The sequence below is a fragment of the Chiloscyllium plagiosum genome, unplaced genomic scaffold (genome assembly GCF_037043375.1).
Source record: "Chiloscyllium plagiosum isolate Xiang-an unplaced genomic scaffold, Cpla_swu_hap1 HiC_scaffold_36, whole genome shotgun sequence".
In the NCBI taxonomy this organism is placed as follows: domain Eukaryota; kingdom Metazoa; phylum Chordata; class Chondrichthyes; order Orectolobiformes; family Hemiscylliidae; genus Chiloscyllium; species Chiloscyllium plagiosum.
Genome location: NW_028270174.1, coordinates 24998503 through 25142681, shown reverse-complemented (window position 1 = coordinate 25142681; position 144179 = coordinate 24998503). Strand labels below are relative to the sequence as shown.

The 144179-nt window shown below is 39.9% G+C and overlaps 1 pseudogene; it reads left to right on the top strand.

Annotated features, from left to right (window-relative positions):
- Positions 1-33275: 33275 nt before the first annotated feature.
- On the top strand, positions 33276-105317 carry LOC148139913 (uncharacterized; annotated as a pseudogene).
- The last annotated feature ends 38862 nt before the right edge of the window (positions 105318-144179 follow it).

The following is a 144179-nucleotide window of genomic DNA, read 5'->3' as shown; positions in this document are numbered from 1 at the left end:
TCTCTGGACTCCTTGATTCCAATGAAGGCCTGCCATTGGCACTGCCCAGTCAAGTACCTTCTGGGCAAGCCTTTTAATATGCCTGGCTTAGCATTTAGCATCTTCTGCAGTTAACTCTGATCCCAATTCCATCCTGGTCCTGACCCTCTGGAGCAAGAATCACAAACATATTTTCCTGCGATGGGTGCTTCAAGCTGGGAAATTTCCTCTTCCGTGCTCAAGTGTGGAATTCAGACCTAAATATGCAAAATAGCAAATGGAACGTAGGTGCTTGTTCAATAAGAAAGTGCCATTGAAGCTTCCCAATAAAAAGGTAAGCTTTCTTCCAAAGAATGTACTTACCTTAATGAGATCAGGAGGAACAGAAGTGCTTCACAGTTATTTCAAAGACTGTAACCTGCTCTTGCTTTACCTCTCTCAATAACTCCATCGTAATCACCCCGCTCTATCAGGGCAAGCGCCCAGCCCAGACTTCAGATTCACATTTTCACAGAGCTGCCCAGTACTCTCAAGAGAATATCCTCAATCAAACATTTTAATTTTAGTAAGTTTAGCACCACTAGTGCTGAGGTATGAGTATCCTTCCATTTTCTCAAAGCCTTCTGCTACCTGTATAGCCAACTGCTCAGATATATGAAGATTAATTGAACTTGGTACTGCCACAAAACAAGTGAGACTGCATCAACAACCTGCTTTATATTCTGAATGATAAAGCAAATAGAATAGAATACAGTGTTGTATAAACTGTGGATCTGCAATTGTTCTACTTTCCACTTTTGCCAAAGACAAACTTCACCCCATTATATTTTATTGACTTTGAAAGTGAAGATATATTTTACTTCTTGGCATGCAGATTGAATCTCAAAATAGATGATTGTCTCTTAGAAAGACAGGAGTACTTTTTTTTATTGATAATTCAAGTGACATTGGGTTTACTCCTGGTGCCAGCATATTACGCTAAACAATAAACTTTTCCCTGCTACTTTGAGGAGAATCTACAAGATTGTAAACATCTTCAGATTCATTATGTGCTATGTAGAGATCCAGGCAACACTTAAACACATTTTGTTAACTTCAAAATACAGACTGAAGACTCCACATTGCCCTCCATGCTTTGAAGAAATGCATCTTGACGTTAGTAATCTCTTAACATAAAAGGAAAATGAACATGTTATGTGTGCTCAAGGCCTTTGAGCAGGAGAGAGAAATGGGTATTATAATGTTTGAACTATTGAAGACCCACATCCAGTGCTGCAGAGTTATCACAAATAGAAAGAGGATGTTAGGACACAAAATTACACAAGACATAGCATAAGATACGCTTACTGCTTTTGTGAAGACCTTGGTTAAGCTAATATGTACATATACACCAGTTTCCTGTCATATTTGGTGGGAATTCAATCATGGCAGCCAGTGTTGAAATCAGGTTCTGGTGTCCATTTTTGCATCCATTTTGAAACCTGTTTAAAAGAAAGTTTAAAAAGTCTGTTAAAACACAAACTTTAGTGACATTTTTGAGCAGAATAATCAGCAATCCTTAAAAGTACTGTTGTACCGTCAGGCTGTGCTCAACTGCCCGACCCACTGCCACAGAGCTCACCAATCAACATCAGCTAATTACTAAGGACAAGCTGGCAAGGTGTCTTTGGAGGGGCACAATAGGAGTGCACAATTCTGACAGTAAGGCTCAGGTACCACTTTCGGAGTTTCTAAGACCTTAACTTATCTTATCGCCACATGGATCACTGCCAGTGCTGAACAGTTTTTCATTTGGGCCCTTTGTATCTGGTGTAAATCTTCTGCATGAAATAAGGATCTTAGAACTGCTGTCATATGAACGTGTGAATATTCTGTTCAATAAATATCTTAAATGTGACTCCAAATGCTGATTTGTGATAAATAATCTTGCAAATTATTTTTGAGGACGACAAGAGTGCTAACTAGTCATTCTTAATTACCAAGGCAAGTTTAGAGGGTAGAGCTTTTCAATTGACAAAAAGATAGCATTTGAACGCATGACCAGTGGTGTGCCACAAGGATCGGTACTGGGTCCATTTTTCATCATTCACATAAATGAATTGGATGTGAACAGAGGAGGTATAATTAGTATTTTTGCAGATATCACCAAATTGGAGGTGTATTGGACAGCGATGAAGGTTACCTCAGAGTACAACGGGAGCATAATCAGATGGGCCAATGGGCTGAGAAGTGGCAGATGGAATTTAATTCAGATAAATGCTAGGTGCTGCATTTTGGAAAAACAAATCTTAGCAGGACTTATACACTTAATGGTAAGATCCTAGGGAGTGTTGCCGAACAAAGAGACATTAGAGTGCAGGTTCATAAGTCCTTGAAAGTAGAGTCGTAGGTAGATAGGACAGTGAAGAAGGCATTTGGTATGCTTTCCTCTATTGGTCAGAGCACAGAGTATAGGAGTTGGGAGGTCATTTTGCGGCTGTACAGGACATTGATTAGGCCACTGGAATATTGCACACAATTCTAGTCTCCTTCCTTTCAAAGGGATGTTGTAAAACTTGAAAAGGTTCAGAAAAGATTTACAAGATGTTGCTACAGTTGGAGGATTTGTGCTTTAAGAAGTGGCTGAATAGGCTGGGGCTGTTTTCCCTGGAGCATCAGAGGCTGAGGGGTGGCCTTATATAAGTTTATAAAATCATGAGGGGTATGGACAGGATAAACAGACAAGGTATTTTCCCTGGTTTGGGGAGTCCAGAACCAGAGGGCATAGGTTCAGGGTGCGAAGGGAAAGATATAAAAGAGACCTAAGAGGTGATTTTATCATGCAGAGGGTGGTGTGTGTATGGAATGAGCTGCCAGAGGAAGTGGTTGAAGCTGGTACAATAACAGCATTTAAAAGGCATCTGGATGGGCATATGAATAGGAAGGGTTTAGAGGGATGTGGGCCAAGTTCTGGCAAATGGGACTAGATTAGGTTAGGATATCTGGTCAGCATGGACGAGTTGGACCAAAGGGTCTGTTTCCGTGCTGTACAGCTCTATGACTCAATGAGATGATTTGACTGAAGTTTTTAGAACTTATGAAAAGAAAGATTATACCCTGTCTATGTACATATGTGATATGATTTTGCTAAGGGAAGAGCAGAGGATATGAAGTATAATTTACATAAAAAGTAGATTTCAGTTGAATAAAAGGAAGCAGCTGAGTTGTGAACCATGTTATTGGTATATCCAACCTTCAGAGTCACAGCAAATATTTAAAAGGGAGCTAATGAATTTCTGAGTGTGGTTAAGGTAATTATATTGGATTGTACATAATATATTATGTATGGAATGAGATGGGATACGTGTTTCCAAATCTTCATTGTCTCCTAGATTGCCTTGAAGGGTGGGAGGGGATGATCCCAGAGTTTTTCACTAAGCTTGGTTTAGGTTTTATTTTTCCTCTATAAATCTAAAAGGATAAGGACATGCATTTTGATTAATTTTCACAACTGTGCAAATATCAAAGTATTATCATTAAATGCTTATGAAGAGTGATCATTGTTAGAATGCATTAAATGCAGCAGCTAATGTGCACACAGCAGGGTCCCATACAGAATAGGGAAATACATAACAAGATTATCTCTTTTAGGAATCAAATGTTTAGGAAACAAATGTTTGCCAGGAAATTTGGGACACTAGAAATTTAAGTTTTGTCTCATGATCATTGTGTCAGTATAATGTTAAAAGCTATGCTTATGAAATCATCACTACATCATTACATGTGACTTGAGGTTATAAAGGTCTCATAATCTATCATATCCCAGGGACAATGAAAGTATGACACACTACTGCAAACACACAGCTCTGTTGTAATCTATAGATAATCTTAATCTAGACATTTATATGCCTGATGAAAGTAATGTTTGTCCATAACAGTTAACTGTAAAAAAAGATCTGTTAGATTTTTTAGTACCATGACATGTGCATTTCATTTATGCTTTAATAGATAACATAAGAATTGCTACATCAAGTAAAATGCCCTTCTGGAAGAACACTCACTTCATGATATCAGCAGTGGCCATCTTAAAAATTAGAGTGATATCTCAATGGCAGATATTTGGAAAGCTAATTGAAAATGAATTGGACAGCAGCTAAGTGCAACTGAGCATTTGTAAAAACAGACATTTTCTTAACTTTCAGCAACATCGTTGCCTGTGTGTAGATAGCCACATCGACCTGTAGATAGGGCACCAACCACCAAGAAAACAATGCTACTGTAAATTCTTTCAAGAATCAACAAATTTCTAAGAGTCCTTTACTTAGAAGTAAAGAGGCTGAAGTTACAAAATGCAATTAAATCTAAAGACCTGTACTGAAATGCAGCGAGTGATGTCCACTTGAGCTTTTGCTTATTGCTATTTTTAAAAGACATTAAATTATCTGAAAGCAAAGACCAAATATAGAGCTACAACGCAGTAAAAATATTCTTCCCCATGGTAAGAAAGCTTACTTGCATCCAGATTTTGGTTCTTTCTGCTGTTTGCTTTTTTCCAAATTGGCGTCAAAAAAGCTTACTTTACATCATAATTTCCTTTTTTACGAAATCACTACTTTGAGGTGCAAAGTAGCTACTAAAAGTCACATTTCTTAAATCAAAAGTTTCAAAGTTAACAGTGCCAGGGGAACAGCAATATTAATTTGCATGTGGTAAAAGATGATACAGGGCAAAGGTTAAAGCAGAATTATAGGCAGCAGAAACCTTAATATGAATTGGGCCTCAAGCAGCATCTTTAAGAAATGACAATTTTTCCAAACGACATATGTCGTTTGATTTCTGATCAAGCAATAGTTGATACCAAGAAAAATGCTCTAAAAATCTTGCTTGCTATTGGCAAAGAGCTGCTTCACAGAATTAATGTATCTAATTTTCTAGGTACAATCAGGAAAATCCAGAACATCCCTTTCTTTTTAGGTGGGAAATAGGCCAGCACTTATTGCCCGACCCTAATTGTCCTTGAAAAACTGGTGGCGAGTTGCCTTTTGAATTGCTACATTCCATGTGCTGTAGATAGACCCCACAAAGCCATTAGGGAAGAAATTCCAAGATTTTAATCCAATAACATTGAAGGTTCTCAACGATGAGTTTACAATAAGAATGAACTTCAAGATTAACAGAGTTGAATTCATGTCATATAGACAGCAACTGGAAGAGTCTGTTAGCCAGGTTGCCAGGAGATGCCACAGCAAAGGTCATATGTGTGACTTTTCCGAAGAGCAACTGTCATAGGGACTTATTAATTAGTCATTGCATCTAACCAATTAAAAACTCAAAGAAGGATTGATGCAAATTGAAACCATTATGGCAATCCAATAACAATTACAGATCTTATGTGCAGCCTATGTTATTGTTACCCTTAGCAATGCATAACAAGCCAATCTCTGTAACTGATTTGGTTTGTCCAGCTTTTCTCATTTTCTGTAAAGCATGTACTATCACTGTACACACATGCAAAAAATTTGGTTCCAAAGGCATTAGCAGATGCCAGAACAAAACACAGGTGACAAACAAGACAAAACAACACCACAACACTGACAGCAAGGAAATTGTTAAGAACATTCATAAATGCAAACACATCAATGAATTCAGAGTCAAGCAAACAAATTAAAAATTCAAAAGATGGCCAAGATTTCCATATTGTTAACCTCACGCACCATGTGGATAGGTTAAGCCAATAGGATAATTTTTTCGAGTATCATATGTCCAGAAAAGCTAAAATTGATGCAGGGACTACTGCCAAAATATTACCACTACACATCCTAAAAAGACATGCACCTCAGCAAGCAGTTCTCCACAATACATTCCAGGAGCGACCACCTTACAGTGTCTAACAGAACACCAATTCTATCCATTTACAGAACTTTTTGCCAAAATGCAAAATAATCTTTGCTTCCAAATATCTTCTATCTGGTCAGTACCTACAGTTCAGCAGTCTGGTACGTCAGTATGCACTGAACCCAGGTTCATGATAATTGGAAAGTGACCCATATCACACGGCCACCAAAATATCCAAGTTCACATGCTATTATAACAATGATCATTCAGTGTCAAGCAACAATACAAGATTTTTGCATTATGTTGCTGTATTTTTATGCAACATCAATGCAGAAGGGATTACCATCATGCTTCAGAAGGTAAGTCAAACCAACTTTGCCCACTAACAATTACCTAATCATTATGAGACACAAGACACTCCCTACTGAAGACCAGGCATGTAGCATTCAAGTTGGATGATCCAGACCAATACAGGAAATCCAGATACAACCTCCACAAAACCAATGGGATGCCAAGAGGCAGTGTCAGACCAAGTTAAAGACCCAAACCAACCAAACAGATTTCTGCTGCTTATGGTAAGGCCTAAACAACATTATGGGATGCAAAATGAAGCAGAGCAAGATATCAGACAAAGACACAACTCTCCCTGACATGCTCAATGCTTTCTATGCTCAGTACAAGCAGAATGCCATTTGTCCCAACAGCTCCAGATAAATTTGTTCCCACGGTTACTGCTGCAGACATCAGATTGGGCTTACAGCTCATTCCCCCCGCCCTCCCTCCCATTTATCTCTCAGACACAAGCCTCATTCCTGATGCCTGAAACATTGATTCTCCTGCACCTTGGTTTCTGCCTGACCTGCTGTACCTTTCCAGTACGACATTCTTGACTCTGATCTGTACATCCTTGCTTACTATGATCTGCTTGTACTGCTCACAAACAAAGCTTTTCACTGTATTTTGGTACACATAACAATAAATCAATCGATCAAGACATTCTTCTTAAAACTTCAGGCAAATGAGAGATCAATGCTGAGCAAATAGATAATGAATGACCAAAACTGCTCATTAGAAAGAGTGGGGGCTGGAAGTCCCAATAAAATTACTTGGATATGAGCAATGATTTTTAAAATGTGCAACAAGCCCAAATCACATGAAGTCATTCGTGATTATGGTGCTATACTGTAAAGGAATGTAAACTGGCTCAGGCAAACATACAGCACATTAAACTTGCACAAAAACAGTGAGGAATAACATTCTGATAATACTAATGTTACATGTGATGCTGAGTGGTAACAACCAGCAGCAACAATAACGAAAGTTATCAATCAAGTGCAACACAGTATCTCTCCTGCTGATTATATGATCACCAGATCAGGATGAGTTGTCAAACATCCAAAGCAAGACATTCAAACTTTAAATGTTAGTCTTGTAAACTGCTTGCATTATTATTGAATTATCAACACGTGCCTGTGTACAACTATGTCTATCTGTTTGGGATATCTTTGAAGAAAAAGGAAATGCTGTGTTATGTCTTACTCTCAATCGGTCAGTATGCCTATAAGAGACAAAGTTAAAAATCACACAACACCAGGTTATAGTCCAACAGGTTTAATTGGAAGCACACTAGCTTTCGGAGCGACGCTCCTTCATCAGGTGATGAAGGAGCGTCGCTCCGAAAGCTAGTGTGCTTCCAATTAAACCTGTTGGACTATAACCTGGTGTTGTGTGATTTTTAACTTTGTACACCCCAGTCCAACACCGGCATCTCCGAATTATAAGAGACAAGTTCATGATATCATTGCTGTATCATAGCATGTCATCTGAGGGTACAAAAGTCTCATACTCCATTCTACTAAGGATCACTTTAAACATGAAATGCTTCTGAAATCTTGCTTCCTGATTGCAATCTAATAGCCTGATGACAGCTTAGAAATGACAGTGTTTGAATAACACCTTCCATGTAATAGCTTCAATAAATATGTGTTGGATTAGAGTTATAGAATCATAGAGATGTACAGCATGGAAACAGATCTTTGGTCCAACTCATCCATGTCGACCAGATATCCTAACTTGATCTAGTCCCATTTGCTAGCACTTGGCCCATATCCCTTTAAACCCTTCCCATTCATATGCCCCTCCAGATGCCTTATAAATGCTGTATTTGTACTAGCCTCCACCACTTCCTCTGACAGCTAATTCCACACATGCACCACCCTCTGTATGAAAATGTTGCTCCTTAGGTCCTTTTATATATTTCCTTTTTCACCCTAAACCTATGCCCTCTAGTTCAGAACTCTCCCACCCCAGGGAAAAGACCTTGCCTATTTATCCTATCCATACTTCTCATAATTTTATAAACATCTATAAGGTCACCCCTCAGCCTCTGATGCTCCAGGGAAAACAGCTCCAGCCTATTCAGCGTCTCCCTATAGCTCAAATCCTCCAACCCTGGCAACATCCTTGTAAATCTTTTCTGAACTTCAGCACCTCACATTTATCAAAATTAAACTCTATCTGCCACTCCTCAGCACTTTGGCCCATCTGATCAAGATCCCATTGTATTCTGAGGTAACCGTCTTTGCTGTCCACTACACTTCCAAATTTGGTGCCATCTGCTATGCCACCTAACTATACCACCTATATCTGCTAACTATACCAGCTTTGTTCACAGCCAAATCTTTTGTATAAATGATGAAAAATAGTGGACCCAGCACTGATCCTTTTGGAATTCTGCTGGTCACAGGCCTCCAGTCTGAAAAGCAACCCTCCACCATCACCTTCTGTCTTTTACTTTTGAGCCAGCTCTGTATCCAAATAGCTAGTTCTTCCTGTATTCCATGAGATCTAATCTTGCTAACCAGTGTCCCATGAGGAACCTTGTCAAACGCTTTACTGAAGTCTATTTAGACCACGTTTACCCCACTGCCCTCATCAATCTTCTTTGTTACTTCTTCAAAAAACTCAGTCAAGTCCATGAGACAGGCTTTCCCATGCACAAAATCATGCTGACTATCCCTAATCAGGCCTCGCCTTTCCAAATACATGCAAATCCTGTCCCTCAGGATTTGTACCAACAACTTGCACATCACTGATGTCAGGCTCACTGGTCTGTAGATCCCTGGCTTTTCCTTACCACATTCTGAAATACTGGTACCTCCAATCTTCTAGCACCTCACCTGTGACTATCAATGATACAAATATCTCAGCAAGAGACCAAGAAATCACTTTTCTAGTTTCCCACAGAGTTCTAGGTTACACCTGATCAGGTTCTGAGGATTTATCCACTTTTATGCATTTCATGACATCCAGCTCCTCCTCCTCTGTAATATGGACATTTTTCAAGATGTCACCATCTATTTCCCCACATTCCATATCTTCCATGTCCTTCTCAACAGTAAACACTGATGCAAAATACACGTTTAGAATCTCTTCCATCTCCTGCAGCTCCATACATAGGCTGCTTTGCTGATCTTTGAGGGGCCCTATTATATTCCTAGTTACCCTTTTGTCCTTAATGTATTTATAAAATCCCTTTGGATTCTTCTTAACCCTATTTGCCAAAGCGATACCATGTCCCTTTATTGCCCTCCTGATTTCCCTCTGCCTGCTGCCTTTATACTCTTCTAAGAGTTCATTCGATCTCTCCTGTCTATACCTCACACGTGCTTCCTTCTTTTTCTTAACCAAAACCTCAATTTCTCTACTCATCCAACATTCCCTACACCCACCAGCCTTTCCTTTCACCCTAACAGAAATATGTTATCTCTGGGCTCTCGTTATCTCATTTTTGAAGGCTTCCCATTTTCTAGCCATCCTTTGAATTGCGAGCAGTCTCCAATACCAAGACAGCTGTGCCCATTTTCTTATGTTACAGTGGGTAACAAAAACATTGGCACATCAAGTAAAGTGCTTGGATGGAAGTAAACTCACATGCATGCACCTGATGTTGGGTCATTAATGGGCTTGGGAGTCTGTGGGAAATTCAGGGAAGGAGTGATTGTGAAGCAATGGGAGAAGGTTGTGGGTGTTGATGCATAAGTTGGACCATGAGCATATGACCATTTTATGGACCAGCTGGTCTTTTCCTTCCGTTTCCATATCTCCATTATTTAATCAGATCTGCAAGAAACCAGGAATTCATAATGTTACAACAAAGCAGTGATCCATGAAAGCTGTTTGAACAGGACCTGATTAATAAAGGTGAAAGTCCTGTATGCTGTTAGCGGATGCTTCTTATTACAGCAGTGCACTCTGTTGACCAGTCTTATGTCATTATATGAAAGGAAATGGGATTAGTTTTCAAAATTTTGATGAGTTAAATAATTTCTTTCTATGGTGCAGATTGAGTGCTCACATAACCTTTGCACTATGTCATTGTAACACTGTGGAATTTACCTACAGCTTGTGTATTCGTTGTATTCTATCTGTTCAGTTTTGCTGTGAAGATGACTCATTCAATGTCGTGCAGCTGCAACCCTCAGTCGATGGATGGTTGATGTGCTTCAATTATTTTTTTAATGCCAACAGCACTTTATCCTTCAAACAGTTGTTAAACAACTTCACTCCAATTATTATCTTTTATTATGCTTGGGTACAATATTAAATAGTTTCAGCTCTCATTATGTTTGTTTGAAACCTCTTGACAGTATTTGTTATAACATGTCTAAACATCTTTTGTTAAAATAGAACCAATTTTTTTAATATGATAAATACATTTTAGAAATGAACTGTTCTCTGTTGATAGACTAAGGATACCCCGTGAGGAATATTGTCTTCGCCTTCATGCATTATCACTAGAATGAAGAATCTGTATTACATTTATGTAGGCAACTAATGTTAAAATATCTCTTCAGTGGTGACTGAATAGGAAAATGTTTAGGTTGCACAGACCACTGAGATTGTGATCTCCTTAATATTGTTAGGATGCTTATTCTATCAGTGATGCCTGGAATTGTTGCTCAGAAGTGATTATTAAGACAGTACGATTATATCAGTGAGACAACTAGGCAATAAATTGCTTCCACAGTGCATCACAGTACCTTACTGCAGAGATTCTAATATTCCTGGAAAAAAAGGTAAATGTACACAAGATGTTACTGTAGGTAGATACCTTACGTGTAACAAGAAAAATGGATTGGCCACCCATTAAATACCTCCTGTCATTTCTTATTTATTATTTTTGTTTCTACTTGCCACGGATTGCACAAAACCATTTTGGGTCATTGCAACTCTGGTTTCCCCCATCACACCCATCCAGAGTTTGGGGATTGGCACAAGGAGCTCACTGCTTCCATTTCATAGACCAACCAGGTAACCTAATATCTATCCTGTGGTTTCATAATAACTTTAGTCTCCATAGTTCCACTGACTGCTCTCTCATTTGAGAGTGGTGATTGTTGGTAGCCTAATCCAAGGGTCAACACACCTCAAGTGAGAAACAAGGTTCAGAAAGACAGTCCTTCATGGTAACCTCAGCCAGTGCAGTAAATAAACCTGTGCTGTTAGCTTCACTAATTGGTTGTCAACTGAGGTAACAAATCCCCTATAATAATATGGCAGTATGTTTCACACTTTACGTTCCCTGGTTTAAGCATGTTGTTGAATTTTTAACACTTGCAAAAGGCTGCTGTAGTAAAGTTTGTGAATGACAATATTGGAATAGTAATGCAATGTCAAAAGTAGTGAAAGAGTGAATCATGCATTAACAGCGATATTAATGGCATGAAGAAGGGTTACACCTGAAAGATCAACTTCCCCACCTCCTGATGATGCCTGGCTTGCTGTGTTCTTCCAGCATCCTGTCTGTCTACTAAGCCAGGGCAGTCATTATTTCATACAAAAGGCAGGTACTTTTATCTTGTATTATTTTGCATTATAGCATATATTACAGACCAGACAGGCCTGTACCTTTAAGACAATTGCATAATATTACAACATGAGACATTCTTTATATAAATCATCTTTGATCACCCTCTCTGTGTAATGGAGTGACTTTATTTCTTCAGTCAGTCTGCATTTTATATTTAATGGACAATAACAGCAGTGAGCACAGAAGCCAGGCTCTTTGAAAATGTTGCTGTGTAAAGTGGGGAAGCATTGGTGTATTGATAATGTGACTAGAATAGCAATTGAAAACCTCAGGCCAATGTTTTGGGTGATGTTAATGTTTATCTGAATTCAATAAAAATATGGAATAAAAAGAATTGGCCTAATGGTGACCATATAAGCATTGTCAATTGTCATTGAAACATTAGCTCACTAATATCTTTTGGGATGGGAAATCTGCTTCCCTTAACCAGTTCTGACCTTCATGTGACTCCAGACACAAAGCAATGATGTTGATTTTTAACTGTTCTCTGGGCAATTAAGGATAGGCAACAAATTTAGGTCAACCCAGATATGCCGTCATCCCATGAACAAATAAACTTCAAGATACCTGACTCAACAAGAGACTGATTTTCTGTGGTATATATGTAATGTGGACTAATATGTAGAAAACTACAAAGTGCATCAAAGTGACTGTAAGTGAGTAGCAAATACTATTTGTAACAGCTGGTTTTTTGGAATAAGGTGGCACTAAAGGCTGAAAATGAGAAGCAGCTCTACAGTTATGAAACGTCTTTTCTCCTAACAATCAACAACCATCTGTCTGAGTTCACAGCTGACATTACAACTACAACCAAAACTAGAGTGCAACAATCAGAACTAAACCTAGACTGAAACATAGTAGGTATGTGACCTCTCCCTCACTTTTAAATAGAAAAAAACTGCAGTTGAAAAGTGCTGAAAGACAACTGTGATCCAAGAATGTGATCTTCAGGAAGGAAGCACTTAAAAACATACACAAAACAGTCCCTCCTCTTGTCCAGGTGTCAGTTGAATGCATTTTTTTTTCTGAGATGGCAACTAATATGTTAAAAATGTGTGACACTATGGGGCTGGAGAGTTTGAGCTGTAGGAAGAGGCTGAATAGACTGGGGCTGTTTTCCCTGGAGTGTCAGAGGCTGAGGGGTGACCTTATTGAGGTTTATGAAATCATGAGGGACCATGGATATGGTAAATAGACAAGTTTTTTTTGTCCCTGGGGTAAAGAGTCCAGAACTAGATGACATAGTTTTGGGGAGTGGGGAAAAAATTAAAAAGCACCTAAGCAGCAACATTTTCATGCAGAAGATGGTATGTGTATGGAATGAGATGACAGAGGAAGTGTTGGAGGCTGGTACAATTACAACATTTAAAAGGCATCTGGATGGGTATATGAATAGGAAGGGTTTGGAGGAATATGGACCATGTGTGGGCAAATGGGATTAAACCAGTTTAGGATATCTGGTTGGCATGGGCGAGTTGCACAGAAGGGTCTGTTTCTATGCTGTAAATTTCTACAATTCTATAATTCTATTGCTGTTCATTTCTCGCTGTGTATACCACCTACAGGCACAAATCAGCAACTTTTAAATGAGCACCAACTTGTAAAGCTGCACAAATAAAAAAGGAACAGAGAAGCCAAAATAAACTTAGAAAAGCTTAACCATGCAAATAGCTAACAAAGAATGACAGGGCATCTTGGTTTTGGGCACTGAAGGATTAAGAAGAATAAAATATCCAATATCTCTGACAATGTGTAAAGGTCCTGATGGGGTAATTCAGATTTTGGAAGAACAATGTAGAGTTTGTGACAACTTTAGGTTAGATATGCTTAAGCACATGCACCAAAGAGTGATCAAATAACATATAGGAAAGTGTCATTGCAAAGGTACAGAATGTGTTTTCATCAAATGTAGCTCATAGAATGAAACTGATCATTACCTCACCACCCATCAAATCCTTCTGAGAAATGCTTCTGGAAAATTAAAGGAGGGCATCAATAATACTTTACTAGAAGCAGGACACAAGTTTAAAGCAATTCTCACAGGCCAGGAGCTTCTGCAAGCATTCGGCTCTGGACTATTTATATGTCAGCAATCAATAGGAGTCCAGGAGGTAACTGCCATGTTATAGTTTAGAAACCTCAGTCAGGCAGTACATGTGATAGACCTGAACATTACGTGGATGTAGTCAGCAAAACTGAAGCCTTTACTTCCATCCAAGTGACTTAACCCATTTGGAATGAACAACATGCATTTTTGGCAAAATAAGCATTGAGCCATTCCAAATATGAAACCTTTTTGGAACTTATATGTGATGTACTCAGGAAGCTGGCATAATGAGATCTAGTTTGTCAGATACATTAGGGACATTTAAGTGACTCTTGGATAGGCACATGGAAGATAGTACAATGAAGGGTTTGTAGGTTAATCTGATCTTAGAGTAGGATAAAAGGCTGGCACAACATTGAGGGGCGAAGGGCCTGTGCTGTACAGTTCAATATTCTATGTTCTAGTTCACTAAAGATAATACCTTACATTGGGGATGATATCCCATGCATTGGCGTAGTCCATTTTAAAAATCAACATGGTTATTCGAAATGGACATCATAGATCCATAACTGATGAAGTCACTAGCCTATAGGTTGCAACATCAAAGTTTTCAGAGTACAACATTTAGGCTATCCCTAACCTGATTTACTTTTACCCAGAGTGCTTGAAAGATGATGGTGTTAGGGTCAAGATCATTTTTCTTTCTTCATGACTCCTCTTGAGATTTTGTAGAAGCCTGGGTGTTGAATTTTGTGGATATGCTTTGGTTACTGGATAGAATTTTTCATTCTCATCAATTCACTTTTAGGTGAGACTGTTGTAACAACATCTTCTGTGTTTCATTGACATTTGGGGTATTCGGACTCAAGGACAAGCAGAATTAGAATGATTCATCAATATTGCCAATAATTATTAATCTCCATTAAATGTAATGCATTTCTTTTGTGTTTAATTCCCTAGACAACAGAATATGTCAAGGACACAAAGCATGAAACATGAATTGATTTTTAAAGTCCAATTTAGTTCTTTTTGTTATTTATATAATTGTACATAATGGCAGTGAGGCTTCACGGAAATGAAAAGCCATTAACTGCTCCAATGTTCCTTCATTTTTTCACCCACGATGCTCAATTTCCTTTACTTGTCTGCTGATGACTTTTAACTAATTTCAGACATGCATGAATGAATCTTGAAATTTGAATCCCAAAGCCTTCATAATATTGGTTATTATTGGCAGGCTGGAAGTGCAAAAGTTATCAGTGCATACTTAGATGATTCTTTCTTCATCTATTTCCAGATCACTTCTTAAAGCCACCTTGCAAGACTACAAGTCACTCCTGGCATTGTGCACTGTTTGATGGCAGGCATCCCTAGAACTGTAGTCTCAGGCATTTATCCGTGGATTTCACTGTTGACAAATTTTGTTTCCCAGCCGGCCCAGGGTTTCCCAAATCATGACTCACTAACTCCTGAGGGGTTTGCTGATGAAATTTAATGAAGCCCACTTCCCAAGTCATTCTGGCTGCAAATTGTTACTTTGGCCCACCTTTGATGCAAACATCTTTTCCCCAAAGAAGCCTAGCACCAAATGGTTCCTTCCCATCCTGACTTCGAAGGCCTACCCTTAAATGTAAACTGCCAGCAAATGGCGGTTTTACCTATGAGTGTATAAAAGTATGAGTAAGTCAGGCATTGAGTGAATCAGTGTAAGTGAGTGAGTCAGTCGCTGAGCAAATGACTGATGAGGAGCTTATGATTGAACCAACGTCTCTCCTGCGCCTCAGATACTGCCTGACTGGCTGTGCTTTTCCAGTGCCACACTTCTTGACACTGAGTTAAAACAAAGACTTTGTGAGTATGTGTGTCACAGAGTGTAGAAATGAGAATGCATAAGAGAATGTGAGTCGGTGGGGATGTGTTGCAGAGAGTGAGTGAGTGCATAAATTAGTGAGTGTGGGAGAGAACATGAGCAAGTGACTCAGTGTTATCTTTTAGATTTTTGTGATTTATATTAATATAAGTATAAGTTAAAGTCCAACTATTTTAATTGCTAGGTGATCACACCATTGGTTATATCTTTAGTTGCTTTTCCAAATCTCGTATTGAGTCTTCTGACTCATCTAGAAATGGGAAACAAGAAAGTAGGAAATATATCTGTATGTGTAAGAACTAGGAAGTAAGAAGTAGGAATCATCACATTTGATGATAGTTTCCTTGACAACTGGTTCACAAGTGTTTCAGTGAGATCAAAGGTACGCTGAAATCCCTCATTTACCCACAAATGATGTCCAATAAAAGCATGCTGCCGAATATACTGAAGCAACACTCTAGGACAGCTCATAGGGACCACACTGGGAAATCAAATATTTTTTTCAATCCCATAAATACAAGCTGTCACAGCAACAGTCTTACCTAAAAGGGTCAGTAGGTACGTCCAAACAAGCTTAAAGAGCATCTGTTGAGGAGAGCTGTCAGTGTTGCCCAGACCAAGAAGCTTCACACAATTGCAGAAACTTCAATTTTACCTGCTGCAATCAAAACACTTGAAATAACGTTTGGGGAAGCACAGACCAAGCAACATGCAGCAGTGCCTCTCTCAAACAACACCATGAAGCAGAGAGTTGAGGCAATTGCATATGATCAGGAATCAATACCTGTGGAGTACCTGAAATATACGCCTGACTTTGCATCTCAGATTGATGTGTATGCTGAGGGACTCACTACATGATTCATAGAGAGCAATTGGCTACAAAGGAACAGAATACAGATCGAGATGATGTATTGCACCAAGTCACATCATTTGCGAAGTACATTAAATCTCATGCAGTCTGTTTGTGAAAGTCACTCAGCATATGATCTGATCATGCTATGTTGTTGATCAAGCTGAGGTCCACTGGCTGTTGAGAGGAGGAGCAGTACAGAGATCTGCATCTGTTCATGATATATATAAATGATTTGGAAGAGGAGACCGAGTGTAACCTATCCAAGTATGCTTATGACACCTAATTGAGTGGAAAGGCAAATGGTGCAGAAGATATAGAGGGTCGGCATAGAGATTTAGTTGGATTAAGTGAGTTGGCAAGGGTCTGACAGATGGAGTACAATGTTGGAAAATGTGAGGTTATCTACTTTGGGAGTAAAATAGTAAGTCAGAGCATTATTTAAATGGTGAAAGATTGCAGCATGCTGTATGGGACTTAGGAGTGCTCATATGTGAATCACTAAAAGTTGATTTGCAGGTGCAACAGGTAATCAGGAAGGCAAACAGAATAGTGGCTTTCATTGCTGGAGGGACTGAATTTAAGAGCAGGGAGGTTCTGCTGCATTTGGGTGAGGTCGCATCTGGAGTATTGTGCGCAGTTATGGTCTCCTTACTTGAGCAAGGATATACTGACTTTGGAGGCAGTGCAGAGGAGGTTCACCAGGTTGATTTTGGAGATAAGGGGGTTACCTTATGAGAAGAGGTTGAGCCAGCTGCAATTGTACTTACTAGAATTTAGAAAAATGAGAGGGGATCTTATGGAAACATACGTAATTATGAAAGAGATAGATGAGATAGAGGCAGGCAAGTTGTTTTCACTGGTGGGGTTGAGACTAGGACTAGGGGACATGGCCGCAAGATTAGGAGGAATAGATTTAGGATAGAGATGAGGAGGAACTGCTTTTCCCAGAGAGTAGTGAATCTATGGAATTCTCTGCCCAAGGAAGCAGTTGAGGTAGCTTTATTAAATATATTTCAGACACAGTTGGATGGGTTTTTGCATAACATGTGAATTAAGGGTCATGGGGATGATGCAGATAGGGGGAACTGAGGTGATGGATAGATCAGCCAGGATCTTAATGAATGGCAGAGCAGGTTTGATGGGCCAAATGATCTACTCCTGCTTCTATTAGTACATTTTCAATTGAGGGATTGCCGGATTCTATTTGCAAGCAACTGCCAAAAATAGGAGTTCATTGATTTCCTTTGTGATTAAGATATGAAGTGTTTCATTGCTAATGTTACAAACATTTTGAGAAACTATTTGAATTGTACGAATACTAGAATGCAAAGACAGAACAAAAACATTCTGAATCAATTATAAGCATTTGTGAAGAAAACTGGAAAGTAACAGGATGAAGTATAATTTGTTGCCCCTACTTTCCAAACTTCTCTGTGAATATGACATCAAGCCAGGCTTTGCTCTCTCTCTGTCTGACCTCAGTCCAATGTCTGTCCAATGCATTGAGAAAATCATCTACCTTTATACACTCACATTGTTAGCATTTCATTCTTGTTCAATGAATAGAAATCTTCTGTTCCAGGTCTTTCTCTTATCCAGCCTGCAACAACCTATTGTTACCCTCTCATCTGCTGCCAAGGATGAGACAGACCTTAGGGAGTACAAGGTGCCTCTACAGTCATTTTTGCTGACATGGATTCTTTGATTGTTTAAGGTTCAAGCTTAAATGCTTAAACCGTATCTCACAACATTAAGCTTTTAAGGATGTCAACTTGTTCCTGTTCTAACCCTTTATATGTATACTTATTTAATTCACACTGCAGTAGAATAGAATCTCCCGTCTACTGAAATTATTAGTCCACTTTTGTGAGAAGGACTACCATGAACTTGTACATATTCTGTCAAATACTCCAGAATAATTTTCAAAAAGAAATATTGGGTCACAGAGGCATTGTCATATTGATTGTTTTAACAAGTATTTCCTCCAACTCAACATTGGCTTCCGTCCCCATTGCTAACACCATTCACTTATAGAATATAGAATACAGAATATAGAACATTACAGTGCAGTACAGGCCCTCGATGTTGCGCTGCCCTGTAGAAACTAATCTGAAGCCCATCTAACCTACACTATTCCATTCTCGTCCATATGCCTATCCAACGGCCATTTAAATGCCCATAAAGTTGGTGAGTCTACAACTGTTGCAGGCAGTGCGTTCCATGCCCCTACTGCTCTCTGAGTAAATAATGGCTGACTCCACGGCTCTCTCTGGAAACAGTTGGAGGCTGAACCAGTCTGTTGGCAACCTTGACCTCTTTTTTGACCCAGGAGTATGCCTCTCATCTTTTTTTCCTTGTTATCAGTAAAACTATCTACTCTACCTCCATGGCATTGTCTGAATTCTACCCGTATCTCAGGGGTTTTTGATGCTGAAACCCTCATCCATGTTTTTGTTTCTTATATCTGTGACTATTTTAATGTGCTTCTGGCTGGTGTGCCACGTTCTATTTGCTGTAAAGGTGAGGTAAAGCAAAACTCTGATCTTTCTGCCCTTAATTGGGCTAAATCCTTTCCAACCCTTACCTTGTGCAATTTGACTTCTATCTACAACACCTTCATTTTAAAATTCTCAATCTTGTTCCCAAATCTCGCTCCAGAGCCTTGACTTTCTCTTTCTCTGTAAATCCTTTCAGCCTTGCAACCGCCAAGACAGCTGTGTGTCTCCGTATAAACATATGAACTATCATCAGGAGTCAACCACTCTGCCTCTTGAGCCTAATCTTTCATTTCATAAGATCTCAGTTGTTCTGACTATGGCCTCAAATTCATATTGTCACCTCTTATAATTCTTTCCTCTTGAGTATCTCCATTAATTGCTCCAGAATTTGTGTTGTTCCTTCAGCTGCCTGAACGCTAAGTTCTGAATTTCCATCTCCTACCTTTCTATTCTCCTTTAAGACAGTCCATAAAACACCCCATTTAGTCCAAACATTCGACTATTTGTCCTAATATCACCTCATGCAGCTCAGTAACAAGCTTTTGCTATATTGCTGCTGTGAAGTACCTTGGGACTTTTTTATTCCATTGAAAGCACTACATAAATCCAAATTGTTCTTGATGGCTTCTTGTGGGAATTTGATCCTGCTGCAATGCTGGATGGGAAATGAACATGCTGCTGCAGCGTTGGACAACTTTAAGCAACATAAAGAGTCAAAAATGTATCCTGGAAGCAGAAACAATATAACTGCCTTCCCTCATAAACTGACATTAGGCCAATAAAGCAAATAATATTTCATGTCTCCTCTCTCTCTCTCTCTGCTAACCTTTAGTTTAAGCTAACTTTTGTCATTCCTGCTTGACGTTGTAGTCATACCTGAATTATGGCAAGCATTACCGTAATGAAAATGCTGGGAAATATGACAAATGGATGTAACAAAAGCTTTATCACCTCATGTAAATACACCTACCCACATTTGCACTGTTATTTCTGATGACATTGAACATAGTGCTGGAAACTGTAACAGAAAAGTGGATCAAAATCCAATGTGTAACTTGGAATGCTCCAAAATATTGGAATCTTTAATGAGTCCTTAGCAAATAAACAAATGTTTTGCTTTAATCTGTTGGCTTGAGGAATGACTGGACCTATTTTTTGGAAGGTTAATTATGCTTCAATCGAGGCAAAACATGGATGAGTAGTCTTGTAGCTTTTACATAAATATGAGACCACCTTTAACCCTCACCTACTTCTTTGGAGAAGTTGTTAACGGAGGGAGGTATTGCTCTAAAGCATTAATTTGATACTGCCAATTCATATTCATAAATATGTAAAATAACTCATTGAAGAATTACAATGTACTGAAGCTGAAATATGTACCAATTATATGGGTTGTAAAATATGTATTTTCTAATGAATCTTTGTCATTTAATAACTTGTTGAGTAATAAGTTACAACAAATCACAAAAAAAAGAGAATCCAAGTATAATCAAGCTGGTGTTCTGCTTTCCTGAGCCAATGCTTTTTAACAGATTTCTTTGGTGTGGAGTATTTGCTCTGATGACCGAATTGTGAAGCCAAGATTTAGTCTGCACCAGTTGATGTAGTGAGCCAGTCATAAAATCAGGACTGATCCTCATTGATCAGTTAAATAAAAGATTACATGAAGGTTTAATTAGTAGTGGTAATGTACATGAACTATGCAGATCAGGAAGTTGCTTGATCAATTATTGCTCTGCACAAATAGAGCAGAGCATTTATTCAATATATGAGTTAGAAAATCATAGACAATGTATTTTCTATGATTTTCATAAATGGGCAGCTTGAATTTGGATCATGTTAATGTGGCACAATGTATTGGACATTACCAGAAGAGCTCATTACCGAGGACACTTTATAAAGTGTAAACTTGGCTGATTTCAATGAGCACCAATTGATGGGGCATTTGAAAATTGAGAGAATCTTTACATAGAGTCTGGCAAAGGGTTGGTGAAGCCTGGTATTGGGGGTTATCAGACTTCCCTATCTTGTTGCTGGGACAAATTTAGTGCAAACCCCCACCTAACCAAAATAACATTTTTGAATTTCTAGACCAGAGAATTTTGCCAAGACTCATAAACCTTGCACTTAATACATTTTATATCCTGTGAAAAGCATCAAATAAAGAAAAGTGAAATTGATATCCAAACCTTTGGTGTGCTATATGGAATAGGGACACATCATTCAAATAGCCTGTTATTACACTTTTTAAAAAAAGAAGAAACATTTATATAAGACATTTCATGTGCTCAGAACATTTAAAATTGATTCACATTGAATGAATTAAATTTTAAATTAGTCACATTGTTTAGTCAGTTTTGCACATAGTAAACTCGCATAAATGAGATAGAGTCATAAAGTAATAAAGATATACAGCATGGAAATAGACCCTTCGGTCCAAGCCGTCCATGCCGACCAGATATCCCAACCCAATCTAGTCCCACCTGCCAGCGCCTGGCCCATATCCCTCCAAACCCTTCCTATTCATGATGAAAGTATATTTTACTTTAAGAGTATTGACCAGGACATAGGTAGATTTTTTTTCCTTCACTAAATACATCATGGAACCTTTTGAACTTACATTAGCAGGCAGCTCCCCTGTAATGTTTAGTTTGAGAAGTGACACTTTTGACAATGCAGAAGTCCTCCAGTTTTAGCTGATTGTCGAGATTAAGTGTTCAAATCCTGGTGACTCAGAGATAAACAACTGTATCAACCTGGCAATGATATTGTAGCCTATGGTTACTTTGTCAATGTGGAGTCTCTCCATGCTCTCTACCTCTGTTTCCCTGTGTCAGTCATTCCAGAGACTGCCCTTGACCTGAAATGTTAAATTTGTTTCTCTCTTCACAGATGCTACAGAGCTGCTGAATATTTTCAATATTTTCTCTGTTTATGTTAGATAATCAGTGTGTCACCAGTTAACCATCATAATGGATAAGGGGTTCATGGGTCAGCATGGTTAAGGAAATCCTCATGTGGGATTAAAAGGTCAGACTTTCATAACTAATGTAAAGTTTGAACGACGGGTGTACGAGTAGAATTTTCATCTCTGGCTGCTGGAATGATATCAGCCTGGACTCCAATTAACCCACCTTTGGTGGCATTTTTCCAGCATTGGCAGTGCCTGCCACAGCATGGCAAGACCGTCAGTTACTACCTGTGGCTTTCAGGTGGTTTTAATAGAGCAGGGTTTTGTGTAGTTTCTGCTCCTATAGGTATGGCCACCACTATATCAATGTCACCCTATATTCTCAACACAACCCTGTACATCCACTAAAAGGGTCTGTGTGACTACCTCTGGCACTTCCAGATAAGAATTCCCTGGCTTTGAGGGTGCATAGTCATCAATATGTCCTCATTCCACAGATGAATACCCAGTCGCTGGTTGGGCCAGCAGCTTCTGTAATAGGTCACCATCCTTAATAGGACAACAGCGCCAGTGACACACTTTGCCTGGTCCTGCCAGCAGAATGCAGCTTCTCTATTCTGTCCTGTGTCAAAGGGGGAGTACTCCCCCACTCTCAGCTCTATCCATGGGACTCCTGTTGCCTGTGCAATATTCTTCCATTGTTGTCTATTGTGCCACACATATTGGTGGCTAGTTGGTGTTCATGGATGCGGATCATTAGCTGTCTTCCTGTTTGTCCTATGTAGTGTTTTGTGCAGTCCTTGCATGAGATTTTGTACACTACATTGGTTTTTCTCATGCTGGGTATCGGATCCTTTGTTCTGGCGAGTTGTCTGAGAGTGGCTGTCAGTTTGTGTGCTGTTATGAGTCCTAGTGGTCGCAGTAGTCTGGCTGTCAGTTCGGAAATGCTCTTGATGTATGGTAGTGTGGCTAGTCCTTTGGGCTGCGGTATGTCATTGTTCCGTTGTCTTTCCCTTAGGCATCTGTTGATGAAATTGCGCGGGTATCCGTTTTTGGCGAATACATTGTATAGGTGTTTTTCTTCTTCTTTTTGCAGTTCTGGTATACTGCAGTGTGTTGTGGCCCTTTTGAATAGTGTCTTGATGCAACTTCTTTTGTGTTGCAATCACCCCAACACACACAATTCAGAAGTGCTTCACAGGAGGCTCCCAAGCACTGAGGATGTCACCTAGACAGGGGACGAAACGTCTGCAGCACAAATTCCCAGCTCAGCAAACAGAACCACAACAATGAGCACCCGAGCTACAAATCTTCTCACAAACTGAATATTGGTGACTATTGACAGCATTTTATAGAAGAATATTCCAGGGCAGTATGCTCAGTGTACATATCTCCTTACCACAGGAAAGAAGATATCTTTGAAATTAGAATATTAACTCCTTCACTCCTTTCTGATTTTAACAGTGATAAAAGAAACATGATTTTCTTTTCCAAGCTGCAATAAGTTGATTAGTTTCATTTAATTTTACATAAAACATAGAACATTACAGAGCAGTACAGGCCCTTCGGCCTTCGATATTGCGCCGCCCTGTCATACTAATCTGAAGCCGATCCCACCTACACTATTCCATGTACGTCCATATGCCTGTCCAATGACGGCTTAAATGTAGTGAATCTACTACCATTGCAGGCAACGCATTCCATACCCTTACTACTCTCTGAGTAAAGAATTTTGTCGCACGTATTGACAGAAAATGGGACAATCAGGTTTATAACCAAGCTTACAGCTCTATATGAGTTCAACCAGTTCAGTAAAAGTCACATATACCAATCCAGGTTTGGAGAATAGAAGGTGACACACTGAAACAGAATAATTATTCTGTGCACCATAACTCACTGTTGCAGCCTTTTTTGAATACTAAATGGCACAATTTTAGATCCAATACTAGACTATGGGGCATATTTTTAAGATGAGAGGAGAAAGACTTAAAGAAGACATGAGAGGCACATTTTTCACACAGAGGACGGTTTGCATGTGGAGTGAACTTTTCGAGGAAGTGGTAGATGTGGGTACATTTATAATATTTAAAAAACAGTTGGATAAGAAAGTTTTGGAGTGATATGGGCCAGGAGCAGGCAAGTGGGACTAGTTTAGTTTGGGATTATGGTCGGCATGGACTGGTTGGACCAAAGGGTTTCTTTCAGTGCTCTATGACTCCGAGTCTAGAAATCAGAACCAAAATATTTGCACTTAAGTCTATAACCTTGAATTTTAAAGTCAGAGGCAAAAAATAAGTCTACACCTCAAATTTGTATAGATCCGCATCTGTGGATTATATTGACTTCTGTATTTAAATTAAGTTGTGACTAGTTGCACAGGAATACATGTCGAAACATATACTGCAAAGAGTTTAACTCTTTCAACAATGAATCAATGGACAGAATATGTCTTTCCACTGTAAAACTTAATATCCTTGTCTGACTAAAAAATCTATCAATTTCAGTTTTAAAATTTACAATCGTCCCTATGACATGGTGAACGATAGAATAAAATCTGGAACTATTTGTAAATAACTGCTCACTTATTATTCGTGAATTATTTCTAATTATAGGTTATCTAATGAGTCCTGGACATCTACACTGCAAGAAATAGTTTTGTTTTCTAAGGCTACCTTCTTAATTTCCTAACTTTCTGGATTTAAGCTAATGCATTCTGGTGCTTAAATCCTTTGCCATGCTGAGTAATCTGCTTGGATCAGCTTTGTTAATTCCCATGATCTTGCCAATATTTCTTCAAGCTAAACTTCATCTTTCATTCTAATATAAATTCCTGGTAGCCAAAACAATCACACTCACATCTATACAATCTCCAAGGTAATATTATCATTCCTATAATTAGGTGATATAACTTACACACATTAATTATAACATCTCAATGAATATTTGCACTGACTTCAGGATCTACTCACTGCAGTCTTTGTTTTTACAATACAGCTCCTGGTAACAATGATAACTAGAAAAAGTACAGGAGCCTATTCCTGAGGTTAAGAGCTAATTCCAAGAAATAAATTAGCTCCAATGGTAAGAATCCTTTCCTAACTTTTGAGTATTTGGCATAACCTCAGTCCAAGTCAAAACATGGTCTTAGCAATGTTTTTGGAAAAATCCTGTTAAAATTAATAAAACAATGATAGCATCTTTCCTGCTACAATTAATATCATTTGAACATCCTAATTTTTCTACATTGACAAATGTTGATTCTCAATATTATTACAGCAAATATAAAAGGAAACTGTATGTATATTAATCTTAGTTCTACTTCAGATAAACGAGTCCACAATTTTCCATGTTGGGTTATTGTCTTCAGTGATATTTAAAATCAGTTATGCTGTTACATATGATAATTTGTATAATAATGTAATCCTGCAGAGAATAAAATTAAAATCAAGCCATCTGAAAAAAAGAATAGAAATATTTCTTAATGGGTCTGTCTGCAGGAATGCCTCAATTCATTCTTTTTCCTTCGCCATTTTTTGCTGTTACTATGGCGATTCAGTGATAATATTTTCTTGAGCACGTCTTTGTATCTAATGCCAAAAACTATCAGCAATCAAATCTGTTTCGAGATGGAATACTGTGCTGTTATAATTCTTGAATCACCAGTAATTGGAAACTGTTATTTGAGCAATTTCTATTGCGCATCAGTTCAATTAATTGTTTTTTTGTGTACTGCATTGATGTTGTTTTTAAGACTTATTTTTGTGTAGGTGTCTATGGACTCCAGGCCATGGTGCAATAATATGAATTGTAGAACACAGACTGAAAAAGGGTAGAGACTGACAGAGAATTGTATTTTCAAATGTCACTGTGTTGAGATGTAACGTGTGTGAGACTTGAAAATTACGATCATGGCGAACTTCTGAGAATCCTGATGCCTCCACAATTTTCAAAGTACTGGCAATGGGTAGGGTGGTATAATACAGGAAACCTGCTCACCTCCAATCAATGGTCTGTTAGGCAGGTGTCCCTCTTGATCACAGTTGAAATTATTAGCTGTTCAGTTGGGTGCATCTGGAATTACAGGCAGAAGGAGACTGATGCTTTAGGAGTGGGGAATTAAGTTCTTTGGAGTCTGAACCTTGGGACATTTGATTAGGGAATAGGACATCCATGGTTACAATGAGGGTCCTGGAAGGCAAATCCTGTTCCTTCTAACTCAAATGACCTTCTTGTGTATGGCGTCTTGCAGCTTTACAAGTCCATGTTGAACAGCCAGGTCACAGTACTGTGTGTTGTCAACTGCATTGCTTTCAATTCTAAATGTGTTCCTAAATGCATTCATTCAAAATGTGAAAAGAGTCACAGATTGTGCAGCCCTTAAAATTCCATTTATTGTGGAAGTGTAATGATCTCTCCTGATCCTGATGAGAGTTGACCATTGGCTATGAGGGAGGACAAACCCCAAAGATTCTGTGTCAAATCACTCACCAGATCATCTTTGATGGTGTTGATGTCAGGCCAATGATTGAGCCAAATCTATGTTGTTGATAACATTTGCAGAGTTCCAGAAAGATATGAGAGATTTGAAATATTCAAGTCACATTTCTCATTTAACTCGTCTTACTTCCTCCACATAAAGATGTGTGGCCATGGGTACAGGCATGGCCCCTACTTGTGCCTGTCTTTTTGGAGGGTTTGTGGAGCATTCCTTATTCCAATCCCTCTCCCATAATTCTATCTAATACATCAATGAAAGTCTCAACGCTATTTCCTGTGCTTGTCTGGAACTGAAACGATAAATAATTTTGCTTCCAAGTTTCAACTCCTTTAAGCTTCAGTTAACACATCCCTGCCTTTTCTATTCTTTGTCTTATCTGTCGCCATTTCTGGAGATAAGTTGTTAACCGATAACAATAATGAACCAATGGGCTCCCATTGTTTCTGTGATTCGCTTCCTGACACTTTGCCTTCTCTAAGAACTCAATTCCATCATTCAAGTTTCTCTATCTCTGTCACAACTGCCTTCCACAACAGTGCTTCTTTGTCTTCCCTTAATTGAGATATCCCCCCACCGTGGTGGACGTTATCCATTGGTGCTCTCAGCCTTTCCTCTCTCTCCTGGAACTGCAAATGAGTTTCCCTTGTCGTCGCTTCTCACTTCACCTTCCTCTGTATCTGAAGATTCACTCTCTGTCATTTGTCACTTCCAGAATGTACTGCCTTCAAACATCTTCCCATCACCTCCTCTTCTGAAGGGACCATTCCCTCCATGATATCATGATTCACTACATGATCCACTTAGAATACCTCAGCACTCTTCCAAACATCTTCCGATATCACCACAGGATATTAACACTTGCCTTTTTACTTCCTCCTTCTTACTGCCCAAAGAGCCTAAACACTCCTTCCAGGAGAAGCAGTGATTTATTTGTACGCCTTTCAATCTCTTCTACTATATTTGTGAGCAATACAGTCTCCTCTACATTTGGGAGATCAAAACCTGACTGAGTCACCAACTTTCAGAGCATGTCCTCTCAGTTTGGAAGCATGATCCCAGCCTTCCAGTCACTTGCTATTTCAAAACACCATTGTGTGTTAATGCTCACAGTCTTTTGTTAAGCCTGCTGTACTGTTTTACTGAAGGCCAATGCAAGATAGATGAACAATACCTCATTTTCCCATTAGACACTAAATTTCAAACCATGAACTCTATCCTCCATTTTGCTTCCCCCACCTTCTGGTGTCTTAAACGAGGGACCTGGATTTTATCTGTGTGGCGTTTGCACGCTCTCTCTGTATCTGTATGGGTTTTCTCACACAGTATATAGATGTGCAGGCTAGGTTGATTGGCCATGCAAAAATTGTCAATGGATGTTTAGATTGGGTAGCTTAGCTATAGGGAGGGGTCAGTGTGGGCTGAATGTTTCCACACTATAGGGATTCCGTATTGCCATGGATACCTGTTAACATCTCCTCTGGTCCTATCACTCTTCTGTACAACCCTATCACTCAATTTGCCTTTTCTTATATAAAACTTGTAATCTCCATTTCCCTCACTTTTTAACATTCTGTTCTATTCCAATTGTCCCCCAATTTTTTACTACAGCATGAAATCCCTCACTTTTCAACTACTCTCTTCAGCATCAGAAGAAGAGTCAGATCGAATTAAATATGTTCCTCTCTTCAAGGATGTTGCCAGATTGATTGAGTTTCTCCAGCATTTCATGTTAATATTTGGAATTGCATACTTCATGAATTGGCTTCAACCTGGTCAAACTGTTACAACATTTTTGCCTTCCAGCCATTGTCCAGGTGTTGATTTCAGTGGCCTCAAAAGAAAATCATTAGAAGTCCGGGGGAAAAAAACTTCAGTCCTGTTCCTGCCTTATACTAGCTTTTCCTTAAACCAGGCAAGGATAATGGGCTGTTTGACTGCACCTTAAAAGGTGAGAGAGACCTACTTACTGATACAATCCAGGTAATTGTATACTTACATCTTCATGAAGGAAAGGTCTCATACTTTGTCTATAAGAGGTAATCTAATGGCACGCCAAGTAATAACTTGCAATGGAGGATAGTAGCATTATTTTAGTCCATTGTATGACTCATTCACATTTGAGGATGATAAGGTATGAGGTTAGGGCAAGTGTCGAAATTGACCTTTTACTTTTCCCCTCCTCTGCTTTGTTAATCAGAACTGGACAATGTAGGCACAGATAAAATGTATGCAAAATGTCTTTTGTTTTGACAGGTAAATGGAAGGAATGTGTCTTCCAGCTGAATCCCTGTTAAGCATTTGAAAAAAGTCATTAAATGAGCAAAAGATTTGTCTAGATTTTGACATGCAGCTGCACAAGGGAGTTTGAGATTATGCAGGGATCCCAGAAATGTATTAAGTGCATCTATCAGTGGTTTTTATTAACACAACAAATTTATTAGCATTTTGTTTGCAGCTTACCAGTTGTTTTTATATTTCTCTCAAAGCAGGGGGCACTGATGTAAGGGGGGGGGGGGGGGGGGTGGTGTGTGCAGGGTGGAAGGGGTTGAGGGAGGGTGGAGTTCACTTAGCTCAGTTGACTGGATGACGAGCATGTTGAATGACGTTGAATCGCTGTTTGGGCTGTGGTAGTTTATGGATGCCTGCCTCCCCACTTGGAAATATGCCCATGATCCTTTATGGACTGTAACTACAATTTGATGCAATTCTGTCTAGCATCTCAGAACAATACAGAAATATTGCTAGTTTCTGAGTATACAAAGATGTTCATTTATAGCAGTTTTAAAATAACTCTGAAATCACAACATGCCCGTAATCAATATTGTTTTGCAACTGTAGCTTACAGTCAATGTTATGCTATCTGTTTACCTTGTTCTAAATCCATGCACAGTTTTAAACAATAAAGCACAGTCAGCATTGATTGACTACCAGACTGCACAATCAAACATGCAACAATGGAACACCACACCATTCAGATGGTGGAAATGGGTATTTTTATGCCTAAGTCAAAAGGTTTGGTGCTGGAAAGCACAGCCAGTTGGGCAGCATCCAAGGAACATTCCTGATGAAGGGCTGATGCTCGAATCATCGAAGCTCCTGCTCCTCAGATGCTGTCTGACCAGCTGTGCTTTTCTAGCACCATAGTTTATGACTCTGAGCTCCAGCATCTGCAGTTCTCACTTTCTCCATTATGATGCCCTGAATTGCACAATCCCAAATCTAATGTTTAAAAGAACAATCCAAACATGCAATTTGAAGGAGTTGGAGTTGACTGTTAGACAACTGGACTATGTTGTTGGATTAGTTCAGTAAAAGGTGTTAATGAGTACTATCTAATCCAGAGCTGAGTTCTCTGTTATCTATGATTCTACCATCAAAAATCTTTGCAATGTTCAATTTAAGATGTGTGTTCTTTCTACCAGTGTAGATTATAACATCTGTTCTCCTGGTTTTAGGACTTTTCAGATTGCTTTTTACTGATCTTGAACTCTTTAAAACTGTTACTTCTTTCCTAACTAAGACTTTACAGTTTTGATGGAACAGACTTCTGCCTGAAGATGATATTGCAAGACTTTGTGTTAGTGACAGTTTGTGACAGTTTTTTTGAGAAAGGAATTAGTGTAAGTGACTGTCATCTGGATACAGGGAAGCCTTCTTAATATAGAAAGCTGCTATTTTCTTGAGGTCAAACTGAGTTTTTTTGTCTAGGGGCATTTAGAGTAATACTTTTATGACCACTTAACAGTCTAAAAAATCTGTATTTTTAAAGATAGAGAAGAAGAACTTCAGTATGGTCAGTAATCTTCAGTTTGTGTTGTATTTGTAATGTTAGCCTGTATATTTTAAAATTAGGTACTATTCAGAATTTCTTATATCTTGAAGTTATATTCAAGTCAGAAAGAAATTAGTTTTGACTTCTTTATGGCCAATTCTTAGCCTACAGATCTGTGTTGCTGCCTGTACTCACAGAAACTGATGCTGCTAATTGTTTAAAATCTCTGATTATTCAAACTGCTCTCTAGTTAGTCTTCAATAAGTTTTCTAAATATCTACCATATTTGAGAACCTTGAATCTTTTGCAGTGGCCACCATTGCTAACCATGATATGAGTTCAACTCCTTCACAACAAGAGAAACTGGACTTTGATGTTGTGGTGTTAAATAAACTAATAGATGTATATTGCAGCTAAACATTATACATAAACATTGCATTTCTCATCTGCTTGGACTAAGATTAAGTATTAACATTAGTGTTATGAACAGGAAAGCACTTTTAGCATGTCATGCGTCATGTAATCTGGAGTAAAGCCATAATATGCAAGCTCTATGACTTCCGATCACGTGCTATGATAAGGTGATGATACCATAAGTGTGTCTCAATGATATGCTGATATATTCACTGTAAGACATAGCAACAGTCAGCTCTCAGTGGACTTTCCTGTTCCTGACACCAGGTCTCTCACTAGGTATTAAGCATCTGATAAGAGACATCCTCAGAAGCCTGCAAGCAATCATAAAATGGTTTGCTTGTCATGCTCCCTGCATGAGAACTTTCCTGCCAGTTGATGAATACCAGTAGTGATTGAATAAGGCCCTTGATTTCTTTATAAAAGGTCTCTGCTATGCGCCTAGCAGCTCCTACAGTTTCTCCCACTAACGTGGGGAAATTTTGCACAGGTATGGCTCACCGTGGCTAAAATCTTTCTGCATTTTTTTCATGGCTGTGAGCATCATTGGAAAGGCTAGCATGTTTAGCCCATCCTAATTTCCCTTTGAGTGACTTGCTGGTCCATTTCAGTGGAGAGTTAAGCTTCAGCAATACAGATGTAGTTTTGAGGTTGCATGAACATTAGATATCGGAAAGGTGGCAGATTAGCTTCCAGAAAGAACTTTAGTGAACCGGATTTTTTTTTTTAAAACAACAATCAAGAAAGTATCCGTTTTGAGGTACAAAATCATTGACACACTGGACTGCCACAGAATGATTATCATGGAACATCCTCTGAGCCACCAAACCTTCAAATCATCCAAGAGACCACCAAAGTGTTGTCATGTAGTATTTTAGCAAAGGAACTGTGAGAAATCTTTATCCCACAAGCAGACTTTTTTAAAAAAGCTATAAAAATCAGTAAATACAGGTGTTTTGGTTGGTTTCAATACCTTCCATGCCACTGTGTACTCAAATTATTTTCATTAGTGCGTTTCAGGAAAGTTAAAAAACATGTGGATCTGAAATTACAGTTTAACAAAAATGTCAGCAATGGTCCATTTGAGTGGTTAAGATATTAATTGTTAACCCATTTCACCCAAGATAATTATTTACATGCAGCCTAATGACTTTAAAGAAAATTGTAAATTAGTGATCAGTGTCCCTAGTTTCAGCCAACCTGCTCACACACGGTTCACAAGTCAACATATTTCAGGATATCATATCCAACCCATTATCTTAACAAGGCACTTCTGAGTAACAGTAGGAATGTTAGATATGTACAACTCTTAGTCATGTCATTTATTAATACCTGCAGAAATTTCAGTTGAAATCTGCAAAATGTAAACAAGAATATTCAAACACTTGTGGCAACAGGAAATTAAACATTAAATCTAATAAATTAAACATTAAATCCTTTTAAATGTTTGATTTTTAATCCAACAATGAATGCTGCCTCTTCCAAATCAGAGAGAGGAGAGGTAGAGAAATGTGCAAAAATCAAAGTAGTGTTTGTACTGATCTCAATATCGATTCTCCTGCTCCTCAGATGCTGGCTGACTTGCTGCGCTTTTCCAGCTTCACATTTTTTGACCCTGATCTCCAGCACCTGCAGTCCTCACTTCCTTCTTGTATGAGATCAACCAGACGAACCTCATAGAATATGAGTTCCATGATTAGACCAGATTAACAGCCCCAATCAGGGATCCCTGGCTAACATATATCGGAGTGTCAGAGGTTCTGCCCTCGCTAAGAGCTGGCTCTGACGGAGCTGAATCAGTGCCAAGGGCTCTTCTCCTGTAAATATAGGGTGCTTGGTGATGGGACACCAGCCTCTGCCGAGTTAATTCAGTGTTGAGTGAAAAGATTTCTGGAATTAAGTTAATTAATGACAACTATTATGACCTCAGTTCATATTATTATTGGATAAGTCTGGTCCCAGACTGAAATCAGGCTTTGTAGAACAGTTTCTTTTTGTTTTTCTTTGTAATAATGTGGTATCTCACTGAATTATAAGCATTCAATGTGATAGATTTGGTTTTAACAATAAAACAGAAGGCTACTGCACAAAATAAATGAAGGTGAAATAGAATAAACAAAACTATTTACATATACAAGACTAACGATTTTGAAAACCACAGTAAACTATAATCCTATTAACCCACACTGTACTTTTACAGTATTCATGTCAGATATTCCTACACACACACACACTCTCACATGCACACGGACACAGATACACACAGACACCCACACAGACACCCACACACACCCTTATAGACACACATACTCCCACACATGCACCCCCTCACAGACTAAAGACACTCTGCACTCACTACACACACACACACACTTTCTCACACTCACAACCCCCACCCCAGACAGACACACACACAGACAGACAAAGACCCACATGCACACATATATATTGTGTGTGGTGAATTTTTTTTTGGTACTTTCAGAGTTACATTGCACTTTGCTCAAAAACCACATACATTCATGTAGAACTCTGAGCTCAAAAACTGCATGAATTTATGTAAAACTCTGTTATCTCACTTTTTAGATTGGAATCAATCTAAACATCAGGTCACAGACAGAGAACACAGGGGGCTAACACCTTCAACATATTGTCTAGCTATCACCATTGTTAACAGCTAACCCAAGAATGCAACTTAAAAAAAAGGGTTTTGTGATTTACATATGGAAGAAGTGAAACTATCACTGTATTCTAACAGATGAAAGGCTTAACAGACAATCAGTTCTTCAATGTATAATTTCAGTTACATCACACTGCAAATTTTTGCTATAAATTCTGCGTTACGATCGAGCCCTCCACAATCACCTGATGAAGGAGCGTCGCTCCGAAAACTAGTGTGCTTCCAATTAAACCTGTTGGACTATAACCTGGTGTTGTGTGATTTTTAACTTTGTACACCCCAGTCCAACACCGGCATCTCTGAATCATGACTACTATCGACACCACTAACTGCCGGCTTAAAGTGGAGAGGATCTCCAAGAAGATCGCACATATCGACACAGACATCAAGTTTCTACAGGAATGCAGGCAAGCAGGAAAGATCCCGAAAGGATTACGGATCACGAACCCACTTAGGTCGACCTACAACACAGACAACGCAGAGAGTCTTTGCCACCGCCCCTCTCGTAAACTTCTCAATCATCTCATGCACCAACTCTACAGCAAGCGCCACAACCTTAAAATTCAGATGGAGTCCACACTCACAGCCTGCACACAGGATACATCAGTACAATTACGTGACATCGCCAAACAGACAAGGTAACAGAACTACACCACGTACATGCACGCCAAGAACAAAAAACTGGAGAAACTTGGCATTCTCACCAGTAATAGCAAAGCCCGCCCTGGAACCACAGTAGACAACATTATCACTGCGGGGAAGTCTATTGTCAACTTATCGGACCACACCCTTCGACCGGAAGCGATTGAAGTCCTGAGGAGGGGTCTCAACTTCTGCCCCACCACCAAAATGGACACGTTGGTTCTGGCAGCAGACACAGAGGAGTTCATCAGACGAATGAGACTCCGGGAATTCTTTCAAGGTGCCGGCAGTGATCCCACTGAGCCCACTGATGAACTAGAACAGTCAGCACAGGGATCTGTAGAGGAGCGACCAAAGAAGGTGTCAACATGGACCCCACCGGAGGGCCGCTGCCCTGCGCTTGTCATGTATGCTCAAACTGTCAGGAAATATATAAATGCCAGATTCATCAGCCGTACCCATAAGGTAGAGCAAAACATCACCCGTTCCCAACGCAATGCCATCCAGGCTCTCAAAACCAATCACAACATTGTCATCAAACCAGCAGATAAAGGAGGAGCCGTTGTCATTCAGAACAGAATAGATTACTGCAAGGAAGTGTACCGACAACTGAACAACCAGGAACACTACAGGCAACTACCAGCTGATCCGACCAAAGAACATATCCGAGAATTAAACACACTGATCAGAACTTTGGATCCAGTCCTTCAGAGTTCCCTACGCGCCCTCATCCCACGTACTTCTCGTGTAGGCAACTTCTACTGCCTTCCAAAGGTACACAAAACCAACACACCGGGACGTCCCATCGTGTCGGGAAATGGGATCCTATGTGAGAATCTCTCTGGCTATGTGGAAGGCATCTTGAAACCTATTGTACAGGGGATCTCCAGCTTCTGTCGTGACACTATGGATTTCTTACAGAAACTCAGCACCCATGGACCAGTCGAACCGGGAACATTCCTCGTCACAATGGATGTTTCCGCACTCTACACCAGCATCCCCCACAATGATGGCATCGCGGCAACAGCCTCAGTACTCAACACCAACAACTGCCAGTCTCCAAACACCATCCTACAACTCATCCGCTTTATCCTCGATCATAATGTCTTCACCTTTGACAACCAGCTCTTCATCCAGACACATGGAACAGCCATAAGGGCCAAATTTACACCCCAATATGCCAACATTTTTATGCACAGGTTCAAACAAGATTTCTTCTCTATGCAGGATCTCCAACCGACATTGTACACCAGGTACATTGATGACATTTTCTTCCTCTGGACCCATGGCGAGTAGTCACTGATAAAACTACACAGTGACATCAACAAGTTTCATCCCACCATCAAACTCACCATGGACTACTCTCGACTGTCTGTCTCATTCTTGGACACGTGCGTCTCCATCAAGGACGGACACCTCAGCACTACACTCTACCGCAAACCCACAGACAACCTCACAATGCTACACTTCTCCAGCTTCCACCCAAAACATATTAAAACAGCCATTCCCTATGGACAAGCCCTATGCATACACTGGATCTGCTCAGATGAGGAGGAACGCGACGGACACCTGGAAGTACTCAAGGATGCCCTCACAAGAGCGGGGTACAATGTTCAACTCATCGACCGCCAGTTCCGACATGTCACAGCAAGGAACCGTAATGACCTCCTCAGGAGACAGACACGGGCTGCAATTGACAGGGTACCCTTCGTTGTTCAGTACTTCCCAGGGGCTGAAAAATTACGTCATGTTCTTCGTGACCTGCAACACATTATCAATGAGGATGAGCACCTCACCAAGACCTTCCCCACACCTCCACTACTTGCCTTTAAACAACCGCCAAACCTCAAACAGATCATTGTTCGTAGCAAACTGCCCGGCTCTCAGGACAACTCCATACAACCCTGTCACGGTGGACGCTGCCAAACATGTCAGATTGTGGACATAGATACCACTATTATGTGTGGGAACACCAGTGTACATGGCAGGTACTCATTGACTCAGCCAACATTGTCTATCTTATACGTTGCAGGCAGGGATGCCCGGAGGCATGGTACATTGGGGAAACTGAGCAAAGGCTACGAAAACGGATGAATGGGCACCGCACAACAATCAACAGACAGGAGCGTTCCCTCCCAGTTGGGGAACACTTCAGTGGTCCAGGACATTCAGCCTCAGACCTTCAGGTGACCATCCTCCAAGGTGGACTTCGGGACAGGCAGCAGAGGAAAGTGGCCGAGCAGAGGCTGATAGCTAAGTTCGATACCCATAGGGAGGGCCTCAACCGGGATCTTGGGTTCATGTCACATTACAGGTGATCACCATTGCACTACACACACACATACAGATATTCCTACACACACACACACACTCACATGCACACGGACATAGATACACACAGATGTGCACACAGACACCCACACACACTCTTATAGACACACATACTCCCACACATGCACCCCCTCACAGACTTAAGACACTCTGCATTCATGACACACACACACACACACACACACTTTCTCACACTCACAACCCCCACCCCAGACAGACACACACACACAGACAGACAAAGACCCACATGCACACATATATATTGTGTGTGGTGAATTTTTTTTTGGTACTTTCAGAGTTACATTGCACTTTGCTGAAAAACCACATACATTCATGTAGAACTCTGAGCTCAAAAACTGCATGAATTTATGTAAAACTCTGTTATCTCACTTTTTAGATTGGAATCAATCTAAACATCAGGTCATAGACAGAGAACACAGGGGGCTAACACCTTCAACATATTGTCTCGCTATCACCATTGTTAACAGCTAACCCGAGAATGCAACTTTAAAAAAAAGGGTTTTGTGATTTACACATGAAAGAAGTGAAACTATCACTGTATTCTAACAGATGAAAGGCTTAACAGACAATCAATCCTTCAATGAATAATTTCAGTTACATCACACTGCAAATTTTTGCTATAAATTCTGTGTTACGATCGAGCCCTCCACAATCACCTGATGAAGGAGCAGCGCTCCGAAAGCTAGTGTGCTTCCAATTAAACCTGTTGGACTATAACCTGGTGTTGTGTGATTTTTAACTTTGTACACCCCAGTCCAACACCAGCATCTCCAAATCATGTCAGAAGGAATTCCCTTCTCCAAAACATCTAAACATCCCCCAAATGAAAACAAAATGCTATAACACACCAGGAGCTCTCTTTTTCTCACTGTGTTTAAAAGAAACCACCACAAATGCCTACAATGTAATCATTAAATCCCTTCAGGCACACATTTAAAAAGCTACATGCTGCTATCTTAAATCAAAGTGCTAAAACAAAAGATGTTAAAATATAGACCTTACAGTTTTAGAATTAGCTTTATTGTACTCAAACAAATGGTGAAAAGTTTACAAGTCACCACTTGTAAAGAATCTCAAGTTCATATTCATAGGGGCGGGGGAAATTGGAAAAAGAAATAAAAACTCCAGCATTATAGATCATTGAAATAGATTGTAAAAATAAACAAATAAAAGGTTCAGATTAATAGATAAACTAATCAGATTCTGCTTTCATGTGTGCTTCTTCAATGTGAATTGGCTTTAATGCGATTGAAGAATTTAGACTGTTATTTATAGAAGGCAGACTTCCTTACCTGTATTGGAAAGAACACAATTCCAGCCCCATTAGTTTAAATGGTATGCGCCATTTTCTTATAATGCGAGATCGGATGAGAACTATCACATTATGTCAGAGCCAACAATACATTAAACGTTATTCATGGATTGAAAGCTTGTGTTTCTTTTATCTCAGTATTATCTTTAATACAGAAGCAGAAGCCATGTTTCAAAATTTTGTTTTTAAGCTTAGTCAGTATTACAGCCTGAGCTATATTGGAGTTCATCGAGCAACTACACAATAAAAGTTTTGATGTGAGGTTGTGTTCTTAAAGGTGATACCTGAACTCAGTTGACTTTTTTAATCACCACAGCAGGAGATTGCAGTTTCTCATTTTCTGATTCATTACTTCACTCAGTCATTTTTATCAATACGGTTTCCAAATAAAACATTTAAAGCAAGACCCTGACAGCTTGGATACATTAAACACTTTTTGCATTGCATCAAAGGCTGGATTGCATAAGAAATGATGTTAGGTTAATATTTTCCTGCCAGTTCATAGATCTGTCTTCTTTGAATAGTAATACTTTAAGGGCTTTTGCTCTCCAGGTGACAAGTACATCTCCCAAATGATCATTTGTAATGCATGAAGAATGAGTGTAGGCTGACAATGTAGGAATTGGGATCAGTGCACAGATACCACAGGACTTTTAGATGTGCACATTCATGTCACATCACATGGAAAGCAATAAGCTTCCTGACGTGTCTTGGAACAACCCATTTGGAACATGCTTACCATTGCGTAACTCTAATTAGCTAATATTGGGTGAACCATGAATTGTACCTAGTGCTTTCTTGCCTATACATCTTAGCTATCTGTTGCCTTTCAGAACTCTGTATTGAAGGAGAGCAAGCACTTAAAATGAAGTGATCCCTGCTTTTAAGATGAGTTTTCATTTTAAAGTCATAATTAGATATATTGTCCTATTTTCCTCATTAGAATGAAGCAGTTAATGTCGAAAAAGCTTCATCCGACCCTTTAATAAACAAGGTCTATTAGGTGAGAATTGTGTTAGTGTGCTCTCATTGTTTGTGATCACTCAGAAACTAAGTAGCTGCTTTCAGCTGTGCTCTGGGAGCCTACTTAACCTGGTATGCAAGAGGTCTTTGTTTGATGTTGCCTTGGAGATGAAAGGTCATTGTTTCGCGCAGAACCAATGAATTGAAGCCAGCATATGAGCAGGGATATCTTGTGCCAATGGTACAGAGATTTGCTGAGAGTACACCTGGAGTATTTTGTACACTGTTTTCTGGACTGATGTAGGAAGAGAGACAGCATCAGTTAAGTCTATATTCACTGGAGTTTAGAAAAATGGCAGTTGAGGGGAGCAGGGAAATCCCTTAGAAACTTGTAAATTTCTAATAGGACTAGACAGGGTAATACCGAACAGATTTCTTCACGCAAAGCATGGTGAACCAGTGGATTCTTTACCACAGAAAGTGTAATGGTCTCAAGAAGGAATTGGATATAGTTTTTCAAGTTAAAGGAGTCAAAAGGTATGGCTTGAAAGCAGTAATAGAGCACAGAGCAGGAGTTTCAGCCATTATCATATTGAATGGCAGGTTAGGCTTGAAGAGCTGAATGGCGCATTCCTGTCTTTTATTGAACATCTGCACAAAGGATTGTTAAATGGTTGATTACTCCTAACCCAGTGTGTGTCATTATTAAGGAAGCTCCTTGACGTTTTGGTGTCTATAGCATTTGACTTAACACACAGTCTCAACAGTGACCACTGCTTAATAACAAAGTCATTGTGGAAGATTTTGAGCATCACTTAACAGATCACTTACCAGCAATCAGCACTTACGTCATACCTAGCACACAGGAAAATGGCTATGGATGTCATGGGTGGAGGCCAATCATCCCAGGCAGCAGGACATTGCTGTAGGAGTTCCTCAATGTATTGTCCTAGGGCCAACCATCTTTAATCACTTCCTCCTGCCATGCGATTAGGATCAGAAATGTTTGCCAGTGATTGCTGAAGACTCAGTACCAAATGCTCAGCTATAGAAACAGTTCATACTAACCTGCAGCAAAGTCTGGACAACATTCAGACTTTGGTTGAGAAGTGGTGAGCACCATTTACACCACACAGCTGTGGCTATTCACAAGACAGAACCGAACCATGTTCTTTTGACATTTATTGCAATTATGACTAGCCTCCACCATCAATATTGTAATGGTTAACATTCACCAAAAACTTGATTGGATAAACCCCAGAGAATTCAGAAGATATTTTCTGATGAATAACTCACCTCTTAACTATCCAAAGCTTTCCAACATCTGAAAAGTACAAGTCAAGAATGTGATGAAGCAATCTGCACCTACCAGGATGAGTTCACAGAATTTTAGAATTTCACAGACAGAGGGAAGCCACTTAACACATTGTGTCTGTCTCACCTCCCAAAAGAGTCATCCAGCCTGGTCTTCGCAGCCCTCTAAATTTATCATTATCAAATATATATCCAACTCTCTTTGAACCTCCTATTGAATCCACCTCCACTGCTCTCCGAGGAATGAAGTTTCTTCTCACCTCACTCCTACCTCTCTTGCTGACAATTAAGGTCCTTAGTTACTGATATATCACCTAGTGGAAACAGAATATCCTTCTTCTCCTGTTAATTTTTTTCATAATTTTGAACACCTCAGTAAGATTACCTCGTAATCTTCTCTGTTTGAAGGAGAATAAATCCAATTTCTCTAAATATTTCCTGGTACCTAAAATTCCTCATTCTTGGCATAATTTTATTAAGTCTCCTTTACACTCTCTCCAAGGCTTTGATATCCTCCCCTAAATAAGATACCCAGAACTGAACACAATATGATCTGACCAATGATTTGCAGAGATGACACATTCCTACATTGCTTTTCTACTATACACCTCTATTTATTAACCCAAGGATATTATATGCCTTCTTGACAACCATTTTACCTTACCTGGCTATCTTCAGAGAATTATGTACTTGACCCTGAAGTCCCTCTGCTCCTGTACTCCCCCAGAGTTATACCATTGAGGCTGTACTATCCTCTGCATGTTTCTTCTACCAAAATGCAACACCTCACATTTCTCTGCATCAAAAACCATCTGCCAGGTGTCTGGCCATTTGGCCAACTTGTCAATGTCCCTCTGAAGCCACTCGGCATCATCCTTACAATTTACTATTTTCCCTAACTTACTCTCATCCGCTAATTTTGAAATGTTGCCCTCCACATCCACTAAATTGCTTTTATAAATCAAAAAATCAAGGCGAACACCACTTGCAACTTGCCTCCAGTCTGTAAAATACCCATCTATACTTTTCCTCTATCCCTATGTCATATCTTTTAGCCAACTTCTCAACCACGCTGCTAAAGATCCATCAAGCCCAAACTTTTCTAATTGTCTAACCAACCTGCCATGCTTTCTAAATATAAATTATCCACACCACTACCCTCATCCACTGCCTGTTTCACTTTGTCAAAGAACTCAATTGAATTTGTCTGGCATGACCTGCCCTTGCCAAAACCATATTGACTGTCAAGTATTAACTTATTTTTCTCCAAATGTATATTTATCTTATCCTGTATTATGGCATCCATCAGTCTTCCCAAAATTGATGGCAAGCTGAAAGGTTTATAGTCCTGTATTATCCTTTGCTGCTTTCTTAAAAAAGCAGTGTCATATGTACAATCCTTCAGTTCCCTGGGACTAATACGGTGTTCAGAGATGCCTGGAAAATTTCTGTCCATGGCTCCACAATTTGCTCCTTTACCTCTCTCAGAAACTTATGATGCATCCCATCCGGGCCTGGCAACTTCTCTACCTGGAGAGCTGCCAACCATTTTAGCACCTTTTCTTTACCTATCATTATACTGCTCAGTTGCTCAATGCTCACGTTTTCAACTGGACCATTACCGTCATTATCTAAATAAAAGCAAATTACTGCAGATGCTGAAATCTGAAACCAAAAGAGAAAATGCTGGAAAATCTCAGCAGGTCTGGCAAAATCTGTAAGGAGAGAAAAGAGCTGACGTTTTGAGTCTAACTGACTCTTTGTGAAAGCTTTGATAAAGGGTCAGTTAGACTCGAAATGTCAGCTCTTTTCTCTCATTACAGATGCTGCCAGACCTGCTGAGATTTTCCAGCATTTTCTCTTTTACCATCATTATCTAGTTTGGTAAAGGCAGAACCCCTTTGATTTAATGAGCACCTTAGCCTGCTTGTTCCTATCTGCATTCCATCTGTCACTAATATTTTTCTACTAATATATTTTAAGAAAACTTTATTATTTGTTTTAGTGTGGCCTGCCATCCTATCCTCATGAGTCCTCTTAGCCTTTTTTATTTCAGTTTTAGATGTTCTCCTGCATTTGAGATACCATTTCTGATTTCTATTGCTATTATTATTCCAGTATGCATCACATGCCTTTATTTTCTTCCTTATTTTCTCATCAATGTTCTTTATCATCCAAGATACTCCAGTTTTGTCCATATTTATTTTTCTAGCCTTCCTGTAGCATTTATATCCTGGAACATTAGGCTGCCAGTCCTGTCCATCCCTGAACCACATCTCTATGATTGCCATGATATCTCAGTCCCATGTTCCTAATCATGCCGTGAGTTCATCTGCCTTCCCTGTTATGCCTCTTGCATTGAAATAAATGCAATTTAATTTATCTGTTCTACCTCATTCTCTGCTTTGTTTCTGCCCGCCCTGTCTATTTGACTTACTCCCAACTGTACCAGTCTCAGACTGATCTATCTCTCTGGGTTCTAACCCCCACCTGACTAGTTCCAATGCTCCCAAGCAGATGTAGCAAATCTCCCTGCCAGTATATTAGTCCCCTTCAAATTCCGGTGCAATCCATCCTTCTTATATAGGTCACTTCTATCCTAGAGGAGATTCCAATGATCCAAAAATGTGAACCCTACTCTCCTGCACCAGCCCCTCAGCCACACATTCATCTGCTCTATCCTCCTATTCCTGACCTCACTAGTTCATAGCACTGGGAGTAATCCAAATATTACTACTGTCAAGGACCTCCTTTTAAAATTTCTGCCTAACTTTCTATGTTCTCCCTTCAGAATCTCATTCTTTTCCCTTCCTTTCTTGTTAGTTCCAATGTGTACAATGACATCCTACTGTGCCGTTTCCCCTTTGAAATCAGTCTGCACCCTCTCTGAGACATCCTTGATTCTGGCACCAAGAGGCAATACACCATTCCGATTTCTTGCAGTCGGTCACAGAAACATTTGTCTGTGCCTCTGACTAGAGAGTCCCGTATCACAATCGATCGCTTGGAACCTGACATACCCTGCATTACATTGGAGCTTGTCACAATACCAGAAACTTGGCTGTTCATGCTACATTCCCCTGAGAGTCCATCACTCTCCTTAATTTTACAAAACAGCATTGTTGTTTGAGATGGGGATAGCCACAGGAGACACCTGCATTACCCGCCTCCCTCTCCTATGTTTTGTGAAGGTAACCCATCCACCTGACTGTATCTGTGGTTTTTCTCCCTTCCTATAACTATCATCCATCACACCTCCTAGCTCCTGTAAATTCCTCATTGCCACTGTCATTCCAACTGTCGCTCCAACATTCCATATGATCTGATAGGATTCGCAACCAAACACACTTGCTGCAAACATAATTATCAGTAACATGGAAATTCTCCCTCACCTCCCACATCCATCAGGAAGAGCACATCATTCTACTAAAGGCCATCTTTGCACCATAACAATCTACAGACCCAGAAAGTAACACAGTTTTATTGCTCTAAAAATCACTGCTCCAGGCTAACTTAGTATATATATTTCATATTTTTAAAATTTGATCAAAAGACATCTCAATAAAAAGAAGCCTCTCTACTCACTATTGTTGATTTCCAAAAAAACCCAGCAAAGTTATACTTAAAACTGTGCACTTAGCTGCTCCCATGTTGTGAGTTCTCCCTGACAGATTCCTCTGAGGTCAACTGTGAATTTCGCTGTTTGTTAATTTTCCTGAGATGCACTTGATGTCCCGACATACTTGAACTCAAACAGCAAAGACAGTAGCTGTGCAGATTCACTGCTGTAGGACAGCAGTGTAAGTTTCTATCGCGTTTGATTCACTGACCATGTAGCCTCTGCCTTCGTCTCTCTCTTCCTCCTTTTTGAAGTGACATTGTTTTGATTTATTTTTTCCCAAAGTTCCAAAACAACGCAACAGCTTATATAACAGTAATTACTACTCCTGGAATTTGAGCTCCAACATCTAACATACCTCAAAAAAGGAGAATCTCTTATAGTCACAATTATTGCCCATCCTCTATCTTGGATTACCCAGAATCCTGACTGTGTTTAGGTAACTTTCTGCTTCCCTATACAGAGTATCTAAAGCTCAGATTTGATTGATATATTGATTAGTTTTAGATTAGATTAGATTACAGTGTGGAAACAGGCCCTTCGGCCCAACAAGTCCACACCGACCCGCCGAAGCGAAACCCACCCATACCCCTACATTTACCCCTTATCTAACACTACGGGCAATTTAGTATGGCCAATTCACCTGACCCTGCACATCTTTGGACCGTGGGAGGAAACCGGAGCACCTGGAGGAAACCCACGCAGACACGGGGAGAACGTGCAAACTCCACACAGTCAGTCGCCTGAGTCGGGAATTGAACCCGGGTCTCTGGCGCTGCGAGGCAGCAGTGCTAACCACTGTGCCACCGTGCCGCCCACGTTGTTACCTCGTGCTTTACAAATTTAAAGCTACCTATGTGACCCTATTTACTCTTTCAGCCAGGAGATTGCAGTAGTTCCATTTCTACCCAGGTGATACCCATCACTTCTGAACAGCTTTCTCATTTCCCAAAAATGATTACAATGTCCAAAAAGCGTAAACTCCCTGCCTCCCTCACCGTCCCTCAAGCTATGTGTTGACCTCCCTCATTTATCCTTGTCAAAGCAATCAGGACACTTGACACCATCCAAAGCAATGCACTCTTTGGGCAACTCATCCAACACTTTAAACATACATTCCATTCATCACCAGTGCACAGTGGCACTCTTGGGTACCATCTATTAGATGCCCTGCAGTAACTTGCCAAGACTCCTTTGGTACTACCTTCCATGCCAGACAAACCTCACTTCCTTGGAGAATAAGGGCAGCACTCCTAAAGGTTTCCCTTCAAGTCTCACACTGTTTTAATATGGAGCAATTTTATATTTTTCTTCATTATGGTGGAGTTGTATTACTGGAGCTCTTCTCTCACATTGCTGCAGGTGTGCTGACTTCATATTGATTGCAGCAAAACAAGATGGTGACTCACTCACTTTCTGAAGATCAAACAGGCATTTCCTCCACCAACAACTTCTGCTAAGAAAACAAACATTTCTAATCCATAAGTCCTGTGAGCTGTACATAAAGCTGCTCGCTTGACAAAAAGCACACTATGAAAATTATAGGTTGGGTAATCAGTCATGTAACGTAAATCTTGTGATAGATATGCATTAACATACCAATTGAAATGTCTGATTATTCTTAACATCACAACCTTTTGACAGTTCTTTGCCAGCTTTGGCATTTTGTTTCAATGTTGTTACAGTTCTCTTGACACATGTGCACTTTTAAAAACTCATTTATTGCTACTTTTAATATTCCCAAATAGTACCTGACATCTGCACATCAAACCAAAGGTATCCTAAACCCACAAAGGATACCTGCCATCCAAGATCAAGGACACTTGTTCCTGCACTGTAGGTGTCATGATACCAGGATTACCTTATCTCTCTGAAGGGGTACAACTGCTATTCAAATGAATATACAAAGTTCATATTCTTAACTGGTCTACTCTGCATACCTCAGGTTCCATTCTACAAAGATATCAAAATCTACATAGCAGTTTAGAGGAAGTTAGCAATTTAAATGGTCAACTCTCCCCTCAAAATGCACACACATACAAGATGTGGTTTGACTCCATTCTTGCTCAACGTAAAAGTGTCGTGCTTGCAATTTGTGGGCACCTCCACCACTTCAGCAGAGCAGGTCATGTTAGATGATAGAAGAGGTGGGGATAGGTGTCACTGTCTGATATTGTGCAACAGTTCAATTATCTATAGGATCCTGATGAAAATTCAGAGTTTCACAGTCGATCAGTGGCAGCATAGATTATACAATATGATGAGGAGTATGCTAACCATGTGTGACAATAGATAAACTGTAAATGTGTGTTCAATTCAATGCCATCAAACTGCAACATGTGTTGCTTTTATGGTTTAGATTTAATATCTTTTACAACTTCTGAGCACTGTAGTGATGAATTTAGAGCTTTAGCAGATGTATCTAAAACACAATTACACCTGAGCACTTCTCTGTTCATGTCAACACAATAACTGAATGGAATCGTCCTTGAAGTTCAATTAGAATGTTATATGAATGCATCAATACATTGATCTTCTATATGAAATAAAACCACCAGCATTTTCATGATCACATTCACACTCCGAAGCAATCTAATTTCAAGCTTAATTGTTTAAATAGGTGCCTGTCAAAAATTTTTGACATTCAACAATGTAACAATCCCCAAGAACATTACACTTAAGAAATTGTAATGAAATGGAAAGCTTTTAGGTTTGAAGCAATGTTTGAAAGAATTATTAAAAATAGCCCAAAGCAGCAGTTGCTGAAAAATCTCACAATATCATACTGCCAAAATGAATACCATCATTCTGGGTAAACAATGATCTTGAAACAAAAACAGAAATGAATGGAGAATCTCAGCCAGTGTGGCAGCATCTGGGGAGAGAAAGCAGAGTTAATATTCTGAGACGAGTGACACTTCTTCAGGCCTGATTTGAAGCTGTTGAGTTTCTCCAGCGATTTCTGTTTTTGTTTCAAATTTCCAGCCTCCGACTTCTTTGTTTTAATGAAATAAAGATATCAAATGTGTGGAGGAAAAAAAGCTGAGAGAATGGGTGTCTGGCACTGTTACCAACGTTCTTATGAGTTCCTGAACACATATAGACTTTGAAATTCGACAGTGAAGCATCCATTTTCTGGGATTAGGCTGCTTACTGTTCTCTCCAGAATGATGGGTAGGACATACACCGAAACCTCTGATGGACCAATTTAGTAATGCAGAAGACAGCATTCACTTTAGCAACATTTTTTACAAAAACAATTCATGGAATGCAGATGTTGCTAGTTAGGTTAATGGTTATTTCCCATCCCTAATGGACTGGGGCTGCGTGTCTGGAGTCACATGTAGGCTAGATCAGACAAGGACAGCAAATTTTGTTCCCTAAAGCACATTAGATTCCCGACAGTGTGGAAACAGACCCTTCGGCCCTTCCAGTCAACACCGACCCTCTGAAAAGTAACCCAACCCAGACCCATTTCTCTCTGACTAATGCCCCTAACACTATAGCATTAGTGAACACGTTTTTTGTTACAACAGTCAACAGTGGCAAAATGATTATCATAAGATTAGCTTTTCTCCCCAGGATTTTTTTTTTATAAACTGAATTCAAATTTCACCAAACATCATGATGAGATTCACAGCCATGCCCTCAAAACATTAGATTAGGTTCTGGGTTACAACTCAATAACATAATTGCTACAACACTGCCTCCTAATAATTGCCAGTGGTATTCTAAGTAGGAATTGATTTATGCAGATGAAGGTCCTCTGCATTATGCAGGATTTATTTTCTATTTTGGATTGACCAAGCAGTTCATGAGTTTTGTGCTGATCTTTCTGGCATAATCCAATGGCTATAGGAATCCAAGTTCCCACAATCCAGTTGAATGCACTAAACAGTTCCATGTATGGTTTTTTCGAGCACAAGAACATTCATGGTTGTACTTTCAACAATACAGGCTATAAGCTTTGAAATTGCATACACCTCGTTGCCTCCATACATGTGTAACCTCTGATAAAGTTTTCCATAAAACCTACTTCTCTGACCAAGGTCACCTTCACAATGTCCTCTATTTTCTGGAAAGTCGATGCCTTTCACACAAATGGTGCTTCAATCAATGGAAAGCAGACAGAAGGACCATTAGATGAGATAAGGTTCAATCCAAAGTACTAAATGCAATATTTCATTCCATAGCTCAATTGAAAGAATTTTATGTACTGATACAAAATTCTGTGTAATAATAATATTAATGATCCATGATTTTGTTATGAAGGTGTAAGGGGTACTATATCTTTAAGCAAGTTAAAGCTAGCTGAGCTACCTGATACAACACCAAGTGTTCTGAACAAGACATAATGTAACCTTTCGGTCCAGCAGCTGATGTTGGTTGCCTGGAGACAAAAAACAAATCTGAATTCGGCCAATCAGTTTAAAGTATCTCCCAAAATACCAACCTCTAATCAAGTTTGAATTTAGTGTATTGACAATATTAAAGACCAATGAAACAATCTGATGCTTTGGGATATAAGACCAGGAAAATTTGAACAGTTGGAGGACAACTGCCAAGCTGCCAACACATGCAGACTGCCCATAGAATAGTTCTCTTAAAGGTACCTTTATCGATTATTGACCTGTGAAACAGAAATCCCTAAGAAGAAGAAAAGAAGACAGAGGAAGATACAAAGAGAAGATTTGAAAGCTGGCTGGATTCGAAATTCGAGTTTTTGATACATCTTAGTCAGGGGTTTTACTGGATCAGTATTATAGACAGGAAAGTAAAGGATAGGTTAGAGGAAGGAGTTGTGAATAGTTGTTAGTTAATTATTCTCTGTTATACTTTAAGAAATAAAGTTGTTTCTTTTACTTTAACTAGTTCTTAGCCTCTCGAATTTTCACAGATTACTGCACGGGATAAATCTTTTCTGTGTCGCTGGTTTAAATTAAGCAGGAGGGTTTACCCCATGATGTAACATTTCCCAACACCAGTGGATCATGTTACATGATTGCCAAAATGACATCCAACATTTTCTCCAGAATCTCTAAGCTTCTTTAACAATCTTGGTGACCCATATATGGGTCTTTTTCTATTTCGTTCCTGTCCCCATGGAAAGTTGGAATTTGTTCCTGATCCATCCATCTCTTTTCATGGAATAAGCCTGAAAATACTTTTATTTATTCTTGAGATATGACTGTCACAGACTGTCAATCAATCAATAGTTGCAATGGATTAAATTTAACTCCAATTTTTTTACCTTATTTTTGGTTTCTTTTGCTCTCTGCCTACAATGAAGGAATAAACAGGCCTACAACTGAATGCAATTCCAAATGTTTACTGACGGATATGGTACATTTGGCAAAAATGAAGGTGAGGGAGAGCCATAAGATTGGACAAGGCTGTGGGTTTGTGGGAGTGGTTGTTGAATGGCTGGAGATGTCAGGAAGTATGAAGGAAGAGGATGTGCTAGTGTGAAGTGATTTAATCCAGCCATGTTGACCTACTCTCAGGACCTGGCATAATCATCCTGTCTTCAGGAAATGCCTCACTGCCATGAGGACAGGGGCTTTAATATTTTCCCTTAAAAAGTTGCCCAGAACTGAACACAGTACTCCAAATGGGGTCAGATCAATGATTTGTAGAGGTGTTGCATAAATTTCTTGCTTTTATACTCCATGCCTCTATTTATAAACCCGAAGATCTGATAAGCCTTCTTAACAGCTGTTTCAAATTGCCTGGCCACCTTCAGAGAATCATGTATATGAACCCTGAGGTCCAGGTAAATGAGACTTTAGTTTGGAAAGCTTGGTTGGCATCGATGAGATGGACCGAAGGGTGTGTTTCCGTGAGCTGTGTGACTCTATGACTCGAGAAGCTGTTTCCTCTAACCTTTCTTGCCACTTTGCAGACCTCCGCACTGTGTGTGTAGAAGTTGCCTATGTAACCAGAGTCAATGCAGACTGTCTGAGAAGCACAATTATTTTTAAAAAAAGCATTAAATGAGGCAAAACATATAATCATCCTGAATCCATACTGACACTGCTTTCTTTATTGCTTCCAAATCCAAGATCCTCCAATTTCAATTTTGGCTTAACATTTTGGCATCATATTTGTTACATAAGGTAATACATTTGAAAGAGTTAACATTGATGTGTTGTCAAGCTCCATCCAATCTGATAACACCAGACTATCTTTGGATGAAGCAAGAAGTACTCTAGCACAAGATCCCAATGGAGACAGATGTGTCAGCTATGGCTCCTGATAGTATTTGTTAGTATACTCTACTTTTCAGTATATTTTCTGCATATTTCCATCGTGCAATTAACTATATCTTGTTTTTAAGACAAGTGCCTCTTCTCATTCAGACTAACTTGTGGTTTATCCCCTACCATTGCTAATTATATGGGCCTTTGGACTCAGCATAGAAAAGAAGACATAGGGTCTTGTGGCATTGTGGTAGTGCCCCTATCTCTGGGCTAAGACTTCCGGGTGTACAAGCACCATCTGTGTATCATAACACATCTGACCAGGTTGATTAAATATATCTCAGTAGAATGATTAGGTGGCCTTGTGGTAAAGTGGTAGCATTCCCACATGACGTTGGACACTTCCATCCCATGCATTTCTGCATCAAAACTGAGACCTAAGAAATTGATACAGTCAGATTAGTCATTAACATACATGCCTTTCAATTGAAATAAATATGAAATAAAACTGAACAGAGTAAAATGCGATTCTAAACTTTACACCACGTAGACTAAGTTATTTTTAGCTTCATCTAGCACTTTAAAAGATCAAGTTCTTCCTCAATGAGAAAATATTCTTTAAAAATCTTGAAATAACAAACTTGTTATATATGGGGAAGAATTGATTTTGTTGCTATGGGCAGTAACATTACAATTACATTCAGAAAGAAGAAGCTTATGACTGTTTAAGAATAGTGTGAGCCCTTCCACATCCCAATAAGCTATTCATATACAATAAGAACATTATTCACTACACTCTACACACCTTTATTTGCATGTACCTTACCAAAACAAAAGTTCATTCAACTTGGATGTGACATAATGTTAACAAAAGATTCTGGGAAAGATCAGCAAATTCAATCCAAGTTTAACAGCTCTTTACAACTTAAATGGGTTGAGAGAGCTCAGGCCTTTATTGGTGTGGAAAATAGCAGGTTTTGACCAGGTTTGTTTGAGATCTGCAAAATAATGGCCTAGCGGCAATGTGTTCAGTGAAATGAGTGACATGAAGTAGATATATCAGTGCAAACCAAGAACATTCATATAGATTCCAAAAGGATAAAAATGAGGTTGAGCGATCATTCTTTGTACAGATGGTCACAATTAAACAGCTTGTGCAAAGATAATGGTTTCACTACAAAAATCTATAAAATGTGTTTCACCAACTCTTGACATCCCAAAATACATCAAAGCAAATTTTGAATTGTACTCACTGTTGTACTATAGCATATGGAATAGCTAATGCATAGCAATGAGAATGTGACCCGATAATCTGTTTCTGTGATATTAGTTTGATCAGAACACTTTGGGGTTTGCACATCTTGCAATTGTGCCAAATTCAACTTGTTCCTTAAAATTTAATTTCCTCTGGAGATTAGAGATGGAGTTCATAGAATACTTCCTAAATTGGAACTCTTAGTTAATTTTTAAAAAAATTTTGGTTCCCAAGAGATTTTATTGGTAAGTGAGAGGCTATGAAAGTAGACTGTTCATCTTACCAAGAAGATGTGGGAAAGGATCAATGGACCAGTAGGAAATCTTCAGCCTTAGCAGATGGTAGCATTTGTCATGTAGTTCAACAGGCTGATAGTTGCCTGTTGATCATTGCAATACTTCTGCATTATTCACCAAAGGGAGAAAGAATGTATCTAAGTATGAAACAAGCAAATGGACCACTTATTCCTTTTCTTATACCTACGTTCTAAACTCCAAAAACTAATAAAAGAATAAAGATCAGATATACAGATCATTCTAACTAGAACATTTCCATCACTCTAATTTTTTTTTTGGATGATAAATCTCTTGCAGTCTTGAATGACTCTGCCATATTAACTCTAGGTTGTGTTGTATCCCTCTTTTTTCACCTTGTCAACAGTGCCTCAACTCATCTAAGTCTCATTCTCCAGAAACTCCCCCTTCTGAAATCCTGTTACATTTTTACTTTACTACTTTTGTTAAAATCTTACAACACAGCATTGAACAATTCAGTGTCTATATTTGACCAAAGATGAAAAGTGTGGTGCTGGAAAAGCACAGCAGGTCAGGCAGCATCTGAGGAGCAGGAAAATTGACATTTCCGGCATAAGCACTTCATCAGTCTCCTGCTCCACAGCACCACATTTTCGGCTCTGATCTCCAGCATCTGCAGTCTTCACTTTCTCTTATATTTGAACAAGCCTTGGTCAAGGCAATTCCTCATAAACTCATCCGTGCCTTTATTTTTCACCACCTCCTTGAAGTACTGAGTTATTTCTGGACAAAACTCCATTGTGAAAATAAATTTCAAAGCAGGACTGATAAATTAGTTAATAGGGCAGATATGCATTGTTTAGATTTGTCACAACTTATTAAATCTGTTCAGGAAGAAGATACCAAATTTGGGACACAAGGGTATATTGCAGCATTTAAATTCATTAAAAAGACTCACTGGACAAAAATACTTCAAAGCTTTATTTTTAAAATAATCTGCCTGCGTGTAGGTAAATCTAACCAGTCATCATTTATGTCTCTTCATTGTGTGCACAAAGTAAAGGTACTACTCTGATAACTGAGAGGATGATATTGGTCTTCTTGTGTATCAGGATGTGACAAAGTTAAAAATCACACAACACCAGGTTATAGTCCAACATGTTTAATTGGAAGCACACTAGCTTTCGGAGCGACGCTCCTTCATCAGGATGTGACAAGATTGCTTGTGTTTGTTTCCAGCTAAGCTAATACATAGAATACAGAATAATCTTCATACACACAAATAAAGGCAAAATGTTTTGGATGCTGGAACTCTTAAACAACAGAAAAAAATGCTGGAGAAATGCAACAACTCTAGCAGCACCTTTGTCAAGAGTTAATGTTTCAAGTCCAGTTTGACTCTTCTTCAGACTGACAGTCTGTTTTTTAAGTGCTAAAATGCAGAGAGCCTGTTTACTGTGGTGAATGGGTATCATCTGGGCACTTGATGTTGAGCTTTTTAAAGGGTTGTCACTCTAAAGGTGATACCATAACAACCAGTGTACTTAAGTCAAAAGCAACATCCAGTAAGGCAGATTGCAGATCATGTGGAGAGGAAAGTTTCAGGTGACTAGAACCCATGACTAAGAGGGAGAAAGGCAGAAAATGTGGGGATATACCTGTTTCTCTTGGCTTTATGTTCATTAAATGTTAGTCTTTCATTTTTTGATTGACTTAGACATTTTTAAAAGACAGTCTATTTCAGCAGCATTGTTAACAACAAATGCTGGAGATTACAACGGCTCAGACAGCATCCATGGGGAGACAACAAGCTAACATTTCAAGACTAGATGACTCTTCAAGAGCTTGCTCTCCATGGATGCTGTCTGACCCATTGTGATCTCCAGCATTTATTTTTTTCAGTGCAGATTCCAGCATCTGCAGTAATTTGCTCCTAATCCAGCAGCAGCCTTGTTACTCCGAGAAATCAGATCCGTGAACTATGCTTATGACTCCAAGGCTTTCAGTGAATTTTTCACTGTGCAAAAGTGGGTGCTGTGCAATCTCATTTGTAGGCTAATATATGCACAACAGGGTCCCAGTTAAGATAAATGACTAATTTACTGGTTTTAAAATGACAACATGTATTCATAAAGTGCCTTTAATGAAGAAGAATGCCCACGCTGCTTCAGTGAAAGATTATCAGACAGAAACTGACACTGAACAAAAGAAGGAGAGTACTTTACTGTTCATCCTTTTGTCACTGCATTGGCAGAAGATTTGTGACTACAAAGGCACTTAGGAAGATACACATTCAGGGAAGTTAACAATTATTTGTTTGCCTTTTAACAATACATGAATTCAGAACAGCATGGGTAAGACTGTAGAGTAGAAAATACATTTTGAATATACATTAAAGGCAAGATATTCTTTGTTAGGTATATGGAGCTTGAGAATTAAATATGTTAATTAAATAATGACCACAAGGGAGCATAAATTTAGCAAAGGATGATCTAGTTTCAAAACTAGCAATTACTAATGAGTATTTACCTTGATATAGTTCACTTTTGATAGATATTAATGCATATGTTTGAAGACATTAATATTGTATCAACCATTTATGAACAAACAAAAATCCACAATCATGTAACTATAAGAGAAGAAAATAAGCACGTGTGCAAAAACTATGTAATAGTTAGAACTAAGATATCCTGCAAACAATGGTTAAAATCTAAGCTCTGTATTCCTGTTATATCCAATTGTGAATAGTGCTGAACAATTAAAAAACTCACTAGAGAAGGAGGAAGCTTCACAAATATCCCATCCTCAAAAATGGGGGAGCCCAGCATATCAGTGCAAAAAACAAAACTGATGTCTTCACCCAGATGTCCTTGTATCCTCCTCCTGATGTCCTTGTATCATAAGTGCAAACCTCGCCAAAAAAATTCACTCCATGTAATATCAAGAATTGCTGAAGGTACTGAATGCTGCAAAGACTGTAGGTTCTAGAAGAAAGTGAGGACTGCAGATGTTGGAGATCAGAGTCAAAGTGTTGCTGGACTGTAGGTTCTAGCAACACAGTGACGTTAGAAAGGATCAATCAACAGCAAAGTGATGGAAGTTTTTTCCCTCACAAGTGTTCATAAGTGACACTTAACTCACCAGTAACTTGCTCACTGATGCTCAGTTTGAGTTCTATCAGGCCCATTAAGCTCCTGACCTCATTACATATATTGCCTAAACATGGATAAAAGAGCTGAACAGAAGAGAGAACAGGGGGGTGACTGCTCTTGACATGAAGGCAGCATTTGATCAAGTGTGGTAACCTGGAGCCCTAACAAAACTGGAGTCAATGGGTATCGTGGAGAAAACTCACTAATAGCTGAAGTCCTGGAGAGGTAATGGCCTCATAACATTAATTTTTAGACTGTTAGTCCAGAGACCCAGGTAGTGTTCTGAGATCCATTGCAGGAATTTGAATTCAATAACTGAATAAATCTGGAATTAAGAGTCTAATGATGACCATCAACCCTTTGTTGATTGTTAGAAAAATCTATCTGGTTCATTAATGCCCTTTAGGGAAGAAATCTGACATCCTTACTTGGTCTGGCCTACATGGGACTCCAGACCCACAGCAATATTGTTGCCCCTTAACTACCTGCTGTGCAATTAGGGATGGGCATAAATTCTGGCTTAGCCAGTGACACCCTCATGTTGTGAATGAATTTTAAAAACCTCGAGAAAAGGAGATGGTTGTGGTTGTTGGAGGTCAGCCAGCCATCTCCACCATAAAACATCATTGCAGAAGATCCTCGGGTAGTGTCGTAGGTCTAACCATCTTCAATTGCTTTATCACTGACCTTCTCTTCATCATACTATTGGAGGTGGGAATGGTTGCTGATTGTTGTGCAATGTTCAACACTATTCATCACTTGTCAGATATTAAAGTAGTCTGTGTCCAAATGCAATATGAACTGGACTGCTTTCAGGTTTGGGCTGATAAATAGCACATAATATTTGCAGTACCCAAGGGATGGACTGCGAACATCTCAAAGAAGAGAAAATTAATCTATGCCTTAGCATTCAATAGCATTACCCTCGCTGAAACCTTGATTATCAATTTCAAGGAGGGGTTATCATTAATCAGAACCTGAAGTTGACCAACCATATACATGCTATAGCTATATGCATTAGGCAGAGGTTGGGAATTTATTTTAACTCATTCATGGGATTTAGGCATCACTGATAAGGCCAACATTTATTGCCCATCTCCTTGAATTGCTCCAATTCCTTTTTTGAACTCTAACCCTTTGAGTGTAGTGACATCCACCGTGCTTTTAGCAAGCAAGTTCCAGGATTTCGATCCAGGATTATAGAAAAATGGCAATACAGTTGGAAGTGAAGATTGTGTATGGCTTGAAAGGGAATTTGGAGGGTGCTGTTTCCATGTGTCTGCTTGTCCTACCAGAAGGATTGGAAAGTACCGATTAAGGAATTCTTTGGAGAGTTACTTAACTTCAGACTCCTTAAAGCCTGAGCAACCTTAACAAAAGCGCATAACAAGAATACTCTTCACTTTCTTGGATTACAGCTCCAACAATATTCAAGAATCTCAACTCCATCTAGGACAAAGTAGCCCACTTGTCTGGTACTCAAAATGTCTTCAACGTCACTCCCTCTACCACTAATTAAAAAGTAACAGCAGTGTGTACTGTTTACAAAGCGCACTGCAACAACTCACCAATCTCCTTAGGCAGCTCCTTCCAAATCTGTGGTCTCTCCTGCACAGAAATACCACCTATAATTTCCCCTCCAAACTATATACCTTTCAGACTTGGAACTTTGTCACCACCACTTCATGGCTGTACAAAGTTAAAAAAAATCACACAATACCAGGTTATAGTCCAACAGGTTTTAATGGAAGCACTAGCTTTCAGAGCACCGCTCCTTCATCAGGTGGTTGTGGAAGACACAACTGTAAGACACAGAATTTATAGAAAAAGTTTACAGTGTGATGTAACTGAAATTGTACATTGAAAAATACCTTGATTTTTAACTTGGTATACCCCAGTCCAAAACCGGCATCTCCAAATCATGACTTCATGGCTGTTATGTCAAAATCCCAGAATTCCCACCCTAAAAGAATTGTGGATTTATCATCACCACACATGCCCTGTAAAAATGAATATGAAAAGAAAGGTTAAGTAAAATGCAAAGTTATTTGTAAATATTTGTACAGACTGGTACTTTAATGCAAAATGGCATCTGGTTTAAAAGATAGTGTATGTGGAAAGAGGTTTAAGGTAGACTATGTCTAAGTGACAATTATCTTTCAAATTCACTGGAATTGTTATACGGTCACAATTGAGAATTCAGCACAATTATGATGCTCTAACATTTTTAGTCATATTGCTCATCATGATAAATATACAATTTAAGATTGTGCTCTTTGTGTGGAACTAACAATGCTTGCCAGCTACTGTATTGTAATCCATTTTAAAGAAGGTGTGAATTTCAATATCTTGCTTCCTTAGAGGCAATTTCAGGTGATTTGCACTGCATGGCATTTCGGTTATTCAGAGTTTCTATTTATAAGTGTGAATAGGATAATTAGTGGGTACAAAACATTAAGTTATTGCATGCAGAACGTATCTCATGAGTAAGTGAGTTGTGCAGGTTATTCTCTCAACAGTGGTGCATTTCACATTTAATTACTTGGGTTCTTCTGTTACAAATTTATAGTCTAAAATACAGTAGGTAAGTTGGAGAAGTATCAATAACCGGTGCCAAAAAAATGTCAAGTGTTGTATTATGGCGTAGATTCTAGATCAGATAAGAATGTACTTTTAAAAACATTAAATGACATTACAACGTTGTAGTTTAAAGTTATGTCGCCTTGCCTACAGTTACTTTCTCTGTATCATGGAGTCAGTGTAATCGATTCAGTCAGCTGTGTGTATATAATGAACGGTAAAGTCAATAAACACAGTGTGTGGTGCTGGAAAAGCACAGCAGGTCAGGCAGCATTTGAGGAGCAGGAGAATCAAGGAGCTCCTGCCCGAAAAGTCGATTCTCCTGCTCCTCAGATGCTGCCTGACCTGCTGTGCTATTCCGACACCACACACTCTCGACTCTGATCTCCAGCATCTGCAGTCATCACTTTCTCCTTTTAAAAAAACAGAGCCTAGACTGTGTATACATGTGTAAAATGCAGAGTTATTTGTAAGTATTTGTACAGACGTGTGTAGACTGAAACCCTATCGTTAGTATAGTTACAAAATCTTGGAGTTAAAGAGTCATATAGTAAAGAAACCAGACCCTTTCGTCCAATGCATCTGACCAAGTTTCCCAAATTAAACTAATCCCACTTGCTTGCACTTAGCCCTAATCTCTCTAAACCTTTCCTATTCATGTACCTGCCCAAATGTCTTTTAAATGTTATAACTGTACTTGCATCTAACACTTCCTCTGACAGTTCATTCTGGATACGAACCAACCTCTGTGCTAAATAGTTGCCCCTGATGTCCCTTTCTCTTATCACCTTAAAAATATGGCTCCTAGTTTTGAACTCCTTCATTCTAGGGAAAAGACCTTTGCTATTCACCTTATCTATTCTCCTCATGATTTTATGAACCTCCATAAAATCACCCCTAAATCTCTTACACTCCAGGGAAAAACTCCCAGCCTATCCTTATAACTCAAACCCTCCAGTTCTGGCAATATCCTTGTAATATTTTCTACACCCTTTCCAAGACAATAATATCTTCCCTACAGCAGCAGGACCCAAACTATACATAATACTCCAAAAGTGACCTCACTAATGTCCTATACAACCCAACATGATGTCCCAATTCCTATGCTCAGTAGTCTGAGCAATGAAGGCAAGCATATACATCAGTCTCAACACAAGCCTGACTGTAGAACTTTTATGTAGACTAACATGTGTATTTGTACATTGTGATTTCTGTTTGACCACTGAGTTCCTGATCTGAACTACGTCGCTGTGGGAAATGTAAGATCGAGCAAAATTTCCCAATATTAAAACATATGGACAAAATCCTGGGCTTTCAAAACTTTTAAAAGAAAAGGGACAGCTGTTCTGAGTTTTGTGGGAAGTACACAGCACAACTAGCAAAATAGTCTGGAATATCATTTAGCCTGGAATCCCAATTTACACCTCTCTTAAAGAACAACCAACTGAGTCCCTAGCCTGAGGCAACTTTTAGACCTTGGGCTACCTAGCACAGACAGTGTGGGCCTTCGGAGATACTCAACATTCAATCTTGATCAAAGCCCATGAACACATAATCTAACCATCGGAAAGCCAATTAACAACAAAAGAGAACATTAAAATGTAACTGCTAGCTGCGATCTCACCTGAAGGCGCTCTTTCAAACAAGTTTCTGCGTGAACAGCTTCCCCACAGGCATCCCCAAACAAGCAGCTTTGGAACCAAGAACCAGAAGCCAAACCAAGGGCCTCATCAGAACAAAAGACTTCTGAGAAGGGGAACCAAACAACTGTCTGAAGAAGAACTTCCGACCCAAGAGTACTGACAGCAAGAACCTTTACAACTGATCATGACCATCAGAGCTAAAGACTGACAACATGGAGAAACAACTAACTTGACCAACGCCACAAAGGTATCAGACACAACCTGAGGTGAAAACTGGGCCTGCAAAACCAGCAGAAAGTAAAGAAAGCCAAGTACTTACCCATTAGATCCAATATGCACTTTACCTCATCAGCGGACTCAACTCAAACTGAAAAACATACTCAGTTCAAAGTTTTCATCCAGGCTATTGGTATGGCAAGCTGGAACAGCCATGCACACATCCGAACCACTTTCAGAAAGGTGAGCATAAAGCCCGAGACCCCAAAGTTCTGACATAACTCATAGGGAGGGGAAGGCGGGTGGTGACAGTGCATTGGGACCCAATGGGTAGAAATTCTGATTAAGTGTCTGAAATTAAACGCTGTTGTTTCCTGTGTGTCAGTGTCTAATAGTGTTAATATAGTTAATAGTGTATTTAAAGTATTAGTGTTCTTCTGTCATATTAATTGTATTAATTTCCTTAAGTTATTGCATTACTTTATCTTGTATTTGAAATATCTGTTGTACCTTAAATAAATGCAGAGATTGTTTTGCCCTGAAACATCTGTCTACTGCCTCTTTGTTTCACATCCCCTCAATAAGTCCAGTGGCCAGAACCAAGGGTTTGGGAGCAACTTGAGTTGCTTAAAGATGAGGAAAGTAACTGATTGCAAACCAGAGCACTTACAGAATGCAGCAAGTAAAGGATTTGCAACAGATGTAGAATGAAAATTCATATAATGGCAGTCTGTATCAGACATCATAGGTCAATCTTTTGGACTTCTTAAATGGAAGTTTTAACTGTGGAATAGGGCAATGGTTTCAGAAGTAGTTAAGTGAGGGAATCTTTGCCTTCTTCTGGAAAATGGAGTTTCTACTTTAGACACAACTGGTAGTTTTGATGCGAATGATGACTGAGATTCTGGTTACTACACTACAGGAAGCATGTGGTTGCACATGTTACCTGGGCTCGAATATTGAAGCTGTGAAGCGAGACTAGACAGGCTAAGGTTGTTTTCCTTTGAGCTGAGAAAGCTGAGGCAGGATCTGATGGAGCTCTACAAACTAATGAGAGGCATTGATAAAGTAGGTAGAAAGAAACTTGTCCATTTAGGAGGTGGATGAATAACCAGGAGACAGAGTTAGACAAGGGGCTGGAGGCTTAGAGGAGATTTAAAGAAATTTTTTTTTCACCCAAAGGGTGGTAGCTATCTGCAACTCACTGCTTGAGAGAATGGCAGAAACTATTACTACATATAACCAGCATAGAGATGAATATGTGAAGCACCATCAGAGACAAGGCTGAGGGCTAGATGCTGAGAAATGAGATGAGAGTACTGAGGTGATAATGACTGGCATCAGCATGATGAGCTGAAGGACCTATTTCCATGCTATAAAACTTTATGACAATACAAGTCAGCCACATCGAAGTGCATTTTCTCCTGTTTCTGGCAATCACAAGATCTCCTGTTACGAATATGGAATAAAACACAGTGAATAATTTTGGACAAGTATGGCTTATCAAGAAAAAAATGTCTGGTGTTATATTATGGCATAGATTCTACATCAGATAGACAATCATCTTTAAAAGAAAAGTTACATGCTCTATGACTCTAGGACATTATAGTATATGATTTTCTAGTATAAAATTACCTAACATGCCTACAGTCACTCAAGATTTGGAGATGCCCATACTGGACTGGATGTGCAAAGTTAAAAATCACACAACACCAGGTTATAGTCCAACAGATTTATTTGGAAGCACGAGCTTTCGGAGCACTGCTCCTTCATCAGGTGGTTGTGAGTATTGAGTATTGCTTCCAAATAGACCCGTTGGACTATAACCTGGTGTTGTGTGATCTTTAATAGTCACTCACACATCATGGAGTCAGCCTCGTTGAACGGCACTTCAACATTTTTGTATAGTTGTTTTCAAAAGTATTCTTAAAATCTTCATTGATATACTTGCCTGACAGCTTGAAAAATCCCACAAAGGAAGGGCTTACTACAAAACACTATCACATTACCATGCTTGAGTAACATGGTTTTAAATTATTGAAACTGACTTTTAGAAAATCGATATAAATATTTGCTTTGGTGTACCAAAGTCAATTTCATGATAAATTTAAGTAAATTCATAACCTTTCCAGATGGCTGAAGAGTGGCAGATGGAGTTTAATTTGGATAAATGCGAGGTGCTGCATTTGGGGAAGCAAATCTTAGCAGGACTTACACTTAATGGTAAGGTCCTAGGGACTGTTGCTGAACAAAGAGACCTTGGAGTGCGGGTTCATAGCTCCTTAAAAGTAGTCACAGGTAGGTAGGATAGTGAAGAAGGCATTTGGTATGCTTGCCTTTACTGGTCAGAGTGTTGAGTACAGGAGTTGGGAGGTCATTTTGCAGCTGTACAGGACATTGGTTAGGCCACTTTTGGAATATTGTTTACGTTTCTGGTTTCCTTTCTATTGGAAGGATGTTGTGAAGCTTGAAAGGATTCAGAAAGGATTTACAAGGATGTTTCCAGGGTTGGAGGATTGAGCTATAGGGAGACGTTGTATAAGCCAGGGCTGTTTTCCCTGGAGTGTCAGAGGCTGAGGCGTGATCTTATAGAAATTTATAAAATCTTGAGAGCATGGATAGGATAAATAGGAAAGATATAAAAGAGAGTTAAGGGGCAACTGTTTCATGCAGAGAGTGGTGCATGTGTGGAACGGGCTGCTGGAGGAAGTGGTGGAGGCTAGTACAATTACAACATTTAAAAGGCATTTTGATAGGTATATGAATAGGAAAGGTGTGGAGTGATATGAGCTGGGTGCTGGCAGGTGGGACTAGATTGGGTTGGGATATCTGTTCGGCATGGACAAGTTGGACCAAAGGGTCTGTTTCCATGCTGTACATCTTTATGTCTCTATGACTCTCTGTCCTCACTTCTTTATGCCAAAATTATGCAGATTAGTTGACAGTCTTATTAAATGTCACTGAACTCTCTGTTGTACTTTGCTCTGATGCCACTGAGAAAAATCATAGGCCCTGGTTCTTTGCCTATGTATGGCCCCTTGTTCCACCCTCTCCACTCCATTTTACCACTCTTCCTCAACACTTCAGTACACAAAATTGGAAATCATAGTCAAAGTGAGGTGAAAATGTTTATTATAAATATACCAAAACTCCTTGAATTTTATAATCTATTCCTCTATTTATAATACACAAAGGTCCAGATTTCAGTATGATCCACTTTCAAATATTGATTTGTCAGAATTATGACACAGAGCCCGGTCATTCATATTATGGAACCATCTTTGGACCTATGCAATATCCAGACAGCAGATTCTAATTGATAAAATGGATCAATTAGCTGTCTTTCAGCTTAGCATTCTTCCTCATCTGACTCAGAATGTCAGGACATGTGGAAGAATAGGGAGGATAGGCCTGTATCAACACTGATCAATCTCCATCTATATAGGGGTGTGCCCAGAACACTTCCAGTCCCAGTGTCTACTCTCCCATCAACACTCCTGTATAATTTTCTCTATTTCCTTCCCACCATCTCTCTTATTTTATCTTTCTCTATCCTGTGTCTCACACACACTCTCATGATATCTCCCAAAACTCTATCTTTCACACTATTCTCTCATACTCACACTTTTTCTCAGGTTCAAACTCTCAATCTCATTCTTTTACAGTCACCCTCAAACTTTCACACTCTCATTCTATCCCTCATTCTTGCAATCAAACACTCTATCTGTCTCTCTCTCTCTCTTTCAAACTTCACACCATCAATTTTGCATGGGGACATGAGAATAGGCGGACAGATGGTAGGATATGGAGAGGAGATATGAGATTATAGAATCGGAGCTCTCCAGCACTGAGAAAGGTCCTTCAGCCTATCGACTCTGTGCTGGTCAATACCAAATACTAAACTATTCTGAACTCAATTTCTAGTAGGTAGGAGCATTCTCCATCAGCCACACTTGTGAAACAGAGAGGAGAGGAAGGGAGGAGGTGGGTTTGGGAAGCAGCACTGAGTGGTGGATGTGAGGATTGGGAGAGGATGTGAATGAACAGGTCATCAGCCAAATGGAACACCATTGAGATGTTGGATTAAGAAGAAGGGAGAAGGGATGATGATGATGATGCAAGGAAGGAGCCATCAGCCTTTGGACACCATTGAAAGGGAAAGAATCAGGGTAGGAGGAAGGTACCAATCAGGGAAAGAGCTGCGAGTTCTAGGAGGTGAAGGAATTATGAGGCATCATTGGATGCTTTCTAGAGAGTGTCATACATGTTAGCAAATTGGAGCTTCAGTCAGAGCTAAAGGCTATCAATACTGCTATGTCAATGGGATTTTCTGTGCAAACACACATTCAGGGAGCTTGTTACTGAGGATCAGTCTGGGAATAGGGTCATCTTGATAAACTGAATACTGAGATGTCAATGCCACTCCTACAAAACGCCCAGATCGCTTTGCGATAAACAACCTTACAGATCTTTATTCCCACTTTCATTGTGTATTGAGTTTACTTTGGATATCAATTACTGAAGGCAGATCTAGCAATGGAATGCATCCACTGTTCTTTACGAATGCAAAGTACACCACAATAAAGTACTGGAAAAATCTTACACATATAACGTTTACAATCACAGGGGAAATCTTTTACATGAACGCATCTGGTGATCTCACCAGAACAGATGGTCAGCCTGCTCCATCTCAACTCTTAGTCATTGATCAATCCACCTCTTCCCTGTGATGGCTAATATATTACTGTGAGGCAAACTGTTTTATACTCTTTCCTTACTAAATAACTATGCATTTCAAATCTTGACACTACCCAGTCTCCAGAAAATGATCAGTTTGACAACTGGCAAACAACACAATGGCGACAGGTTTTCCATGTTGGCTTGTCTAATCAACTTATTAAGAGTTATTTGTGTGTCTTTGGTAAGACTCTTAGCCCTTGCCTTTAATCAACTCGGACGTAAGATTTGCCTTGCACTCACTTTTCTCCACTTTTCTGTCATCCAATTTACTGTATGATATTTACACCATACAATTTCAGAACAAATACAAATTCAGCTGATAAATAGTCCCTATTATCACAGCTGATCCACTGTATCATTCCACTGTGGCAATTCAATACTTTATTGCTGCATTACAAGGTTTTATGTAAACAGATATGGATCGCAAAAAATGATTGCAGGAGTTGGTGGCTCTGTAGTAGACACCATTGGCCAGCCTATCCCCACAAATGGAAACAGATGTCAAGGAAGAGACAAAATAGAGATGGACCTGTTTAAAGAGAGAAAAGGATGAAAATTTGATACAAAATAGTTTTATTTTCCAATTCCAGATGAAAGAAGGAAGCAGCACCAATGATGTGATTGATGTATTGGAGAAAAAAGTTGTGAGCAGGGACCAGACTAGGACTAACGCAAGGACTGTTCCACCTCCCCTATAATGAGACAGGCATAATTGGTGTCCGTGTGGGTATTCATAGCCACAGATTTTATCTGAAGGAATTGAGAAGAGTTAAAGGAGAAGCTGTTCAAAATGAGGATGAGCTTGGCCAGACAGAGAAGGGTGGCCAAAGGCCACGCATTCCCCTCCCTTTTCAGGCTTCCATAGTGGTCGTCTCCTCTAGGACACTCAGGTCCACTCCTCATCCACTTCCAATGTCTCCCCATACCCCCATTCAATCACAGAAGGTGAAGTACTTGCTGGTTTCCTTCCTCCCTCTTCACTATACAGTGCCTCAGACACACCTTTTAGTGAAGCAGTGATTTACCTGCACTTCACTTAATATAATCTACTATAAATTGCTGCTCACCAATGCAGTCTTTTTTCGACCAGGGAGCCTCAATACAGATGGGGTGAATACTTTATGGAAAACCTCCACAAGTGCCATAAGATGAGCATTTCATGTTACTGAACTGTCCTATCCTACCTTAAACTTACTGTTACAATAAACTGGAGTTTGAGTAGAAAGCAGAAGTACTAACGCTGATCACCAATCTGTTGCTTCTCGATACCTTTAAATTGGATACTCATTGATAAGAGTAAAAACCAATTCATACAAGGTGAAAAAGTTTAAGAGGAAAAAAGTGCCTGCCTTTCCTCTAACTCCATCAACTCACCAAATTTTAACTTAATTCAAATTGCACTCAAGTTGCACTGGGAGGATATATTTATATGCTTGAAACTAAAGATTAGCTGAGTCTCAGTTGCAGAAAAAAAACAGTTCAAACTATTCTCTTTAGTTAACTAATTACAGCTGTCTCATAATGGAACAGTTTTACGCACTGCTCAGACCCCTGAATTTTAAAAGGAACTTCCACAGCTAAATATTAAATATGAACAAATTTAGATTTTTAGGAAAAGGCTAAGATGCCCTGAACTCACCAGATTTGCAGCACTCAGTTCAAGCTGCACTTAAATGGTGAGTTCCAGTTGGACAATGGTAGACACTGTGAAGTCTCTACCTTGTCTTATTCATCTGAATGACCATCCATCTGTGTGAATTCTCATTGCATGTGAGGTGACTAAGATCCAATCATTTTTCATCCTCTAAGATCCTTCACAGTGACTCCAGTTGCCCTGCAAGCTCAGAAATCCTGTGTTCAGGCCACTGAAGATACTTCCTATGTACATGGTCCTCAAGTCAATAAAATGTCCTGAAGATCTCATTAGAAGCATAAATTGCACGCAACAGGTTTTAGCTATGATCAATCTAATTTTTATTTCCCCTTATAGAAACTACTTAATACCTTGTTAAAACTTCAAATTTTAATTAATGCCTCTGGACTTGCTGTGTGATAATGCTTTCATTAATTCACTTATCCCAATTAAAATTTATAATTTCCCAACTCCTGCTTTAAAGAATTCCCAAGGTGAGAGAGAGAGAGACAAAAAAAAACCTCACTAATCAATTGGTTACATATTCTCCTCTGGCTTAATACTTTGATTTTTTTTTGCTTTTCCAAATGTGTAGCCTGACTCCTTCGGATTCTCTGCTTCTCATGTTTAATTATGAGGCCCCACCACTTTTCTCTCTCAGGTGCTTGTTTGCTCACCTGTGGATATGATATTTTGAATATGATATTCCAAAGCTAATTTGAGAAAACCTTTTCTCTGCACTTAGCGTAAAAACATTGTCAATATCTATGATGAATGGATAAACCATTCCATTGTACCTCAATCAAAAGGGAAGATTTCCCCATATCTCACTTACCCCTTTGATTTTGACCTGCTCCAATGCCCTTATATTTGGTGAAAATGTACAGAGGAACCTCGATTAGCCAAAGGACATAGGTGGGGAGCATTTTGTTCGGTTAATCAAACATAAAATAATTAAATACTGGATAGCATAGTTTAGCCAAGCATTGGGACCTTGTGATCTTGCCAGATAATCCAAAATTTAGATGATCAAATGCCAGATAATCGACGTTCCTCTGTAGTAGGAGAGTTCCAGGAGTAGTAAAGCCTTTTGACTGCCAACAGGTTACTGAGCTGAGGAGAGTGTAAGCTCTTTTTGAATTTTTCACCATGGTGATTTTCAGTATTTCTCAGTTGCAAGTACCATGTGACCTTATAAAAGTGCACAATTCCATTCCTTTTAGCATTTGAAAATAGCAGGATCATGTCCTTGCTAATGTGTCTGTTGGATTATGTTTTGTTCACACCTGAGCCTTGAATTATGTTGTGAACAGTGCACCATAAAGATAGCTGAAAATAAAGTGTGCATGTTTTCAGAAATTACAGAATCGTAGAATCTTTGTGCTGCAAAATGAGGATATTCAGCCTACATATCTCTTCTGGTTCTAGAATAAAAATTATGATATTACAAGTGCTGAGAAAAAACACATGTTGTCAAAGTTTTACACTCATAGTGTCTTAATAGGGCATTTATAGAGTCATAGATATCGACAACACAGAAAAATCAGCTCATCGAGTTTGTGCCAGTCAAATACACCTACCTAAATATTATAATGCCACTTTTGAGCACTTGACCTTGTATGCCTTGACATCACAAGTGTACATATAAATACTTCTTAAATGTTACAAGGGGTTTTGTACCTTTACCACCTTTCAGGCAGTTTCTTCATATTTATTCACGTTTTGCAAGAATATAAATTTAAGTTAAAAAAAATTAAACTCAATGAGAGGAGAGTGCTACTTGGTTGGCAAGTGCATTCTGCTTGGATTTTAAATGAAACCGAACAACGAATTAGCAAATAACAGTCCCCAATTTTGTTGAGTTGAAATTGGTGCAGTGCATGTCCATGTTCTTACTGTCTGCATTATATGTGTAGCCTCCAGTATACACAGGGTGCAACACTGCAAGGCTGACTGACAATCATAAGTTGGTTGTCAATATAATTATCAGAAATATATGCTGGGTAATCCTGATACACCATAGCAACACCTCTACCAATCAGAGTCGATTTGCCAACCAATCAGCATTCCCCTGGTATGCAGTATAATTGTTTGTTTTCCCCTTTAATTGACATTCTTGTAAATCGTCTTGATTAGTTCAAGGTGAAAAGCTTCAGCAAAATGTTGTTTTTGCAGCAAAATTCAATGACTATCATTAAATGACATGTTGAAATAATGCAATTTATCCTCTTTTTTAAAAGTCATTCCCTTGCATATTGTTTCTATTTAAATTATTACTATATGCCCTTTTGAATGCCTCCATTGATTCTGCCTCCTCAACATCTCAAGGCAATACATTCCAGACCTGAACCATACGTTGTGTGAAAAAGGGGTTTTCTGACATCGCATTTGCTACATTGTTTTAAAATCTGAGTTGTTTCATTCTAAATCCTTTTAAGAACAGAGACAGTTTCTCCTAATGATTTTGAAAACTCACATCTTTTCTTAGCCTTCTCCTCCTCCAGGAGAATCATTCCAATTTTTCTCATCTTTCCTCATTAACAGAAGTTTCTCACCTCTGGAATTATTTTTTGTTAGTTTCTTTTGCACAGTCTCTGTATCCACATTCTTCTGGTAGGGCCATACCCAGAAATGTACACAGTACTCCAGCTGAGCTGCAGCAAGTGTCTTGTACAAATTCAGCAAAACTTCATTGCACTTGTATTCTATATTCCTATTCATAAAGCCCAGTATAGTTTCTGCTTTATTAACCACTGTCTCCTGACATCCTCAGAGATCTATGGACATGTACACCGAGGTCTTTCTACTCCTGCACCCTCTTCAGTATTGTACCCACTATTTTGTATTATTTGCCCATGTTCTCCCAATCAAAAATACATAATCTCACACTTCTTAATATAGCAGTTCTAAGATAAATGGCAATACTAATGATTTAATTTTAATTGAATCCATTTTGAACTGTTTTGATTGATTTTTTAATGAGCATGTGAATCTTGCACAAACTGCATTCAGGGAAACTTTGTTTGTGCAGAGAATGCTAACACCATTGACCACAATATAGGTTTATCCCATTTAATAAGCATTTTACTCTTAACTAAATATAAGATTATTCCATGCCAAAAGAAAACGCAGTGAATCTTCAATAAATTGGTTAATTAGAATTCTGCTTGACTGCTTTCACACATCTCTCTGTGATTCTTTACGTCAAGTGTAAATGTTGTAATGGATGTAGAATGAAGAGTTCTATTCTATTGTAATTGTGCCTGCTCAGAATGCAAGTTCATCTTTTGGTAAGCACTCATTACAAAATACTAATCAGATGGATTGTTTGAACAAATTATTTGAAACTGTCAATTTGATAATTCCAGTCAAGTCCAAACATGGTCAGTTTGCAGGAAGACAAAAGAAGTAACTATGTAAGGGACCATATGATGCAGTTGTAATGTTAATTCTGAGAAAGAACAAAAGAGCATGATAAAGACAAGAAATTTAACAGCTGGTTCACATGCGTAATAATTTAAAGATAAAGCAACAAGGATAACCTGCTTTGAATTTCTAATTTAATGGTGGCTGTGCATTCTCAGGTTTGTTAATTGGTATTTATACAGCCAATACTCTTAATATTCATAGGAGATCGTGGTAAGCTATTCATTATCGTTTTTCATTAATGCACAGTCATTTGATATCTTTGTTTCTTGGGTAAATTTTGTACAATTGTAGCTCTGTAGTGTCATTCAATAATAATGGATCCCATGTGTATTACATCATATGTGTGGATCAGAGAATTAACAGAACACTATATGACATTACTTATGCTTATCAATGTAGATGTCGCTTACTTGGATGAGAGCCTGTTTATAATGCATTGAATCGGTTCGGATGCGTGCTAAGAGATCCAATTTCAAAAGCACTTAGGAAGCTTCAAAGAAACAAAATGCTGACTTGGTTATTTATCCACTGACTTTAGTGGATGAATAACATGGCTTTTTAAAAAGATAGCTTAATGTTTCATTTAATTCTGCCATGTCTAATAATGTTGACATACTTTGTTGTAACATTTGCTGTTGTATAAATGAGTATGTTTTATTATAGAAACACCAATTAGGACTCTGGAATGTGATGCTTTCACTGAATTTTCTGTCTTCTAATACCATATACTAAAATGCAGTTACATGCAGTTTGGCACTGGATAGTGAAGACGGTCACAAGAAATCACAACCAGGTATCAATGTCCAGCTTCTCCCAGTGGTCACAGGACTTTACGTAGATGGCATCCTTTACATCAAATGAAGTAGTCAAGATGTTATAACTAGCAATGTAGTGTCATCTTAAATTATGCGCTTCGGTCTTAAGTGGTGTTTAAATTGTGATACAAAGGCAAGAATGATACAACTAAGCAAAATTGACTCTTACATTAGCTTGAATGTTGTGGTTGACAGCAGACAGTGATGTTTGCTACTGACTTGAATAATTCAGTTCAAAAAGACCCAGTGATCTCCGTCATGTGGATTTTCATTTTCCTGAAGCAGTTTAAATTTAGCACCTTTTACAAGTATCCAGCCGCAGCAATATTGACAAATAAGGTTGGCAACCAACCACATTAAAGAGTTTTCACAGATGGAAAACCAATATGTAAAAAACATGGATTATTCCAGATTTTTAACATAAATTTACATTTGAAATAAGTAACGTTCATGATTAGGTAAAGACAAATATCATCAATAAATGTTCCTTAAATGAGTAAAACTTTTATCATAATGAAGAAATTTGAAATTCCACTAGCCACAGTGCCACTGAAGTTGATGGCAGAATTGATGAATTTAGTTTACTGTTAAAAACACAGCTGCAGTTCACTCAAAGTCAAACTTATTCATTTTTTATACCGTTAAACTCATAACATAAAAGTGAAAGTTTAACAATTCTCTAATTGTTTCTGGATTCCAGTCTGGTAACACTTCAACATCACAGTCAATAGGGAAATGCAGAATCATCGACAGCAACTTCTGGGTGTCCATGATGTTCTGCAAATGTGCAGATTCTTGAAATTTCTGTCATCATCGGCAGTGTGATGACAGAAACCACTGGCACCTTCAGTGACATTACTAAAGTAAAATTGGTGCCACTAAATAATTCATGTCTGATTTTCCATGAATACTTAAATTTGTGAGGTTTTACTATTTCTCAATAATCATACACATGTACTGTAAATTGGTAATGACATGTTAAATAATGTAAACCACATATGAAAGCAGCAAATATTTTTGAAGATTACACACAAATATATTTGGTAGGGGAAATGTCAATCTGAGTAAAATTTAAATAGTTCTTCTCAAGCTGAACGAAGGAAACATTTAACAGAAGTTTGAAAACAGATATGTGAGATTATATTTTATATGTACTGGAGAAATCATCCTCCATCCATGAAGTCAGGCTGTGCATGCAATTACACTGGAGATGTCATCACACATCATTCTATTAGTCAGCATTCTTCACAAATGTACTTCCTAACAAAAACCACTGGACAGAATTGGAGTTTCGAGCTGAGTTTTCTTATTTTCCACTCTTTAGTCCATTTGTCATTGGTTGCTGTCTCAGCTGGGTGCAATCAGCTCAATGACTGAATTTATAATTTTCCAGTCTGAATATTTCAGCACCAGGCTAGGGATTGATTTTGATCATTGAGGTCATTAGGAGAATCTTTAGCATTAATACAAATATCAACCATTCCATCTGTGATTCTGTATTTCCTTGTTGTACGTCTGTCAGGCAAAGATACAAATATACAGACAGAAGTCTTTGAAAGTATGGATCTCTCCAATGTGCTATATTTAGATGGCATTCCTGGTCAAGTACCCTTATCTCAAACAAACATGACACGAGCAGAACACAATTTGTTGATAACTGGACAGACATGACATCATTTGAATGCTTGTTGAAATATGTGTAAGTTGTGTAAGATTGAAACAAGAATGAAAGAAGGACCTAGTAATAAATTACTGTGAAAAGAAAATGTGATGATTGCAGTATCAATGAAATGCATTGCAACGAGTCATGATTGTTAGCCTTCAGAGAGCAAATTTAGCTGTAGCACAGAATAGTAAACACATAGTTGTCTCTTTTTGATTCATTCTTGGTATGTGGACATCACTGACATGCCAACATTTATTGTCTATCATCGCAGGCAGGCCAAGGTGGTGGTGCACTACTCCTTGAATCACGACAGTCTGTAAGGAGGAAGGACATTCTTGCTGTGGAGGGAGTTCCAAGATTTTAACCCAACAACAGTGAAGAAATAGCTTTGAAAATCAAAATGATGTATGAATTGGATGGAAGTTCGCAACTTGTAGTGGTCCCTTGCAATTCCAGGTTTAACTTCAGATTTCCTAGGGTGAGTTACATAGAATATAGAGTTGAGAAAAAGGCTTTTTAGACTAAATGATCCATGAAATGTTTCGATTTAGGTTTGGCCTCTTTCCATCATTTTTTCATCTTAAGGAAGGCAATGGCCTACAGGGATTGTCACTGGACTATTAATCCAGTGACTCAATATTGTTCTGGGGACCTGGGTTTGAATCCCAGCATGGTTGATGATGGAATTGGAATGTAAAATAATCTGAAATTACACGTCCAGTGATGACCATGAACCACTGTCAATTGTCATAAAACCAATCTAGTTCACAAATGTCCTTTAGGGGAATAAATCGCCGCCCTTATCCAGTCTGGTCTAGGCTTGATTCCAAACCCACAGTAATGTGGCTGACACTTAATTGGCCCCTGAAATGGTCTACCAGGCCACTTAGTTTTATCAGTCACTAGAAAATCTCAACAAAAGAATGAAACCAGATGGACCAGTTGGCATTGACCAAGAAACCAGAATGGAGAACAGCAAAAAAAGGCCCTGTCAATCCTGCAAAGTCCTCCATATTAACATCTGGAGCAAAAAATTGGAATGCTGTCTCACAGGCTAGCCAACCACCAGTCTGACATAGTCATTCTCACAGAATCTGAAATTACAAACACCACCAAAACAACCCCTGAATACATCCTATCTCACTGGCTCCCTCAGATTCTTTAGCAATGGGCTCAGGACCTCAGGAAGTCTCATGGCACCAATAAACCTGAGCAAGTAAACCTCCTGCCGAATTACCAAATACTCCCACTTGTCTAATGAATCAGTGCTCCTCCATGTTGAACAGCACTTAGAGGTAGCAGCAGGGCTGGCAAGGTCACAGGATGCACATGGGTGGGGGACCTCAGTGTCCAATGTGCATGGCTCAATAGTACCACTTGAAATTGAGTTGGTCAAGTATTACACTGAGTCTACAGCAAGTACTGAGAGAATCAATGAGAGAAAAATTATGCTCGACTTCATCCTCACCAATCTGCCAGCTGCAGATGCTTGACTGTATTGGTATGAGCGGCTACTGTGCAGTCTTTATAGAGACAAAGTCCCTTATTCATATTAAGAATGCCGTCCATCATGTTGTGTGGCACTAACACTATGCTAAATGGGATAGAATTCAAATAAATTTAACAATTCAAGACTTGTCATCATTGAAGCGCTGCAGGCCATCAGTGGTTGAATTGTACTCTAATTCAATCTGCAATTTCATAATCCAACATATCCTCCACTCTACCACTACTGTCAACCCAGGGGATCACTTTCATTAAGAGAAAAGGTCATGGCGGAACCAGCACCAAAATACCTAAAAATGAGGTGTCAACCTGGTGAAGCTACAAAATGGCACTACCTGCAGTGCCAAACAGTATTAGCATCTAGTCAGATATAGAACAAAGCAAATCCACAACAAATGGATCAGATCAAAGCTCTGCAGCCTTGCTACATCAAGAATGGCTGTGGACAATTAAACAACTCCCTGGTGGAGTAGCTCTATAGATAACTCCATTCTAATGATGGGAGAGCCCAGCTAATTGGTGCAAAACATAAAGCTGAAACATTCACAATGATTTTTGGTCAGAAATGGTGAATGGATCTTGGTGTCCTCCGCAGGTCCCAAGCATCACAGGTGCCAGTCCTCAAATATACCTTGTTTTAAGCAGAACAAAAGAATTTCAAAGCTCCATTTGTGGTGAATGGAAATGAAATAAATTTTTATTGCATTATGGTAGTTTTCCTGTCCTAACTAGACAGACTGAACCTCAAAAGTGTTAAGGGACCACCCATGCTGTTAAATCAACATGAAAATCACTCTTTATTTAGAGATAGCCTTCGAATGTGGAAAAAGTCAATTGGTGAAGCAGTCACATTTCTTAGTCGGCTTAAAATATCAGCTAAGCACTGTTTGCAGCATCAGTTAGTTTTTCAGTTTAGAGTCTATAGATTCAGAAAAAATCTACTGTCCAACTGACAGCCAAACTATGTAACCTGAGCCAGTTAAAATTCTCTTAAGAACAAACGCCCTAGGAATTTGCCTCGAAAAAACCCCATAGCCTGCTTTACAAGAATCTCACACAAACTTCAAAAAGTCTGCTTCATTCAAGAAACCAGGATCATTGTGGGTCTGCCACCTTTCATCACTTATATAAATGATTTGGATGCGAACATAGGAGATACAGTTAATAAATTTGCAGATGACACCAAAATTAGAGGTGTAGTGGACAGCGAAGAAGTTACCTGAGAGTACAATGGGATCATGATCAGATGGGCCAATGGGCTGAGAAGTGGCAGATGGAGTTTAATTTAGATGAGGTGCTGCATTTTGGAAAAGCAAATCAGAGCAGGACTTATTCACTTAATGGCAAGGTCCTAGGGAGTGTTGTTAAACAAAGATACCTAGGAGTGTAGGTTCATAGCTCTTTGAAAATAGAGTCGCAGGTAGATAGGATAGTGAAGAAGGCATTTGGTATGCTCTCCTTTATTGGTCAGAGCATTGAGTACAGGAGTTGGGAGGTCATTTTGCAGCTGTATAGGACATTGGTTAGGTCACTGTTGGAATATTGCATGCAATTCTGGTCTCCTTCCTATCAGAAGGATGTTGTGAAACTTGAAATGGTTCAGAAAAGATTTAGAAGGATTTTGCCAGGGTTGGAGAATTTGAGCAAGAGGGAGAGGCTGAATAGGCTGGGTCTGTTTCCCTGGAGTGTTGGAGGCTGAGGGATGACCTTATAGAGGTTTTTAAATCATGAGGGGCATGTTTAGGATAAATAGACAAGGTCATTTCCCTGTGGTGGGGGAGTCCAGAACTAGAGAGCATAGGTTTAGGGTGAGAGGGGAAAGATATAAAAGAAACTTAAGGGACAATGTTTTTAATGGAGAGGGTGGTGCATGTATGGAATGAGCTGCCAGAGGAAGTTGTGGAGGCTGGTACAATTGCAGCATTTAAACAGCATCTGGATGGGTCTATGAATAGGAAGGGTTTAGCGGAATATGGGTTAAGTGCTGGCAAATGGGACTAAATTAGGCTATCTGGTCGGCATGGACAAGTTAGACCGAAGTTATGAGCAATCAGTGGTGCCATGACTGTTTTAGTCAGGTCTGAAAGGACTAGTACTGGGCAGGTGAGGATTTATTATGATGGTGTCATATGGAATTGTAAGTAGAAATGTTTCAAATTTCAATGAAGTGAGACTTTACATCTGGTCCTCCTCAAAGTCTCTTTAACAACGTTTCTTATATCAATGTAACCTGTAAGTAGTCACCAACATGTGAATAAACTGTATCCTCTTAATTGCAAGAGACTTGTAATTAAAACAAGAAGTGATTTTCCTCTACCACACTAGATCAAACAGGACCTGGTCATTTCTACTCTTTTAAATAAAATTTAAACAAGTTCGACAATAGCTGGTAGGGCACTGACACCAAAACAAAAATCAAACGGTCAACTGAAGCTTACAGAACTGTGACAAAAACTTAGCAAAGTTAAATTAGAATGTCATCTCTTGGGATAATGACGCAACCCAGCACCTGAAGAGACCACTGGTCCCTGATGGTATCTATTGTGCCAGTGGACTCTGCATGTTCCGTCTCCATATACACCTGAGCAAAGAGAGGCACGATGCCTCTGTCCATGGTACACTGCTTGGATGAGCTGATGATAGCTATCTTCTAATCTGCCCTCCCTCTCCTCCCCTCCTATACTCAAAGAGAATGGTATCAGCACAAGCAGCAATTGAATCAATGTGGTGAACTGACATGACCATACAGCAGCAAACCTTATTCTAGAGACTAGCTTCTTCTTTCAGATTTGATAATTAATTAGATTTGAATTCCCTTAACTGCTGAGGTGGGATTTGAATTCAAATCGCCGACATTAGTCTGGGCTTTTGGGTAGCTAATCCAATAACATTACCACTGCAGTAGCGTTGCCCTGAGGGCGGAAAGGGAATGTTGGCAGGTCAAACCAAGAGCTGATGGAATTGTCGTGCAACTAACCATTACAGAGTTTAGCAGACCATACTGTCAGTGTTACGTTTCTGCATACTTTGACGGGAATTGTTTTTTGCCTTTTGCATGCTGTAAATTGGACAGAAGAACTCTTAAATTGGAGAGTAAGGAGTTCGCTCCCATTACAAATCAATGTTGACTTTAAATTGCAGGCAGCAAGAACACAAGCCTGGTGCTGAGCATTATTTTTCGTTAAACATGCAGATATGCAGATTGAATCCCTGTGGTGTAGATCGAGAAAGCTACATTTACTGATTAAGGAAACAACAGCAGCTTTCTCGCTGACCTGAAATAGGCCAAAGTCTGATCACCAAGAGAGATGGCTCAGAAAAAGTGTACACTTCTCATGCCCTGGATTCTTCCCAAATTACTCAATGCCCAGTCAATCCCTGGTCTTGCATTTTGCTCAATTCTCACCTGTGGTCTACAAGCTGCCTGAGGTTAATTGCTGAGCAGCTGATGTTCTGCTGACTTGTAACCTTTGATCATTAATTCAGGTAGTGGCTTAGTTAATTCTATATTGTAATGAGACCAATAGCTGGAGAAACTAGTTTTTTTTTTCAGAGATTCTAATATCCTGGTTATATATTTTTTTTCCTTTCTCCCACACTACCGCCTAGCAGTGGTAATGCTTATTTGCTCCAGCGCCCATGTCATATGTGTGCAGGTGTAGGACACAGTGAAGAATGAGTGCAGAAATCTTTTATTCCTATTCCACTACCAGGAAGAAAAGCAACACCCAAGTGGCCAATGGCAAGCAGTGGCCTTCCCAACAAAGGGCAGCACCTCGGTGATCAAAAAAGTGATGGGGAAGGCAGGGACTAAATCAAAATAGAATTGGAGGGGGAAATAAAATACCCCACACCCCATGGTGTCCACCTGTCCCTGAACACCTCAAGGGTGTTGGTCGACATGTGATCTTTCACTAGGAACACCTGTGGAGAAACTGGTGTTGAATTCCTCACAATTGATTACTGTATGAAAGCAATTAATAATCACTTAAAGACCTCATCCTGTTGCTGTCGATGTTAACCCAGCAGTGGGCAAGCAGCTTGCCATGTGAGGAACGTAACAGGAAAATCCTGGTGTGTTTGCTTGCGAGATCCCAGAGGGGGTCCCTCATCCAGTGGTACTCAGTGCTGGATGTAGAGAGCTGGAATTGGGAACAGAAGAGTCACTGAAAGCACACACCTTGCCCTTGCTTACTGAGCACTCCTTGCAACCCCTCCATCCATCTGGGCAGTACGGTGGCTCAGTGGTTAGCACTGCTGCCTCACAGCGCCAGAGATCCAGGTTCAATTCCTGCCTCGGGCAACTGTCTGTGTGGAGGTTGCACATTCTCCCAGTGTCTGTGCATGTTTCCTTTGGGTGTTCCAGGTTCCTCCCACAGTCCAAAGATGTGCAGGTTAGGTGAATTGGCCATGCTAAATTGTCCATAGTGATAGGTGCATTAGTCAGAGGTGAATGTAGGGGGATGGGTCTGGGTGAGTTGCTCTTTGGAGGGTCGGTGTGGACTTGTTGGGCCAAAAGGCCTGTTTCCACACTGTAGGAAATCTAATCTAATCCCACCATTTACAGTGTGTCCCTTTTGTTCCAGATGCTATGCCAGCACCATCTCCAGGGGGTGCTGCTGCACACAAAAGAGCTGCCAGCTTCTAATCACCCAGCAGTCCTTGGCAGGCAAGACTTCTGCCCCCAGAGTCCTTGATGCAGGGGAATTTTCACTATTCGCCTCTGGTGCTTAATGAATCAGACCTTCTAGAAAATAAATGATTCAAAACTCTCATCATCTCTTCATGATTCCTTTAGTGTTCAAGTAGTGAGACTCTTCTGAGATTGGAGCTCAGGGCATTGGATGATTACCTGGATAAAAATAGTGTCCAAAGAAATGAGGAGAAAAGCAATAAATTGGCACATAGTAATGATATTCGTTTGAGGTGCTGGTGCAGGCATGATGGGCCGAATGCTGACCTTCTGCACACTTAACAATTCTGTGATTCTGAGTTACATTCTTGGGCCAGTTTAGAAAGAACCTCATTAGCCACTGACAATAATGGGACTCACACAAAAGTGCCAGTCTTCAAATCCTGAGCAAATTCTGAATAATTCTTCCCTCCTCCCAAAACAATTCCTTTGTTGATTGACTCACCCGAATGCAATTTATAAAAGCCACCAAACCTTTTCCTAATAAAGTGGCAATGCAGTGATGAACCATGAAGTGATGCTTATTCAAAGCTGAAATAGAGAGTTGGAATGAAGCTATTTAAGTCAGTTATAGAGTCATAGTGTTTTATAGCATGGCAAGAGGCCATTTGGCTCATTGTGCTTGTGCCAGTCATCAAGCACCTATCTACTCTAATCTCATTGTCCAGCACTTCACTCTTAAACTTAAGAATCACAGAGCACCAGGTTATAGTCCAACAGGTTTAATTGGAAGCACACTGGCTTTCGGAGCGACGCTCCTTCATCAGGTGATAGTGGAGGGCTCGAACGTAACGCAGAATTTATAGCAAAAATTGTAACTGAAATTACATCACACTGCAAATGTTTGCTATAAATTCTGTGTTACGATCGAGCCCTCCACTATCACCTGATGAAGGAGCGGTGCTCCGAAAGCTAGTGTGCTTCCAGTTAAACCTGTTGGACTATAACCTGGTGTTGTGTGATTTTTAACTTTGTACACCCCAGTCCAACACCGGCATCTCCAAATCATCACCCTTAAACTTGTATGCTATTGCTTTAAATGTTGTGGTTGCTCCCACCACTACCTTTCAAGCAATGCATTCCAGATAGAGCCTTCTTTCTGGTGAAAATATTTTCCCTTAAATCTCTTCTATACCTCTTGTTCTGAACAGTTTTGCTGAAAAGTCACTGCACGCAAAATGTTAACTTTGCATTCTCCCCAGAGATGATCAAGATCTGCTAAGCAACTTCTGGTCCTTTTTTTCTTCATAACCTCCTTGTTCTTCTATTCAATGTCTTAATTAATAAATTAAGGTATCCCATAGGCTTTATTAACCACAAGCTTTATCTTTCCTGCTAACCTTTACATGTACATGGACATGTACATTAAGGTGCTTCTGATCGTCTGTACCTCTGAGGTTCTGCCACCCTTTGTGTACTGCCTTGCTTCATCTGTCCTCCCAAAATGCATACTCTCACACTGTTCAGGATTACATTCCTTTTGTCACTGTCCTGTCTATCTGACCAGTAAATCTATGTCATCTTGTAGCCTAAGGCTTTCCTCCTCACTATTTTGCCATGTAGTCTGTGAATTTATCGATCATACTTCCCATATTCATGTTAAGATCATTATTGTACCTTTCGAAAATCAATGGGCCTAGAACCCTGTGGCACACCACAAGTTTCCATAACAAAACCAACACTCAAACATCACCCTCTGTTTCCTGCAGAGAAGCCAAATAAAATATGGTGCCAGAGACATGAAAGCTGCCAGGTCCTGACAGTGGTGAGCATTTTCATCCCTCTGGTGTTGTGATTCTCTGAGAAAGGTACCCAGCAGCCCAGTTGCATAACTGATAAGGTGGAGAGTGAAACAACATGTGAGAAAAATCATTTTGACTAAAGCTGACTGGGTGCCATCAATCTCACTTGCCAAAATGCTTTTACTGAAAATGAGAAAATTCTGTCCACTGACTTGAAACATGTTTAATGATATCAATTGAAATATTCGACTGGCCAAAATGAATAAAATGTAATTACTTCACAACCCATGGTGGCATTTGTACTGTTTTAATATAATCAACTGTAAAAGTCATAGGGTATTAAAAGACGGACCTATGTGAATATCACCAAGTAAACTGGAGTAAATGACCTTTTGTTATATTGTTGGCATAGCAACAGAGAAAAAAACCATGATAACACCCTTCGCTCGGCAACCATGCATCCATGACTGAAGTGAAATCAAATCTATTTACTTAGATGATGTACGATTCCAACAATCAAATACTTGACCCAAATTATGACAGATTGACGGGTTTGAATTGCCCTTGCATTCCCCCAGTTCATTTGAGATTTTTTTCCCTTAACTTTGTGCATGCTTTCTTCTTTTGGAAGCTCTGAAGAGTTTTTTTTGTCTCATCCAGAGCATCAATAGTGCTTCCAATTTAATTGGCAGGATGAATACTAGTTAGTAACTTAAAAAAATCTAATATTATCATCTGCAACATAGGTTCTAACTCATGACCTCTTGTGGGTTTGTCTTAGCCAAGGCTGAAACTTTTTAACTGAAGATTTGTGTCATGTCATTAAACATCTTGACAATTTGCTGCCACATGTATCTCTTGAAATGTTTGAGAACTGATTGAAAGAAAAGTAAGATGTCCACAAAATAAAACCAGAATAATTATTCCCTTTCTTCTTGTTTCAATAATGTTCTTACTGCCCTATTGAGACATATTAAGTTATTCAGCCACTAATGAATCTGCAGAAAGCTTTCTGACCATGCACCTACTCTCCCACATCACTTTATGTGCTGGATTGATCATGTAAAATACTGGCATATCTGACTGTTGAGAATTGTCCAGCAGTTTTTTTTAAACCATGAACTAATGCAGATGGACTGCAATTGAACATTATTGGATGTGCTTAAGCGAGTTTTAAATGAGCGTTTTGGGTTGATGACTGGGGATTTTAAAACACATTAATAGGAAGAAGTGTGTCTTAATTATTGGGATCAAATGAAGAGTATTTCTGGATTTGGTGCAGGTTCATCTTTTCAAATTCTTTGGAACTCACTGCACAGACAGATGAAAGGTCACATCAAAAGAGGTACAGAATCACCTATGACGATGATTCACTTGTCATTGTCTGAGCGGGGAAGAAATACCTAGTAATATTAAGCTAAGTATTTACTTGATTGACTTTGCTTTGTTGAGTTGAGGAGAAACTTCTTTACCCAAAGGATTTCCCTGCCTCGTGAAGCAGTTGAGTCTACCTCTTTGACCATCTTTAGGGAAAAGATAGGGAGATTTTTGAATAGTAAAAGAATTAAGGGTAATGGTGAGTGGGCAGGTAAATGGAGCTGAGTCCATTAAGAGATCAGCCATGCTCTTATTGAATGGCAGAGCAGGCTCGATGAGCCAGATGGCCTACTCCTGCTCCCATTCCTTATTTTCTTACCTTATTGGAATGCATGGCTCAGAAAACTTTCAAATAATGAGAAATAAAAATAAGTGAATATTTTGGTGGGAGAATATTTTGAAGAAGGAAGAACCTGTAAATCACGAGATGAGACTGTTTTTTTTCTCTCTTTTCTTCCAGCTCCCTCAGAGTCAGCTCTCAGGATGAACAGAACCTCTGACACTCCTGTCATGAAGCTGTTTAATCAGCAGTCTAACTTCTGTTAATTGGCTGATGGAAAGATTGAGCTCTAATTACTGAGTATGCCCCAACACCCTGTTCCCATTTAATAAGGGATTTGCACTGTACAACTTCCAGTTGATTTTTAACTGAGTTAACATGCCAATCACAGCATGGTCAGCAGTGCAGAGGGTCAACAGGCATAACTTGCATCTTAAAAGGGAAAAAATGACTCACTTTTGTGGCTTCTTTTTGTAAACTATACATTGGGAAATGAACAAGCATTTCATTTATGACAGTTCATTTTCGACGTTAAAAAATATGAAATCGAAATTCCTCTGACCTCACTTTCAGACGTGTAAAAGATGTTGAACCCACTAGAAGCTAGAGACAAGAGGCTTCTCTGAGTTTGATACATACTCCTAAGTCATTTAAAGGCCATTGATCTACGAGAGCTCTGGAAAACTAACTTATTTGCTCCTGAGATTCATCGAACAATACTATTTGTATCATGAAAGCATCTCAGTATAATTTTTTACAGTCACCTTTATTGTAAGCTGTTATGAATCCGATTTTAATTCTGATCTCAATTAAAATGAAAATATGTATTATTTAATGAGAAAAGAACAAAAAGCTGCAATTTCATTTCAGAATTCATATGGCTTTTACATTGCGCTTTGCTTTTCTGATCTACAATGTCAGATCAACTATTGAATTAAACTGTGATTATTCAGTCCAAACTATTCGTTATTAATCTTAAGAAAATCAAGATTTTTTCTGCATTAAAATCCCGATGAGTTGAATCCTTGGGGAACCAATCACAAGTTTGTGTTAAATGGAATATTGATGTAGTTTATTTAACCCAATTTGTCGACCTTTTATATTTACTCAATTCACTTGATGTTGACAAAATCCAAAGTGAAAACATTGTAAAGCCGTAAATGTCTGAAAAATGTCTTCATTCTATTTGCTCACACCTTACAATGTCCTGATCTTGTAAAAGGTTTTGAAATATGCTGTGAGTTAACTCTGGAAAAAATCAACATGGCATATGACATGCTGACAAAAGTCGGACTAATTCAGAGTCACCAGTGCGGAATTTCAGCTTGTCACGGGCATCAATCTATTTGATTTGCTATTCTGCTTTCAGGCTGCCAACTTTGACATAAATTTTCATGCCTTCTGAATTTGACTCAGCGATTTTGCTGTGTGTTTGCATGCTTTAATAATAAATTCTGCTCCTTGAAACAGACTGATGGGGTGGAGCCTGCTAGCTGATATTGTTCCTAATTATCCCTCCTTTCACAGGAATAAAATGTGGACAATATGGCTTAATGGTGGAGGCCATACCAAAGGACACTTGAACAATATCCAATATCATGATGGTCTTGGATGACTAACCAGACACCCTCTTCTATCTCCATAAAGCATTGGCTCTCTGAGTAGTAGAGATTCCCAGCAGTAGTTGAAAGAGAATATCTAGAAATTTGGTAGTGGTGAGCAGGGCAGTCACCAGATATGCTCCACTTGAGTTCACTGGTTTTGAACTAGTGAAATCAACAAAGAGTGTCAGTGTTTGAAAAAATGATCTTGAGCCAGGAAGGGTATAAGAGTTCTACAACATGCCTGATGGTTGATGCTGGCTCTCTTCTCCAGAATCTTTCAGCCTGAGATCCATCACAAACAAAGCAGTCAACACAAATTGGATGAGGACATTTGTCCAGCTGGCCCGTGAAGTAATGTAGAACAGCCAACAAGATGCTGTTAAACTGAAATTCTACTTTAAAAAATGGTTACTGAAAATGCTGCATATACTCTATTCTAATCAACTTGTTCAGAGATGTTATTACACACGTTTGGAGCAAATGGGAATTGAACCAGGGCTTTGTGGTTCAGATGTGGAGACACTACCACTCTGTCACAAGTGGGCAGGTGAAAAGAAATAAAATATTACACATCAGTTCTGTAGAAAATTACAGTTCTGAAGAAGAGTCATATTTGACACAAAGTGTTAACACTGCTTATCTTTTCAGAGATATTACCAGTCTTGTTGAGCTTGCCAACCGTGTTTTAATTTATAGCATTTTCAGTATTTAGCTTTTACTATGAAAAATAATCATATTATCACAAGTTATTTTGAAGTTATTTTAATCGAAGCACATTTTGAGAGACAACTTCCAGACCTTCAAAAAAGGGCTTTTAGAGGTAAAGAGATTGCAAAACTTTAGGTTCATTTGAAAAATAACATGATCAAAAACTCAAAACTAACAAGGTTAAGACAGATTAGGGGAAAAAAATCCTCCTGACCGTAACAAGAGATATGGTAACTAGCTCCTTGCAAACAAACAATAAATTATTTCTAAGTCTTGCATTTCTTTCTGGGTGAACTGAATACAGAAGTTGAAGGAAGGGTAATGTTTTGAGTTATATGTTACACCTCCAACTCTGCAGCTAGAAGTTGAATCCAGCCATGTTGAATGAGATTAAAATTTCTGCTCTTTGCTGCTGAATCCAAAGTTAAATACTTTTGACAGTCAGAAAACAGTTCCAAACGGGTGGCCATGTGGCTTAAAAATTAGAAATAAATTGGTGATATCTGCCTTTGAATCAGGTGTCCATTTCCACATGGTCTGTCTGCAGGCAAAGCGGAGCACTGTGTGGTCAGTAGTGTATGCTTAATGGCTGCTACAGTCTGCTTACAAAAATATTTACAGCACAGGTAGATGCTGCATGACAATGACGACTCTACAGTATACTCACTATAATTGTATTTCTCTAAATCTTTATATAAAAGAAAAATCATGTGCTATCATTTATCATTGCAAAGTGTGCAAGTTGTCCAACATTTACAGTCACAAAGAAAATTGTTAAGAAGATGACGTGTTAATTTTTGTCAGTTCTATTTTCATCAGTCTTTACACTTGCATTATATACATCAGGCTATGTCAAAAATAGAAATTGCTGGAAAATCTCAGCAGATCTGGCAGCATCTGTGGAGAGAATCAGGGTTAATATCTCAGACTGAGTGACTCTGATTCTCTCTACAGATGCTGCCAGATCGGCTGAGCTTTTTCAGAAATTTCTATTTTTGTCTCTCATTTACAGTATCTGCAGTTCTTTTGGTTCTTATTACATGTAAGGCTGAATTGCTTTGATTATTTTCTGGAGTAAGTTTCACAGCAGCCAGTCTGCCACGGCTCATGTTGACTTTTTCTCATGAAATTTCTGCTCTGCAGCTCATCAGTAATGCAGCTGTCCTTTTTGGACTCTGCCTCATAGAGTCATGTTGTAGGAGAACATGCTCACCACTGCTGGATTTTGCAATGTTCATACCACTGGAAACAGATTCAAACCCCAGGTCCACTGCACTTCAAGTGCTGCACGCCAGGAACATGTCTTCACATTCTGCTTCTCTATTGTTATTACTGGGACATGGCCAGAAAGGAAAGCTTACACCCAGCTTGTTGACATGGACCTGGGGTACTGGTGGATGGTGTGGCGGAGAAGAGGGCCATCCTTTTGCCTGCTGATTGGCAAAGGAGGCCCATCCAGGCAGCAAACTGGATTAGTGCAGTGTCCCAGGCGAAGAGGAACACACAGCAGTGCAGGAAGGGGGTGAATTCTGCACCCCACAAGGGTACGTATTGCTATTTTCTCTCTGCTACTGTAAACTTACAGGATCACAACTCTCTTAACTCTAGCACTGCCTCTCATTTAGGCATACGGATTACAACTCACAATGCAACATGTTCACTCAATTGCTCTCACCCATTTTATCCTCACAAACTATTCATCCTTTCTGCCCTGTATGCTTCCTATCTGGGATTACCTCTCCTGCTTCTGCATCATCACCAATATTTTATACATTTCTCTCACATTCACTGTACTTTTGTCTCAATGCAAGAAAACAAAACACCTCATGGCTAGGCCGAAAGCTGTCAGACATAAGGCTCTTCATCCCTATGAGTTGAAAATACCTGGTATATCCAAAGAAAAGAGTGTGACTACTGATGTAGGAATGTGAAGACCTTCATGGGCAAACAGGCAGTGATTTTCATTGCTCTGTGCCACACTATGCTCCCTTTAATATCAATGCTAATTCATTCCTATTCTACCCAAGCATTTGTATCTTTTACAGACACAATTTCCCCCCGTTCGCTTATGCAGGCACTAGCCATATACTGTGAACCTCCAACAAGTAAAGCTTGGTGACTGTCACCTCTGACAAGGAAACCACTCAACCGTAATGAAGGGCTTTTGCCCAAAACATCGGTTTACCTGCTCCTCAGATGCTACCTGACCTGCTGTGCTTTTCCAGCACTACTCTAATCTTGACTTCAGAGGATATGTTAGCACAACTTTGACCAAGACCCTGCACCAGCTCAGTCCGTCCTTTTTTTAAATTAGACTGGTGAGCACTATTCAGTGAGCACATCATCAGGTGGCCAAGAAACTTCCTACCTCTCTGTTAATCAGAAAACTGTATCTGAATATTCACATTCACCTTGCTTTACAATCCAGGTGACAACTGCTTAACACGGGTCCCAGATTGTCTCCAGGGCTGACTCGCTGCAAACATTGAATGTTAATACAGAGGAACCTCGATTATCCGATAGACACAGGCGGGGAATATTTCATTCGGTTAATCAAATTCCGGATAAGAGAATGCTGGATAACATAGTGTAGCCAAGCATTGGGACCCTGCTAGCGAGTTTGGAGAAGAGTTGTAGCTAGGTTGTGGTTCTGGAAGTAAGTTTTCAGATAATCCACCACCATACAAGGTAACATCATCAGTGAGGCTCCGTGAAGTACTGGTGTTATGGCCTGCTTTCTATTTATGTGTTAAGGTTTCCTTGGGACGGTGATGTCACTTCCTGTGGTGATGTCATTTCCTGTATAGGTGATATCAATTCCTGTTCTTTTTCTCAAAGGGTGATAGATGGGATTCAAATTGATGCGTTTGTTAACAGAGTTCCAGCTGGAATGCCACGTGAGTCTCTGTTTGGCTTGTCCTATGATGGATGTCTTGTCCTAGTCGAAGTAGCATCTTTCCTCATCTGTTTGTAAGGATACTAGTGATAGTGGGTCATGTCTTTTTGTGGCTAGTTGATGTTCATGTATCCTAGTGGCTAGTTTTCTGCCTATTTGTCCATGCAATGCTTGTTACAGTTCTTGCAAGGTATTTTGTAAATGGTGTTTATTTCGCTTGTTGTCTGTATACAATCTTTCAAGTTCATTAGCTGCTGTTTTAGTGTGTTGGTGGGTTTGTGGGCTACCATGATGCCAAGAGTGCTGAGTAGTCTGGCAGTCATTTCCGAGATGTTGTTGATGTCGGGGAGAGTGGCTAAGGTTTCTGGGTACGATTTGTCTGCTTGTTTGGGTTTGTTGCTGAGAAATCGACAGATTGTGTTCATTCGGTACCCGTTCTTTTTGAATACACTGTATAGGTGATTTTCCTCTGCTCTGCATAGTTGCTCTGTGTTGCGGTGTGTGGTGGCTCATTGCAATAATGTTCTACTGCAGCTTTGTTTCTGGGTGTTGGGACGATTGCTTCTGTCATTCAATATTTGGTCCGTATGCATTATTTTCCTATCAACGCTTGTTTGAAGCTCCCCATTGACTGTTCACTCTAACTGTGAAATCGAGGAATGGCAGTTTGTTGTGGTTTTCCTCCTCTTTCGTGAATTTTATGCCAGTAAGGATATTATTGATGGTCTTGAAGGTTTCCTCTAATTTGTTTTGTTTAGTGATGTTAAAGGTGTCATCCATGTAGCGGACCCAAAGTTTGGGTTGGATGTTTGGTAGAGCTGTTTGAGTCTCTGCATTACTGCCTCTGCTGCAAATCCTGATATCGGAGATCCCATGGGTGTTCCATTGGTTTGTTTATACATTTTGTTAACAAAAGTGAAGTGGAGGGTAAGACATAGGTCCATGCATGAATATTCCTGGAAGTATGGCATTCTAACTGAAACTCTATCAACAAATGCATCGGTTTGGATCCTATCTATCAATGTCTGAGAAAAATAACAGGAAATGACATCACTAACACAAGAAATGACATCACCATAATAAATGACATCATGAACCCAAGGAAACCTAAACACATAAATAGAAAGCGGGCCATAACACCAGTGTTTCATCGGAGGCTCACTGATGATGTTATCTAGTATGGTGACAAAACGTCTGAAAATGAGCCTTCCAGCTCAGCAAGCAAATTTATATCCAGATTGAAAACTTGCAATCTTGCTGGATAATCTGATATTCGGATCTAGGTTCCTCTGTACTCTGACTGGTTTTCTACTGCTCAAGTCTGGCAATAGATGGCAGTTTTATCGAAGTGAAACTTGGCTGTCATTTCACTTTGATTTTGTCACTCAATCATTATTTTTCACCATTGGAAGGGTAGTTTAGGTGCAGCATGATATTGTTTTTTGGACTGGACTATAGTCCATTCTTTCAAGATGTATATTCCCTCACCATTGCTTTGTACAAGTCTGTGCTGAATTTTCTCGATTTCTTTGTGGTCCCTCTCACCTTTCCACTTGACTGGGTAGATGATGTATTGTGTTAATTTTCCCAATCCTTTCTGAAGTGTCTGAATTCTTTGCTTGGGAATTGTGGCCCATTGTCGCTCATCACCATACCTTGAAATTCAAACTAAATGAACTGTGCCTTCAGACAAACTGCAATCTCACAGGTAGTTATTGATGTCAGCTGGACTAACTCCCAATAGTGGAAGCCAATGCATTATGTATCTTTGTACTGTATCAATCATCTTGAATATAATTGTTCTTTTATTTCTTTCATATTAATGAAGGTAAGCTAGTGGAGTCCTGTGTGTCGAGATTGCTTCTTGGTAATGGAGTGGAATATTGAAAACTTGCACCCTGACTGAAGAATTGTATTGTGGCTTTGAGCACAAGAATGTGGAGCAGTAAATTGTTTCAAAATGCAGTCTTGCTAGGATCATTAATCTGCTAATTGATTTAAACTTTAGATGGTGCAGCAGAATGGGAGGCCTCCTGTGTACTCATTAAGACCATAAAAATTCCTCTTTTGTTCAAGCATTAGAGATTGATAAGTGTGTTAGAGATAACTTTCTCACAAACAACCACCTGTGTTTGTTCCAGCATGGCCTTTGTTTGGGTTTGGGGGGGAGGGGTGTTCCCAGATAAGTACATCTGGCAGGAGCTTTTAATTAGACAGTGCTTTCATTAAAAAACAGTTCTATAATCCAAAATCAAGCACGACCTTATGCGTGTCTAATAGTTAAAAAAAGAACACACTCCATATGACTTAGACTTCTTATGAGCTGATTAACATGGAAAGGTTTCAACAGTAACACTGTCAATGTTTATATGAAGAAAACATGTTTTTTTTTCTGAACAGGCCTAGTTATTGAAGAAATCTATGCTTACTGGAGCTTGGAGGAAGGTATCTACAACACTAAGTACAAGCATGGAAATATTGCTTGGGTTGGCAAACAGACGAACTTCCCATTTTTGGCTAACAAAATTGTTCATTCAGCATAATTTGAATGAAGGTTACAGTCAAACAGCTTTACTTGGAAGTACAAGCTTTCAGAGTGCTGCTCCTTCATCAGGGAGCTAGTGCTTCCAATTAAACCTGTTGGACTATAACCTGTCGTTGTGTAATTTGTAACTTTGTTCACCCCAGTCCAACACCGGCACCTCCACATCATAATTTGACTGAGCTGGGGTCTTAATTCGTGACATGCTAATGAATGAGAAACAGGTTCCTGTCAATTGTGTTCAGGAAACCCAAGTCACCTGAAAGGTTCTGTGGACTATACCATGCATGCACACATGCAAACACACATTCTCTCATGTCCGCTCACACGCATACACTCACACGAACAAACATACACGTTTTCTCTCTCTCTCCCTCTCCTACACACACACACACACACACACGTATATCTATGGGGTGAATTTGCATTTGCAGAATTGTATTTGCAGATACATTCTATTTTCGCTCAAAATGCACACAGCCTGCAGGCAGTCAATCTTTACAACATTTTATAAATTCCTATTTTGGAAATAGAATGAGTCTGACTCACAGTTTGGATGCAGACAGACTCTAACCTTATTCCTTTAATACATTGTCTGAGCTGAGATGTCACTTTAGTTTACAAAACCTTAAGTTATCTCAAGAATTTGACGTCAAAGTTTTGGGATTTATATGTTAATGAATCAAAACCTACAACCCATTCTAAAAAAAATGAAAGAATTGACAGCAATCTAGGTTTGTTCACTATATCGCTTTTAATTGCATGACACTGTGATCTTTTGCTATAAATTGTGTTTTATGATCCTGCTCCACAGCTACCTGATGAAGGAGCAGTGCTCTGGAAACTAGTGCTTCCAAATAAAGCCGCTGGGCTATAACATGGTGTTGTGTGATTTTAAAACTTAATTCAAAGTGGTATGTGGGAACACTTGGAGTGACTGGGGTGTTCTTGTGACTCACTATGCCAAGCCTTTCATGTGAAATGTAAATGCAAAACAGAAATGAAAAATAGCTGCAACCACAGCTGGAGTGGATGGACTAAGTCTTTTCCTTTCTGTCTGAGTATATAGGCTCAATTTGTGATCAATATGAGGTCCTTGAAGGAGCAATTAATCAGGCACTGCCACAGTGCAGGTTGAAGTCATCTGTAATCATAGTAATCATAGCATCCAGCATGGAAAATGCAGGCAGTGTTCAACTGTGTAGAGTAGAAATCTTATTCTCAAGCAATCTTAATAATGTCATTGGTCGTTACAGATTGAAGATAGTCATCTCTGTGAATAGAACCAATTCCTGATGACCTTAAAAAGTGGTACCTATGGATCACAAAGCTACTATAAGATCTCATGGGCTCGACAGTGGCACAGAATTGTTTCCCTCTCTCCTTAAACTAAAAGCATTTGCCAATATATCATGGTTTGCAATGCTGCCTTTTACAAGTGATATAGGGTCATGAAGACAAGTTAACAACAATATTACAGCACTTACAATCGCCTACTGTATTTGTGCAAAATGGCTTGTGCTGCATTCATCAGAACATGTTCCTAATGTCAAAGTTCTACATAGAAGTATTTTGTGAATCTCCTTGTTCAAGTCCTCCATTCAAACTGTATGAGGACTACCCTAAACAATCATTCATGAGTGGCACGAATTATGACTGCTCACATTAATGAGGATCTGTTCTTTATTGAAACTCCGCACATACATTCCTTTGAAGAGTACACATTATTACAGTGACAGGACAGGTTATTGCTGCTGTTACTGTAATGCAATGGCAACACAGAGAAATTCAGGGACAACAGAAGAATCCAACATGCCCAGAACCAGTAGTAATCTCCAACAGCTACAGAACAGCCTGCATATGAAGAGGTCACCATAGATGTCCAAATGTGCTCTTGTACAAGCAATGAAGTGCTCGCCATGTCATTCATTTTTAAAACTCCATTTTTGGTTTGTGGGTATCTCCGACTGGACCATTGGAAGCAATTGTTTTTGATTTCTGCCCGACGACATGCACAGTGAACATCAACTCCAGACTGACAACACATAACTGGGTGCAGAGCTGGACTTTAACAATAACACTGGGAATCCTGGGTGATCCTCTGGGCTGAAGGAGAGGATATGATAAGTGAAGCTAATAGAGGTGTGGTACATAGGTAATGAGGAAAAGAGCAGGTGAAATCTCGTTATGTCCCATTAAACTAAGTCATCCATGAAATTCAACATTATAACAATTTGCATGACAGAAGGAAAGAGTGCTGATTGGATGGTCAGGGAAATCGAAACGGATTTTACAAATACATTAAGAACAAAAAAGTAACTAGGCAGAGAATAGGCTTTTTAAAGATCAGCAAGATTGCCTATGTGTGAAACCACAGGAGAAAGTAACAAGTATTGTGCATCAATGTTTACTGTGGAGAAAGATATGGAGAGCTCGAGAACTCAGGGCAATAAATAATATCTTCATATTACAGAGGAAGTGGTGCGGACATCTTAAATCCCCGGGACCTTATCAAGTATACCTTAGAAGCTAGGGAAGTGATTGCTGAGTCCCTTGCTGAGATATTTGTATCATCGATAGTCACAGGTGAGGTGCCAGAATACTGGAAGTTGGCAAACATGGTGGCACTATTTAAGAATGGTGATAAGGAAAAGCCAGCGAACTATACGTCAGTGAGCCTGACATCAATGGTGGGTAAGTTGTTGAAAATGATTCCTTAAGGATAGGATTTACAAACATTTGGAAAAGTAATGACTGATTAGAAATAGTCAGCATAGCTTTTTGCATGGGAAACCATGTCTCACTAACTTGATTGAGTTTTTTTAAGAAGTAACAAAGATAAAGGCAGATAGGTAGTCGTGATCTCTATGGAATTCAATAAGATGATTGACAAGATTTCATATGGGTAACAAGATGAAATCAAATGGCAGCAAGAAGGACTAGCCATTTGGTTACAGAACTGGCTCAAAGTTAGAAGACAGTGGTGACGGAGGAGGGCTGCTTTTTGGACTGGAGGCCTGTGACCAGCGGTATGCCACAAGGATCATTGCTGGGTTCCCCTGCATTTTGCCATTTATATAAATGATTTGCATGTGGAGGCATGATTAATAAGTTTGTAGATGATACAAAACTGGTGGTGTAGCAGACAGCGAAGAAGTTACCTCAGAGAAGAATGGAATCTCAATCAGATGGGCCAATGGGCCAAAAAGTGGCAGATGGAGTTTAATTTGGATAAATTTGAAGTGCTGCATTTTGGAAAGGCAGATCAGGGCAGAACATATACACTTAAAGGTAAGGTCCTGGGGAGTGTTATTGAGCAAAGAAACCTTGGAGTGCATGTTCATATTTACTAGAAAAAGGAGTCATAGATAAACAGGATAGTGAAGGTGGTTTTTGGTATGTTTGCCTCTATTGGTTATTGGGTATAGGAATTGAGAGATCATATTGCAGCTTACATGACATTGGTTGAGCCACTTTTGGAATATTTTGTATTATTCTGGTCTCCCTGCTATAGGAAGGATGTTGTGTTATTTGAAATTGTTCACAAAAGATTTACAAGGATGTGGCCAGGGTTGGAGGGTTTGAGCTATAATGGATAGTCTGATCAGGCTGGGGCTATTTTCCCTGGAGCATCGGAGACTAAGGGGTATACTTATAGAAGTTTATAAAATCATGAGAGCTATGGATTGGATAAATAATCAAGGTATTTTCCCCAGAGTAGCAGACTCCAGCACTAGAGACAAAGGTTTAAGGTGAGAGGGGAAAGATTTAAAAGGGACCTAAGGGGCAATGTTTTCACACAGAGGGTGGTGCATCTATGGAAAGAATTGTCAGGGTAAGTGCTGGTGACTGGTAGAATTACAACATTTAAAAGGCATCTGGATGGGTACATGAATAGGACAGGTTTAGAGGGATAAGGGCCAAATGCTGGCAAATGCAAATAGATTTACTTAGGATATCTGTTCGGCATGGACAAGCTGGATGGAAGGGTTTGTTTCCACATTGTACACCTCTACGACTCTGTGACAAATTGACAGTACTTGACTGAGGTGGTGCAACGACAAAATCAACAAAGAACTGTAGCGTCTCCAACCCCAGGCTCATTTAGACTTGCTAGAAGCTATACATGTCCATGTTCAGGGACATGTTCTCCACACCCAAGAGGAGTAGTTTGACTTTTCCATCTTCTTGAGAGCCAATGTGTTAACAATTCAATATTATTTTCTTGTATGTTATAAATTATTGCAATAACTTGATATTTGGTACTCTTGCATTTGTCCTGATCAGTGCAAGATGAAAAGCTTTGGCATCTCATTCTCTCATCAACAATATTTAAGTTCTGCATTACCCAGCAACTGTACTCAATATTCCATAAACTTTGCTATTTTTCCAACATTGGTTGCATTGATTAAACTTGACAATAAACGAACACCTCTTATTAATAAAAATGAAGTCATAGTCCCTCTGGTGCAGAAGTTTAATTTATTTTTAATGTATTTATGTGAATACAGCAGTGGGTTATTTCATTATCCTGCTAAGAATAAAATGTCTTAGTGTAATAACAAACTCATTTTGCAATGCTTATATAATTGAATTGTTTTATGTATTAATATTCACAATACAGTATTTTTCATTGGTTATATTGTTCATGAATGTCTGAAAGTTCATCAAGATATTGTCAGATCTGGCAATGTAAATGTTTCAGTGAAAGGACAGCCAGTTGACTTTGCCATAATATATTGTCCTCACTCTTCTACATGTAGTCTGCTTGACAACTATTTAACTTCCAAACCCATAGCTGGTTAATACCTTTCTTCTGCCACACACCTTAATGAAAAGAATGTCCCAATCTGGCCAAACAACCTTCAGTTATTGAGTTAGCTCTTCAGCTTTTAGAGGTTTGGATTGTTTGACTCCATAATGTGAAATGACTAAGAGACCATCAGCTGAAAATCAAATCGGTCATGATAATCATGCCTGCAACAAAATCAACCCCATTTTAATGTTACACCTTGTAACAGATGAATTAAATATTCACTTTCTAATGCACCATTTAATCAAGTAGATATATGGAGTGTATCGATACTTGTTATTCTTCATTGATTCGGCAGTTTAAGCTTATTGTCACTAGAGTTTAGGAGAATGAGAGGGGATCAAATTGAGGTCCGTAAGTTGACAAAAGGATCAAATTTTTTTAAAAACATTCACTTGTGGGACATGAACACTGCTGGCTGGACCAGCATTTATTGTCCATCCTTAGTTGCCCTTGAGAAGGTGGTAGTGAGCTACCTTTTTGAACCACTGCTGTCCACATGCTGCAGGTGGACCCACAATGCACCTGGAAAGGGAATTCAACGAATTTGACCCAGCAACAGCAAAGGAATGACAAAATATTTCCAAGTCAGGATGGCGAATTTTTTGGAGGGGAGCTTGCAGATGTTGGTGTCCCCATGTATCTGCTGCCCTTGCATAGAAGTGGTCATGGGCTTGCTAGGTGCTGTTCTAAGGATCTTAGATGAATTGTACCTTGTAGACATTACAGACTACTACTGCCTGGGCCCTCAACATTCTTTAATTTATAAAATAATGATCTTGATGAGGGAATTGAAGATGTAGTGGCTAATTTTGCAGACGATGCAAAAATAGGTGGGAAAGCTTGGTGTGAAGGTGCCACAACAAGGCTGCAGTCTTATACAGATGGAATCATAGAATTATTCAGTAGAGAAGGAGGCCATTTGACCCATTGTCTCTGTACTGGCTCCTGAAAGAGCTATCCAGCTGGTCCCATTCTCCAGTCCTGTCTCCATAGCACTCTAAATTCAGCAATTTTAAGTACATATCCAGTTCTCTTTTGAAACGCCGATAGAATCCAGTTCCACCACTTTTCCAGGCAATGCATTCCAAATCCTAACAACTGTCTGAGTAAAGAAGTTTCTCTTCATCTCATTCCTAGCTCTCTTGCTGACCATCTTTAAATGGTGACACCCCCCACCCCCCCCCGCCCCGCCCCAGTTAATGACATAATAAAAAGGTGTATGTGAGTGGGCAAAAACCTGACAGATGGTGTGTAATGGGGAAAAATGTAAAGTTGTTCACCTTGCCAAGGGAAAAAAATGGATTATTATTTAAATGACGAATGATTGCAGAATTCCGAGGTCCAGATGGATCTCAGTGATCGATTACACAAATCAGAAGTTAGTACGCAAGTGCAAAGTGATTAAGACTGGTAGAATGTTCTTAATAATTACAATATGAAATGACATGAAAAGTAAGGATATCATCTTCAATTATACAGGCAGTTAGTGAGACCATATCTTGAATGTAGTGTGCAGTTTGGTCTCCTTTTTTAATCAAGTATATAAATACATTGCAGGCAGTTGAGAGAAAGAGGCTCACTTGATAGAAATATTAAATAAGTGAATAATTTTGATTAGGTAAGAGTGGAGGAGATATTTCCTTCCTGAGTGACCCCAGAACAAGATGGCATTGTCTTAAAATTAAGGGTTGCCCTTTTAGCAACAATTGTAATTTTCTGCCTTAGACTGTCTGCCTCAGAAGTTGTGGTCATTGTACATTTTAAGATAGAGGTAGATATTTTCTTGTTGGACATGGTAACCAAAAAAGTTAATCGGGGGAGACAGGAATGCGAAACTTGAAGAACTAACAAATCAGCACTGATCTCATTGAATGATGGTGCAAATGTGAAGGGTTAATTGACCTAATCCTGGTCCTAATTTCTACATAAAAATCAAGATAAAGGACCATACAGGCAAACAATCAAGGCAAATAATTCAAGGAAATTATCACTAATCTTTGATGTCCATTCTATTCCTTTATCCAATTCCCTTATCCTTTAATTCTCCATGAGAACAAAAATCTACCCATCTTACCTTTTAACATACTCAAGAACTGAGCAGTCTGAACTCTGCAGAGAATTTGAATTCACAACTGACTGGGTAAAGAAATTCCTCTTCAACTCACTCTTGTGTACAACTCTAGCCTGAGCTATACCATGGGTAATTACTGAGTAAATGGCAATTAATGAGTCAATTCAACAACTTGCAAAAAAAAAACACCATTGAGATTAAAGTTGAGATGGTGTCTACATAAAACAAGTGGTTGTATTAAAAATGTAGCCCACTAATTTTTGGGGATTATGAAGTCACACCATATACAATAACCCCAATGAATTACCTGTCTGATATGTAACTGAATGATGGCATGAGTCATTAATATGCTATTCTGCTGTCAGCCAGTTCTGGCCCAATATATTCCACAGTACTTCTTTCTCTACAGGCATATTTACTTCAAACCACTTACAGATTTTTTAAAAATCATTTCTTCAGGCAGGGAGTAGTTAAATCTCTGCCCATCCTATGCAAAAAGATTTAAAGTCATTTTTATTCCACAGTTAAAGCAGGAACTATGGCAGATGCTATAATTTCTAAATTTTGCATTTAGTTCATGAGAGTGGTGATTTGGCAAAATATTCATGTACTTAAAATCAAGATGATTTAGGAAATGTTCTGCTCAGTTCCTCTCGTGAGGCTCCCTGCTGGAGGCATGCAATCAGAAGCTCAAAGCTAAAATCTGACTAAAGTGAAGAAAAGAGCTGAATTTGAAGTAAGAACAGAACATTTTTAGTTTTCTGTAATAATATTTAAAATAAAATGTATCAAGGATTGAAGCCTTAGAGCGCAGTTTCAAGATTCATGCTGAGAAGTATATTGCCATCAATTTACCCTGTTGTGTTCCTAGGTTGTAGATTAAGTTTCGTGTCACAGCTCTTGTCTAATGTTACTCAAACTAATTCAGCATATATCAAATTTCGAAATAAGACTGCAGGGTTTCCACAGTTGAACTAGAGCTGATATAATTGTCTAGATCCTGCAGTTTACAAATCATTGGAAACTGGATGTGTGCCCTTAACTGTGTGTGAGGATCCCAATGCACTGGATTCCAGGGAATTGCCTGCGATATGATCTCTCAAAAGGCAGGCAATTCCCCCACACCCAAGGAACCTTGATAAACCTCTCTAACTCAGAGTTAGAGTTGGAGTCTTCAGATGATTCTGATGTACTTAGCTGTGTAGTTAAGCAGGACATGACTAGAAGATTTAGGATTGCTCACACTGATGCCCCGACTACCTCTACTTTGCGCCACCCAGACCTTTCCCTTCTAATGCATTGTATGCCCTTTACAACTTCACTAACATGATGTGACTGCTCTCCTGATTATACTATATCCCCACGGATACACACCTGACATCATCCACAACCAAAACTGATAACAACCCCTTCTTGTCTGACTCAGGCCCCCGTCACAACCTAACCATCACTGCTCAATGCCTTGCTCAACGTAACTATACACCATCACCTTACAGGCAGCCTTGACCCAGCCTGATTAGACCCAGACCTGACAAGATGACTCCTCCCTCCCAAATACTCACTCTCCTGCCATCATACTCTAATAACTTTCCCACTTGCCATCCTAGTCAACTGATACTCCAACCCCCTGACAACCTGCCAGATCTGCTTATCACAACATTTCTGCTAATGTATCAAATTGGCAATCCTCTGGTCTAGTCACTTTCAACCCATCCTACCTATCATATTACCCTATTCAATCAGCCCTTCATCTAACCCATCCACACATCAACCTTCTCACCTGCCACCCTACCCTCATAAGAACAAGGAGCAGGAATAGACTATTCAGCCCCTTGAGCCTGTTCTACCATTTTATACAATTATGGGTAATCCCATCTTGGCCTCAACTCTGTTTTCCTGCCCACTGTCCATAAGCCTTCAAACCATTTCTGACTAAAAATCTCTCATTCTTAAATTTACTTAACATCTCAGATTCCACTGCACTCTGAGGTAGTGAATTTGACAGATTCATTACCCTTTGAGAGAAATAATTTCTCCTCATCTCTGTTTAAATCTGCTAGCCCTCGTCCTAAAATGATGACCTCTTGTTTCTGTATTGCCTCACATGAGGAACCATCCTTTCTATATCTACTTAGATCATTACACATTCTCTTGGAACTTTTTTTTAATAGCAGGAATGTACTTTTCTATGTATTCTGAAATATCCCTTTAACTGTTTGCCACAGCTTCTCTACAGATGTATCTCTTAACCTAATATCCAATTCATTCAGGTAGCTCAGCTTTCATGTCCACATTGTTTCCCTTATTATGTTGAGAGTATTAGTCTTAGATTCACCTTTCGTGCTTTCAAAATGGATGTTAAACTCGATCATACTATGAGCAGTGCTGTGCAGAGTGTCTTTGCCCTATGGTAATTAATTAATTCTGTCACATTAGAAAGTATCAAGTCAAGTATTGTTTGCCCTCTGGTCAGTTGCAGGATGTGTTGGTGTAAGAAACAATTTTGAAAGCATCTTATGAACTCTTAGTGGAGGTTGCTATCAACAATCTGATTTTCCTAGTTAATATGTAAACTAAAATTGGCATGATTATTGTAGTTCCTTTATCACAACTACTAATATTTCTCCTTGTATACTTCTTCATACATCATGGTTCCTGTTTGTGTCAATCACTCCCACTATTGACCTTGTCTCTTACTATTCCTCATCTATGCCCAAATAAACTCTAGGTCCTGAACACCTGATTTAAGGTCATATTTAATTATTTCATCTTTGGTCAGGAGTGCAAACCCTCGATCTTTACCTAGCTTCCTGTTCTTCTTAAATGTTACATACCCCTCAATATTCAGATCTCAATCCATGTCACTCTGCAGACACATTTCTAATAGCTGTCAGATCATATTTATTTACTTCAATGTGAATTATAAGTTCATTAACTTTGTTATGAATGCTGCACGCATTGAGATATAGAGCCGTTAGTTTTGTTTGATTTTTTGTTATCTTTGTATCATCTAGTCTCAACTGCTAATATATTCTCAGGTTTCTTTTTCTCTGTCCTTTCCTACTATTCCGATCTTTATTTCCATGTGAGCATCTTGCCTCAATGCCATCTGTTAATTTGTTATGATTATCCAAGCTTGAACCCCCAGCACCCCATCTCCCCTGAACCCCATCCTTCTCTGTTTATTTTAAAGGCCTATGGACTTCCCTAGTTGGATTTCACAAGAATACTAGTCCCAGCACAATTCAGGTACAGACCATCAGAACATTATAGATTTCACTATTCGCAGTTTTGTTGCTAATGCCCGATGAGCCAGAATTGATTTCTCCTACAATGGTCTTTGAGTCTATTGTTGCGGATCATAACCATTAAATCCTTCCCTTCTTACTTCAAGTCTTTTTTTCTCCTGCTCAGAGCAGATATCCCAAATCCTGGTACCAGGCAACAACACAGCCATCTGGAGTCATACATTTAGCTGCAGAGAAGAGGGTAAATCTCCCTCACCATACACCTGCTCGTACCACTATATACCTTCTACCCAAACCACTCTCAACCATCACCCCACACTTAAATGATGTCCTGTACCTCAGTAAAAAGGCCAATTAGCTCCTCTACCCTGCAGCTTTTATTTTCATTCAATTCAGCTGAGGAAACCTCAAAACTATCAGACAGGCTCCTGTCTTCCTAGCCTCTGGTTAACTTGACTACACCATTCTCATCCCATTCCAGTGCTGGGTTGTTGACTAATCCATGAGTCACAATTTTAAGGGATGTAACTGCCTTCAGAAATAAAAAGCCCATGTGACTTTCTGCCTCCCTAATGTGCTGCTGTGTCTGCATCTTGGCTTTGAACTCAAAACAAAATTCTAACCAATCTATTCAGATATGTTATTATTCTACACCTCTGGGGCAGGTGTGACCTGTACCTAGGTCTCCAGGCTTTGAGGTAAGGATTCTACCTGTGCACCACAAGAATACCACAGCTATGCACTATTTTTCCTAATAACCTGTTCAGAGATGTTATTGTCCACTTCTGGGACAGGTGGGACTTGAACCTAACCTCCAGGCTCTGTGTTAGGGACTCTACCATTGTGTCACAGGAACCCCACAGCTTTCAGCTCAATAACTCTGAGGTAAAGTTCTTGCAGCCACAAACATTGACAGTGGATGTATTTGCCCTTGAACACACTGATATCAGAAAGTGTCAATTCTGCAATCACAGGCCTTCAAATGCCCTGCCATATCTAATAGATGTTAATTAAATAATAATTGCTAATTATCTTCTATTTAATACATACAATACTTCAATTATTTTAGCACCGCCAGTAAAATTTATAACAAAAGGGCAATACAATTCTTAGAATATTTATAATACTTACAATTTCTCATAATACTCATTGAATTTAGCTGCTCCTTCTCCTGCACAAAGTTGGAAATCAGTAGGAGACTGAAAGACTGCAAAAAGGAAAGTACTTCCTCCCCAACCTTCACTGAAGCACAATTGTTATGGTGCAGAAGAAGGCCATTTGGCCCATTGAGCCTCTGTTGCCTCACACCAGTATTCTGCTTTTTGCTCCATTACTCCCTACTCACTGCACTTTCATTTTACTTAATACGCCTGTGCACTGAAATCCACCTTTGAACCAAATTCTTCTGTAGTCACTCAGTCTCACAGTCACTCAGGTGAAATCATCTTTATGTTGACCATTCACCTTGACTGACATTGAGATATTCTATTAAATTCGTCACTAAAAGTTAAGTCAATCGTGAAGGAGAACGTTGAATAGAGTCATAAACTCATACGGCATAGAAATATTGTGATAACTGCCAAAAACACTTCAGGCCAAAGACAGGAACAGTGGATTTTCTGTCTTTTCTTAAAAATCTGCTTCTTCTTTAGTCTTCTGCCTAAAAGCAGATCCAAGCCACATTGCCTTGATCTCTACCATTAGTAGGGCATGAAGTCAGAGGCTGATCATCCAGCCAGAACTGCAATCAAATTCCATACTGTTGACAACTATTTGACCCTATACAATCTGCCCAGTCAATTGAGCTAACCTAAAGATTATTAAAGCATCAAATTTAGCTTTTCACTTGCTTCCTTCCTTTTTCTCTGATTTCTGCCTCTCCTTTTGCTCATAGCTTGGTAGGCCTTGCAGAGTAATGGAATTGTTTCCTGGCCAACATATAAAGTGACCTTGGCTCCTTTGATAGTCCCCAGACCTTCCCCAAAGATCTTCTGGGTATTTAACTAGGACTTCACTCAGGCAGCCATTTTCTAAACAAAAAATGTTGAACCAATGTAGATGAATCTTCCTCAATCAATTTCACCCGATTCGGCTTGGACCCGAGCCTTTTACTACACAGTGGTAAGTAAATCAGCTGTTTCTCAGAGTCATAGAGCACAGAAACAGATCATTCAGTCCAACCACTCCATGCCAAACATAATCTCAAACTAAACTAGTCCCAATTGCCTGCTCCTGGTGTATATCCCTCTAAACTTTTCCTATTTTTGTATCTATCCAAATACCTTCTAAACATTGCAATTGTACCTACATTCTCTTTCTCAGGAAGTTCATTCCACATGTGAACCAACCTCTATAAAACATTTGCCCCTCACGCCTTTTTTAAATCTCTCTCCTCTCACCTTAAAAATGTGCCCTCAGTCTTCAAACCCCCATCCTAAGGAAAAGACAATCACCATTAACTCTGTCTATACCTCTTATTATTTTATAAACTTCTATCAGATCACCTCTCAAAATTCTACGCTCCAGTGAAAAAAGTTCCTGGCAACCTGATAAATTTCTTCTAATTCTCTCCAGCTTGATAATATCCTTTCTATAACTGGGCAACCAGAACGGACACAGTATTCCTGAAGAGGCTGCATCAATGTCCTGTACAACCTCAAATGACTTCACAAATCCTATACTCAAAGGACTGAGCCTTTTTAACAAACCTGTCTATATGTGATGCAATTTTCAAAGAATTATGTGCCTGCACCCCAAGGTCGCTCTATTCTACAACACTACCAAGGCCCTATCATTAATTGTATAAGCCCTACCCCTATTTGTTGTACCAAAGTGCAATATTTCACATTTATCCATACTGAGCTCCATCTGCCATTTTTCAGAGAATTGAACCATTTGATCAAGATCCCTTTGCAAACTTAGAAAAGCTTCTTCAGTCTACTATGCCACCAATTTTGGTGTCGGCCACAAACTTACTAACCATACCTTCTATATTCTCATCCAAATCACTTATAAAAATGACAAACAAAAAAGGACCCAGCATTGATCCCTGTGGAACATCGCTGGTTGCAGGCCTCCAGTCTGAAAAGCAACCCTCCACCATTACTCTATGTTTCCTGTTATTATACTAATTATGTATCGAATTGGCAAGTTCACTCTGAATCCTATGTGACCTTGCTTTACTAATTAGTCTATCATGCGGAATCTTGTCAAAGGCTTTACTAAAATCCAAATAAACAACGTCTACTGCTCTGCCATCAATCTTTTTGGTTACCTCCTCAAAATACTCAAACAAACTTGAGAGACATCATTTTCCTCGCAAAAAACCATACTGAATATCCCTAATCATTTTTTGCTTCTCTAAATGTCCACAAATCCTATCTTTTATAATCACCTTCAACAATTCATGCATAACCAAAGTCAGACTCACAGGTCTATAGTTCCCCGGTTTCTCCTGATAACCTTTCTTAAACCAAAGTATAAAATTAGCCACTCTCCAGTCATCTGGCACCTCATCCATAGTTATAGATGATGCAAATATTTCTCCAAGGGGTCTCGTAATTTCCTCTCTTACTTCTCACAATGTTCTGGGAAATATTACACCAGGTCTGGGAGATTTATCCACCTTTGCATTATCTAAGACCTCCCAAATTTCCTCTTCTGTAATGTTAACTGTTTTTAAAGCATTAACGTTTGTTTCTCTGCATTCTCTACATTTCTTTCTCCACAGTAAAATTGGATGCAAACTATTTAGTATCTCTGCCATCTGCTGGGGTTTAACATTTAGATGATCTCCTTGATCTTTAAGAGACCAGAATCGGAGTTGTGCCTTCATCTGTAGAGGTTGCCTGCTTTGGATTTTCAGACTTGCAGAGGTAATGCAAACTTAAAGGTTGGAGTCGAGAGTGAATTTTGTTAAAGACTGATTCTGCAATCACTGAGATGGCCATGGCAGTTTTGACATCCATTAGAACAGGGTGACTATTTCACAGATATTTATTTGATTGGTTCAAATTTGAATGTTGCTGAGCAAATTAATTGTTCCAAGGCAGCTGTAGGTGGACTTTTAAGGGTGAATACTCTCCTGAATATTAGACGATAGGTTCTTTTACTCAATTTCCATCGAGTGGGTCTCTTTCTCTGTCTAGAGTCTGCATAACAACAGTGGCTTGCAGGCCTAGATCATGAAGAAAATATTAACCATTTGGCCGAGTCTTGGCTATGCTTTTGGGTTTTGCTAAAGGCTGACCTAGAGTCCTTCTGTTCAGGTTATGAACCGAGTGAGGCTATACAATTGCCTTTAATCAGGTGATGTTCCCCAAACTCAGTCTGACTGGTGAGGGTGTCCACTTCCAGTGGAATATCTTGCAACCCATATGCTCCACTTGCTTTGTTTTCCAATGATAAAGCTATTTGTAGTCCCTGTTTGAAATCCAGTTGGGCTTCAGATAGTAGACATGTTTGCATAGTTACATCAATAATTCCGCATAACAAACAGTTTCTCAGCATCTCATTATGGGTTAAACCAAAGTCACTCTGCCAGTGATCTTAATTTTGTCAAACCAATACGGATTCCCTGGTTCTCGAATCACCGAATGAGATCAATAGCGTCTCAGAACTAGAGGTGGCTTGAGGTATTATTATTCCTTAACTAAATCCATCAATTCTTGAAACGTTTTAATATCTGCTGCCTCAGGAATGTTAGGTTACTCATAACTGAAAAAACTGTGGATCCACAAGCTGTCAGGAAAATTACTCGTTGCTTTCCATCTGCCCCAAATTTTGCCCAGAAAAACAAACGCATTCTTTCCAAATATTGGGCCCAGAATTTGACGGCAGGATCAAAAGAGTTCCAAATAATGGCATGATGCCAGAAATGCTTACCTCAACTCAAAGATGAGTGTTACAAGTGAATTTCTTCAGGAGAGTTCTTTTACCTCATCACCATTTAAATAACTCCACAGAGGCTGGTATCTAATCACCAAAACACGCTTTAATTACATGTCCTTGATGCTGATCCAGCTCTGAGTGAACGGAACCTTTGACACTCTTGTTTATTTTTTTCATTTCTTTTTCTTTTTTTTCTTTTCAGTCTGACACTCCTATTCTTTTTTTTACCCCACACTACCACCTAACTGCAGTAGTGCTTATTTGTCCCTCGCACCCATGTTGGGTGTGTGCAGGTGTGAGACACAGTGAAAGACACAAGGTATACAAATCTTTATTCAATTTCTACCACCAGGAAGAATGGAAACACCAAAGTGGCCAGTGACATGCAGCACCCTTCACATCAAAGGGCAATGCTGCGTGATCAAACAGTGAAGAGGAGGGCAGGGATTAAATCAAAATAGAGTTGGACGGGGAAATAGTACACTCCACTCCCTGTGGTGCCCACCTCTCTCTGAATAGCTCAAGGGTCTTGGTGGACACCGCGTGCTACTTCTCCGGAGACACCTGGGACGGTCTTGTTTATTTTTTTCCACCTGCTCTTTTATTACTTTTTCTTTGCTTTTTGTTGTGTGAACTGTGACGAGCCTCCTCAAAACCAGTCCCTAGAAACACTCTTGTTTAGGTTTTTTTATTTTTATTTTTTTTCTTAACCCCGGAAGAGGAATCTCCTGTTTATTTTTTTTTAACAGAACTTCTGACGCTCCTGTTAATTTTTTTTTCTCTCTCTCTCTTTACCCCACACTACCGCCTAACTGCGGTAGTGCTTATTTTTTCCCAGCAGCCATGTTGTGTGTGTAGAGGTGTGAGACACAGTGAGAGACACGAGGTGTACGAATCTTTATTCAATTATACTCTTGTTTATATCTGTCAGCTACGGCTCCCTGATTGGATCAGATTAACAACTTCAAGTAGGGAACTCATTCTATCAGGTCCAACCAGCTGACCTCACTATGATCACTACAAACACTGTTGATTAGATGGGTGTCAGAGATCACTTAATTGCATCATAATTTACTAGAATCTGTATCTATTGATGCTCCACTCAAAGTTGCTCTCACAATGGCCACAGAGAATGACAGTTGAAAAAGTGCCAAATATACCTACACGCATAACAGAAGAATCAAGCAGCTGCAGCAGCAGTGCTGTACAGTCCCAAATTGTTGTTGTTAGAAATGGGGAAAAGTGTTGTTTTTGCAGATATAGAAAAAGCATACAGAAAAGGGGTACAGCAAGAGAACTATTAACCCTGCAGGTATTTAGGGAAAAGTATCTCTACTTTTCAGTGCATAATTATGGATAATTAAGTACTAACTTTAATGTAGATTTACTAAAGGAAAATAATTCCTTTTACCATAATGTTTGAAATAACAGTTTCAGCAAAAAGCTAAGATTACTGAAACATATAAGTGAAGCACGAAAAAGATACATTGTTAAGATGTATGTACAAGAATGGAATGTATCTATGGACAATGAAAGAAGTTACAAAGGGAACATCGAGATAAGAGTTTAGCCTTATGACAGCACGTGCAAGGGGGAAAATTGCCAACTTGGAAAGAAGAGGGCAATGGGCATGGAGCATAGATGGGCAGAGGCGAAATAGTAAGAAAGATTGGGTAATGTAGGGATCGGAAGAGGTGACCTCATGTAGCTCAAAAGTATAACTGTGTAATAGTTTGAATAATCATCACTTCAATTGCTTTCTGCAATTGGGGTCCTTTCTTGCAAGATCGTAGAATAAATTGTCTTGTTTCCAGCTTTGGTGGTCTCGTCTAAATTTTATTGACTTTTGTTTCTAACAGATTTGGGTGCTCGTCCTGGGATCCCAAGCTCCGGTCGCTCGGCAATTGTTGGGAAAACGGAGAAGGTGCACCTCGCTGATTTCGGCGGTCTTTAGTTTCCCTCTTTGCCGCAGTGGCTCGGGCGAGCGAGATCCAGACTGAGAGACCCTGGAAACAAGACGGGTTGAGACGCGGCGGGTTCGGTCGGGTAACTCTTGTGCACAGGACCCAGGTAAGAAAAAGGTCTGGAATAAGTATTATCCGGGTGACCGGGGTAGGCAATGGTATTTGCTGCCATCACCGCAGGGTGGAGCGCGCTGACACGCGGCGGGTTTGGTCGGGTAACTCTTTTATACACAAAACCCGGGTAAGATATATAATGGCAAGCAAATGTTGTTGCTGCCATTGCTGTGGGCTGGCGTACGGCGGGTTTGATCGGGTAACTTTTGTGTACAGAAGACCTGGGTAAGATATGTCTGTATATCACCGGGCAACCGGTGCAGGCAACGGTTGTTGCTGCCACCATTGCCGTGGGACAGGGCATGCTGACAAGCGGCGGCTTGGTCAGATTAACTCTTGTATATACAAGACCCGGGTATCCAGGCAGCCGGGATAGGTAGTGATAGTTGTCTAGGGCAAGCAACGGGGTGGTTGCTGCCAGGTATTGCCGCGGGACTGGGCGCATTTGACCAGGTAACTCTTGTGCACAGACCTTTAAGTATTGCCTTGGTGGTCGGGCACGTACGAGAAGTACGGGGAATTGGCAACACATAAATCAAGGTATTTAATTGGCTAAATTAATCTGATGAGTGAGGTGTCTACTTGATACGACCACCGAGCCTTAGACCAGTTGTTAAGAGGGGAAATCCCCAACGCGAAGGTCAGGACCCTGAAGTGGGTGTGGAAGAAGGTGACACCGGACCTCAGTAAGGTTAATTAAATTACATAAAGAAACGGCCGAGTATTAGTTGTTTAAGTGTCGAAGGAGACATGAGAGGGACGTCCGAGGACCACATCCCCATGGACAGTCCTTTAGGAAAAATGTTAAGAGATTGGAAATACAATCCTCGGACGCGAGGAAATGATAAAAAAAAGATAAAATGTCAATTGAAAACAGCCTTACAGTCAGGAGGAATCAGATTATGCTTCATGTCAGAAGGGCTAGTAGCTGAAGGGCTACTGAGGGTACACTTCGTAACTAATTTATAGCCAGGCATCCAGAAAAATATTCAAATCCTAGAGGAGTCGTTGCGGGAAGCTCAAAGTGTCTGTGTGTGTGTATGTGTGTGTGTGAGAGAGAGAGAGAGAGAGAGAGAGAAAAGGGCTGTACAGCTTGTAGAAAGTTTAACCCTTTGTGATTCAGTCTGAATGCACATTTTGTTTGTTGGTGATTGAATGTTCCCTGGAACTTGATTCTGGGACTATTTTGAATCTGATTTCTATTATGGAAATTTTAACATGATTTCTTTTGAGGTTAAGGATTTTGCAAGATTATGAAATAAAATGTTAACTCCTGCTCTTTTTACAGGCCATGACTACCTTACTATTAGTTTCTAACTAATCTATTTTATCCTTACATAAAAGCGATTTGTGGAGGACAGTTGAAGTCTCAGTTCAACATTAGATTGTAATAAATCAAAAAAAAAGAAAATCCTATGGTTAAAATCGGTGACCTTGGATTCGGCCATTATTCATGCATTAGAAGTTTTTTTTTAAATGACCTATAGCATTGTAATTGAGCAATGACTGGTCAGGACTACTTAAGAAAACTAATTTTGGATCAAGGGACTAAAACCGGGTAATTATAGTGGATTTCAAAGTTGGGAACTGTATGCATTTTACATTTTAAATATTAAACACTGAATAAATGAATATATATATATACAAGTAAGATTCCTAAATGTATATTTAGGAACAGGCTTTAAAGTTAGACAAGCATAAATTGATAAATTATATTTGAGATTACAGGGAGCAAGAAATATTGCAATATTTCTTTTAAAATCAAGGTCTAAACAAAACATTGGATAATAAAGAAAAGGACAAAACTAAAAAGAGAAGGAAACCGGAATGGTGGCGGGCAGCATGTTGAAAATAAAGGGAGGAGATGTTAAGGCGCCTGGTAGACAGGAACAAGGATCGAAGTGGAAACCCCCACAAGCGGGATGTTATTACTGTGGAAAGACAGGTCACTTTAAGAGAGAGTGTCATGATCCAAAAAATGAAGTAAAGGCAGTGCCGTTTATGAACGTTGATGAAAAATAGGGGTGTCAGGAGTTCCTGACCCTGGGCACCCACCAGGAATCCTTGATAAATTTAAAGGTGGGACCCTACAAAGAGGACGTAGTTTTCCTAGTTGATACTGGGGCAGCAAGATCATCCTTAAAGTTTAAGCCAAAGGGAGTGGGAACAAAAAAGTTAATTGGATTATGGCGACAGTTTTGTGGTAAGAGGCATGAAGAGTCAGTTTTGCGCTCATGACGAGATATTGCCACCAAATTGGGGATTGAATTAACTGCAAATGGTGCTATGGAATCTGTTGAGGTTCTTAAAAATGAATGTGCTCGAAAAAAAAACAATTACAGAAACAGGGTGAGAAGTCGCAAGTGACTGGTAAACAAACAGAACTGCGCGATTACAGTTTTTAAAATGTTTTAGTCACTTGTTGTGTTTGCACCCTGAATTATATAATATATATAATTAATAATTAATATTTATAATAAATCAATTGTGTTAGCCTGAATCAATACTAATTGGCAGGATTCCTTCACACATTCTCAGTGACCTGCCATATTGATTCATGGTTAATTTAAAATATGAACTGCATTAATTCATTGTTAATTAAAGAATGGAAAGATACATTACTGGCCAGAGTGTGTGCAGGCAGTGGCAGCAACAGTCTTATTGGTAGAGGAGAGTCGGAAACTTACTTTTGGGGGAGCCTTAATAGTCAGCACTCCACATCAGGTATGGACCATACTAAATCAGAAAACAGGACAATGGCTCACGGACTCTCGGATCTTGAAATATGAGACAATCTTAATAGAATAGGATGACCTTGTGTTAGTCACAGACAGTTGCTTGAATCCAGCTGCATTTCTGTGGCGGAGAGAGGGGGAGGCCCTTGGCAATCCAGAACATGACTGCCTTGATATTACTGAATATCAGACTAACGTGCGAATGGACTTAAGAGACGTACCGTTGCATGCAGGAGCTTGGTTGTCTATCGACGGGTCCTCCCGGATGATTGAGGGTAAAAGGCACAATGGATATGCTGTAGTAGACGGGATAGAGGGAAGTGTTATCGAGTCTGAAAGGCTGCCTAATGGCTGGTCAGCCTAAACTTGTGAACTCTATGCCCTAGAAAGAGCTCTCAGAACCTTAGAAAACAAAAAAGAAACAATATGTACAGACTCCAAATATGCGTTTGGAGTCATATAAATGGACATCAGATGGGGAATGAACCCGAAGTAAGAGGAAATAGACTGGTCGATGAGGTAGTTAAAGAAGCGACCCTGAATCCACAAGGAGCAGTGATATACTCCCTAATACCTACAATTTTAGATCTTTAGGGTGCCCCGTTGTTTACTGCAAAGGGTGAAAAGGGACTAAAAGATTTAGGAGCTGCAAAGACAGCAGATGGAGCAGCCTTATAGTAGTTAGTACCCCCCCCCCCCCCCCCCATCAAGTCAGAACTGTGTTAAGCCAAAAGGCAGGGAGATGGTTGACGAGGCCATCCTGATGGAAGAAGATGACCTGGTGTTAGCAACAGACACCTGTGTAAACCAAGCTACCTTCTTATGGAAGGGAGAATCTCTAGACAAATGAGAATTAGAACATGACTGTTTAGATATCATAGAGTATCAAACCAAAATTAGACAGGACCTGAGAGATCTACCTTTACATAACAGGGATAGATTGCTTATAGATGAATCATCGAGAGTAGTGGAAGGAAAAAGACACAATGGATATGCAGTAGTGGACGGTAACAAAAACCAAACAGTGGAGGCAGACCGGCTGCCAAACACATGGTCAGCCCAGACCTGTGAATTGTATGCATTAAATCAAGCTTTAAACACTTAGAGAATTGGGATGGGACAATTTACACTGATTCTAAGTATGTATAAAATAATAAGGGAAGTGCTCAAAGGAGGAAAGGTGGGCGGCACGGTGGCACAGTGGTTAGCACTGCTGCCTCACAGCGCCAGAGACCCGGGTTCATTTCCCGCCTCAGGCGACTGACTGAGTGGAGTTTGCACATTCTCCCAGTGTCTGCGTGGGTTTCCTCCGGGTGCTCCGGTTTCCTCCCACAGTCCAAAAAATGTGCAGTTTAGGTGAATTGGCCACGCTAAATTGCCCGTAGTGTTAGATGCAGGGGTAAATGTAGGGGAATGGGTGGGTGCGCTTCGGCGGGTCGGTGTGGACTTGTTGGGCCGGAGGGCGTGTTTCCACACTGTAAGTAATCTAATCTAATCTAATCATGAAAGAACCCAGGAGTGCGACCCTTCCAAAGTATACAGGTGGATTACACTGAACTACCCTCAGTGGGAAAACAGAAGTACCTGTTGGTCTTAGCAGACCACTTAACCGGGTGGGTGGAAGCTTTCCCAATGTTATTAGCCACCTCAAAAGGAATAGTGAAAACCCTCCTTGATCATATCATCCCACGATATGGAATAGTGGAAAGTATAGATTCAGACCAAGGTAGCCACTTTACTTCCAAGATCTTACAAGAAGTAATGGCAAGAATTCCACACCCCTTTGGCACCCACCCTTCTCTGGGCGGGTGGAATGAATGAATCAAATTTTAAAGAAGCAATTATCTAAGCTAGTCCTAGAGACCCGATTACCATAGACAAAATGCTTACCTATCGCATTGCTACGCATTAGGACTGATCCTAGACATGATATAGGCCTCTCTCCTTATAAGATGATGTTTTGGATTACCTTTTTTGGGTGGAAGAAGGGAATTTCCAACTGTAGAGTTCAATGATAAGTTTTTAAAGAACTATATTGTGGTGCTCGGCTCTTCCTTGTCTGTCCTTAGGAAGGAGGGTCTGTTGACCCAGATACCTCCACTTGAGTTCGACAACCGGGTGATTGGGTCCTAATCAAGACCTGGAAAGATACCAAACTCCACCTAAGCTGGGAGGGACCATTCCTAACCCTCCTGAATACTGAGACAGCTATCCGGACTGCTGAGAAAGGGTGGAGTCATCACACTCGCGTCAAAGGTCCTGTGAACGCCCCATTGGCGGAGTGGCACGCTCATCCTACAGACAACCCTCTGAAAGTTAAGCTGAGAAATAGGGAATGAACTAACATAAAAGACTCTTTTAATGCTTGGTGATATATATTGTATTGATTGTAAGGGTTGCCTGGACTCACCTCTCCCTGGCGCCTAAAAGATTAAGATAGGGTGATAGGCAGGGTTCAGAGATGGGTGGGTACTGGTATAGTATTATGACATTAGTAGTACTAACTGTTCAAGGAAGCGGGAAAAAAATCACTTCACTACACTATGCCAAAATTACGCCAAACAAGAGGGACTTGCCAACAGTTGGGTCTGTGCAGAGGTCCCACACCATGGCGAACCTGGGATCCCCACCTCGGTAATACCGCTCACCAAAAGAGAAATGTACGATGTACAACAATTTGACTCTGGCTTAAATAATACAAAGTGGGAATCTGAAAGAAGCAAATATAACTTTGCGGGATGGTTCCCAAGGCCAGCCCTGAAAACCCAGGGTGTTATTGATAGCCTTAGAATTTCCCCACCAAAAGGTACAGTAAATACCACCTGTTTCTGTAATCGGAATGATGCTGCACCCTTCCAATTAGGAAAATTATCTTGCGTCCATACCAACCAAGCCACTGCCACGAACACTCCCCAAGTATTGAATGGGACATATTGGGTATGTGGTCTGAAGGCCTATCCATTTATTCCTGGGGAAAAATACATTCGGGTGACCGAATGTGTGGAAATAAATGCATGCAATGAAATTGATGAAGCATTGCCTTAAAACAAGAAAGGCTAGAGTGGTTGCTGTTACTTTGCTTATATAGTCCCTCACCTCCGAATAGAAAAACATGAGCCCAACCTAAGAAAGGGGGGGGAATAAGACATAAGACCCGAGAGGTCCCCGGAGGAGACCGTCTGCTGTGGACACTACTCCCAAACTACATCACTACCAAGGGCAGGGGTGGAAATAGAGAAACTGGCGGCTGCCCTTGAAAATTTAATTAATGATACCACCGACGCAATGGAAGAAACTCAATCCCAGATATCAGCCATAACCACCAAAATGATAGCAACAAGACTAACAGCTTTACAGAATCGAATGGCTTTAGACTATCTCTTGGCCGAAAAAGGGGGAACTTGTGTGCTGATTGGTAAGGGATGCTGCACCTTCATCCCAGACACCTCTTCCATAGTGGAAGATAAGGCAGAATAGTACAATATAAGAGAAATTGCGGATGAATTCCGAAAAGATGAAAGATGGGGATGGGGTAACTGGAGACTGACCGGTTGGGGAAAATGGTAAGCTAATTTAGGCATACATGCATTACTAATAATTGTAGGTTTACTGATAGGATTCAATGTGTTAAAATGGATAATGACTAAGCTGGTAATGTCTATGGGAGGACAACAATACAAGCGCAAGGAAGAGAGAGTAGCAGATTACTCCTGGAGTTTGAAAAAGACAGACTTAGAAGGACAGAAATGGCAAGATTGTGAACCTCTGCACCATCGAGTGAAAAGAGGGCAGAAAATAAAATTGCAAAAACAACAAATGGTAAAAGAAAAGAAATGGGAAAGTTGTTAGAAATGGGAAAAGTGTTGTTTTTGCAGATATAGAAAAAGCATACAGAAAAGGGGTACAACAAGAGAACTCTGCAGGTATTTAGGGAAACGTATCTCTACTTTTCAGTGCATAATTATGGATAATTAAGTACTAACTTTAATGTAGATTTACTAAAGGAAAATAATTCCTTTTACCATAATGTTTAAAATAACAGTTTCAGCAAAAAGCTAAGATTACTGAAACATATAAGCGAGGCACGAAAAAGATACATTGTTAAGATGTATGTACAAGAGTGGAATGTACCTGTGGACAATGAAAGAAGTTACAAAGGGAACATCGAGATAAGAGTTTAGCCTTATGACAGCACATGCAAGGGGGAAAATTGCCAACTTGGAAAGAAGAGGGCAATGGGCATGGAGCATAGATGGGCAGAGGCGAAATAGTAAGAAAGATTGGGTAATGTAGGGATCGGAAGAGGTGACCTCACGTAGCTCAAAAGTATAACTGTGTAATAGTTTGAATAATCATCACTTCAATTGCTTTCTGCAATTGGGATCCTTTCTTGCAAGATCGTAGAATAAATTGTCTTGTTTCCAGCTTTGGTGGTCTCGTCTAAATTTTATTGACTTTTGTTTCTAACATTGTCACAGATATCCCTCCAACCTCTTAATCGTTCTCCATGACCATTTGAAAGAAGACTTCAAGTGTGCTCTATTTTCTTCATGATTTGGAGATGCCGGTGTTGGACTGGAGTGTACAAAGTTAAAAATCACACAACACCAGGTTAGAGTCCAACAGGTTTAACTGGAAGCACACCAGCTTTCGGAGCGACGCTCCTTCATCAGGTGGTAGTCATCAGGTAACTACTACCTGAAGAAGGAGCGTCACTCCGAAAGCTAGTGTGCTTCTAGTTAAACCTGTTGGTCTTAAACCTGGTGTTGTGTGATTTTTAACTATTTTCTTCAAGTTCTGATTGAAAAAAGCCCTCAATTTGGACAGACAAATGCGATGCTCCTTTCCCAGCCTTCTGCATTTTAATAATTTCAAAATTGTTCAATTTTTGCTTCCCCAAACTATTTCAAGTGCAATACAGTATTAGCTCATGCAGTGCCAAGAAATTGATGCAAAGAAAAGTCCTTTTCATTGGTCTAACTGAGGTACGAACTCATGGTAACCAGTAGAGTGCATCATCCTCCCTTTTGAAAAGCCCCCCTGGGAAAGTCCTATAATCTTGCAGCAAAATTGTTTTGCTGTCCTTTTAATTTGGAAGATTATGTTAGCTGACTTTCAATTGGCCTAATTAACTCCAGTGGTCATGGGAATCATGTTGGTGTATCACACTCATAAAAATATGACGCACACACACACCTCATCCATTCATTGTAGATTGTTTTGGGAGATGGACCATTGGTCTAACTATTCATGGATGTAAATGGTGCCTCTTGTCTTCTTCCAGTTATTATGAGCTCAAATATCAAGTAATTTAGAGTGCAACTTTGTTTTGAGCTGAAGGTCACAAGAAGAAGTGTAGCTATACAATGAGATGCCCCATTCCAGTGGGTTCTGGACCATTGTATTCAATTAGACGGCGAGGGAATAATCTTAAAATAAATGCATTCTTTCAACTGTTCGGCATTTCTCTGTTGATGGTAAGCCATCTCATTTCATTTCACTCTCGAGAAATTTGGTCCTTTCAGCAGCACAGCAATCAGTAAAATTCTGAAGCTCACTCTCAGAATCAGCTTAAAGCTAACAATAACCTGCAGAGAATGCTGAAAGCAGACAGAGTTTAATTTAAAGATCATTACTGTGATCATTACCATTGTTGCCGTGAGACAAATCCAACAATCCAAAAGGGACAGGTGCTCCGTCTCAAGGGTTTGTCAGTTATCTGCCAATCAATCAATGAAGTCTTGCCACTGGCTGCATTTCAGTCCTACTACAACCAAGCTGTCATGGTTGGGGTGATTCCATCTTTTTATTTCTTCTGCTGATTTAATACTTATTTAAATTCTGCATCTTGTCAATGTTTGAGGGCAATCCTCTGCACTGCTATTGCTGGTTAAATCCTGTCACCAAAATAGTAGCTCAAGAGGAGTGTTTGAACCACATGACTTTCAACATAGCTCACATTTTCATTAAACATTTCCTAACTACAAAAACAAATCAACTTGTTACAAGATTGTATCCGTTTTGATTATTAATCAAAAAGTTTAAAGAGCAGGTATAATAGAGTTACAAATTTACACATTAAATTAATCTCAATGGGGAGAGCAGGATGGATAATGTGTTGCTGCTGAAACATGAGAGCCCTGCAGGACACCAAGGTGATCCAGGGTGAGCACGCAAGTATTTGCAGCTTGAGGAACTTTGCATCCGAGCTGTGGAACTGGAGTCTGAGCTGCAGGCATCTGAGAAGGGGCAAGTTGCCTGTATAGTTTACTTTTAAAGCAGTCACACCCTATAAGTTAGGTAGCTCAAATTTGGTCTGTGGTCAGGGAGTAGTTATGGGCACCCAGTGTGGGAAAAGCTTTTGTTACTCAACTTGTTCAACCGCTCTGAGGTTCTTGCAAGCCGTGTGGAAGACTGTGGGACATCAGGGAGGATTAATAACTGAGCACAGCATCATGGTGCTGGGAGCCAGTCAGGTGGGGGTGAGGAAATAGGAATTTGGTAGTGATCGGGTCACTTTTTAAGACCACAACTTTTTTTTATTTCCTCATTTTCGCACTTGAATAAAATAAGGAAGATACTACTTTAAACCAATTGAGACTGTACGAAGAGATGGCTGCAGTTTTGAAAATCATGTTTACTAGAGTATATTGTGAGTTGCATGCAATGTTGTATTTTCTTGGAACAGGGAGAGCAAAAGCAAACAACAGAGAACCATTGGGTTCTGAACTAAAGAAGATAAATGCAAATCGGACTAGTATAACAAATAATAGCCAAGCTTGCCAAGAGAAAGCGTCAAATAATCTTGCCCCAATCCCTTTCCCTCTACCTTGTGGAGCTACCAGAAAGTTTCCAGTAACATCTCGCATTTTTTCACTCTCTCTTATCGGTAAATGCCTGCGTTAAGGTGAAACAAATGCTTTTGAAGACAGTGAAAGAACAATGTCTCAACCCAGTGAATGGAAGAGAGCATCTGTGTGCAGATAACTTTGTTTCACCAGCAAAGAACTAAAAAGGAATTGAAAGGTCATGAAAGAAAGCAAATCATTCAATCCTGTGGCCTGGGCACGTGAAATCAACTGTTTCACTGCCACTTTTTTTCATCTTTTCTATCCATGTTTTTTCTGTCTTTGTGTCTATTAGTATGTAAGGGGAAAATTTTTAAAAGGTCGTGTTGTGGCGTTAGAAGTTAGCAATTCACATTTCCTAATTACTATTGATTTAAAAACAATTTATTCCTAGTAACAAGTTACAGTTTTTCTGTAGAGAATCCTGAGGAGTGTTTTCATTCAGGTAAATTAGGGACTTTGAATATTTTGACTAGATCTGTTCACATTTGTGGATTAGTGGTGCTGGAAGGGCACAGCAATTCAGGCAGCATCCGAGGACAGGCAAAATCTCTGGATTAGTGGTTTTTACCTCTGTTCACATTTGTGACAACTCCAGTCATACAGGGGATTGGCTTCCATCATAATACCCAGTGAGTCAGGACAGATTTTGAAACGTAAACAACACAGGTTTACATGTGAGGCTGGGTCGAAAAGTGTGGCACTGGAAAAGCACAGCCAGTCAGGCAGCATCTGAGGTTTAAGAGAATCAATCTTTCGAGCTTAACCTCTTCATCAGGAATTTCTCCTTAGATGTGAAGCTGGTAAGAGATAAAAAGAAACATCAGCTTTTGTACCATAAAAAATAAGATGGCATTAGAATTTGAAAATAATGGAGATGGTGGAAAAAAATGAACAAGAACTTAAAAAAAACCTTGAGTTTGAAGAGAAAAAAAAAGAGAAAAGAGCAGTTTATTAAAAGACATCCAAATGTGAAGTAGCCTCTGATGGGAAAAAAGTTAATTATAATTTAAAGTCTAGGATGAGCATTAAGTTTGTTGCTCCTACAAATTTTGAGAAAAAAGGATGGAAAGGCCTTCTTTATGTTATATGAGAAATTGGCAAAACAAATGAATAGGCAGAAGTAAAACAGGACGCTGAGCCATGCTGGGCCACAGTGGGACCAGTGTTCTGGCACAACATGTTAGCAGGGAAGGAGAAAGGGAATTAACCTAAATAGACAGTGTGTTCTCGAGAGGAGGTGCTTAGGCTAACAGAGCAAACATATATGTTAATATTAGAAGATAGTTGTTAGACATAATGATGCTTAAAGTGAGACTGGAAGGAATAAAAAGTGAAAATATAGCAAAAGCAGCAAAAAGGTCAAAGGGGCAAAAATGCTTAGGCATATTTGGTGGCTCTTTACCTGAATGTATGAAGTATTCAGAAAGAAATGAATGAAATAATAGCACAAGTACGAACTAATGGGTGTGATGTTTTTAACCGTATCTGCGCAAGGGGCCAAAACTGAGAAATTAATCATCAGTGTAAGTGACTTTTCAAAATGACAGGCAGGGTGGGAAGGTTTGTGGAGTAGCTCTATTAGTACATGATGGAATAAGTACAATATTAAAGAATGATCTTAGTTGAAAAAAATATAGAATTCAAATTGGTAGAGGTTAAAATTAACAAGAGAAAGGAAACGTTGGTGGGAATACCGTACAGACACCCTAACGGAAACAATACAATAGGGCAGAGAATAGGACAGCAGATAATAAGGGCATGTAAAAATAACGATACATTAATCAATAATGGATGATTTTAAACTATTTAGCTGAAGAGAGTTCAGAAAAGATTTATTATGATATTATCTGGAATGGATGATTTGAATAATATCTGGAGGCAGATATATTGGGACTCTATTCACTGGACATTGGATGTTGAGGAGTGATCTTAGAGGTTTTTAAAATCATGAGGGGTATAGATTGAGTGTAGGGCAGGTCTCTTCCCTATTGTGGGGGATTTGAAGACCATGGTGCATATTTGTAAGGTGAGAGGAAAAAGAATTATAAAGGATATTAGGGGCAACATTTTTTTAACATAGAGCGTGAATTGTGTGTGGAATGAACTTTTGGGGGAAGTGGTGGATGTTGGTACAATTGCAACATTTAAAAGACAGTTGGATAGATACATGAATAGGAAAGGTTTGGAGGGCTATGGACCAGGAGCAGGCAAATGAGACTAGTTCAGTTTGGGATTATGTTTGGCATGCACTGGTTGGACCATAGGGTCTGTTTCTGTGCTGTATGACTCTATGAGTCTATGGCTAAATAAATTGAATAAAGAATTTGCATCAGTCTTCATGACATTAATAATATTTCAGAAATGCAAAATAACCAAGTATCAAAAGAGAAGGGAGGAAATAAGTACAATCTCTATCACTAGGGAAACAATATCAGGGAAACCAAGAGGGTTATTACAAAGGCAAAATATTGCAGATTCTTGAAGGAAACACAGCAAATGCTATAGAAACACTTGCAGGTAGCATCTGTGCAAATTGAGTCTGATTCTTCTTCAGAACTGAATGAACCCGGAAAATGGTGGTTGTTATACTTCTGACAGAGGAGAAGCAACAACAGGGAAACAGATGGCTTGGATATTCAGTGCGAATTACAAATGGGTTGCTAATTATGGTAAAAGTGAAACAGAGGTAGAAGGTGTGTAAATTAAAGGCGTGAAAGGATCCTCTCTGGTGACAAGAAAGTAAACAAGACACAACAAAATAAGATGGGGTGGGGATGTGGGAGGAATGCAAGGAAAATAGAGAACAGACATCATAGAATCAGAGAGTCATACAGCATGTAAACAGACCCTTTAGCTCAACTTGTCCTTGCCAACCAGGTTTCCTAAATTGAACTAGTCCCATTTGTCTGTGTTTGGCCCATGTCCCCTAAACCTTTCCTATCCATGAACCTGTTCAAGTATCCACCTCATCTGTCAGCTCGTTCCATACACACACCACTGTCTGTGAAAAAGTTGCTCCTCAGGTTCCTTTTAAATCTTTCCCCTTTTACTTTAAAGCTGTGCACTCTAGTTTTTAACTCCCTTACCCTGGGGAAAAAAGCTTGGCTATTCACCTCGGGGAGACAGGATGCCTATTTGCAGAACGCTTCAGAGAACATCTCTGGGACACACTCATCTTCACCATGGACATCCAGGCCCTAAACGCCTCTATCCACCATGCCAAAGGCCTCCAAACTGTCCATTTCTCCCACTCCCTGCATCCCCACCAGTACCCTTCCACTGACACTCTCATTCGTTTGACTGAATTAGTCCTCCCCTCAATAACTTCTCCTTTGAATCCACCCATTTCCTCCAGACCAAAGGGGTAGCCATGGGCACCCACATGGACCCCAGCTGTGCCTGTCTCTTCGTCAGGTACATGGAACAGTCCATCTTCCGCAGCTACACCAGCACCATCCCCCACCTTTATCTCCGCTACATTGATGACTGTGTTGGTGCCACCTTGTGCTCCCTCTCCCACCCTGCCTTCTGTAAAATAATTATCCTTTATTCCCAATTCCTTCATCTCTGCTCCCAGGAGGAATAGTTCCACCACAGAATACACCAGATGCACTCCTTCTTCAAAGTCCACAATTTCCCCTCCCATGTGGTCAATGATGCCCTTCAGTACATCTCATCCATTTCCTGCACCTCTGCCCTTGAACCCCACCCCTCCAAACACAACAAGGACAGAACTCCCCCGGCTGTCACCTTCCACCCCACCAACCTCCAGAAATGATTTGGAGATGCTGGTGTTGGACTGGGGTTCACAAAGTTAAAAATCACACAACATCAGGTTATAGTCCAACAGGTTTAATTGGAAGCACACTAGCTTTCGGAGCGACGCTCCTTCATCGCTCCTTCAGCGACGCACAATCACCTGATGAAGGAGCGTCGCTCCGAAAGCTAGTGTGCTTCCAATTAAACCTGTTGGACTATAACCTGATGTTGTGTGATTTTTAACTTTGAACCTCCAGAAACATTGTATCATTCTCAGCCATTTCCACCACCTACAAACAGACCCCATCAGCAGAGATATATTTCCCTCCCCATCCCTATCTGCATTCCGTAAAGACTATTCCCTCCATGACTCTCTTGTCGGGTCGCGTCCCCACTGCAGCACTAACCTACCCTCCCCTCCCGGCACCTTCCCCTGCCACCGCAAGAGTTGCAAAGCCTGCGTCCATGCCTTCCTGCTCACCTCCGTCCAAGGTCCCAAAGAAGCCTTCCACATCCATCATAGATTTACCTACACTTCCAAACATGTCATTTACTGTACCTATTGCTCCCGATGCAGTCTTCTCTACACTGGGGAGACAGGAAACCTACTTCCAGAATGCTTCAGAGAACATTTCCGAAACACACATATGAAATAACCCCACCACCTCCTAGTCGAACACTTTAACTCCCCCTCCCACTTTGCCAAGCACTAACAAGTGCTGGGACTCCTCCATCGACAAACCCGAACCGCCCAACGCCTGGAGGAAGAACACCTCAGCTTCCACTTTGGACCCTCCAACCATGTGGCATTAATGTGGACTTCATCAGTTTTTTTTCATTTCCCCTCCTCCCTACCTTACCCCAGATCCAACCTTCTAACTCAGCACCACCCTCATGACCTGTCCATCTTCCTTCCCATCTATCCGTTCCACCCTCCTCTCTGACCTATCACCTTTACCCCCACCTTCATTTACCTGTCACACTCTCAGCAACCTTTCCCCCAGCGCCACCCTCCTCCCATTTATCTCTCAGCACCCTTGGCTCACAAGCCTCATTCCTGATGAAGGGCTTATGCCTGAAATGTTGATTCTTCTGCTCCTCAGATGTTGCCTGGCCTGCTGTGCTTTTTCAGCACCACACTCTTGACTCTCATCTCCAGCATCTGCAGTCCTCACTTTCTCCTATTCACCTTATCTATCCCCTCATGATTTTCTAAACCTCTATAAAATCACTCCTCAGCTGCATAGGCTCCAGAGAAAAAAAGTGCCAGCCATTCCAGCTTCTCTTTAAAACTCAAACGTTCCAGTTTCGGTAGCATCCTTGTAAATCTTCTTTGCATCCTTCCAGGGTGACCAGAACTGAATGCAGTACTCCATATGTTGCCTTACTAATGTCTTGTGCAGTTATAACATATTATCCTGACTCTTGTATTCAATGTACTGACACCTATTTCACCGTCCTGTCTTCCTATGATGCCACTTCCAAGGAACTATATACCCCTACCCATATGACTCTCTATCTGACAACAATCAACCAGAGCCCTACCATTAACTGTGCAAGTCCTGCCTTAAGTTAAATTCCATCTGCCATTCCTTGGCCCACTGGCCCAGTTGATCAAGATCCCATTGTACTCTTAGATAACCTTTTCACTGTCCACTACACCACCAGTTGTAGTGTAATTTGCAAACTTACTAACCATGCTTCCTAAATTCTCATCCAAATCATTTATATAAATAAACAACAATGGACCCAGCACCGATTCTTGTGGCATAACACTGGTCACAGGCCTCCAGTCTGAAAAACAACCCTCCACCACCACTCTCTGCCTTCTACTGTTCCACCAATTTGCTATCGAATTGGCTACCTCTGCCTGGAGCCCATGTGATCTAACTTTACTAACCAGTCTACCATGTGCCTTCATCTATCTTCCTGCTCACCTCTTCAAAAACCTGAGCCAAGTTAAGTGGAAAATGAGATTTTGTTCTTCAAGCTTCCAGAGGACAGAAACGTTATCAAGAGAGCAAGGTTTACTCAGTTAAAGCTCATTCAAAGATAGAGAAGATGGCAAGCGTCCTAGCCAACAGTCAGCAGAATGCAAAGGAAGAGGCATCATGAGGACAGTGGGGAAGTGTGCATATGGCTAATACACTGATATCCTATGAGCATAGTTCATTTTATGAGAACTATTCAATAGTAGACAATTTGCAATGTGTTTGGTAAATGAAAAACTGCAAATAGTGAGGATGAGGGGCAGTGGCCTTTTCCACTTAGCAGGCTAAACTAAAAAAACCACCAGGCAGCATCTGAGGATGTATTTGGAAGGTACAGTTCCCATTGCTTGCCCCCATTCATTTTGAGGAACTGGCTCTCACTCTGGTTATTGTCAAAGACACTGGGATATTAAAGGTAATGCAAGAGAAGTCCAACATACACTCAGTACAACGATTTCAGCAGGTCTAAGTTTATGTGATGTAGAACAATTCTCCCTGTGCAGTGACTTTTCAAGACAAATAGATATTTCATGATTGCATACAAATGAAACAGTCTTTGGTAAGATAAGTCTCTCATGATCACTTTCTCTATTGCCTCAAATAAGATGATCTGTGGACTATGCCAATAAAGTCAAAGGATAAAGACACCACATAGCCTGTACTGGCACCTCTTTGTTTAGCACCATTCATGCAGAAACTTGAGCCTCAATGCACCCTCAATGGTTGTTAATGATAGCAGCACATGGTGTAGCATACAGGGGAATTCACAGTAGGTGTTATCAAGGAAACAGAATTGATGGTGGTTAGTTACCCACAAAAGATAGCACGTCCTAAAATTGGCAGTGTAGAAAGACAGAACTTAATGAGAGAGAGACAGAGAGACAGAGAGACAGAGAGTGAGAGTGTGAACATGAGAGAGTGTGAGAGTGAGAGAGAATGTGTGTGTGTGTGTGACTTTTAATTGGGATCTTTAGAAGACAACATGGCAAAATATGTGCAATGCTGGCAAATTTTCCACAACAAACTTTTGCCATACTGAACGACGGCCATCAACACATCCTGCTCTTTTTGGTTTTCTGAAAGGACTGCACTCTCCTTTTCCTCTGCTTCTGGGATAGTATTCCATCCTGGATGTAGGCTTACTCACTGAGCTGGAAGGTTCGGTTTCAGATGTTTCATCACCGTACTAGGTAACATCTTCAGTGAGCCTCCAGATGAAGCACTGGTGGTGTAGCCCACTTTCTATCTATGTGTTTGGGTTTCCTTGGGTTGGTGATGTCATTTCCTGTGGTGATGTCATTTCCTGGTCTTTTTCTCAGGAAGTGGTAAGTGGGATCCATCCTCTATGGATATGTTAATGGCAGTTTTTATTATTATTTGAACTCAATGCTCTTCAATAAAAATAGTGTTCTCTTGGATTTACTTTGTTCTGTACACATACATAAATCACCTTTGATGTACTTGTCATTCACAATTACTTTTCAATGCAGAAAAGCATTTAATTTTATGCAGTTGTACTTTGTCACATGGTGAAGCAAAAAGAAACAAAGGGGAATAAAACTGATTCTCTTGAGAAAAGGGAAACCAGTTCAAACATTTTTTTTCTAAATCAAGCACAATCTTTCTTACTATATTTTGGAAATATTGTTTAGATTGATTACATCCATCATTTCCATAACTGGCTTTGCGCTAATGATTTGTGCATCGTCATTTTAAATTCAATTTTTAATCAGATGTGCTGTCACCTATTTGCAAAATTAACTTTCCTGATATTCTCTGTTGTTTATCCTCTACTACTTCCTTCAACACATTTACAAATTTTAAGTTCTGTTAAAATACCCAAACATGGAATGAGAAAAAAAAAAACAATGAGTCATGAGTTCAGAAAAAAAGTGCTGCAGAAAAGTGAAGCTCTTAAATGTTATGGGATATAGAGTCATAGAGTCACAGAGATGTACAACATGGAAACAGACCCTTCGGTCCAACCCCTCCACACCGACCAGATATCCCAACCCAATCTAGTCCCACCTGCCAGCACCCAGCCCATATCCCTCCAAACCCTTCCTATTCATATACCCATCCAAATGCCTCTTAAATGTTGCAATTGTACCAGCCTCAACCACTTCCTCTGGCAGCTCATTCTATACATGTACCACTCTCTGTGTGAAAATGTTGCCCCTTAGGTCTCTTTTACGTCTTTCCCCTCTCATCTTAAACCTATGCCCTCTAGTTCTGGACTCCCCGACTCCAGGGAAAAGACTTTGTCTGTTTATCCTATCCATGCCCCTCATAATTTTGTAAACCTCTATAAGGTCACCCCTCAGCCTCTGAAGCTCCAGGGAAAACAGCCCCAGCCTATTCAGCCTCTCCCTATAGCTCAAATCCTCCAACCCTGGCAACATCCTTGAAAATCTCTTCTGAACCCTTTCAAGTTTCACAACATCTTTCCGATAGGAAGGAGACCAGGATTGCACACAGTATTCCAACAGTGGCCTAACCAATGTCCTATACAGCCGCAACATGACCTCCCAACTCCTGTACTCAATACTCTGACCAATAAAGGAAAGCATACCAAACACCTTCCTCACTATCCTATCTACCTGCGACTCCACTTTCAAGGAGCTATGATCCTGCACTCCAAGGTCTCTTTGTTCAGCAACACTCCCTCGGACCTTACCATTAAGTGTATAAGTCCTGCTAAGATTTGCTTTCCCAAAATGGATATGTAGTGTTAGTATGAGGAGGTCACATATGAGAAACATTAATACAAGAAGTCAAAGGGGAATTAAACACTCAAGCAATAATACTAAAAGCTTGACACTGGGCCTTGTAATTCAGTGTTTTTTAAAAGTAGCTACAAGTACCAAAACAGCTTATTTAACCATACAGGTGAGTCTCTAACTAAATAACTTCACAATAGCAAGCTATTGCTCAAGTCTGAGGCTTAAATTAATTAGACACTGATGAATTCTCAGTAAGAGTTTTGTTTATCAGTAAATCAATCCTTTTATGAGCTTAAAAACTTTTATGACTGGAAAAGACCATTAGATGATTACTGCCATCCTTTTCTAACTCCATGGATTTGTATTCTTATCATATCTTCTAATCCATTTGTTCTCCAGGGGTCTAATTACAACTTGATCTTATTTATGGTCCGAGAAATTGTTATCCTGCTAAGCTTTATGGTGACTAGCGATGTAGAGAAGGTAATATTGTGTTTATTTAATGCCAAGCATCCACTAGCTGTTAAAATTACTGTGGAAGTGTTGGGGGTGTAATTTATTTGCTTGCAGGGCCTGGGTATCACTGGCAGTCAGGTTATTATTCCTTATTCCTGTAAAATGGACTGCCTTGCTCAGCCATAACAGTAGGCAATTTACAGTTAGCCATGTTGATGTGGTCCTGGAGTTTGATAAGGCCCAAGTAAGGATGATCATTTCCTTCCCAAGCTTTGAGAACAATTTCACAGTTTTGTGACTACTTGTATTAATTTATTTCAGGACTTAAGATTTAGCTTAAATTCTCTTTGTAAAGTTTGTATATTTAAAGTAAAATCTAATTTAGAGTAAGAGAGACCTACACAACGGAAACAGACCCTTCGGTCCAACTCATCCGTGCCAACCAGATATCCCAACCCAATCTAGTCCCACCTGCCAGCACCTGGCACATATCCCTCCAAACCCTTCCTATTCATATACCCATCCAGATGCCTTTTAAATGTTGCAATTGTACCAGCCTCCACCGCATCCTCTGGCAGCTCATTCCATACACATACCATCCTCTGCATGAAGAAGTTGTCCCTTAGGTCTCTTTTATATTTTTCACCTCTCACCCTAAACCTAAGCTCTTTAGTTCTGGACTCCCCACCCCAGGGAAAAGACTTTGTCTATTTACCCTATACATGCCCCTCATGATTTTATAAACCTCTATAAGGTCACCCCTCAGCCTCCGACAGTCCAAGGAAAAATCGCCTAGTCTATTCAGCCTCTCACTATAGCTCAAATCTTCCAACTCTGGCAACATCCTTGCAGCATGTGGATTCTGCTGGCAAGAGCAGTATTTATTGCCTCTCTTCAGCTTCCCTCGAAGGTGGTGGTAAGCTGCTTTCTAGTCCTGCTGCAGTCTTTGTCATTTTGGTATGCCCCCAGTCCTGTTAGGGATGGTGCTGCATGATTTTGACCCAGTGGCAGTGAAGGACAGCAGTATTTTTTTTCCCAGGCAGGATGATATGTGATTTGTTGATCATGGTGCTATCATGCAACTGATTCTTTGATTCAGTTAGGTGACAGTGGTCATGGGTTTGGAGATTCTGTTGAAGGCATGTAGATAGCACTCTGGCAGACAAATTCACTAACATAAGCACTATGCTACCGCATTCAGTCTTCTTGCATTGCACAAGGGATCCACCCTTAATCTCCATATCAATCTGAGACAGCTCCTTCCTTTTTGGGATTCAGGTTATCTCAGCAGGTTTCTGCTGTCAGAAAATTCATTTAATTAGTCATGGAATGTGGGGCTCACTAGATTAGGCCAACATTTATTGCCCTTAATTGTCCTCAAGAAGGTGCAAGTGAGCAGTTTTCTTGACACCACAGCGCCTCTAAGAAGAGAGGTCCAAGATTTTGATCTGGCAGAAAGAGTCACCAAAAAGCATTGTCATTCGAATGGATCAGCTGGTCTTTTCCTGTTAGGTAGTGAAAGTTTGGAAGATGCTAGCAAAGGGAATGGGATTACTGTCACTGGTCTTCAGCTACATATGATGAGCAAAGAATGGTGAACAAGAGCAGAGAAGGGATATCAGAGAAGTCACTGATACCAGTGAGAAGACCATTCCCCATTATTGAACACATTGCAAATTCTCCTCATGTTCTTTGATGACTTTCCAGGTGACTTATCTTTTGAAGGTTACTATAACAATTCAAGGTACAGGAACATACAGGCTTTCTCTTTAGTCTTCCAAAGATGTACTCTCCCTTGCTTTTGCAACATACCTAACAAAAAGCAGGCTATGCTCCCAGTGAAACAGCAACTTATATGACACATTCAACATAATGAAAGGTTCCAGTGTGTTTCATAGGCCCTTTAAAATGTAAATACGGTATCATGCTACGTAGAAACATTTGAAAGCTAGCATACAGGGGCAGTAGATAATCAGGAAGGCTAATGGAATATTACCCTTATTTCAAAGAGTTGGAGTATAAGAGTAGGGAAGTCTTACAGCAATTGTACAATGTGCTGGTGAGACCACATCTGGAGCACTATGAACAGTTCTGGTCCCCTAATTTATGATGTTCCCAATTGTGGAAGGATTGTCTTATGAGCGAAGCTCAAACAAGTTGTGACTCTACTCATTGGAGTTTAGAACAATGAAAGGTGATCTCATGAAACATACACGGTACTTAAGGAGCTTGACAAGGTAAATGATGAGAGGATATTTCCCCTCATGGGAGAGTCCAGTACCAGAAAGCAGAGTGTCAGCATAAAGGGAAACCAATCTAATAGTAAGATGAGGATGAATTTGTTCTTTCAGAGAGTTGAGAGTCTTAGGCATTCCTTGTCACAGAGATGGAAATGTGTTGCTGGAAAAGCGCAGCAGGTCAGGCAGCATCTAGGGAACAGGAGAATCGACGTTTCGGGCATTAGCCCTTCTTCAGGAAAATCATTCCTGAAGAAGGGCTAATGCCCGAAACGTCGATTCTCCTGTTCCCTAGATGCTGCCTGACCTGCTGCGCTTTTCCAGCAACACATTTCCATCTCTGATCTCCAGCATCTGCAGACCTCACTTTCTCCTTGTCACAGAGAGCTGTGGGAAGAGTCTTTGTGCCTACTTAAGGCTGAGATAAGTAGGATCATGATCAATAGGGAAGCAGAGTTATGGGGAAAGGGCAGAACAAAGTGGACATGAAGAGTGTCAGATCAGCTATGATCCGATTGATTGGTGGATCAGTCTTGAGGGGCTAAGCAGCTTACTCTTGTTCTTATTTCTTATGACTTTTTACGGGAAGAAGACATTAGACCAAATGACCAAAAGCTTGGTCAAAATGATAGGTTTTAAAGGAAGAAAGCAAAGTAAATTCCAGAGCATGGTGCCTGGGCAACTGAAGACCCAGCCACCAGTGAAAGCATGATTGTAATTGGGAAAGCACAAGAAATAGTGCTGGACTCAAAGCGTTCTGGTTTTGGGGGAAATTAGAAAGATTGGGCATGACTTGGCTCCAGAGGAATTTGAGAACCACAATAAAAATTTTAATAAAATCATTGCTTTATCAAAGACCAAATGTAGGTGCGTGAAGACAGTGATGGCAAGCCAACAAGTCTTACTGCAAGTTCAGACACTCCAGTTCAGCTCTGATAAGATAGCCATTTGAGCAATATTGGTTGCATTAATCCTTCCCGAAATGCATATTTTAGTTGTTGCAATTTTAAAAAATCTTCAGGTTGGTAAATTATTTACTATGGTACAATCGAAATAATAATTATTTCTGAGGAACAACATTTTATCATCTGGATGGAGTGCAGCTAAGAGAGATTAGAACAAAAGGTGGAATTACTTCTATTTTCGTTGCTGTATAAAATGCAACCAAAAATGAGAAGCCATTGGAGAATATTTTCTGTGCTCACCAGCTTAATCTGGTTGCTGCTTACAATCATAGAAGAAACCAAGACAACCATATTACAGCCCCTTTAAAAGTTAAAGTGCAATTTATTTTTAACTTTTGTTACTTGCCAGTGGGTGAGATGAGAATCTCAGGTATTCTTGAGTTGCTGAACAATGTCAGAACAAGTGAGTTAAAATAGAATTTTTTATTGCTTTATATTATGACAGGAGACAAAATTCACCCACTTATGAAGGAAAACAAAACAAATTTCCAATGCTGCCTTTCTTACCAAAGAACAGAAATACATTTGCTGGCAATGAGGGGAGATAGTGGCAGAGTGATTTAGTTATGAACTCATAACCCAGAGACCCAAACTAGTACTTGGGGGGGAGCAGGATCAAATTCTCATCATGGACATTGGTAGAATTTTGTATGTTAGTTGATAAAATATGGAATTGATAGCTTTCCTGTGTAATGGTAAGTATGAACTTATCATTGAATATTGTAATACCATCTGAGTCACTGATGTGCCTTAGTAAACTAAATCTGCTACTCATTTCTCTAGATTAGAGTGGTGCTGGAAAATCATAGCAGGTCAGGCAGCATCCGAGGAGCAGGAAAATTGATGTTCTGGGCAGGAGATAAGAACTAGGTCTCTTGCCCGAAACGTCGATTTTCCTGCTCCTCAGATGCTGCCTGGCCTGCTGTGCTTTTCCAGCACCACTCTAATCTTGACTCTAATCTCCAGCATCTGCAGTCCTCACTGTCGCCGACTCACTTCCACAGTCTAGCCTGCATGTAACTCTAGACCCACAGCAATGTGATTGATTCTTAAGTGCTCTCAAGGACAATTATGAGTACCAAATAATCAGTAGCCTTGCCATGAATGCCAATGCCCATGAATAAAATAACAAAAATATTTGGTTTTCTGGCATTTCTGTCAACTGTCAAAATCAAACATTCACTCCTTTGCATATGTTGCTGAGGGGAACTAAAGGATTCTTCGGTGACTTTCATTGCCGTTTTTCAACAATTTAAAAATCAGAAGAGAATTTGGTGGGCTATCAATTTAGTTATCAATGGTTCTGTACTGTGAGACACAGTCTCAATCTATCTCAGGAAAACAATATTACAAATAGTTCTGATGCATCACAATTGATTAAACAAGGGCATGGTATTGTCAAATATACCTTGTAACCTTAATTGACTTTTCAAGGTCTTAACCTTGCTATGCCATTTCGTAATGCATTTAGTTGTAACTGTTTTGAAAATGTTTGGGAGAAGGTTAAGTTTATGAAAGAAAAGTGCTTCAGGCAACACAGAGTTGGTTAATTAAAAATGTGTATAATGTTCCGTATTAAGATTTATGCCTACCATATTTCAATCTTCTTATGGGATTATGGGGGCAGGACAAATTTTCATGTTGTTCCAACTCTGCTTGGTGTACCAATTTACCGATCATCAAGCAGTTATGCTACATGTTGTTGATGTTTGACAATCACCCCACCTCCAGGAGAATCTGTGGCTCGAACACCACTCAGGATTTGAATGCAACTATGTAAACAGGATTTAAATTATCCAGTTATGATCCCCAGCTTCCTCTGTATGAGTAAAACCCCACTTCCTGACTCTACATAACAATTATAATTGTCATGAGTTAGGAGACAAACAATCAATCTGAGACTGATGCAGTTGAGAAAGGAACCAAGTCAAACAATCAGGGCAGGCATGAACAAAGCAGAGAACAAGGTAGGGCTGATAAATTAAACTGCATTAACGTCAATGCAAGAAGCCTAACAGGGAAGGCAGCTGAACTCAGGGCATGGTCAAGAACATGGGACTGGGATATCACAGCAATTACAGAAACATGGCTCAGGGATGGACAGGATAATGTTCCAGGATACAAATGCTACAGGTAGGTTAGAAAGGGTTATGTGGGGGATCAAAAAGGAGGGGGAGTGGCATTTTTAAGGGATAGCATTACTGCTGCACTAAGGGAGGATATTCCTGGGGATACATCCAGGGAAGTTATTTGGGTAGAACTGAGGAATAAAAAAGGGACGATTACCTTACTGGGATTGTATTAGAGACTCCTTATAGTCAGGGGGAAATGTTCCAGGATACAAATGCTACAGGAAGGTTAGAAAGGGTTATGGGGGGGATCAAAAAGGAGGGGGAGTGGCATTTTTAAGGGATAGCATTACTGCTGCACTGAGGGAGGATATTCCTGGGGATACATCCAGGGAAGTTATTTGGGTAGAACTGAGGAATAAAAAAGGGACGATTACCTTATTGGGATTGTATTAGAGACTCCTTATAGTCAGGGGGAAATGTTCCAGGATACAAATGCTACAGGAAGGTTAGAAAGGGTTATGGGGGGGATCAAAAAGGAGGGGGAGTGGCATTTTTAAGGGATAGCATTACTGCTGCACTGAGGGAGGATATTCCTGGGGATACATCCAGGGAAGTTATTTGGGTAGAACTGAGGAATAAAAAAGAGACGATTACCTTATTGGGATTGTATTAGAGACTCCCTTATAGTCAGGGGGAAATTAAGAAATAAAATTTATAAGGAGATTTCAGTTATTTGTTAGAATAATAGGTGGTTATGTAAGGGGATTTTAACTTTCTAAACGTAGTGTTAAGGGTTTAGATAGGGAAGAATTTGTTAAGTGTGTACAAGAAAAAAATCTGATTCAGTATGTGGATGTACCTACTAGAGAAGGTGCAAAATTTAAGGTACTCTTTGGAAATAAGGAAGGAAAGGTGACTGAGGTGACAGTGGAGATGGGGGTGGGGGTGGGGCACTTAGTGACCAGTGACCATAACTCTAATTGTTTTAAAGTAGTGATGGAAAAGCACAGACTGGATACTCAGTGATTAGCACAGCTGCCTCACAGCAACAGGGACCTGGGTTCGATTCCAGCCTTAGGCGACTGTCTGTGTGGAGTTTGCACATTCTCCCCGTGTCTGCGTGAGTTTCTTTCGGGTGCTCCGGTTTCCTCCCACAGTCCAAAGATGTGCAAGTCAGGTGAATTGGTCATGCTAACTTGCCCATAGAGTTAGGTGCATTAGTCAGGGGGAATGGGTCTGAGTGGGTTACTCTTCAGAGGGTCTTTGTGGACTAGTTGGGCCGAAGGGCCTGTTTTCACATTGTAGGGAATCTAATCTAAATTGGAGGAAGGCTAATTTTGACAGTATTTTGCAAGAACTTTCAAAAGTTGATTGGTGGCAGATGTTTACAGGTAGATGGAGGGCTGGAAAATGGGAATAACACCATAATGAGAGTCCAGAGACAGTGTATTCATATTAGGATGACATGCAAGGCTGGTAGGTGTAGGAAATGCTGTATGACTAGAGAAATTAAGGTTTTAGTTAAGAAAAGGACGCAAGCATATGTTAGGTATAGACAAGAGAGAGCGAGTGAACCCTTAGAAGAGTATAAAGGCAGTAGGGGTTTACTAAAGAGGGAAATCAGGAGGGCAAAAAGAGGACATGAGATGGCTTTGGCAAGTAGGGTGAAGGAGAATCCAAAGGGCTTTTATAAATACATTAAGGACAAAAGGATAGCTAGGGAGAGAATAGGACCCCTCAAAGATCAGCAAGGCAGCCTATGTGTGGAGCTGCAGGAGATAGGGAGATACTAAATGAGTATTTTGCATCAGTGTTTACTGTGGTGAAGGACATGGAAGATATAGAATGTGGAGAAGTAGATGGTGACATCTTGAAAAATGTCCACATTACAGAGGAGGAGGTGCTGAATGTCTTAAAATGCATGAAAGTCAATAAATCCCCAGGACCTGATCAGGTGTACCCTAGTACCCCGCCAGAAGCTAGAGAAGTGATTGCTAGGCCCTTTGCTGAGATATTTGTATCATCGATAGTCACAGGTGAGGTGCCGGAAGACTGGAGGTTGGCTAACATGGTGCCACTATTTAAGGAAGGTGGTAAGGAAAAGCCAGGGGACTATAGACCGGTGAGCCTGACGTCGGTGGTAGGCAAGTTATTGGAGGGAATCCTGAGGGACAGGATTTACATGTATTTGGAAAGGCTAGCACTGATTAGGGACAGTCAGCATGGCTTTGTGCGTGGGAAACTATGTCTCACAAACTTGATTGAGTGTTTTGAAGAAATAGTATTGATGAGGGCAGAGTGATAGGTGTGATCTATATGGACTTCAGTAAGGCGTTTGACAAGGTTCCCCATGGGAGACTGGTTAGCAAGGTTGGATCTCATGGAATACAGGAAGAACTAACCATTTGGATACAGAACTGGTTCGAAGACAGAGAGTGGTGGAGGAGGGTTGTTTTTCAGACTGGAGGCCTATGACCAGTGGTGTACCACAGGAATCGGTGCTGAGTCCACTACTTTTCAACGTTTATATAAGTGATTTGGATGTGAGCAGAAGAGGTATAGTTCATAGGTTTGCAGATGACACCAAGATTAGAGGTGTTATGGACAGCAAAAAGCTTACCTCAGAGTACCATGGGATCTTGATCAGATGGGCCAATGGGCTGAGGAGTGGCAGATAGAGTTTAATTTAGATAAATGCAAGGTGCTGAATTTTGGGAAAGCAAATCTTAACAGGACTTATACACTTAATAGCAAGGTCCAAGGGAGTATTGCTGAACAAAGAGACCTTGGAGTGCAGTGCAGGTTCATAGTTTCTTGAAAGTGGAATCACAGGTAGATAGGATAGTGAAGAAGGCATTTGGTATGCTTTCCTTTCTCAGTCAGAGCAGTGAGTTTCAGAGTTGGGAGGTAATTTTGTGGCTATACAGGATATTGGCTAGGTCACTTTTTGAATGTTGTGTGCAATTCTGTTCTCCTTCCTATTGGAGAGATGATGTGAAACTTGAAAGAGTTCGGAAAACATTTACAAGCATGTTGCCAGAGATGTGAGGATTTGAGCTATAGGGAGAGGTTGAATAGGCTGGGAGTGTTTTCCCTGGAGCATCAGAGGCTGAGGTCTGACCTTACAGAGGTTTGTAAAATCATAAGGGGCATGGATTGGATAAATAGGCAAGGTCTTTACCCTGGGATGGGGGAGTCCAGAACAAGACAGTATAGGTTTAGAGTGAGAAGGGAAAGATATAAAAGGGACCTAAGTGGCAACATTTTCACACAAAGGGAGGTGCATGTATAGAATGAATTGCCAGAGGAAATGATGGAGGTTAAAACAATTACAGCATTTAAATGGCATCTGGATGAGTATATGAATAGGAAGGATTTAGAGGAATATGGCCAAGTGCTGGCAAATGGACTAGATTACGTTAGGATATCTGATTGGCATGGTGAGTTGAACTGAAAGGTTTGTTTCTGTGCGGGTACATCTCTATGACTATAATTCTACTCAACCGTTTCTTCACTATTCTCAGCTAATGATGTAGGGAATATTGGGTGTCATTCTGCTTGTATTAGCATTTGGTTTTTATTTTGGTAGATTTAGTAACAATACCAGCAGTTGTGAATGGAATTTTTGCACTGTTAAGATACGTTTAGGATTTGAGAATTTCTGATACCTCGCTCAATTTTATTAACTTTCCTCTGAATCATTTGTAATCATCAACTCACTGAAAACCTGGTGTGTAAAGGTCTGAAATGCTTAATATATCATTTCTTGTTCTAAGCACCACCCAGTCTAACGATGTCAAGTGCAGTTGGTCAGTGTAAAGAAAGTGCTGGTGGGAGACAGGCCAGTGACTTTTGAAATTATGTAATATTCATGTACTTTTTAAATAGTTACACTAATAGAATAAAGTTCCCAGTGTTGACTCAATATATTATCATACTTGGACCAGAACATCGCCTCTTCGCATCCGCACTGTACCACATGGGGCTGGAACAAATCCATACACACAGCATAGTGAGTTGTGGTGTGAGGGACAGTGGTATGGTTACAACAGAGAGCATCACTGACCAGCACTTTTTCTAACTAGTAACAAAGAAGAAAAATTGGACTTCATGCCTTTCATAAGAAAAAAGTTTAAAGCATAATGAGCCATTGTACTTCAATGAAAACTGTATTGCTGATTACAGTGAACTCCACAAACCTCAACCAACACAGAAAAATATTACCGAGAATAACACAGAAAGCATTTCACACCTGACAGAAGGAATCTGCAACTCTACAGCAAAAGTACACAATGCATTGTGAAGTGTTGATCTGTGAAAGTAGCCTTGAGTTTGCCTTGAGATGGTGCAGGTGACCAAGTACCAAGTCTTGCATTAAATCAAAATCAAAAATGCCTTTGTACAAAGGGGAACCTTAAACAATTCAATACCATAGACTACAATACCTTCCTGATGAAGGGCTTATGACCGAAATGTCGATTTTCCTGCTCCTCAGATGCTGTCTGACTGGCTGTGCTTTGCCAGCACCACACTCTTAACCTCAATACCTTAGACTGCAAGGGTAGTCAGTTAAAACAGAATTGTAGCCACAATCAGACATTTCAGAGTTGTGAGCGGGTACCATAAAGATTGTCTATAAACATGAAACCAAGAGGGCAACAAGGGAAAACCGATATATTCCACAAGTGGACAATAAGGGAAACCACTAACCAAGCCTCTTAAAGAAGATAAGCCTTGGGAAATATGAAGTAATATGCGATTCCTATTTAACAAAACAAAATTTTGGTGACACTAAGAGGACTCAACTAGTGTCAGAATAATGTTCTAGAAAGTTGGAAAATTTTCATTACACCCACAAAGGGTAGGTCAGCCTCAATAACAGCACAAAGTGTGGAAAAACAACTATTCCAGCAGAATAACTGTTTATATGATTAAATATCTATCTGTATTAGGAAATAATGACATCAGAAATAATATTGCCAGGAAGATTTCATTTTAGAGATGGATTAAATAAAACAAACAAAATTGGATATCCTCAAGGAAGTAACTCAACCTACAGGACAACTTCCAAACAGGATGCTAATACAGAAGCTGAATAAGTAAATACATTTGCAATTGCAAATACAGCAGGTGATATAATTGTTCACCAATTAACAAGTAAAACATCGACAAATATAAAGAGCTATTGAAATTCATTGATAACTATTTCAACCTTAAAATTAATAAAATTCTCAAGGTCCAGATTTAATAGAATAATACATAATCAAAATGAATCTATGAACAATTTATTTAAAGATCTCTGCAGGCTAGTGGTGAGTGACTATGATCACTTAAAAGTCAGAATTCATAAGAGATCAAACTGTCACAAGCAATACTGTTGAGTCTTTGTCAGATTTATTAACTTGTCAGTCCAAAGGTGCCCAGACTTGCCATTCAGATAATGAGTGGAGCAGAGGTCCAGAAGCAAAATAGCTTAATTCTATCTGGAGAAGATCAGACTTGACACAGGTAAAATATGAAATCTCTTCATGTCTCGAGATGCAAGACTAAAACAAAACACACCTGGTGATCAATGCATTGAATAGGACAGAGACCACACAATAAAAAATCAAAATGCTTTGTGGATGAAAACACTTACTGCAGTTGCTCAAAGTATAACCTACGTTATCGAGGGAGCATTTCACATAATATTAAAGGTACACCCTTAGTAACTCTCCAGCACAGGTGAAACCAAATACATATCAAACTAAAAAATGCAACAAAAGTTGCCGGAAAAGTTCAACAGGTTTGGCAGCATCTGTGAAGATCTGAGGAAGGGTCACCAGACTCGAAATGTTAACTTTGATTTCTCTCCACAGATCATGCCAGACCTGCTGAGCTCTTCCAGCAACATCTATTTTTGTTTCTGATTTACAACAGTTCTTTTGTTCTTTACATGTCAAACAATATGTAATTCTCTTGAATAGACCTCAAACTCATTTAAAGAAATGCAAGCAGTTGCCCAAAAAAGGTCAATGAAAGCTGGTATTATATTTTGTTAGGCTGTCTAGTATCGTGTTGAATATTGAACAAAAAGTAAGATGCCCTGTGGTTAATTAAAATGTATCACATCAAGAAAGAATGAAAAATCATTAATTCAATTAAGAAAGTAAACCAACATGTGTCACCAGTAATTCAATCACTATGAGGGATGAAGCAAGCCCAAAATAGGTCTACACATTGCAACACGATCTACATGCAGAATTAGAACCAAATTCTGTTCACACACATTAAAGTAGAACATATAAAATCATAGAAGATTCCACTAAGAAGAGACAAGAAAACTTGCACAACTCCAAGATACTGCAAACAAAAAATTGTTAGTAAGTTTGAGAGTGACACTAAAACTGGTGGCATAGTGGGACTGTGAAAAAAGATTGTCTAAGCATACAACAAGATCTTGATCTGATAGGCCAACAGACTGAGAAGTGGCAGACGGAGTTTAATTTAAGTGAGGTTTTGCATTTTGGTAAGGCAAACAGGGGCAGAACTTAGACAGACAATGGCAGGGCCCTGAGGAGTGTTGTCGAACCAAAGTGGTGCAATTTCAAAATTCTTCGAAGGTGGCATTGCATGCAGTCAGGGCGGTGAAAAAGGCATTTGGAATGCTTGCCTTTATTGGTCATAGCATTGAATATAAGAGTTGGGCTGTTATATTGTGGCTGTACAATACATTGCAGAGGTGACTTATAGAATACAATTCTGGTCACCCTGCTATAGGAAGGATGTTTTTAAACTAGAAAGTGTGGAGGAAAGAATTTACAAGATTGTTGCCAGGGTTGGAAAGTTTGAGTTATAAGGAGAGGCTGGATCGGCTGACACTTTTTTTCCCTGGACCTTAGCAAGCTAACCGTGATCTTAAAGGTTTATAAAATCATGAGGGGCATTGATAACGTGAGTTTTCCCCAAGATAGGGGAGTCCAAAACTAGAAGGCATAGGTTTAAGGTGAGAGGAAAGATCTAGTTTCTTTGTGCAAGACTTAACAATAAATTGTTTCTTTTTTCTCGGCTATATTTTCAGTTTTTAAACAGCTATTCAAGTTTTTTTTATAACAAAAATGGTCAGATTTCATTATGTTAGCTATTGGCCAATTCATCTTAGGTTGCCAGGCAGTATAAATCCCTCCTTTTCATTATAGCTGCCTACTCTCCTGCCTTGTCCTGCTGGGTGGCCATTAGATAAAGGTCAGATTTGTATTTACTCCCAGATGGTGAAGCAGCACAAAGTTTGTCCTACGATTTATACCAACTACCAATGTTCAGGTTATTGAGATTATAAAGTCATACAGTCATATAGTACGGAAACAATCTCTTTGGAAAATTCATCCATGCCAACCAGGTTTCCCAAACTAAACTAGTATCTCTTACCTGCATTTGGTCCATATCCCTCTAAACATTTCCAATCTATGTACCTATCCAAATGCCTTCTAAATGTTGCAACTGTACCTGAATCCACCACTTCCTCTGGCGGTTCATCCCATATACACACCACTCTTTGTGAGAAAAAGTTATCCCTCAGGTCCCTTTTATATCTTTCCCTTCTCACCTTAAAACTATGGCCCCGAGTTTTGGGTTTCCTGACAGTGAGGAAAACACATTTACTGTTCACCTTATCTATGCGCTTTGTGATTTTATAAACCTCTACTAGATGACCCCTCAACTTCTTACACTCCAGGAAAACAAGTCCCAGTCTATCCAACTTTTCCTTATAACTCAAACCCTCCAGTCCTGGTAACCGGTCTGCACCCATTCCAATTTACTAACATCCTTCCCATCGCAGGGTGACCCGAATGGCTGGAAGTTCTCTGGTACTGACAGTGCCTACACAGTGGCCAGAATCAGCTAAATGTAATAAATCCGATCCTCACTTTCTCCTAAATGTAGTTTTTGTCAGATTTCATGGAGGGTTTCTCTCCAGGGGCAAAATGTATTTTCTCAGGATACTATCCCAAACTTGCCTCATTAACTATATGCCATTCCCTAGTGGTACTATGTTATCCCAATGTCAGTCAATTTTCCCACTCACTGTAGGTGGAACATACTGCTGGGACATCCCAGAATTCCTAGCTCCAGGGTGGAGCACCCAGCACTCAGGCTGCTGGGTGGTCAGTCAGCACAGTCTGTGATATTTGCCCCGGGCATAGATGATGAAGGGAAATTGATTTCCTGCTCTTTGGACAGAGAGGCCCTGGTGGATGTGGAGGTGCAGACGAGGACCATCCTCATCCCTCAGGTTTGCCAGAGGATATCACAGCACCAGGCCCTGCCAACCTGGTCAGAGGTTATCATCTGGCTGTGTGGTCTTAACCATTAGGAAGGGTGCTGAGAAGTGTTGGAAGAATGTCAGTGACCTTCATCATCGTTTCATCAAGGTCGGTGCCTCCACCGTCTCCCTGCAGCCTCACACTCATTCCATCTCCATTACTGCCCCCCTGTCTCAGCAAGGCTCATGGTGTACCACTGCCACTGTCACATGCAATATCTTCCCTCACCCTCTTTCAGCCAACTCATTCCCCCAGACTACTTACCCTACATGGCCTCTGTATCTCTGACTCACTCATTTGAGATGCATCACCATCTTTCAGCCACCTACACCAACACTAATAACTGTGCCAGCCCCTTCATCTCAATCTCTCCCATTCCAGCTGCAAAATAGGGCAAAAAAAGCCAAACCAGGCAGTATGTGTCCAACATTCAGCTTCTAACCCCCAATGAGAAGAAGTTGTTGACTCTCACCACTTTGAGCAGTCTACTAGCCATTCTCAGCCACCAGACTGATGTCAGCCACTGCTCTTGACTTTGTGCGGGGAGCCCCTAACTGAAGCGTGGTTCCCATGATTTGACTGAGGGCTAAACCTTTTCGCCTTTACAACATGGCTGTTAGACTGATGCACAGGCAATGTATTTGGCACTCACACAGCTGGGACATTGATGCACCACTGTGTCATACACAGCATGCTCACTCCTTGGACTCAGAACCACAATGAAAGGCAACACAAATCAGAAGTTCTGTGAACCTGTCAGCTCTGACGCAGGGGTCAAAGGGCAAAAGGACAAGGCAAGGTAAAACGGAGATGCTCTGAGCATCCAAGTTGGCTCAAAGTGAGAGAGTGTTAAAAGAGCAAGAGAGGACTCTTGCACCCTCGCCCATTCCACAAGATGAGTGCCCACTCCTGCATGCAAAGTGTCCTTGCAACAATGTTGGAATAAAAAGTATACATGTGGTCCAAATTGCAGCATTGAAGTACAGAACTGTATTATAAGTGGCTCAGAAATATTCGGTGATGATATGGTGAGGCAGGTACCTGTTGGTGTCAAAATTAGTGGATACGGGTGTATGCAGTCATCAGTCATGGGGTGAACCCTGAAATAGCTGTGCCATGTGTCCAAGGTGAGATGGAATCGCCAAGTAACTGCATTAACTTTTATGTTGAGAATTCTCGGTGTCTAGTTGCTATCCAGTGGACAAGAGAATGGAAAACTGCAAATTAGTGACTAATAATGAGTCTGACTATGATGATAATCGAGGCAAAGAGGCCTTTTGCTGTTCACCTGTGAGAATCCCAAATTTACGTTAAAAATTCAACTTGAAAATGGAACTTGTTGCTCACCTCACCCAATTTTTCACAAATTTCCCACCATTGCCCACGTATCTCTGGGGCTGGGAAGATTCTGCCCTTTGTAAACTGAGGATTGGGAAGGGACTCTTAAGTGGTCATTAATGAATCAAAGGTAATTAAGGGCCTTAATTGAGTCAGGGCAAGCCAGTTGAGGCTTTTTCCATCCCACGGAAAATTGTAGGGAGTTTGGACATGAACAGAAGGCTTGTGGATAGGTCAACTTTACACCCATTTGCATACCCCTGCAGGAAAACTATAATTCATAGACTCCCTACAGTGTTGAAACAAGCCATTTGGCCCAGCAAGTCCACACCCAACCAGACCCACCCCATCTCTGCAATTTCCATGGTTAACACACCTAACCTACCTTTCCATGAACACTGTGGGCAATTTAGCTTGGCCAATCCACATAATTTGCACATCTTTGGACTGTGGGAGGAAATTGGAGCATCTGGCAAAACCCATACAGACATGGGGACAATGTGCAAACTCCATATAGACAGTTACCTGAGGATGGAATTGAACCCAGGTCCCTGGTGCTGTGAGGCAGCAGTGTTAAATGCTGAGCCACTGCACTATCCTTAGTTTCCGTTAAAATTAAAAATTTTGCTCTTTAAATGACCAGCATCATCCCTTTTGGATGGTTTTCGTATTATTTAAATGCTGTAAGAATCTCCCCGAGTTTAGCTCGAATACTGCATTAAAGATTTTGTAATGGAATAGCAATGTTAATTTATCATGCAATGTTGGCTGCAGACCAACTAGCCTCCTCCTGATTGTTTTTTTTTAGTTGAGCCCTGTTCTGCCTGCAATCTGACTCATATCGCATGTTTCTGTTTGTAGAAGATGCTCTAGCAGATTAAATAAGATCTTACATCCTACACTCTGTAAAAACAGTTGAGAGAAGAACGATGAGCTTATTAGCAGTTCTATATCAGTCAGTATTGGAGGTCTAATCTTACATCTTAGAAACGTACAGAAACAAGTTAGATTTCAGTCACAGCTGTCTGATGATTTTATTTTCTCCTTGTAAAGATGAATATCTACTCCCTTAGTTCTTATGAAAATACTAATTCATTATTTGACACTAGCTCATAAGTATTGAGTGCCCTCTGGTACCTCATCAAAAGTGTCATCCTTCATCTGATTAACAGACTAGTCTTCAGGGACACAAACTGGACATTTTCTTCATTTTGGCACAGAAGGCAACTTTTAATGGAAGCAATGTGGGTCGCAGTAAAATCGCCATCTTTGAGAAAGGTCTGGCAGTCAGGCATTTAGTTAGACCATGCCAGATCATCTCTCAGATCAAGAGCACCCAGGAAGTGAGGTGCCACCTGCTAAGATGTTCTCGCCAATCAGAAGGTGGCAGCTCTTCATCGATCTGCAGTGGGCAATGCCAGCACCACTCCAACCTAGGACAAAGGGTTACCATCAATCTCAGGACAGTTAAGTGAGGATTAGAGAGGGGGATTAAAACATTGAACATAGAATATTACAGCGCAGTACAGGCCCTTCAGCCCTCGGTGTTGTGTTGACCCGTGAAACCAATCTGAAGCTCATCTAACCTACACTATTCCATTGTCACCCATATGTTTATCCAATGACCATTTAAATGCCCTTAAAGTTGGTGAGTCTACGACTGTTGCAGACAGGGCATTCCATGCCCTTCCTACTCTGAATAAAGAACCTACCTCTGACATCTGTTTTATATCTATCACCGATGGTTGCTGGTGTAGTTAAGTATTTGGTCAGTATTTGTCGGTTTTCTGCATACACAGGTTTGTAGTTCTCCGTTGTCCTTTCTTTCGACTGTGACATCCAGGAATGCGAGTTTGTTGTCGGTTTCTTCCTCCTTGGTGAACTTTATGTCTGTGAGGGTGTTGTTGATGATCTTAAATGTCTCTTCTATCGTGTTTCGTTTTGTGATGACAAAGGTGTCATCTACGTAGCGGACCCAGATTTTTGGTTTGATGGTTGGTAGGGCTGTTTGTTCTAGTCTTTGCATTACCGCTTCTGCTATGAATCCTGATAGCGGAGATCCCATGGGTTTGTTTTTGGACTTTGTTGAAAGTTAAGTGGGTGGTGAGGCACAGGTCCACTAGCTTCATGATGTTTTTGTTGGTAATGTGATTGATGGTGGTTGGTGTGTGTGTGATGGTCTCTTCTAAAAGTCTGGTAAGTGTTTCCTTTGCCAGGTCGATTTTGATGGAGGTGAATAGCCTTGTAGCCCTACACACAGATGAAAAAAAACACCATTTTGACTGGGACAACACATCTATGCTGGGACAGGCTAAACAAAGACATGAGGTAAAAATGCCTGGAGGAAGAACGCCTCATCTTCCGTCTCAGAACACTTCAACCCCAGGGCATCAAGGTGGACTTCAACAGTTTCCACATTTCCCATTCCCCCACCTCACCTTAGTTCTAAACTTGCAGCTCAGCACTTTCCCCATGACTTGTCCGGACTTGTCCTACCTGCCTATCTCCTTTTCCACCTATCCACTCCACCCTCTCCTCCCTGACCTATCACCTTCATCCCCTCCCCCATTGTATTCTATGCTACTTTCTCCCCACCCCCACCCTCCTCTAGCTTATCTCTCCACGCTCCAGGCTCACTGCCTTTATTCCTGATGAAGGGCTTTTGCCCGAAACGTCGATTTCAAAGCTCCTTGGATGCTGCCTGAATGCTGTGCTCTTCCAGCACCACTAATCCTAAACAAAGACATGCCAGAGAATTCCTAGAGGCCTGGAACTCCAACCACAACACCATAGACAAACGCATAGATCTAGATGCCATCTATCAACCTCTCAGAAAACGAACAGGAAATGACATCACCACAAACCCCAGGAACCCCATCCAGGAGAAAGATATAAATAGAAAGCTGGAGACAACAGCTTTGCTTCACTTGGAGGTCGCCACTGATGATGATACCTAGCCAGGTAATGAAACGTCTGGATATCAAACCTACAGCTCAGCAAGCAAACCTACACCCTATAGGAGGAACTATTAGTAAGTTTGCAAATGACACCAAAATAGGTTGTGTAGTGAAGAAGATTATCGCACAGTACAACAGGATCTTGACCAAATAGGTCAATGTGTTGAGGAATGACAGATGGAGTTTAATTTAGATAAATGCAAGGTGTTGCATTTTGGTAATGCAAATCAGGACAGGACTCACACCGTTAATGGTAGAGCCCTGGGGAATGTTGCCAAACAGCGAGATCTATGGGTGCAGGTGCACAGTTCCTTGAAAGTGGTTGTGCAGTTCGACAAGGTGCGAAAGAAAGTTTTTGGCACGCTTGCCTTCATTGGTTAGAACATTGAGTATAGGAGTTGGGACATCATATTGTGGCTGTACAGGACATTTGTCAGGCCACTTTAGAATATTGTATACAATGCTGGTTGCCCTTTTTTTAGGAAAGATAGCAGGTGAAAGTACCGGGAGGGGAGGTTGGGTTGGTAGGGGGCATGGACATGACAAGGGAGTCGTGGAGGAAATGGTCTCTCTGAAATGCAGATAGGGGTGGGGAGGGAAATAAACGCCTGGTGGTGAGGTCTGTTTGGAGGTGGTGGAAATGGCGCAGGATGATCCAGTGTATCCGGAGGCTGGTGGGGTGCAAAGTGAGGACCTGGGGGTTTAGATTAGATTACTTACAGTGTGGAAACAGGCCCTTCGGCCCAACAAGTCCACACCGCCCCGCCGAAGCGCAACCCACCTATACCCCTACATTTACCCCTTACCTAACACTAGGGGCAATTTAGCATGGTCAATTCACCTAACCTGCACATCTTTGGACTGTGGGAGGAAACCGGAGCACCCGGAGGAAACCCACGCAGACACGGGGAGAACGTGCAAACTCCACACAGTCAGTCGCCTGAGGCGGGAATTGAACCCGGGTCTCTGGCGCTGTGAGGCAGCAGTGCTAACCACTGTGCCACCGTGCCACCCACAATGGACTGGAAACTGCAACAAGGGTTCTGTCCTTGTTGCAGTTTGAAGAGTGGGCTTGAGGGCGGAGGTGCAGAAAGTGGAGAAGATGTGCTGGAGGACATCGTTGACCACGTGGGAAGGGAAATTGTGGTCTTTGAAGAAGGAGGCCATTTGGAATGTTCTATGGTGGAATTGGCCCTCCTGACAGCAGATGCGACGCAGGAGGGAAAGTTGGGAATTAGGTAGAGAAATGTTGTCATTATTTTAATGCTTATTTGCATATTGTGGTGTGTCCTAAATGGATATCAAAACTGCATTCCTTATATCTATGTATAGGTGCAAATAAAGTCATTGAACAGGAGATTTAGGCCAGTTGTGAAATAATCACAACTCTCCTGCCCCAACCTACATTTCAGAGGGGTTTAAATCATTTTTTTACCTAGTATATACTATTAGATTTTACATAATACTAGATTGTTGATAATGCTGTACAAAAGTGTTTGAACACTGTCGCACACTGCAAATTAGATTTAAAAAGGAAAAGTTCTTAGCCCATCGACTTTCCATGATTAAATTCAATGTGCCTGGCTTTGCTTATTAACAGGCTTAAATGTTTTATTAGGCAAGTCAGGCTGAACATGACAAAGCATAATTGATTATAATTTAATTATGCTCAGCCAAAGATTCAAAATAATTGAAAAAAAATCCAAATCTCGAACAAAATGACTTGTTTTCCAGTCCATGTTTCTTTCCTTTACATTTTTATTATTTCTGCCTCTGGCCAACCCACAGGATACGATTTTGATATCGCAAATCTATAGAAATAAACAAATTACACAGTTGTAATTCTAAGCAGACATTAGTCATGCAATTTATTTTAGCTGTTTCTTCTTACAAAGTTGTACAAACTGTATTTCTTAATCCAAAACTAAACCAATTTTTTTCCATCAAACTTAACTTTACATTCTGATACCCACAAATACAATTCCCTCTTCTGTCTTTTCTTTTTTCCAATGGTTCAGACAAAAGTTAATATGGTATTTAAGGTAAATTCACAATGTGGATGAGTAACACAAATGGAAGCTTTTATGAATTATGATAAATGTGTTTAGTACTATGTATGATGTTGTACAAAATGCTTCCAAACACATTATTGAAATGGATGTAACAAAATAGGATGAGATTCTGTCTGAATGATGATTTAATAACAGACCAGAGAATAAAGCACAGAAGTCCTCGTGTAAACTTGTGGTTGGCTGCTTTAAAATTGTGACTTTAAATTATACAACTTTAAGTGATTTATATGTTCCCATAGGGATCAATATTTAAGGCAGAGTTAGGTTCTTTTGGAAATT